The sequence below is a fragment of the Hyperoodon ampullatus genome (assembly GCF_949752795.1).
Source record: "Hyperoodon ampullatus genome assembly, chromosome: 18".
NCBI classification, from domain to species: domain Eukaryota; kingdom Metazoa; phylum Chordata; class Mammalia; order Artiodactyla; family Ziphiidae; genus Hyperoodon; species Hyperoodon ampullatus.
Genome location: NC_136931.1, coordinates 50,145,765 through 50,288,663, shown reverse-complemented (window position 1 = coordinate 50,288,663; position 142,899 = coordinate 50,145,765). Strand labels below are relative to the sequence as shown.

Below are 142,899 nucleotides of genomic sequence, written 5' to 3'. Positions count from 1 at the left end.
AGACACCCGGGCTGTGAGGGAAGGAAGGGGAAAGCAGCAGGGGCATGGGTCAGTCACACACACCGCTGAGCCAAGCACCAGTATCAGAATGACAACCGCGCCCACCGACAGGAGGCCCAACTTGGTTCTGGAAAGCGCGCGGGAGCGCGCGCGCACACGCACCACACACACACACACACACACACAGCCTGTTACATTAGTCACACAATCCCCCCTCTCTTCTCATTCCAATACAGGCCTGAGGCTGCGGGCACGATGCGCCCTGGGCTCCTCACTCTGGGCTACAGCTCCATCCCTTTCCCTACCCCAGACGAGTCCTGATCCGCCTCACCTAGCACCAACTTCTCCCCAGGTTTCGACTAACTCACCCGCGGTGGCTGAAACACCCAGTATGCACGGCTAGAGGCCCTCCGGGTGGAAGTTTACACCAACCCCTGGGGCTTCTGGGAAATGTAGTCCACAGCCGGAAGCCGGTGGGCTGGGCTCTGAGTGCGCAGGCGCAGGCACGCTTGGGACCGAGCGACTCTAGTCTCGGAGCCGGGGACCCGCGCCCTCGCGAGGTAAGCTGAGAGAACTCACAGCGGGGACCTGTCTAGGCAGTGCGAGGCTCGACGGACTTCTAGAGTCTTGACCGCCGAGTGCGTCCGTGGGTGCCGTCCTGAGGCCGAGCACGTGCGAGGCGAATTCTGTCAGATTCTTCCCTTGGGGTAGTCCCCTCTCGTGCTTCACAGGCGTGTGGCCCTTTGTACCCGGCCTCATGAGCGTGTGTCTGTGTGTGTGCACCTGTCTGCACGCGCGCGACGCCGTGAGGGTTGCGGGGCCGACCCCGCCTCTGGCTGAGGGTGAGTTGTGTTTCTGCGTGTGTGTAATTCTTTGGGTGGGAGACGGTGTGTGCCTGCAGCGGCACCTGACCGGAGGGAGGCCACAGAAAGTAGCCTGGAGTGTGATTCGTGACTGAGCAGTGAGGCGAGAGGCGCGGTGGGAGACTGGCTGTGCCGGACTGTGACTGGGGTGATGTGTGTGCGATGGGGTGGGTGTGCGGGTCGCTGTGTGACCGGGGCGGTTGGCGAGTGCAGCGAGGCTGTGTGAATCTGAGTATCTGCGTGTAGAACGTCATGGGTGCCAGTGGCCTCGCGACTGGGTGTGTGTGATCGTGTGCAGCCACAGGCCTATTATAAAAAGGATATGGTGCATCTTCTTGCTGCATCAGCTGTGTATTTCAAGATTTGGACCGAAGATTTGTAATTTATCTGTCAAACAATTTTGTATAGAATCAAATGAATTTTTTCCTAGAGAAAAATGTAAATCATAGTATTTTTTTTTTTTTTTTGCGGTACACGGGCCTCTCCTCTCACTGTTGTGGCCTCTCCCGTTGCGGAGCACAGGCTCTGGACGCGCAGGCTCAGCGGCCATGGCTCACGGGCCCAGCCGCTCCGCGGCATGTGGGATCTTCCCGGACCGGGGCACGAACCCGTGTCCCCTGCATCGGCAGGCGGACTCTCAACCACTGCGCCACCAGGGAAGCCCAGTAATTTTTTTTTTAATATGAAGGAATTCTTTTCACTCTTCTGTGCTATGAGGGGTCTCGTGGCAGATACGTTTGAGAATCTTGGGCTGAGGGGATAGCTTTATGCTTGAAAAGGCAGCGTGCCATAGTGTAGCGAGCCCACAATTAGTCAGACGCTAACACATTTTGCTCTTCCTCTTCCCTTCCCTTTCTGAGCAATTCAGTCCTAAAGCCATAAGATGGGCTCAGAGCAGGGTCTTTGAGCCTGAGCAGGATGAGGAGGGTGTTCATGCAGCTGGTGGCTTGGTGTAGGGTGACAGGGCTTACTAGGGAGCATTCCAAGTGGTGGAATGGCCCAGCATGGGAGTGTCAACCTGAGCAGGATAAGGAGGGCATCCACACGGGAGGAATGCCCTGTACGGGATTTCAGAGCCTGAACAGGGTGAAAAGGGCATGTGGGTATGGGTACTGCCCAGCATTGGGTGTTGGAGCCCAAATTGGGGTGTTGGAGACATTCATGTCGGTTGGATATAGGAGGTAGTGAGTCTCAGAACCCAAGTAGGGTGAGGAGAGCATCTGTATGGGGAAGGGCGCAACAGGGTGATAGGAGTTTGTTACATGCAGTGGCAGGCGGGGGTGGAGGTGGGGTTCTGATCAAGTAAGTAAATATATTATTGGGTTGGCCAAAAATTTCATTCGGGTTTCTCTGGAAGCTATTACGAACGAACTTTTTGGCCAACCCAATAAGTGCATTGGGAGCAGCCAAGCTTCTCCCTGTCAGCGGGGAACCTCAGATATGGAAAAGGAGAGAACTAGAATGAGCCTGTGATGGCAGGTTGAAACTAGATGCAATGGTATGAACTCACAATTATATATATGGATCGATATAAAAATAAAAATAAGCAGGTGCTGGGCCACTGGGGTCACCAGGCTCACTTTTGGGGAGAACCCTGCTTTCCCTTGCAGGACTCTGGGTTCAGCGTCTGCCTGGCCTGATGTGTCCCTGCTTTAGCAGGAGGAGTCACCATGCTGAGCGTTCCACTGGAGCCTCCTATCCTATGACATAAGACAGTAAATATACCTTAAGATCCTGAAGAAGAAGCAAAATGTCCAAGTAATATTTTGGGGTAGTTTGTGAGGACAAGTAAAAAAAAAAAATTATGCAGTCATTAGGACGTTGAGCCCTGTCTTCTTCTGGCTCCTTCTTCTTTTTTTAAAAAATTTTTATTTATTTATTTATTTTGCAGTACACGGGCCTCTCACTGTTGTGGCCTCTCCTGTTGTGGAGCACAGGCTCCGGATGCGCAGGCTCAGCGGCCATGGCTCACGGGCCCAGCCACTCCGCGGCACATGGGATGTTCCCAGACTGGGGCACGAACCCGTGTCCCCTGCATCGGCAGGCGGACTCTCAACCACTGCGCCACCAGGGAAGCCCCTGGCTCCTTCTTCTTATGCTCCCTCATCCTCCTCCTCTCCCTTTGAGACTGACATGGAAGACCACGTTTGAGTCATCTAGGTTGGCTTTGGTGTGACCTGTGCCATCATGACATGGCTTCTGGTCTGTGCAGACAGTGGTGACGTTTGTCACGTTGCTGCATTGGTACAGAGTCATTTTTGATCAACAGAGTCCTTTTTAACTACTTAGCAGTACATGCACTGTAGTCTCATCTGAGATATGCTTACTGATGCTGGTTGTACTCAAAGGAAATGTTACTAAAGAATACATGAAACCTGGGGAAATGATTGCTATTTGTCCAAACTGGCTGTATCAATCCAGGGTGCACTCTCCATTGCAGTAATTACAGATGTGTTCACAAAATGGATCATCACTGCCTATGGGCAGCTGTGTAGGAATTTCTTTTTCAGTGGAAACCTACAGCCTGGTCCTTGGATGATGTTTATGCAAGTGTTTTATTTATAATAAGTTGTTACATTATACATTTACATTTTGGGCTCCTTTATGTGTATTATTTTTACAGTTAAAACAATTAAAAACAAATAAACAAAAAGGTTTACATATATTTAAGGGTTTTTTTCCCTCTTGTCTTTGCAGAGAAGAACAGAGAAAAGTGATATGTGTTTCGCTTGGCAGGAAAACACTTGCTTTCAAGACTCCACTTCCAAAACGCACGAGTGTCTGGGCTATTCAGCAAGCTGGCGTTAGTTTTTCCCTCTTAACGCGGTAGCACGTAATTGAGAACAAAAAAAAGCAGCCCCTGACATCCAGGAACTGGCCTGACACTTCCAGGTAGGCCTCAGTGGTATTGAAAGCTGGCCTGGTGCTCACAGCTGGGCCTGTTATCCTGTTGCACATGAACAGTCTCACAGAACATCAATATCAAAGTCACTCTGAGACCATAATAATGGTAGGCCATTTCATAATTTTGCCTAAGCACAGACAACAAGATTGCTGGGCAACCCACAAAATATACCAAATATCCCTTCTCCCAGCTAATGTGAGTGGCTACCACCTCTTACCAGTTATAGCTTTAGCCTCACACTAGTCTGCTGTCATTTCTTAGGTACATGGCTTTGTTCTTTTCCCAATCTCTTTGCCCTTTATCACTGATGTTTAGGATGTGTTTTGTCACTTCAGGAATTTCCTTCCTTTACCGTCCCTCCAAGAGGACTTGTAAAATCCTTTTTTTCGCGTGGTGTTGTCACTGTCGTTTTTTAAGTACCTATTTTAAAAGGTTAAATATATATAAAGTATATTAGAAACAAAAAGCATTCCCATGTCACCCTCACCCTGTATTTCCCTGTCTACTTCCAAGAGGCAAGGACTTCCCATCCTCATTTGTTTCTTTTGAAATTTACTTCCATAAATCTGAGTTACATGCGTTTGTAAACTCATCAGTTTTAGATATTAGCTGCTGCTGAATGTGAATGGTGAGGACTTTAGGTGTCTTAACAACCCACTTTCCTGTTTCTCTCATGCTGCTTGGTTTCCTCAGAAGGAATCCTTCAATTGCCTGCCCAGGGATCTCACTTAATCTCAATCTCGTCTTCTGCACGGCCCCGCTCTCATCCTTGCTCCAGGCACACCAGCCCAGAGACTGCTGGTTCAGCCTTTCCAGAGTAAATCTGAGGTCTTCAGCCAGGCTGGGGAAGGGTCACAGGGCCTGGAGTAACAACAGCTCATTTGTTTCCTGCATAATCAGTGTATCAGTTCTGGTTTTTTTTTTTTTTTTTTTTTTGGGGGGGGTTTTTTTTTTTTTTTGCAGTATGCAGGCCTCTCACTGTTGTGGCCTCTCCCGTTGCGGAGCACAGGCTCCGGACGCACCGGCTCAGCGGCCATGGCTCACGGGCCCAGCCACTCCGCAGCATATGGGATCTTCCCGGACCAGGGCACAAACCTGTGTCCCCTGCATCGGCAGGCGGACTCTCAACCACTGCGCCACCAGGGAAGCCCTCTGGTTTTTATACAGTCTTTCAGGTAGTCCTCCTGTTTCCAGGCCTCACCTTCAGAACCTGGCTTCTGAAAGGGGAAAATGACTGTTTCTGGGCTTCCCTTGAGTTCAGGTTCAAGTTTCCTCAGGTCTGCTACATCAGTAAGCAGGTATCTGCCTCTTTCCAAAATTGTATTGCTGCCATCTCCTCTCTCTTCCTGTGTCCATGTGAATTTATACCTTCCTTTTGTTTTAGTGAGGTGCCAGGAGAGAGGAAGAATTAACTTCTCTGTTCAACATGCCATGCTTATCTAGCAGAATCACCCCCGTTTCTTCAAGGACCTGTGATTCCTCAATTATTTTTCCTTATATCTTCTTCCCATCTCACTCCCAAATATATAGTGACATTCATACTTTTGTTCAAGGAACATGAACTGAATGTCTACCATGTGTGGGTGCTGGGACTTGAATTGTGATCAAGCTACAATCCCTGACTACTCTACAAGAGGTTCCAGTCTGGAGGAGGCAAGCACTTGGAGATGTAAGGAGTGCAAAGCGCACAGCATGTGCACGACGCCAGGGCAGTGTAGGGGAAGGGTTACTTCCCTTCTTGGTGCATCGGAGAAGACTCCCCAGAGGGAGAGGTGTTTAAACAGATTTCAAGAGAAAGTGGGAATTGGTCCTACCAAACGAATCTGTGCCCCAACAAGATGGCATGAAGAGCCAGAGACATTCACAGAACCCAGGCATCCAACCCCACCCCCAGCCCCTCATCCCTGCTCTGGGGGACTCTAATGGGTGGTCTCTCTGTCCTTGATAACTCCCTCTGAGTGTGAAGAAGGCAGGAACTGCCCAAGACTCGAATGGTAAATGTGGGTGGGGAGATGGATAGAGACTTTATTTTCTGGTCAGGGGCTGCAGTCTGCTCCTTTTCCATCCTTTTCCCCAAATTTCTGGTCATTTAGTTTGAATTCTTTACTTCTCTCTCAAGCTGTAACCCAGACCATGTACCTCAACCGCTCATCTGTCAGGAGAGCAGGAGGAGCACAGAGGATCCTATTCAAGGCCCAGCTTCTCCAAAGGAGTTAAACTTGTAAGAAGAAATTAAACAGATTTGATCTTGTTAGTTTATTGAATGAATCAATCCTGGGTAAAGAAAAAACAGAACTAGCTTTGGGGACAGAGGCTGGGGAAGTGAGCGAACCCCCAGCCCCTGTGTGCGGGCAGAGGGGTCACTTGTAAAACTCATGCTCCTGTTCATCCTTCTTGATGACTGTCTTGTATGCTTTCTCGAAGTCCTTGGCCAGAACAATGTAGCGGTTCTCTCGGACAGCCAACATCCCGCTCTGTTGAGGGATGACAGTTAAAATCTACTCCCTGCACTCCCCGCCCCTAGTGATGGTGCAGGAAGAGAGAGACGCAGCCTAAGACCCAGGGAGGCAATGATGGACAGGACTGCAGCAGAGCGGAGGGTCTTCACACACCCCCTGCCCAATCTAGAGAGAAACCATCACTCACCTCCTGACAGATGGAGTTGATATCAGCTCCTGAAATCTTATCTGGTCGGGCCACATCTATAGCAGGTGAGTTAAGGAAACCACTCCATGCATGACTGGGTGAATGCCTGGAGCCAGAAGTCGTTCTTGGGCTGTCTTTGTCACCATCCCCCCCCCAGACCTTGGTCTCCCACCTGCACAGTCTGGGTGGTGGTGATGGCAGAGGTGGAGATCTAATCCCCATTCTCAACGGTGACCCTCTCCTCGCTTCTAGAGCAGGATACAATCTTCCAGGTCAACCTCCTCAGAGAGGTTCATCTTGCTGGTGATAGTGGAGAAAATCAATCTCTTCTGGCGGCGGTCAGGGAGTGGAAATTCAATTTTACGGTCAAGGCGTCCCGGCCGCAGCAGAGCAGGATCCAGGGTGTCTGCTCTGTTTGTGGCCATGATCACCTGGCATCAGCGACAGGCCAGCTCAGACCTCTGTCCCAACTATACTCCCCATCCTGTCGCAATACCTATCTCCTCACATGCCAGCCTCCATCTTTCCCTGATTCCCACACCACACCTCCCCTCGCCCATCCTGAACCCCAAACCTTGACGTTGACGTTCTGGTCGAATCCATCCATTTGATTCAGTAGCTCCAGCAGGATTCTCTGAACCTCCCTGTCAGCTGGATAGTACATAACACGGTCAGTCCAGGGCATCCCGCATGACAAGCCTGCCCAAGACCCCAGGCCCTGGGACTTCCCTGGTGGCACAGTGGTTAATAATCCACCTGCCAGTGCAGAGGACACGGGTTCAAGCCCCGGTCTGGGGAGATCTCACATGCCGTGGAGCAACTAAGCCCGTGCGCCACAACTGAGCCTGCGCTCTAGGGCCCGCAAGTCACAACTACTGAGCCCACACGCTGCAACTACTGAAGCCTGTGCACCTAGAACCAGTGCTCTGCAATGCAGCAAGAGAAGCCTCTGCAGTGAGAAGCCTGGGCACCGCAACGAAGAGTAGCCCCTGCTCGCTGCAGCTAGAGAAAGCCCACATGCAGCAACGAAGACCCAACGCAGCCAAAAAAATAAAGTCATTAAAAAAAAAAAGACCCCAGGCCCTGTTTGGGCATCACTCACCCCCTGTCTGGGCATCGAATCTCTTGGTTGCGATGGCATCAATCTCATCTATGAAGATGATGGCAGGTGCGTTCTCCTTGGCCAGGCGGAACACGTCCCGGACCATGCGAGGGCCCTCACCCAGGTACTTCTGTACAAACTCTGAGCCCACAACTCGGATGAATGCAGCTGATGGCAGAGTGACAGGGGTTAGACGAGAATGGGACACCTGTAGGGCCCCATAATACTTCAACTGAAACTGAGAATTCCTTGAGGACATCCTTTTCTTTGGATACCCACTCCAAGTAGCCAGGTCATTTTCTCATGACCTGGGCTGGGTTCCAGATCCAGTCAGGAGGACCAGCTTGTACCCCACAGAGACCCAGCAGCACAAATCATGAATCCTGCCTATGGATGTGTCATTTTTTGGCCCAACATTTAAAAATCAGGGTATTAAAAAAAATGTGTCTGTGCTTCAACATACCGACAAAGTAGAGCTAGAGACATTCATGGAATCCAACACACCAAAAAATGTGAATTTCCAGAGTGCTTGAAAAATCAGTAAGAAAATAGGTTTTCCATACACAGGCATCATGCTGCCTTACCAAGAGCTCAAAGGACCCACTTTTGAATATCATGCAAGAGTCAAGAACCAGGAACACATATTCTGACATAATCAACAAGTGGCAATGGGGTTAAAGACAGGTTTGTTCTGGGCTTGCCTCTCCTTTTCATCTTTTCTTAGAGTTTAACTTGTTTGTTAGTGACTGGATGTGGCTTTGTATTGCACGGAGCAACCTCCAGGACACTCCTTCCAGCCACGACAGAGAAAGGAGACACAAAGTCCATTATGTAGATCTGGTCATAAACTAGGAGTTGTGCAAGTTGCAGCCCTGTCCCTCTCTAATGTGGTGGCCACTGGCGGCAAGTGGCTACTGAGCAACCAAAATGTGGCTGGTCCAAAATGAGATGTGCTGTAAATGTGAAATACACACCAGACTTCAAAAGACAGTACAAAAAAAGTAAAATATCTCAATAAATGTCCATCAACAAATGAATAGATAAAGTGTGCTATATACATACAACAGAATATTATTTGGAATATTATTTGGCTTTCAAAAGGAAATAAATTCTGGCACATGTTTCAACATGGGTAAGCCCCAAAGACATTATGCTAAGGGAAATAAGCCAGTCACAAAAAGACAAATACTCCATGATTCATCCATGTATATGAGGTGCCCAGAATAGGCAAATTCATAGAGACTGAAAGTAGAATAGAGGTTATCAGGGGCTGCGGGGAGGGAGAAATAGGGAATGATTGTTTAATGGGTGTGGAGTTACAGTTTGGATGATGAACAAGTCCCAGAAGTGGATAATGGTGATGACTGTACAACACTGTGAATCCACTTGATGCCACTTATAAACTGTATATTTTTAAAGTGGTTAAAATGGTAAATTTTATGCTATATATATTTTACTACAATAAAAAATTATAGAAAAAACTCAAGTTTTGTATCTGCTGCATGTTAAAATAATAATATTTTTGAGTATACTGGTTAAATAAAAAAACATATTTTAGATGAAGTTCACCTAGTTCTTTTAACTTGTTTAAAAACTGAGTACTTAAAATTTTAAATTATATATGTAGCTTCATTATACAGTTGACCCTTGAACAACACAGGGTCTAGGGGTGCCGACCCTCTGTGCATAAAATCCGTGTATAACTTTATAGCTGGCCCTCCAGATCTGCAGTTCTGCCTCTGCAGATTCATCCAACCATGCATCATGTGAAAAAAATCTGGGTATAAGTGGACCCTCGAAGTTCAAGCCTCTGTTGTTCGAGGGGCAACTGTATTTCTATTGAACCCTGCCTGTCTAAAACCACCCTGATCTCAGGACAACAGTTGAAATCTCTTAGGTTAGCACTAAGACTATTTATATTCACGCCCATTCTGATCCCTGGACCTGCACAGCCCCTCCTTCAGCCAGCCATTCAACAGCTATTTTCTGGGCACCTACCACAATTCAGCTACTCGGCGGGCACTGGAAACACAAAAAAGGACAAATGCACAAGTTCCCTGCCCTCGTCGAGTTTAGTCACGGTCTACTCACCACTACTCACGACTCCCTAAATGGGTTCTTTCCCGCCTCCTGGCCTTTGCAAATGCTATTCCTTCTCCCAACTGTGTGCCTGACAGACTCCTCACACCTCTCTTCTGGGAACCCCTACCTAAGAGCCTACGCAGAATGGATTGACAACCCTCCTTTAGGGCTATCCCACTACCTTCCTTGCTTCTTTGGAGCATGTGCTACTCTGCAGACCGTTCCCACCCAAGCTCACTTCCAACCATAACCCCCTTGCTCACTCGGCGTCAACTACTGGGGCCTCCTCACTGTTCCTAGAACACTAAGCACACACCTGTCTCAAGGCCTTTGCACCCAAGTCCCTCAGCCTGACACACTCCCTCCCCCAGACGTCCACATGACTCACTCCCTCAAGGCTTCTTCTAGGTCTTTATGTAAATGTCACCTCAGAAAAGTCTTCCCTGACCACCTCCAGTCCCGGCACATAAAGCTGCAGTCCCTGTTATTCCCTATCCCCTGCCCCTTAGTTGTTTTCTTCAGGCATTAGTACCACATGACATATAATCTCTTCATTCATCTGTTAGTGCTTCCTCAACTAAGACATCACCTTTACGAGGAAGGGAGACTTTGTTCTGTTCACTGCCATGTCTTCCACACCTAGAACACAGCTTGGTACATATTAGGTGCTCAATAAATACTAACTGACTGAGTTCTAAGTGTTTATTTTCCTTTTTTTCAGCCACACTGGGAGATTCTCCAATGCAGGGGACAGGTCTGACTCATCCCTATATCCCAGCACCTGGGAGAGCAGAAGTTCAATGAATGATCATGACAATGGCTAACATTTACTGTCCACTTACTACGTGCCAGGTATGGTTTTAGAAGCTTTATATTGATTTCATCCTCTGAATAATCCAGAAAATTAAGAAATGGAGGCACAGAGAGGCTAACTTGCCAAGTAGTTACATAAACTAACTTACGTAAGTAGTACTAACTTATATAAGTATTTGTAGGGGGCCAGATTTCAAACACAGGCAGTCTGGCCCAGAAAACACACTACTTACCCACTGCCCACTACTGCTCCCTGGCTTAGACATATTAAGATTTTAAGATGAGCTGAGTCCTGTCCTTAGGCTTTACAAACAGTAATACAGTGACTTTCAGACATTTTTGTTTAGAACCTACAAGAAGAAATACATCTGTAAACAACCACAGCACACCTGTGTACAGTGTTTGTGTGTGTTCACAAACAATACGAGTTCTTACTATGTGGGGTGGACTCCAACATTTTCTGTTCTGTTTCATTTTTTAAAATGCTGGTTGCAACCCATGAATTTGAATTCATAATTACTAACGGGTCATTAGTAATGACCCATTAGTAGGAAAAACATGGCATTATTTCATTAATCCCCACAATCATGCTGTGAAATGAGTGTTCTATTAGATGGGGAAGTTGAGGCACGAGAGTAAAGTCACCTCCCCAGGACGGCACAGCCACTCAGTAAGACGCACACTGGGTCTTTGACCCTAGAGCCCATGTTCTGAATTGCTGTGCCACACTACTTCCTGGGGAGGATGAGAGAGCTGAGGGCAAGGTCGGAAGAGCCCAGAAGGTCAGAGCTCGGGGGAGGGGCCAAGCAGCTCACCTGTCGTGTGATGAGCCACAGCCTTTGCCAACATGGTCTTCCCGCAGCCGGGCGGGCCATACATGAGGACGCCTCGGGGAGGGTCGATGCCGATCTGAAGCACAGAGGTGGAGACGAGCACGAGCCGGGGAGTCCATCACCAACTGGAGACATGGTGGGGACGGCCTCTCCCTTCCCTGCCAGCTCCAGCTCCTCACCTGCTTGTAGAGCTCAAAGTGCGTAAGGGGGAGCTCCACGGCCTCCCGCACCTCCTGCTTCTGGATGTCCATGCCCCCGATGTCCGCGTACATCACATCTGGCTTCTGATCTGGTGGGAGAGCAGAGCTGGGGCTCCCAGCCTGGCCCGCAGGATCCCCTCAGGCCTCCCTGGCCCTGGGCTCCCCCTCACCTGAGGTGAGCATCATGATGCTGCTGTCGGCCTCAGGAGGCAGCACGTCCACCAGGGCGTTGCTGTGCTTGTGGAGGGCCACTGAGGCGTTGGGCTTGAGCAGCTCCCGGTCGATGGTGCTCAGGATGCGCACATAGTAGTTGGAGCCTTTGGGAACAGGACGAGAAGGGAGACGGGAAAATGAGAAGTGCCAGAACCTCAAAACTGCCAACCTCACAGCTGTACTTCCAGGCAGACAGTATCTCTCACTCAGACCCCAAATGGCCCTCCTGGCTTCTAGTCTTGCCTCCTCCAGTCCACCCCCCGCATCCACACTAACAACTTCCCTGTCTATCCCTGACTCTTGAGCTCCAGCCCCAGGTGACCAGCAGCCTCCTGGAATGCCTGCCCGTGGACATCCCCACGGCATGTCTCACTCACCATGTCTCAATGTGTTCTCAGTATCTTCCCCCCATTTATGCTGCTCCTCCTGGGTCTCTGTCTCAGGGAGGCCCACGGTGCCGAGTCACTAGCGAGAGCCCTAAGCCTCATTCTGGACTTTTCTCTGCTTCCCTCCACAGCCCGTCAGTCACCATGGCGGTCCACCAGCCTCCTAAAATGTCTCTCTGACTAATCCCTTCCCTCCTGCCCAGGGAACCTGCCCTGATTCAGCACCATCCTCTCCCATCTAGGTCTCTGCAGCAGAATCCTTCTTGCTTGCCCAGCCTCCAGTCTCACGTCCCCAGTCCACCTTCTACATTTATGGTAGTGACACACACATCTCTTTCTGGCCTCAGTCTCTCTCCTGACCTTCAGACCTGGCTGTCCAGTGACCTCCCAGACACTTCCCCATGATGTCCCAGACTGCCCTCACTGTCTCCCTGCAAACCTGCTTTTCTGCCCATGTCGCCATCTCAGAGATAGCCACTGTCCCCCTAAGTCCTAAAGATCAAAGACACAGGCCTCATTTTGGATATCTCCCTCCCTTCACTACCTCACTACCAGCCCATCCGTCCAATTCCAGGCCCAGTCACACACCTTTCCCCGCAAGCTTTATAAGAATATGGCTTGGTCCAGAGGAGCAGAGGCCAGAAGCACGAAAAGACAGATAAGATGCAGAGACAACACCCATCGTGAAGGCAGAGCCTAGACCCACGTTAATAACAGCAGCTCCCATATACTGGCTCCTTACCAGAGCCCAATCTCTTAACACTTCACCTGTGCTTTCAAATTGCGGGTCCCAACCCAGTAGGAGTTGTGAAATCATTTGAGAGTCATGACCAGAACGTTGTTTAAAACAAAACAGACTAGAACAAAATGGGAAACTAGTTAGAGTATGTCACACATAGTGTGGCTATCTATCGTTTGGTCAAACTTTTACTATATGAGTTATATACACACACATAGAGAAAGAAAGAGCGAGAGAACGTAAAATATATTTCCACTTTTGCATCAGACTCAAAATACTCTGAAAAACACCATTATACTGTCTTGCCTCATTTGCCGCTGTAAGTTCCTGGCACGTGGCAGGAAACAGTTGACAGCTGTTGAATGAACAGATGAGTAAACAACCCCCCACGCACCTGTGGTGGAGCCCACGATGGCTGTATTCTGATCCACAGCCTCCAGAAACTGCCCAATAACCAGTGGGATGCTCTGGATTCGCTTCACCTCCTCCTGGGCATGGAGGAATTCCTTCTTCAGGTTCTTTTGCTCATCCTTGATGTACTCCTCCTGCACCTCCAGGAACTCCAGCTCTTGCTGCAGCTTCTGTGAGCAGAGAGGGAAGAGGTAGGGGATGGCTCCAGGCCTTGCTGAGCCAAGGAGCAGTGGAAGGTGGGGGAAGTATGGGATGCTGGGCCCTGTGCAGGGTCCGGATTGGGTTTGAATGTACCTTGTAGCGGCTGTACAGGTCCTCCAGGTCCTCAGGCTCAGGCCCCAGGAAGGACAGGCCAGTCTGGGGCCGTGACACAGACAGGGCTGGGATCTCATCCTAGACCATGGAGGGAAACTCAGGTTGGAAAAAGAAGGTCCCCTTATGAAAGAATCTAGAGCCCCCCTCCCACTTCACCATGAAGTCACTTGGCCCCTAATAGGCTCCTGACATCATTCAGCTCCCTAAATAGATCCTGGAAACCTCTCAGTCCCCTAAACAGGTTCCTGAAGTCACCCAACTCCTCACAGGCCCCTCGGTCAAACAGCCTTCCAAACAGATCTTCTGGTATCATATGCCACTTGTCACATGTCTGCAATGTCACCCAACTCCCATCTAGGGCCTAAATGTCTTATCAGCTCCTTACCAGACCCCAATGCCCTCCAGCCCCCCTCAACAGGTTCCTAATATCATACGGCTCTCTCAATTGACTGGTAAAGTCAACACGCCTTCATACAGTCCGGGCGTTACTCAATTACCTCCCGAAGACGCCTCATGTCACAGAACTCCAACTCACACTAGGCCCTTATGTCATCCAGCTCCCAGGGAGTCCCCAAACATCACTCGGCCAGACCACATACATTACTCGGCCCTCCAACACCAGCTAAGCCCCGAATGTCAGTCAGCTCCCCAGCCCAGCCTCAGATATCATTCTGCCCCACGGCCGAATCCCATACATCACTCACTACCGACCCATCCCCAGTGCCGCCGGGTCACCGATGTCACAGCATTCCCAGCTAAACCTCGAAATCATTCAGTCCCAAAGAACCTCTAATGTCACTCGTTTCCCCAGCCCAGCTTTCCGAGCCCTACTGCCCTCCCAACATCACTCAGCCACAGCCCAGGCCTCGGGACGGCACGAAGCTCTCCACTGAGACCTCCGAAAACACTCAGACCCAGGCCTGGATCCCCGAAGTCGCTCAACATCCCATTCAGATCGGCTTCGCCCTCTCCCCGCGAGCCAGGCCCCACCGGACCTGAGCTTTCTCCACCAGGATGCCTATTTCCTCCATAGCGACCAAGCCGGCCTCTGTGCAGCCCGGCCTAAGCCAGTCACCGCTTCCGCTGATGCCACCGGAAAGCCAGGGCCTGGATGGATTCTGGGAAACGTAGTTTAAGACACCAAGGAGAGACGGCCGGATGGGCCGGATAGGCCAGATAGATGAAGGGCAGGGCGACCTCGTCCTGAGCTCCTCCCCCAAGATATGCTCAGGCGCACTCCTAACCGCGCGAGCGCGCGGGCGGGCCCGGGGTGGTGCGCGTGTGCAATAGCGCGCCTTGGCGCAGTCTCGCACGGCATTCTCGCGCGCGGGTGTTCTCGCCGGCAGGCGGCGCTGCCCTCGTTGCTCTTTGACCTGAGGAGTTTCCCAGAGATCTGTCAGAGTCTAATGGCAAAGTGCTCTTTTATCTTTAGTGGCGGGGCCGGAGCTGCCTTTGGCCGGGTTTCGCAGAGGGGCTCTTTTAGGGGGTTTCCAAGTAGGCTGCAGCCGAGGATTGCCCCCTGCGCGGGGGCGGGAAGACGGGGGCTGCCCCTGAGAATGACACTTTTTACCGGGCTCCATCCCGGGGGTGAGGAGCCCCAAGCCCGCCATTACCAGTTACTTCATTACTGTGAATCAAGTAGAACCCACGCATTAGGGCTGGAGAAGGTGAGGCAGCGGTGCCAGGAGTTGGATCACGCAGGAGAACTGCAGGCCTATATAGACCAGGCCCTGTGCTTATGTCTTACGTGCTCACTTCATCGAATCTTGACAGACATTATGTTCCCTCTTTTACAGGGAAAGAAACCAGAGCGCGGGGCCCCAGATCTGTCTGTCCTCAAAGCCTGTTCTCCTGGCCGCTGTTCATCACCCCAGCTACAGTTTTGTCAGGTAAACTTTTTACTCAAGTATAAGTACAGAGAAGTATACATGTCATTAGTGTGCAGTTCAACGAATTTACACAAAGTGAACACACCCATATAACCAATACTCAGATCAAGAAACCAAACAGAGAAGCCCCCAGAAGCTCCGCACATGCTCTTTCTGCCACCCTCATCCCCTCTGAAAGTTATCATTTACCTGATTTCTAACAGCATGGATTACTTTGTCTGTTTCAAACTCTCTAGGGACCCATACAGTGTGTACTGTGTTTTTACCTTCTTTTACTTAACATTATGTTTGTGAGAGTCATATTGTGTGTAGGGATAGTTCTTTCATTTTAATTTCTGTATGGTTTCCATTGTGTGAATATGCCTAAAACTGGATATTTTCCTGTTTGGGGCTATACTGATGCTATGAATATTCTAATACATTTCTTTGGTAAACATGGGAATATACCCCAGGGCAGGTATGTGTTTAGCTTTAGCAGACACTGTCAAACTATAGTACTAACTTACACTCCCACCGGTGGAGCATATATTTGATATAGTCTGTCATAAAAAAATTTTTTGTGCAACGTCACTAATTATTAGAGAAATGCAAATCAAAACTACAATGAGGTACCACCTCACACCGGTCAGAATGGCGATCATTAAAAAGTCTACAAATAACATATGCTGGAGAGGGTGTGGAGAAAAGGGAACCCTCCTGCACTGTTGGTGGGAATGTAAGTTGATGCACCCACTGTGGAAAACAGTATGGAGGTTCCTCAGAAAACTAAAAATAGAATTACCATATGATCCAGCGATCCCACTCCTGGGCATATAACCAGACAAAACTATAATTGTAAAAGATACATGCACCCCTATGTCCATAGCAGCACTATTCACAGTAGCCTAAACAACATAATGTCCATCGACAGATGAATGGATAAAGAAGGTGTGGTACATATATACAATGGAATACTACTCAGCCATAAAAAAGAACAAAATAATGCCATTTGCAGCAACATGGATACAACTAGAGATTATCATACTAAGTGAAGTCAGAAAGAGAAAGACAAATACCATATGATATCACTTATGAGTGGGATCTAAAATATGGCACAAATGAACCTATCTACGAAAGAGAAACAGACTCACAGACATAGAGAACAGACTTATAGTTGCCAAGGGGGATGGGAGAGGGAGAGGGATGGACTGGGAGTTTGGGGTTGGTAGATGCAAACTATTACATTTAGAATGGATAAACAACAAGGTCCTAATGTATAGCACAGGGAACTATATTCAGTATCCTGTGATAAACCATAATGGAAAAGAATATAAAAAAAGAATGTAAAAAAATTTTTTTCCCCATTCTCAGCGGTGTGTGATGGGTTGTCACACTAGACACCGTTTTGTGTGAGTACTTTTAGCCAGGCAATTTCCAAACCGTGATCTCTGAATCCTTACAACACTTTCAGGGGTAGGTTTCCTTTTCCTCATTTTACTGATGAGGAAATTGAGGCTCAGACAAGAGAAAGTCACTTCCACTAAGTCAAAGAAAGTCAGTGGTTCCTGCTCAGTGTCAGCCCTACACAGGGGGAACCCAGAGATTAATCAGATCTGGTCCCTGTCTTCCTAGTTTAAGGTCCCAGCGTTTTTATTTCCACAAAAAAGGGAAAATAATGGCAACAAATCCTTCCTTTTTTCTCTGCACTGACAACCCTCAGTTCCATCTTTCATATCTCTGTCTAACACCCAAAAGGCATCCCAGATTTTTACTTGAGTCTTAGAGTCTATAAGTTATTTCCCCAAGCCCAGTCAAATTGTCTCCAAGTTCTCTTTGCTACCTTTGGCAATGATAAATCAATGTATCCCTTTGGAATCTTTATGGAGAATAATCATAAGTAGCCGTTTCCTGAACACTGACCATGTACCTGGTTCTTTGCTAAGCATTTTACCTCATTATCTCATTTAATCTTCACAACAATCTTAGGGGGTAGTAAAAGCAACCACTTATACAGAGTCCTTACCTTGTGCCAGGGACTCTTACGTGTCTTATATATATCATAATTTAATCTCAGATTCAAGTGGGATTTGAAATGGGAACTGTTGTCTTCTTTCTTTTTCAGGTCCTACATGAGAAACCAGGCTCAGAGAGGTGCCCAAGATCTTGCCCAAGATCACACAGCAAGTAAATGGTAGACCTGGCATTCAAATCCAGAGCCTATCATTTGGATTTGCAGATGATCTTTGACAGGTAAGCCAGTTGTTTTCAAAAAGGAAGACATCAAATCATTTAGGGAGATTTTTCAAGCTAGACCCACCTTTCCTAGCACCCTATCATTATGACCCTCCCCTCCATCTCCCAGTTAAGAACCACACTTCTAGGTCATTTCACAGTGGACATATTAAAGCCAGGACCAGCCCAGCTGACTAAAATTTAACTCTCCTGGTTTAAGGCCAGGGCTTTCTTCCTCTTGACTACACTGCCTTCTAACAGAAGTCCTGAGCAGCTCTTGTGTTGAGTGAGGGTGTTCATGAATCTGTGTCTTTAGAGCCCTGGGTGAGGCTAAGTGCATACAGGAGCCAGCAGACAAGTCTGTAAAGATAGCTGGGCTGGCAGAGAACCTATTCCTCATCTACAGAGAGTGGTTGAAACTCAACTCCAGCTACAATAGCCATGCCAGAGTCTTGGCCCATTGTTGCCAGATCTGGTGTTTCAACTAGAGTTTCAAGTGAAGTCCTTTTTTTTTGGCCGCACTGTGCAGCATGTGGGATCTTAGTTCCCGGACCAGGGATTGAACCCGCACACCCTGCAGTGGAAGTGTGAAGTCTTAACCACTGGACCTCCAGGGAAGTCCCTGTCAAGTGAAGTCTTCTAATTTTTAAATGTTGACAATAGATTCAAACACAAACACACCATGCAGGCCAAATAAAACACATCTGGGGGCTTCATATAGTAGATAGATGACACCTGGTCTAGGTTTATCCTGTCCCCAGTATTACTACCAAAGGCCCAGGAAGGAAGAGCTTTACTTAGTCCCAGGGTAGAAGTGGAGGGAGGGGTCTGAACTATTCAGAAGGCAGCAAAAATATGGAGTAAATGTTAGGTAAGTATTAAACTCTGGGAAAGAGCAAATGTAAATGTCTAACAATAAATAACCTTTAAACCATCCATCCATTATAGGCTATCACAATTTTTAAAAGTGGTGTAGAATATTTAATGATATGCCGTATGTTCACAAAATATGTAATACCTAAAAAAAATAGACAACAAAGCAATACAGTATAAACCCTTCTCAAAAGTCTTTTTATTTTGAAATTTCAGTTACAGAAACTTCTAAGACTGGTAAATACTCTTTACCCAGATTCCCCAAATGTTAACATTTGAACACATTTGCTTTATCATTCTCTTTTTCTCTATATATTCATTCTTATATATGTGTGTATGTATACACATACATATTATACATATAGCTTATGTATATTATACATATATATATATAATTTGTTTTTTTTAACTGCTACTGGGATTTTTATTTGGATTGCACTAAATCTATAGATCAATTTGGAGAGAACTGGCACCTTAACAATATTGTCTTCCCATTCATAAAAGTGGTATGTCTCTCCATTTATTTAGTTCTTCTTTGATTTCCTTCTTTAGTGTTTGTCCCTTTCAGTATACAGACACTGCACATATTTTGCTAGACTTATACCTAATACAATTTTTCAAGCTATTTAAAATAGTGCTTTTAAAAAAACAGGTATAATTGATATACCATAAACTGCACATATTCAAAGTATACAATTTGATAAGTTTTGGCATACATGTACACAAAATACCATCACCAGAGTCAAGATAATGAACATATCTATTACCCTCAAAAGTTGCTTCACGTCCCTTTGTACTCTCTCCCTCCTGCCCTCTCCTTACCTCCACGTCCGAAAACTCTCATTCATTTGCACATTTTAGAATTTTATGTAAATGGAATCATGTGGTATGCACTCTTTCACTCAGCATTATTCTCACATTTATCCATGTTACTGTGTGTATCAACAGTTCATTCCCTTTTATTGCTGAGTATTCCATTGTATTGATTGACAGTCTTTGGCTATTACAAGTAAAGTTGTTATGAACATTTATGTACAAGTTGGACGTGTGCTTTTATTTCTCTTGGGTAAATACCTAGGGGTGGAATGGCTAGGTCATATGGTAGGTGTACGTTTAACTTTTTAAGAAGCTGCCAAACTGATTCCCAAAGTGGTTGTACCATTTTACATTCCCATTAGCAGTGTGAGAGTTCTCATTGCTCCACATCCTCACCAAATACTCCCTGACTTTTGAATCAGTCTTTTCAATTTTAGACATTCTAACGGGTATGGTTTACATCCGAATTTACCTAGCGACTAACAGTGTTGAGCCTTTTTTTTTTTTTTTTTTTACCATCCATCCATCTTCTTTGGTGGAGTGCTTCTTCAAATCATTTGCCGTTTTTTTTTTGTTTTTTTTTTTTTTCGGTACGCGGGCCTCTCACTGTTGTGGTCTCTCCCATTGCGGAGCACAGGCTCTGGACGCGCAGGCCCAGTGGCCATGGCTCATGGGCCCAGCCGTTCCGTGGCATGTGGGATCTTCCCAGACCGGGTCACAAACCCGTGTCCCCTGCCTCGACAGGCAGACTCAACCACTGCGCCACCAGGGAAGCCCGATGTTCTTGATTTTTAAATCCACTTTATCAAATTTTTAATGGGTCATGCTCTCAGTTTGCCTAAAAAATCTTTGCCTAATGGAAATTCACAAAGATTTTTCCTCTATGTTTTCTTCTAAAAGTTTTGTAGTTTCATATTTTACATTTAGATCTGTGATTCATTTTGAGTTGTTTTTTGTATATGGTGCAAAGTGTTGATCAAAGTTTACGTTTTTGCATATAGATACCCAGTTGTTCCAGCACCATTTGTTGAAAAAACTCTTCCCAGTGAATTACCTTGAAACTTTGTCAAAATTCAATTGACTGTGCATGTGTGGATCTCTCTGTGGACTGTTTTTTCTCCTGATCTATTTTTCTATCTTGACACCAATACCACATTGTCTTAAGCCTTATACTATAGCTTTATAAATCTTAAAGTTCAGTAGTGGAAGTCTTCCAACTTTATCCTTATTTTTCAAAGTTATTTTGTTTATTCTACATACATAGCATTTCTATAAGAATTTTGGAATCCGCTTTTCAATTTTTGTAAAAAATTCTTACAGGATTGGATTTGGGAACGTATTGGATCTATAGACTAATTTGGAGAAAACTGACCTCTTAGCATTATATTTTCCAACCTATGAGCTCAGTATATTTCTCCACTTATTAGGTATACCTTAATTTCTCCCAGCACTGTTTTTTAGTTTTTAGTGTACAGATCTTACACATGTTTGGTCAGAATTATCCCTATGTATTTCATATACTTAATGATCTTACAAATGGTATTTAAAATTTTTTTATTTTTAATTTTTGGTTCCTAGTATATGGAAATATGATTTACTTTTGCACATTATCCTGTGACCTTGTCAAAATCACTTACTAGTTTTAAGAGTATTTATGTAGATTCCTTGGGATCATCTACACATCATGCCATCAATGAATAGAGATTGTTTTCTTTCCTTTTTTTATAAATTTATTTTTATTTATTTTTGGCTGTGTTGGGTCTTCGTTGCTGTGCTCGGGCCTTCTCTAGTTGCAGTGAGTGGGGGGCTACTCTTCGTTGTGGTGCATGGCCTTCTCATTGCAGTGGCTTCTCTTGTGGAGCACAGGCTCTAGGTGTGCAGGCTTCAGTAGTTGTGGCTCACAGGCTCTAGAGCGCAGGCTCAGTAGTTGTGGGACATGGGCTTAGTCGCTCTGCGGTATGTGGGATCTTCCCGGACCAGGGCTGGAAACCGTGTCCCCTGCATTGGCAGGCGGATTCTTTTTTTTTTTAATCATTACAATCGCTTTATTTTTTATTATATTAAATACAACATTTGCAGTATTAAATGCATTTTTTCCTCCTCAGGCTTGCTTTTGGAAGATAACCCTTCAATTCGTGCCATCACTTTGGGACATGGACATATCCTGGTGGGAACGAAAAATGGAGAGATCCTGGAAATTGATAAGAATGGCCCAATGACACTGCTCATTCAGGTACTGTGTTTGCACACATCGTAAACCACAATTCACACCAGAGCTGGAACCAGGGTGAGGCAACAGGGGGCACTTAGGGCACAAAATTTAAGGAGACACTCACTATCAGGGTCAGGCAAATGCTGTATTAATCATCTATTGCTGTATAACAAATTGTCACAAACTCAGCAGCTTAAAACAAAAACATTCCTTATCTTATGGTTTCTGCAGGTCAGGAGCCTGAACACAGTTTAACTGGGTCCTATGTTTAAGGTTTTGTAAGGCTGCAATAAGGGCTAGGGCTGTGGTCTCATCTGAGGCTTAACTGTGGAAGGATCTGCTCCAAGGTCACTCGAGTTGTTGACAGAGTTCAGTTCATTGCGGATGCAGGACTGAGGGCTTCCGTTTCTTGCTGGCTATTGGCCAGAGGCCACCCTCAGCTCTCAGAGGCTGCCTATAGTTCCTTGTCACATGGGGTTCCCCAACATGGCTGCTTGCTTCCTCAAAGAGAGCAAGGGAAAGAGGAAAAACAGGTACTACTGTGCCTTTAAGTAACTTTAAATAACATAATCATATCATCACATATGTGTAATCATGAGCATCCATCCCCTTTGCCATATTTTATTGGTTGGTAACAAGCCACAGGCTATACCACACTCAAAGGGAGGTGGTTACACAAGAGTGTGAAAACCAGGAGCATCATGAGGGTCACCTGTCCAGCACAGTCTGCCCTCTGGCCACCATTTATCATGTCCCTACCACATGCAAAATACATCCCCCCTCCCAAGGTCCCCAAGAGCCTTATCCCATCATAGTATCTGTTCAAAGTCCATAATCTCATTGTCTAAATCAGGCCCAGGTGTGGGTGGGGCTTCTTGGGTGTATTTCCTCTTGATCTGTCAAAATCTGGCAGGCGGATTCTTAACTACTGCACCACCAGGGAAGTCCCGAAATTGTTTTATTTCTTCCTTTTCTTTTTTAAAATATATTTTTATTGTGGTAAAAGTCACATAATATAAAACACTATCTTAGCCATATTTAACTGTACAGTTCAGTGACACCGAGTACATTCACATTGTTGTGCAACTCTCATCATCATCCATCTCCCGAATTTTTCACCTTCCTAAACTGAAACTTTGTCCTCATTAAACACTAACTCCCCTGGACTTCCCTGGTGGCCCAGTGGTTAAGACTTCATCTTCCAATGCAGGGGGTGTGGGTTTGATCCCTGGTCAGGGAGCTAAGATCCCACATGCCTCAGGTCTAAAAAACCAGAACATAAAACAGAAGCAATATTGTAGCAAATTCAATAAAGACAAAAAAAATGGTCCACATCAGAAAAAAAAAAAAAAGATAGGAACACTAACTCCCCATTCCCCGTCCCCACCCCGAGGGGGGTCCCTGGCATCTACCAATGTACTTTCTGACTCTATGAATTTGACTATTCTAGGTACCTCGTATAAGTGGAATCAAACAGTATTTGTCTGCACCTACTGTATATTGGAATGCATTTTTAAGGTTAACTTAATATATGTCCTACAAACAGATTGTACCTTCTTTTTTTTCCCCTCTGCTATACAGTAGGTTCTCATTAGTTATCTATTTTATACATATTAGTGTATATATGTCAATTCCAGTCTCCCAATTTATCCCACCTCCCCTTTCCCCTCTTGGTGTCCATATGTTTTTTCTCTGTGTCTATGTCTCTATTTCTGCCTTGCAAATAGGTTCATCTGTACTATTTTTCTAGATTCCACATATATGCATTAATATATGATATTTGTTTTTCTTTTTCTGACTTACTTCACTCTGTATGACAGTCTCTAGGTCCATCCACATCTCAGCAAATGGCACAATTTCGTTCCTTTTAATGGCTGAGTAATATTATTTCTTCCTTTTCAATGTGTATATTTATTTATTTTTTCCTTCCTTCTTGCACCAGCCAGGACTCTCAATACAATATTGAATAAGATTGGTGAAAGCAAACATTCTTTTCTTGTTCCCAAAATTACATGGAAAGCATTCTGACTTTGTAACATTAAATATCTGTCTTGATGTCCTTTAGCAGGTTAAGGACGTTTCTATTCCTAGTTTGCTGAAGTTTTTTGTTTGTTTGTTTGTTTGTTTTTTATCATGAATGGATGTTCAATTTTGTCAAATGTTTTTTCTGTATCTATTGAGATGACCATGCAGTGTTTATTCTCTAGCCTGTTAATATGATGAATTTCACTGATTGCTTTTTGAATGTTGAACAATCTTTGTATTTCTAGAAAAAACCCTACTTGGCCTTTTTATATGATATCCTTTAAAATTGATTCTTTTTATATATATTGTTGGATTCGATTCACTAATATTTTGTTAGGGATTTTTGTGTCTAAGTTCATGGGGGATATTGATTTGTAATTTTCTTCCTTGTAATGTCTTTTTCCGGTTTCTGGTATCAAGGTAATGCTGGTCTCATAAAATGAATTGGAAAGTTTTTCTTCCTCTTCTATTTTCTGGAAGAGATTTTTTAGAATTCACGTTATTTCTTCTTTAAATATTTGATAGAATTCTCCAGTAAAACCATGGGCCTGGAGATTTATTTTTGAAAGATATTTAACTATAAATTCAATTTCTTTAATATTGATACTTATAGGAGCTCTCAGGTTATCATTTTCATCTTTGATGAGTTTTGGTAGTTAGCGTATTTCAAGGAATTGGTCCATTTCATGTAAGTTGTCAAATTTATGAACACTGAGTTTTTTGTAGTATTATCTAATTATCCTTTTAATGCCTATAGGTTCTGTACTAACATCTCCTCTTTCATTCTTTTTTTTTTAACTAGTTTTCATGTAATGGTGGCATACGTGTTATTTATTTATTTATTTTTGGCTGCACTGGGCCTTAGTTGTGGCATGTGGGATCTTCGTTGAGGCATGTGGGATCTTTCGTTGTGGCATGCGGGTTTTCTCTTCTCTAGTTGTGGCGTGCAGGCTCCAGAGTGCATGGGCTCTTTAGTCTGTGGCACATAGGCTCTAGTTGAGGCGCGCGAGCTCAGTAGTTGTGGCCCGCGGGCTTAGTTGCCCTGCGGCTTGTGGGATCTTAGTTCCCTGACCAGGGATTTACCTGCAATCCCCTGTGTTGTAAGGTGGATTCTTTACCACTGGACTACCAGGGAAGTCCCTCCTCTTTCATTTTTAATATAGGTAATTTTTGTCCTCTCTCTCTTTCTCTCTCTCTCTCTCTGGTCAGTTTAGGTAGAGGTTTATCAACTGTATTAACCTATCAAAGTGCCACTTTTTAGTTTTATTGATTTTTCTCTACTATTTTTCCCTCTTCAATTTCATTGATTTCTGCTCTATTATTTTTTCCTTCAGTGCTTTGGGTTTCATTTATTCTTATTTTTCCAGGATCTTAATGTAGAGAGTTCGATTTGAGAACTTCTTTTATAATATATGTGTTTACTGCTATAAATTTACCTCTTAAAACTTCTTTAATTGCACCCACAAATTTTTATATGTTTTCCTTTCCATTCAGTTAAAAATATTTTCTATTTCCTCTTAAGTCTTCCTCTTTGACTCAGGGATTGTTTAGAAGTGTGTGATTAATTTCTAAATATTTGAGAATATCCTAGATATCTTTCTAATATTGATTTCTGTTTCAGTTACACTGTGGTCAGAGGATATACTTTGATGTGTATATTTTGCATAATTTGAATTATTTTACATTTGTTAAGGTGTTTTTTTTAATGACCCAGGATATGGTCTATCTTGGTGTGAATATTCTTTTTTTTTTTTTTTTTTGTGGTATGTGGGCCTCTCACTGTTGTGGCCTCTCCCGTTGCAGAGCACAGGCTCCGGACGCGCAGGCTCAGCGGCCATGGCTCACGGGCCCAGCCGCTCTGCAGCATGTGGGGTCTTCCCGGACCGGGGCACGAACCCATGCCCCCTGCATCGGCAGGCGGACTCTCAACCACTGCGCCACCAGGGAAGCCCTTGGTGTGAATATTCTAAGTGCACTTGAAAAGAATGTGTTTTCTGCTATTCTTGGGTGTAATGTTTTGGAATATCAATTAGGTCAAGTTGCGTGACAGTATTGTTCAAATCCTCTCTATTCTTGCTTATCTCCTGTCTACTTGTACTATTGATTATTGAGACAAAGGTGTTGAAATTTCCAACTATAATTGTGGATTTGTCTAGTTCTTCTTTCAGTTCTATCAGTTTTTTGCTTGATGTTTTGAAGCTTGGTTGTTAGGTGCATGCACATTTAGGATTATTAAATCTTCTTGGTGAATTTATTTTTGTATCATTATATGATGTCCGTGGTAATTTTTCTTGTTCTGAAATCTACTTTGTCTGATATTAATAGGATGACTCTTGCTTTCTTTCTTTTTTTTTTTTTTTGCGGTACGCGGGCCTCTCACTGTTGTGGCCTCTCCCGTTATGGAGTACAGGCTCTGGACGCGCAGGCTCAGCAGCCATGGCTCACGGGCCTAGCTGCTCCGCGGCATGTGGGATCTTCCCGGACCGGGGCACGAACCTCTGTCCCCTGCATCGGCAGACAAACTCTCAACCACTGTGCCACCAGGGAAGCCCTCTTGCTTTCTTTTGATTAGAGTTAGAGTGGCATATCTTTTTCCATACTTTTACTTGTATACAGCTTATAGTTTTTTAATTTAAAAAATTGTTATATATTTTATTGGTTTATATCATAAGTTTCATGTATACAATATAATATTTCAACTCTTGTATACACTACAACATGTTCACCACCAAAAATTTAGTTTCCATCTGTCGCCATACAGTTGACTCCCTTTACCCATTTAGCCCTCCCACCACCCTCTTTCCCCTTGGGTAACCACTACTCTGTTCTCTGTATCAATGTGTTTCTTTTGTTTGATTTGGTTTGTTCATGTATTTTGTTTTTGTTTTTATATTCCACAAGTGAAATCACACAGTATTTGTCTTTCTCCATCTGACTTATTTCACTGAGCATAATAACATCAAGGTCCATCCATGTTCTCACAAATGGTAAGATTTCATTTTTTTATGGCTGAGTAGTATTCTATTGTATATATATATATATGTGTATAGACCATGTCTTCTTTATCCATTAATCCATCAATGTGCAGTTAGGTTTTTTATATATCTTGGCTACTGTAAATAATGCTTTGATGAACATGGGGTACATATATCTTTTTGAATTAGTGTTTTACTTTTCTTCAGATAAATACCCAGAAATGGAACAGCTGGATCATATGGTAGTTCTATTCTTAATCTCTTGAGGAATCTCCATGCTGTTTTCCATAGGGGCCACCCCGATTTACATTCCCACCAACAGTGTGTGAGGGTTCTCTTTTTTCTACATCCTCCCCAACACTTGTTATTTCTTGTCTTTTTGATAATAGCCAATCTAATGGGCATGAGATGATATCTCATTGTGGTTTTGACTTACATTTTCCTAGTAATTAGTGATGTTGAACATATTTTCATGTGCCTGCTGGCCATCTGTATGTCTTCTTTGGGAAAGTGTCTATTCAGCTTCTCTGTCCATTTCTTTTTTTTTAAATTTTATTTATTTTTTAAACAGCAGGTTCTTATTAGTTATCTATTTTATACATATTAGTGTATATATGTCAATCCCAATCTCCCAATTCATCCCCCCCACCCCCCCACCCCACTTTCCCCGCTTGGTTTCCATACGTTTGTTCTCTATATCTGTGTCTCTATTTTTGCCTTGAAAACCGGTTCACCTGTACCATTTTTCTAGATTCCACATATATGCATTAATATACGATATTTGTTTTTCTCTTTCTGACTTACTTCACTCTGTATGACAGTCTCTAGGTCCATCCACATCTCTACTAATTACCCAATTTCGTTCCTTTTTATGGCTGAGTAATATTCCATTGTATATATGTACCACATCTTCTTTATCCATTCGTCTGTTGAGGGGCATTTAGGTTGCTTCCACGACCTGGCTATTTTAAGTAGTGCTGCAATGAACATTGGGGTGCATGTGTCTTTTTGAATTATGGTTTTCTCAGGGTATATGCCCGGTAGTGGGATCACTGGGTCATATGGTAGTTCTATTTTTAGTTTTTTAAGGAACGTACATAGTGTTCTCCATAGTGGCTGTATCTATTTACATTCCCACCAACAGTGCAAGAGGGTTCCCTTTTCTCTACACCCTCTCCAGCATTTGTTGTTTGTAAATTTTCTGATGATGCCCATTATAACCAGTGTGAGGTGATAACTCATTGTAGTTTTGATTTGCATTTCCCTAATAATTAGTGATGTTGAGCAGCTTTTCATGTGCCTCTTGGCCATCTGTATGTCTTCTTTGGAGAAATGTCTATTTAGGTCTTCTGCCCATTTTTTGATTGGGTTGTTTGTTTCTTTAATATTGAGCTGCATGAACTGTTTATATATTTTGGAGATTAATCCTTTGTCCGTTGATTCGTTTGCAAATATTTTCTCCCATTCTGAGGGTTGTCTTTTCGTCTTGTTTATAGTTTCCTTTGCTGTGCAAAAGCTTTTAAGTTTCATTAGGTCCCATTTGTTTATTTTTGTTTTTATTTCCATTACTCTAGGAGGTGGGTCAAAAAAGATCTTGCTGTGATTTATGTCTAAGAGTGTTCTTCCTATATTTTCCTCTAAGAGTTTTATAGTGTCCTGTCTTATATGTAGGTCTTTAATCCATTTTGAGTTTATTTTTGTGTATGGTGTTAAGGAGTGTTCTAATTTCATTCTTTTACATGTAGCTGTCCAGTTTTCCCAGCACCACTTATTGAAGAGACTGTCTTTTCTCCATTGTATATCCTTGCCTCCCTTGTCATAGATTAGTTGACCATAGGTGCATGGGTTTATCTCTGGGCTTTCTATCCTGTTCCATTGATCTATATTTCTGTTTTTGTGCCAGTACCATATTGTCTTGATTCCTGTAGCTTGGTAGTATAGTCTGAAGTCAGGGAGTCTGATTCCTCCAGCTCTGTTTTCTTCCCTCAAGATTGCTTTGGCTATTCGGGGTCTTTTTGTCTCCATACAAATTTTAAGATTTTTTTGTTCTAGTTCTGTAAAAAATGCCATTGGTAATTTGATGGGGGTTGCACTGAATCTGTAGATTGCTTTGGGTAGTGTAGTCATTTTCACAATATTGATTCTTCCAGTCCAAGAACATGGTATATCTCTCCTTCTGTTTGTGTCATCTTTGATTTCTTTCATCAGTGTCTTATAGTGTTCTGAGTACAGGTTTTTACCTCCTTAGGTAGGTTTATTCCTGGGTATTTTATTCTTTTTGTTGCAGTGGTGAATGGGATTGTTTCCTTAATTTCTCTTTCTGATCTTTCGTTGTTTGTGTATAAGAATGCAATGTATTTCTGTGCGTTAATTTTGTATCCTGCAACTTTACCAGATTCATTGATTAGCTCTAGTAGTTTTCTGGTGGCATCTTTAGGATTCTCTATGTATAGTATCATGTCATCTGCAAACAGTGACAGTTTTACTTCTTATTTTCCAATGTGTATTCTTTTTATTTCTCTTTCTTTTTCTTCTCTGATTGCCATGGCTAGAACTTCCAAAACTAAGAGTGGACATCCTTGTCTTTTTCCTGATCTTAGAGGAAATGCTTTCAGTTATTCACCATTGAGAATGATGTTTGCTGTGGGTTTGTCATATATGGCCTTTATTATGTTGAGGTAGTTCCCTCTGTGCCCACTTTCTAGAGAGTTTTTATCATAAATTGGTGTTGAATTTTGTCAAAACTTTTTCTGCATCTATTGAGATGATCATATGGTTTTTATTCTTCAGTTTGTTAATATGGTGTCTCACATTGATTCATTTGCATGTATTGAAGAATCCTTGCACCCCTGGAATAAATCCCACTTGATCATGGTGTAAGAGCCTTTTAATGTGTTGTTGGATTCTGTTTGCTAGTATTTTATTGAGGATTTTTGAATCTATATTCATCAGTGATATTGGTCTGTAATTTTCTTTTTTTGTAGTATCTGTGTCTGGTTTTGGTATCAGGGTGATGGTGGCCTTGTACAATAAGATGGGGAGTGTTCCTTCCTATGCAATTTTCTGGAAGGGTTTAAGAAGGATGGGTGTTAACTCTTCTCTAAATGTTTGATAGAATTCACCTGTGAAGCCATCTGGTCCTGGATGTTTGTTTGTTGGAAGATTTTTAATCACAGTTTCAATTTCATTACTTGTGATTGGTCTGTTCATATTTTCTATTTCTTCTTGGCTCAGTCTTGGAAGTTGTACCTTTCTAAGAATTTGTCCATTTCTTCCAGATTGTCCATTTTATTGGCATAGAGTTGCTTGTAGTAGTCTCTTATGATGCTTTGTATTTCTGTCGTTGTAACTTCTTTTTCATTTCCAATTTTATTGATTTGAGTCCTCCCCCTCTTTTTCTTGATGAGTCTAGCTAAAGGTTTATCAATTTTGTTTATCTTCTCAAAGAACCAGCTTTTAGTTTTATTGATCTTTGCTATTGTTTTCTTTGTTTCTATTTCATTTATTTCTGCTCTGATCTTTATGATTTCTTTCCTTCTACTAACTTTGGGTTTTGTTTGTTCTTCTTTCTCTAGTTCCTTTAGGTGTAAGGTTAGTTGTTTAGTTGAGGTTTTTCTTGGTTCTTGAGGTAGTATTGTATTGCTATAAACTTCCCTCTTAGAACTGCTTTTGCTGCATCCCCTAGGTTTTGGATCATTGTATTTTTGTTGTCATTTGTCTCTAGGTATTTTTTGACTTCCTCTTTGATTTCTTCTTTCTTGGTTATTTAATAACATATTGTTTAGCCTCCATGTGTTTGTGTTTTTTACTTTTTTTTTGCCCTTGAATTTATTTCTAATCTCATAACGTTGTGGTCAGAAAAGATGCTTGTTATGATTTCAATTTTCTTAAATTTACTGAGGCTTTATTTGTGACCCAAGATGTGATCTATCCTGGAGAATATTCCATGTGCACTTAAGAAGAAAGTGTAATCTGCTGTTTTCAGATGGAATGTCCTATAAATATCAATTAAATCTATCTGGTCCGTTGTGTCATTTAAAGCTTGTGTTTCCTTGTTAATTTTCTGTCTGGATGATCTGTCCATTGGTGTAAGTGAGGTGTTAAAGTCCCCCACTATTATTATGTTACTCTCTATTTCCTCTTTTATAGCTGTTAGCATTTGCCTTATGTATTGAAGTGCTCCTAGGTTGGGTGCATATATATTTATAATTGTTATATCGTCTTCTTGGGTTGATCCCTTGATCATTATGTAGTGTCCTTCCTTGTCTCTTGTAACGTTCTTTATTTTAAAGTCTATTTTGTCTGATATGAGCATTGCTACTCCAGCTTTCTTTTGATTTCCATTTGCATGGAATATCTTTTTCCATCCCCTCACTTTCAGTCTGTATGTATTCCTAGGTCTGAAGTGGGTCTCTTGTAGACAGCATATAGATGGGTCTTGTTTTTGTATCCATTCAGCGAGCCTGTGTCTTTTGGTTGGAGCATTTAATCCATTCACATTTAAGCTAATTATCAACATGTATGTTCCTATTACCATTTTCTTAACTGTTCTGGGGTTTTTTTTGTAGCTCCTTTCCTTCTCTTGTGTTTCCCACTTAGAGAAGTTCCTTTAGCATTTGTTGTAGAGCTGGTTTGGTGGTGCTGAATTCTCTTAGCTTTTGCTTATCTGTAAAGCTTTTGATTTCTCCATGGAATCTGAATGAGATCCTTGCTGGGTAGAGTAATCTTGGTTGTAGGTTCTTCCCTTTCATCACTTTAAATATATAGTGCCACTCCCTTCTGGCTTGTAGAGTTTCTGCTGAGAAATCAGCTGTTAACCTTATGGGAGTTCCCTTGTATGTTATTTGTCTTTTTTTCCCCATTGTTGCTTTTAATAATCTTTCTTTGTCTTTAATTTTTGTCAGTTTGATTACTATGTGTCTTGGCGTGTTTCTCCTTGGGTTTATCCTGCCTGGGACTCTCTGCTCTTCCTGGACTTGGATGGCTATTTCCTTTCCCATGTTAGGGAAGTTTTCAACCATAATCTCTTCAAATATGTTCTCGGGTCCTTTCTCTCTTTCTTCTCCTTCTGGGACCCCTATAATGCAAATGTTGGTGCGTTTAATGTTGACCCAGAGGTCTCTTAGGCTGTCTTCATTTCTTTTCATTCTTTTTTCTTTATTCTGCTCCGCGTCAGTGAATTCCACCATTCTGTTTTCCAGGTCACTTATCCATTCTTCTGCATCAGTTATTCTGCTATTGACTCCTTCTAGTGTTTTTTTCATTTCAGTTATTGTATTGTTCATCTCTGTTTCTTTGCTCTTTAATTATTCTAGGTGTTTGTTCTTCTCAGTCTTTGTTAAACATTTCTTACATCTTCTCAGTCTTTGCCTCCATTCTTTTTCTGAGGTCCTGGATCATCTTCACTATCATTATTCTGAATTCTTTTTCTGGAAGGTTGCCTATCTCCACTTCATTTAATTGTTTTTGTGGGGTTTTATCTTGTTCTTTGATCTGGTATATAGTCCTCTGCCTTTTCATTTTGTCTTATCTTTCTGTGAATGTGGTTTTCATTCCACAGGCTGCAGGGTTGTAGTTCTTCTTGCTTCTGCTGTCTGCCCTCTGGTGGATGAGGCTATGTAAGAGGCTTGTGCAGGCTTCCTGATGGGAGGGACTGGTGGTGGGTAGAGCTGGGTGTTCCTCCGGTGGGAAGATCTCAGTAAAACTTTAATCCGCTTTTCTGCTGATGGGTGGGGCTGAGTTCCCTCCCTGTTGGTTGTTTGTCCTGAGATGACCCAGCACTGGAGGCTGCAGGCTCTTTGGTGAGGCTAATGGTGGACTCCAGGAGGGCTCATGCCAAGAAGTACTTCCCAGAACTTCTGCTGCCTGTGTCCTTGTCCCCACTCTGAGCCATTGCCTCTGCAGGAGACCCTCCAACACTAGCATGTATGTCTGGTTTGGTCTCTTGTGGGGTCACTGCACTTTCCCCTGGGTCCTGATGTGCACACTACTTTGTGTGTGCCCTCCAAGAGTGGAGTCTCTGGTTCACCCAGTCCTGTCGAAGTCCTGCAATCAAATCCTGCTAGCCTTCAAAGTCTGATTCTCTGGGAATTCCTCCTCCCAATGCCGGACCCCCAGGTTGGGAAGCCTGATGTGGGGCTCAGAACCTTCACTCCAGTGGGTGGACTTCTGTGGTATAATTGTTCTCCAGTTTGTGAGTCACCCACCCAGCAGTTATGGGATTTGATTTTATTGAGATTGCACCCCTCCTACCATCTCATTATGGCTTCTCCTTTGCCTTTGGATGTGGGGTATCTTTTTTGGTGAGTTCCATTGTCTTCCTGTTGATGATTGTTCAGCAGTTAGTTGTGATTCCAGTGCTCTCGCAAGAGGGAGTGAGCACACGTCCTTCTACTCCAGCATCTTGAACCAATCTGTGTCCATTTCTTAATTGATTGTTTTTTTGTTGTTTGAGTTGTATGAGTTCTTTATATATTTTAGATATTAACCCCTTATTGGATATATGATTTGCAAATATCTTCTCCCATTCAATAGGTTGTCTTTTTGTTTTGTTGATGGCTTCTATGGCTGCATAGAAGATTTTTAGTTTGATGTAGTCCCACTTGTTTATTTGTGCATTTGTTTCCCTTACCTGAGGAGACATAGGCAGAAAGATATTGCTAAAATGATGTCAGAGAGTGTACTGCCTTTGTTTTCTTCTAGGAGTTTTATGGTTTCAGGTCTTACATTCAAGTCTTTAACTCATTTTGAGTTGATTTTTGTGTATGGTGTGAGATAGTGGTCTAGTTTCATTCTTTTGCATGTGGATGTCCAGTTTTCCCAACAACACTTATTGAAGAGACTATCCTTTCTCCACTGTATGTTCTTTGCTCCTTTGTTATAAATTAATTGTCTGTATATGTGTGGGTTTACTTCTGGGCTCTCAATTCTATTCCATTGATGTGTCTGTTTTTCTGCCAATATCATGCTGGGTTTTTTTTTTAATATAAATTTATTTATTTATTTATTTATTTATTTATTTTTGGCTGTGTTGGGTCATCGTTTCTGTGCGAGGGCTTTCTCTAGTTGCGGCAAGCGGGGGCCACTCTTCATCACGGTGCACGGGCTGCTCACTATCATGGCCTCTCTTGTTGCAGAGCACAGGCTCCAGACGCGCAGGCTCAGTAGTTGTGGCTCATGGGCCCAGTTGCTCTGTGGCATGTGGAATCTTCCCAGACCAGGGCTTGAACCCATGTCCTCTGCATTAGCAGGCAGATTCTCAACCACTGCACCACCAGGGAAGCCCTACCATGCTGTTTTGATTACTGTAACTTTGTAATATAATTTGAAACCAGGGATTATGATATCTCCAGTTTTGTTCTTTTTTCCTCAGGATTGCTTTGGTTTTTCAGGGTCTTTTGTGGTTCCATATAAAACTTATGATTTTTTGTTTTATTTCTGTAAAAAATGTGCTGGGGATTTTGATAGGGATTGCATTGAATCTGTAGATTGCTTTAGGTAATATGGACAGTTTAACAATGTTCATCCCTCCAATCCATGAGCACAGAATATCTTTCCATTTATTTGTGTCTTCTTCAATTTCTTTCAACAATGTCTTCTAGTTTTCCGTGTACAGGTCTTTTATCTCCTTGGTTAAATTTATTCCTAGGTGTTTTATTCTTTTTATTGTGATTATAAATGGGACTGTTTTCTTAATTTCTCTGTCTGCTAGCTTATTGTTAATGTATAGAAATTAAACAGGTTTTTTTTTTTTTTTTTTTTTTTTTTTTGCGGTACGCGGGCCTCTCACTGTTGTGGCCTCTCCCATTGCGGAGCACAGGCTCCGGATGCGCAGGCTCAGCGGCCATGGCTCACGGGCCCAGCCGCTCCGCAGCATGTGGGATCCTCCTGGACTGGGGCATGAACCCGTGTCCCCTGCATCAGCAGGCGGACTCTCAACCACTGCACCACCAGGGAGGCCCTAAACAGGTTTTTTGTGTATCGATTTTGTACCCTGCAAGTTTACTATATTTGTTTATTATTTCTAATAGTTTTTTTGGGTGTATTTATGGTTTTCCATATATAAAATCATGTCTTCCGTGAATAGTGACAGTTCTACTTCTTTCTTACCAATTTGGGTGCCTTTTATTTCTTTTTCTTGCCTAGTTGCGTTGGTTAGACTTCCAGTACTATGTTGAATAAGAGTGATGAGAGTGGGCATCCTTGTCTTGCTCCTGATCTTAGGAGGCATAGTTTTCAGTTTTTCACCCTTGAGTATGATATTAGTTGTGGATTTGTCATATATGGCCTTTATTCTGTTGAGATACGCTTTCTCTATACCCATTTTATTGATAGTTTTTTATCATAAGTGGGTGAATTTTGTCAAATGCTTTTTCTGTATCTACTGAGATGATCATATGATATTTATCTTTCATTTTGTTAATATGGTATATCACATTGATTGATTTGCTGATGTTGAACCATCCTTGCCTCCCTAAAATAAATTTCACTTGATCATGTTGTACAATGTTGTATTCAGTTTGCTAATACTTTGTTGAGAAATTTTGCATCCATGTTAATCAGAGATATTGGCCTATGATTTTCTGTTTTTTGTATTGTCCTTGTCTGTATTTGGTATCAGGGTGATGTTGACCTCATAAAATGAATTAGGAGACATTCCCTTATCTTTAATTTTTTTGGAAGAGTTTGAGAAGGATAGGTGTTAAATCTTCTTTAAATATTTGGTTGAATTCACCAGTGAAACCGTCTGGTCCTGGACTTTTGTTTGGGGGAGGTTTTTGATTACTGTTTCATCTCCTTGCTAGTGATCGATCTATTCATGTTTTCTATTTCTTCATGATTCAGTCTTGGAAGGTTGTATGATTCTAAGAATTTATCCATTTCTTCTAAGTAGTCCAATCTGTTGGTGTATTGTTCATGATATTTTCTTATAATCCTTTGTATTTCTGTGGTATCCATTGTTATTTCTCCTTTTTGTTTCTGTTTTTATTTATCAGTCTTCTCTCTTTTTTTCTTAGTGAGTCTAACTAAAGGTTTGTCAATTTCTAACATCTTTTCAAAGAACCAACACTTAATTTCATTGATCTTTTCTATTGTCTTTTTGTCCTTATTTCATTTATTTTTGCTCTGATTTTTATTATTTCCTTCCTTGTACTGACTTTAGGCTTTGTTTCTTCTTCTTTTTCTAGTTCCTTTAGGTATAGAGTTAGATTGTTTATTTGAGATTTTTCTTATTTCTTGAGATGGGCCTGTATTGCTATAAACTTTTCTCTTAGTACTGCTTTGCTGCATCCCACAGATTTTGGTATCTCATATTTTCATTTTCATTTGTCTTCAGGTATTTCTCCATTTCTCCTTTGATATCTCCATTGACCCCTTGTTCAGTATCATGTTGTTTAGTCTCCACATATTTGTGATTTTTCCAGCTTTCTTCTTGTAGTTGACCTTCAGTTCCATACCATTGTGGTTGAGAAAGATGCTTGATATGATTTCAATCTTCTTAAATTTACTGAGGCTTGTTTTGTGTCCCAACATATGGTCTATCCTTAAGAGTGTTCCATGTGCATTTGAGAAAAATTAGTATCCTGCTGCATTTGGATGGAATGGTCTCTACAAATCTGTCAAATCCATCTGATCTAATGTTTCTTTTAAGGCCACTGTTTCCTTGTTGACTTTCTGTCTGAATGATCTATCCACTGATGTAAGTGGGCTGTTAAGTCCCCTACTATTATCACGTTGCTGTCAATTTCTCCCTTTAGATCTGTTAATAATTGCTTTATATATTTTGGTGCTCTTATGTTAGGTGCATATATATTAATAACTGTTAAGTCTTCTTGATGCTTTTTCCCCTTTATCAATATATAATATCCATCTTTTCTCTTGTTACCTCTTCTGGCTTGAAGTCTATTTTGTCTGATGAGTGTGGCTACATCTTTCTTTTGGCTTCCATTTACTTGGAACATCATTTTCCATCCCTTCACTTTGAGCCTGTTTGTCTTTAGAACTGATGTGGGTCTCCTGGAGGCAGCATATAGTTGAGTTTTAATTTTTAATCCACCCACCTATTCTATGTCTTTTGATTGGTGCATTAAATCCATTTACATTTAGGGTGATTATTGATAAATGAGGACCTAGTACTGCCATTTTATTTTTTGTTTTCTTTGAGCTTAAGAAATTCTTTACCTATGTCCCTCAGTTTGGCCCTTGACCTGAAGAAGATCACCTACAGCCTCAGGTGGTCCCATTTCTAAAGGTAACCTTTTTTTTTAGTAGTTTTTTAAAAATTGAAGTATAGTTGATTTACAGTATTGTGCCAATCTCTGCTGCACAGCAAAGTGACTCAGTTTTATCCACGTATGCATTCTTTTTTAAAATATTCTTTTCTATTATGGTTTATCCCAGGAGGTTGGATATAGTTCCCTGTGCTATACAGTAGGACCTTGTTGTTTATCCAGTCTAAATATAATCGTTTGCATCTACCAACCCCAAATTCCCAGTCCATCCCTCTCCCTCCCCCGCCCTTGGCAACCACAAATTAGAGTTAACCTTTTTAATAGTCTCTTCAATTCAGTCAGAGGGTTACTAGAATTAGTACTCAAATAAAGGAGGATAGAGGGAAGCTATGTCAGTCTTATAGTCCTTTGTTTTAGGTACTATTTATATTTTTAATCATTCATTAGCCTTCCACAGCAAATCCTTCCATCAAGCTATTTTGGAATTTTGAAGCCTTGGGGCTTCTGCACACCAATTAAAATAGGTACAATTGTTTAGGATAAGAACTCTCTAAAAATTTACCAATTTCGAAAATTTTCCAATTGAAGTGGCCATCATCTGGCCATTGACGAGTAGGATCTTAATAGTAACTCAAACCAATAAAACACAAGAGACAGCCCCACAAGAGAGGCAAAGGATGCAGCCCTCACAAGATCCAGAAAGTTCACTCCCCAAAATAGTCTAAGAACTCAATGGCCTTCGTTGTACAAGTGGAAACAACAAAGGTTGAGATGACAAAGGCCGTTTATGGACTGAGACCCTCATGACAAACTCCTCTGAGAGCTGACCCAGTTGAACAAAGAACACTCAGCTTGGAATCCCAGTCTATTCAACTGACTGCCAAATATGTGTTGGTACATGCACTTTCCAGATGGAGGAGATCAGAAAGAATATTCTCACTGGTCAGTGAGTGAGGTTCTCAGGACATATAACAAAAAGAAAGGAAAACCTAATCTGGCCAGTGGTTTTCCTCCTTATGACAGCGGACACAAAAGACAGACAAAGAAAAACAATGACCACCTTTGGGAGGAAAAGGATCCACAAACCAGGAGTATTCTACCAAACTTCAAACCAAGAGTCATGGAGTCCAAGGAGCTAGACCTACAAATATTTTCTCCTGTGAATCTAGTTTTTAAAAAAGAGGAAAATTCTCACGACTCTTGTTTTCTACAGATGCTGCAGGCAGAGATCTGGGAGACTGACTGACATGGTAAGAATTCTTACCTTTTGCCTGCTTTTGTCAGGTGTCCCAGGATCTCCTAACTGTAGTAGCCTTAGGGCGAGTAGTGTCCAGCCAGTAAAGTTTCATTCCATCCTTGTCATCAACTGCTGGGGAGGAATTAATGTCCCTCTATCCTTCTAGGTTCTTCTGGCTGGTCTAAGAATTAAATTGACATGGGATAGATTAACAGGAGAAAAATCAAGTTTTAATAACATGTATACATGGGAGAGACCCAGAAAAACTGAGTAATCCGTTAAATATCTTAATTATCTCTCCTCTTCTACCTGTATCATTTCTAGATTTCTATCTTCGAGCTCTCTTCCATGTGGTCTGCCCTATTTCCAATGCTTTCTAGAGGTTCTTCATCTCATTTATTGAGTTCTTCAGGTCTAGTCTGTTTGGTTATTTTTTTTAAGTTTCAATCTCTTTAGTAAAGTATTCCTTCTGTTCATTATTTTTATTCCTGAGTTCATTGAACTGCCTTTTTGAGTTTTCTTGCAGCTCATTGAGTTCCTTCATGACAGGTATTTTGAATTCTCTGTCAATTAGATTACAATATTCTGTGACTTTAAGTTTGGTTTCTGGAGAATTGCCATTGTCTTTTTGTGATACCGTGTTACCATGGTTGTTCAAGGTGCCTGATAAGTTGTTCCTTAGCTGGAGCATTTGGAGTAGTGAACAACTTTCTTCCTCAGGTAAAGCTTTTCTTTTTTTGCTTAAACTTGAGGCTAAGGATCCGTTAGCAATAGGAGGCCTTTCTTGTGTTTTCCAATAGGTGGCGCTATAGCACAAGCTTTTGGGTTCTCTTACCAGAGCTACCTCTGGTTATACATATTTGAGAAGGAGTACTTTCCACTCTCCACTGCCTCTGTCAGAGGTGTCCCTTGGTGCCCTCAGTGTAGCTACTTGGTGCCTTGCTGCCGCCAATGTGGCATCACCACCTGGGGCACTGGGATGGTGCACGCCTCCACCATGTCTGGGGTGTCCTGGTTCTGTCAAAGCGGGGAGCCAAGGGGGAGCCAGGGTGGCAGGCATCTCTGTCATGACCAGGCTTTCAGGTTGGTGGGCTTTGCTGCTGCAGACAGGGCAGGGCTGGAGTTGTGGGTCCCTTTGTAGCTGGACCCTGATGGACAGGGTCACAGGCCCTGCTGCTGCTGCTGTGTGGTTCCCTGTGGCCAGGAGCATTGCTGCAGCCGGGAGGCTGGTGTCATGTACACTGTCTCCCTGATGCTACTGGGTTCTCTGCAAGATCAGCCACCATGGCCAGGTTCCAGGGGTCAGGTCACAAACCACCTCTGCTGTTTCCCCTGTTCTCCCTCCTCTATGTGTTCCAATCCACCCACCTTTAGATGTACAGATGTGAGGAATTCTCTGGCATCCTGATGTGTTGGGATGAGGCACCTTTGTTGAGTTATGGATGTTTCACTGGTTGTAGATTGAAGGGGAGACACAAAGGAGTGTCACGCTGCCATGATGCTGAATTCACTTTAAAGTCAGACAGCATATAGTTTTTTTTTTAAGATTATTCTTTTTTTTAAAAAAAGAGGTGCATTTCTTTTTTAAAATAATCAATTAATTAATTAGGGCTGCATTGGGTCTTCATTGCTACGTGTGGGCTTTCTCTAGTTGTGGCAAGCGGGGGCTGCTCTTCATTGCGGTGCATGGGCTTCTCATTGTGGTGGCTTCTTTTGTTGTGGAGCACAGGCTCTAGGTGCACAGGCTTCAGTAGTTGCAGCACACGGGCTCAGTAGTTGCGACACGTGGGCCCTAGAGTGCACGGGCTTCAGTAGTTGCAGCGTGTGGGCTCAGTAGTTGTGGCTCACAGGCTCTAGAGCTCAGGCTCAGTAGTTGTGGCGCACGGGCTTAGTTGCTCTGCGGCATGTGGGATCTTCCCAGACCAGGGATAGAACCTGTGTCCCCTGCATTGGCAAGAGGCTTCTTAACCAATGTGACACCAGGGAAGTCCCAGCATGTAGTTTTAACCTAACCTGACAATCTCTGCCTTTAATTGGTATGCTTAGCTCATTTAAGTGTAATGTATTTATTGATAAATTGGACTTAGGTCGATCATTTTATTATTTGTTTTCTGTTTGTTCCCTCTGTGTTTTGTTCTTATCTTTCCCCCTTTTAGTCTTCTTCTCAGTTTGAATTTTTAAAATTTAATTTCTCTATTGGCTTCCCCAACATCTCCCTGCCCCCCACACATACACTTTCTGCTTATAGGTGATCCTTTCCTGTCCTCTGACTGAAAAGAGAGTTTCTTAAGATTTTTCTGCCTTCGTTTGCCTCCCAGATCTGGGATTTGGATCACCATCTGGTTAAAGTAGGGAGATACAGGAGGGGGAAAAAACCCACAGAAACTTTACCATATCAGTAAATTTGGAATTTTGTAAATTTGAAATTACCATATCAGTAATTTTTTGAATTTTGACTTCCCTCCCCAATATGCCTGCCCTCAAGTACTTTTTAGGGTCCTCAGGTAGTTGCGTTATGTATTCCGGCCAGAGCTTTTAGTTGTAATCAGTGAGAAATTATGTATAGTAGGCTTAATCAATCTTAATGAGAACCATAAGCAAACACACACAAGAGAATCTGTTGAGAAGACTGACATTGTTTTGAGTTTTTCAAATATCTTTAATGTCCCACTTAATAGAAAACAACTGGATTCTGATAACTGCTTCTGCATTCAATGTGTTGTGAAATGTTGTTTTGGTTGAAGTATATGAGGAAAGTCTGGAGAAGTTACAATATAGGGGTATATTTAATAGTCTGTCTAGATAAATGTGGATCTTCTTTATTTTTTTATTTTTTATAATATTTTCAGATAATCTTTTATTTTATTTTTTGGAAGATATTGGGGGTAGGAGTTAATTAATTAATTAATTAATTTTTCCTGTGTTGGGTCTTCGTTTCTGTGCGAGGGCTTTCTCTAGTTGTGGCAAGCGGGGGCCACTCTTCATCGCGGTGTGCGGGCCTCTCACTACCGCGGCCTCTCCCGTTGCGGAGCACAGGCTCCAGACGCGCAGGCTCAGTAGTTGTGGGTCACGGGCCTAGTTGCTCCGCGGCATGTGGGATCCTCCCAGACCAGGGCTCAAACCCGTGTCCCCTGCATTAGCAGGCAGATTCTCAACCACTGCGCCACCAGGGAAGCCCCGGATCTTCTTTATTTTTAACACTACAGCAAAACTTTACAAATGGTAGTTTCTTAAAGGTTAGTTGCAATGTGCAGTCTGAAACCATATCAACAAACTTTAAAAAATCTGTTGGTCTGTCTTGCATTTTGAATAGCTCTTTTACCTATCTTGAACAGATCTTTTACCTATTCATTTTTTTATAACATCACACATCACATATCTGGAAAATACTGGTTTACTGAGTTATTCAGATTTCCAAAAATGTTGAAACATTTCCATTATATAATATCAAAAATCATAGTCATAAGTATCCACAATGATCTCATCAGAAAATCTATAAATATTTAGAAAATTGTTAAGCACATGGTGGCAGATATGTTTTTCCCCTTTAAGGTTCAGATTTTATCATTTGTCACAAATTCTGTCAGTTATTCTCCTTAAAGGGAAAGCTCACTTTGTTCTTGTGAGAAAATATCTGCCAGATACTTAAGTCTATAGTTTTTAAATTGTTCTTTCAATGTAAAAAAAAAATTACACTATGACAAAAGCTGCTAGTACAGTTCATAACTCAAATAAACAAAAGCTTTTCCTTGAGACAGTCATCATATATCATTATGCAGCTTTATACATACCTTGCATTTTGTCACATAGGATATTAAAGTGTACAAGGGTAGATATTTAGTGGAATTAATAATTTTTACTGCTTCATGAAGGATTTTAAGTGAAACTGGTTTTTGTTGTTTGTTTTTTGCTATGAGTGGTTGTATAGAATACAACAACTTCTAGGATGTTCGGTGTCACTGCCTTGATTCGGGACAAGGGCCGGGAGTTTTACCCACCATTGTTTTTGCACCATCAGTGCAAATTTCAACATAATAAAAAATCTGAATAGCATCTTACTTTTATTATGAAAATAATTTTGACCTCAGGGACCCTCTGAAAGGGTTGGGGAGATGCAGGGGTCTGCAGATCCACTTTGAAAATCACTCTACTAAGAGAAAAGATAAGGGAAGCATTGGGGTTCTCCTACAGGAATAAAAGTAGATGGCACTTAACCCAGGCAGGAGGCTATAGCCAAACAGACATGAAGAATAAGTAGGATTTAGATCAGTGAGGGAGAAGGGCATTCCAGACTAAAAGAAGAAACAGCGCAAGTGAGCGTCTGTGTAGGAGACATGGGGGGACCAGGAGTGATGAGCTGAGATAGGAAAGGAGAGCTGGAGGCATAATTTGAAGAGTCTTGAATGTCATCCAAGGAGTTTAAAATCTCTCCTAAGTGTAAGGGACAACCACTGAAGGGTTTTAAGCTGGGGGATGACTTGACAAGATTTTGTTTGTTTAGGACAATCATTCTTACTACAGTGTAGATATGGATGCAAAGGGAATAAGACTTTGAGCAAAAAAACAAAACAAACAAACAAAAAAACCCAGAAAGCTATTGCAATAATCCAGGTGAGAGATGGCTACCTGAATCCCTTGGTAAAATGGCAGTTGACTTGGAAATAAATAAATGAATTTGAGAGATGTAAAGGAAGTATAAGTAATAAGACTAAGTGACTCATTAGAAGTGGGGATGAAAGGAAGGGAGAATAACCAAGGTTGGGCTACTGGATGAGGGCATATTGTTCACTGAGAAGATACAGGGGGAGAAGCAGATTTGGAAGGAGGGTTATGATGTTGGGTTAAGGTACCCATGAAACATTTATGTGGGAATGTCCCAGAGTCAAATGGATATATGGGACTGGAAGTTACTTAATGTCTCATTCCATTTATAAGACATTCTTGAAAAAGAACTGTAGGAACAGAGAACATATTCAGTGGTTGCCAAGGGTTATGGGGAGAGCCCGGGTGGAACTACAAAAGGACAGCATGGGGCTTCCCTGGTGGCGCAGTGGTTAAGAAGCCACCTGCCAATGCAGGGGACACGGGTTCAAGCCCTGGTCGGGGAAGATCCCACATACCGCGGAGCAACTAAGCCCGTGCGCCACAACTACCGAACCTGTGCTCTAGAGCCCGCGAGCCACAACTACTGAAACCCGCGCGCCTAGAGCCCGTGCCCTACAACAAGAGAAGCCACCTCAGTGAGAAGCCTGTGCACCGCAACGCAGAGTAGCCCCCAATCGCTGCAACTAGAGAAAGCCCACATGCACGCAGCAAGGAAGACCCAATGCAGCCAAAAATAAATAAATAAAAAAATTTAAAAAAAAGGACAGCATGAGGGAGGTTTGGGGAATGGTGAAACTGTTCTGTATCCTGATTGTGGTAGTGGTAACAGACATCCATATATGTCAATTCTACTGTATATTAATTTAAAAAATTAAACAAGAAAATTACTCTTGGGTTTCTGGCTTGGAGAACTGGTGCCAGTGGTGGCACCATTCACTGAGATTCAGAATAAGAAAAGGACCTGGGTAGGTGGAGGGAGACAATGAGGTTTGGGATATACTAAGTTTGAGGTGCCTTTGAGACATCCAACAGGTATCAACTAGACAATTAGACACAGCATCTGGAACTCAAAGGAGAACTGTTCTTAAAATTTTCAAAATCCTCACTTGGTGTAGAATCATGGATTTTTCTCCTGAACTTGTACCCATGTTATCAAGAACTACTGTGCCATGTTTCTTATCACTGTACTTCTGTTGGCCTAGCACCATCAACTTAGTTTTTACATCTCAGCCATTATATGGTGGTAAATAATGAATACTGAAAACTTCTGTGTGGGATCTTATTTACAATAAGAAATATAACAAAAGCAGAAGGCCATTAAAACCATTATAGGGTATGAGTCACCTTATGGTGGTATCTGAAGCCAGGAAAGGAGAGAAGGTTCCTCGAGATGGCTTAGGAAGAGTATGGAATGTAAGAAGAAGCAGCAATGACAGAGGCTCGAAGATGAGAAATGACAGAGGATTAGGAGCTTGGAAGTTCCAGCCTGAGCGGTTAGATGCAAACCAGGTGTGTGTGTGTGTGTGTGTGTGTGTGTGTACATAAGTATGTGCTGTCAGAGAAGCCAACAGAAGGAGAAAATTCATAAAAGAGGTGCTTGTGAGAGATCACACCAGAGCAGGAGAATGTTCTCTGGATATAATTACAATGATTATTGGTAACCTAAGCTGGCATAAACTCAGTGCAGTGGTAGGGGTGGAAACTAGACTGTAGGGGCTGAAGAATGTAGAAAGAATGAATGTAGAAAGTGGAAGAATATAGAAAGTTGAGCCAGAGAGTATACATAGCTCTTTGAAGAAACTTGACTCTGATGGAAAGGGGAGTAAGAGGGCTGTAGTTAGGGCAGAACGAGTTGTTAGAAAGGTGTGTGTGTGTGTGTGTGTGCATGTGCATATGTATTTTAAAGAAGTTTGATCATGCTTATAAGATGATGTGCAGAAGCAGAGATTTAGAGAATGGGGTTAATTGATAGAGCCAGTCTCCTGTCACAGAGGGAGGGAGATAGTATTCTGATTAGGGTGCACTCTATCTTCAGTCCCTTTAACTTTATGCTGGAGCCATTGGGCAACACTAATTAGAGGCGTAAGAACTGGAAACTATCTCTATTTGATGATTATATGGTTATAAAAGAATCAGCAAAGAGCAACCACAAATAGGAGAATTTAGTTAAGTAACATGACATACAATTAATGTACAGAAATCAACGGCCTTCAGCAGTATCCAGTTAGAAGAGGTAATAGAAGAGCACACCCTATTCACAGGAGCAAATAGTAATGATAATAAAATACCCAGGCAGAAACTTAAGAAATGTGTAAAACTTATATGCGGAAAACTATAAATACTCATGAAGGACACAAAAGTAAACATGAACAAATGGAAGAGCAGTGTGTTTCGATAGAAGTCTCACATAATAAATATAGTAATTCCTTTTTTTAAATTTTATTTATTTATTTTTGGCTGCATTGGGTCTTAGTTGCTGCGCGCGGGCTTTCTCTAGTTGCAGCGAGCAGGGGCTACTCTTTGTTGTGGTGCATGGGCTTCTCATTGTGGTGGCTTCTCTTGTTGCACGGGCTCTAGGTGCACGGGCTTCAGTAGTTGCAGCACGGGGGCTCAGTAGTTGTGGTGTATGGGCTTGGCTGCTCTGCAGCATGTGGGATCTTCCGGGACCAGGGATTGAATCCGTGTCACCTGCATTGGCAGGCGGATTCTTAACCACTGTGCCACCAGCGAAATCCCAAAGATAGTAATTCTTTCAAAGTTAATTTATAAATATAATGCAGCTCCCTCAAACATACCATCAGGTTTTAATCTAGAATTAGAAAAGTTGACTATAAAAACTTATTTGAAAGAATAAATAAGAACAGCTAGGAAAACTCTGAGAAAGAGGACCATGATAGGGAGGCACTACCAGAGAGTTATACATACTATAAAACTTCTGTAATTGCAACAATGAGGTATTAGCATATGAATGGATATACCAAAGGAACAGCATAGAAAATTCAGAAATGGACCCACGTGCATATAGAAATTTAGTATATGATAAAGGTTGCATCTCAAACCATTTGGAGGGAAGAAGGACTTTTAAAATAAGTGATACTGAGGTAAGTGGATAATCATATGGAAAAAGATCAAATTAAATCTGCTCCTCACACCATACACCGGATAAATTTTTAAAGGGTTAGAGGTCAAAAAAAAAAAAAAAAAGGGTCAGAGATCTGTATTTTAAAAGACGAAACTATAAAAATACTAAAAGAAAACATAATGGATTCCTTTATAATCTTGAAGTGGACAAAATTTTGCTAACCATGATTCAGAATGTAGAAGCAGTAAAAGAAAAGATTGATACATTTGACTACATAATAATAAATTTTTGCATGGCAAAAAACACAATGAGAAAAGTAAAAAGACAGAAGAACAGAATTCACAGAAAACACAAGTCCTTAAACAAATGAGCAGGTGGTTGACCTCATTTATAATACTTGAAATGCAAACTAAAACTACATTGAGATATAATTTCTCACCTATCGGATTGACATCATACTCTGTTGTCATGTTGTGGGGAAACTGGTATTGCTGGTAGGAATGAAAAATAGTACAAGCCACATGAAGGAGGATCTGGCAATTTCCAGCAGAGTCACATACATGTGACTTTTTACCTATCAATCTCACTTCTAACAAAATTATATATTCCCTTTGATCCAGAAGTTCTCATTGTAATATCATTTCTAGGGTTCTATGACAAAGATACAGTGGCAAAAATACAAAATAGTGAATGCACAAAGTTATTTGTGATATCAGTTTTTGTAACAGAAAAATACTTGAAACCAAAGTATCCATCAGTAGCGAACTGATTGAATAAGCCTAAGGTATATTTATACAGTAGAATACTATGCAACTCTAAAAAAGAATGGAGATGATCTTTACATGTTGTTATGGTGTGATCTCCATGATAAAGTATTACGCAAAAAGGTAAAGTGAAGGATGGTGTATATGACATGCTACCTTTTGTGTAAGAAAGAAGGGAAATGAAAATACACACATATATATTTTCAAAAAGAAACAATGGAAAGATGAATAAAAATGGTTTCATATAGGGCAAAAGAGGAAATATGGTAGAGGGCACAGAGATGGCAATGAGACCTCTGTGAAGATACCTCATTATAAAGTTTTGGCTTTGGAATCATGCAAATGTTCTACAAAATTTTTAAAAATTTAAACAAAAAGACAGTTCCCCTGCTAGTGCCCAGATTATGGTCTCTAAATACAACTTGGTAAATTCCTGATAGGAATCAAAGCTCTCTGAGAAATGGCTGATTCCGGATTTGGTCAAGAAATGTACAAAGATGAGCCTGGAACATCTTGCCATACCGTAAATTAAGGAGGCTTCTACTGGTCTAGGGTGGAAATTGAAAGAGCAAATATGTTCAAAACCTATATATTCGTAATAATATTAAACACAAACACACACACACACAATGTTTGTTTACCTTCAGAGAGAACTGTCTAAATCTGAAAATTGAAGCATTTAAGTTGTTTTTTTCTGTATTCACTGCAACTCAGGATAACCAAAGAATTAGTAAGAGATGTTTCTCTGTATAGTAGTATATGTATATATTAGTATACAGATGTTTCTCTTTTAGTAGCTAATAGATGAAGAAAGAATGATAAATTAGAAATCCCCATTTTGTAAACCCCTAAAGAAATAATGAATCTAAGTAGGTTGCCAGATTTAGCATACAAATTTCATGGGACATACTTACAAAGTTATACTAGCATTATATGGAAAATGTTTATACTGAAAATTAATTTTGTTTATCTGAATTTCAAATTTAACTGAATGTCCTGTGTTTGACCTGGCAACCCTAGAACTAGGTAATACTCAACAATGGATGTTAACATTACTGAGATAGATGCAGAAGAATCATTTAATACAACTAAACATTCATTTATGATTTTAAAACTAAAAATAGAAGGAACTTTTTAAATATAATGACGTGTACCCACAAAAATACTATGCAAGCATTATACTCAGTAGCAAAATGTTGAAAGTTTTTGCTTTCTGTTCAGGAGCAAGACTAGGATGCCCCCAATCTGCCCTCTTTTCTACTGTGTAATAGAGAGCCTAAAGAAAAGATATAGAGATGAGAAAGAAAGTAATTAAACTCATTATTCATAAACAATATGATAGTGTACATAGCAAATCCAAAAAAACCCCTACAAATAAATTATTAGAATAATAAGTGGAGACCTCTGGTTCCAGACAAGATGGCAGAGGCTCATTTCTCCCTACCCCTTCCTGATAAGTGCAATGAAAAACTCTGGAAATAATACAGCAGACATTCATAAGAGGTCTTTGAAAGGTAGAAAGTAGAAGGCTAGCTGGCTGGGGACCTTAGGACTTGAGGAACAACACAGTGATCCAGCATTTCTCAACTTCTAACCCAGTGACAGGAGGTGGCCCAGGCTCAGTGGCTCTCTAGCCTCCATCCAGCAACAGAAGGCACCCAAGTAGGTGCTTTTCTCTCCCATGGGCAATATCAGTAGTGATGAAGCAGGAGCCCCACTGGCACTGGGCAGTACAGGAAAGCGCTCTCCACCCCTTTATGCTAGTGTCTCCTACTCCTAATCTAGCAGCACCATGTGGACGCTAGGAAATGCTTTCAGTTTCCATTGGTGGTAACAACATGAATTGGGTGCAAGTGCAACCAGAACTGGGAAAATGAAAAAGAACAGAATAACACTACAAGTCCTCTGAAAATTAAAGTGTCATTGGAACCACAGCACACAAAACTAGGCCAGGACCAACCTGCTAAACCTAAACATGGCAACTGCCTGCTAAAATGGAAGAGTTAAATAAGATCCAGAGTTTTCCATCATAATATTTAAAATGTTCAAGACATAATAAATAATCACATATCATAACAAAAACCAGGGAAATCACAACTTGAATGAGAAAAGACAATCAACAGATGCCAACACTGAGATGAATTAGATGTTGGAATTATCTGACAAAGATCTAAACTAGCCATCATAAAAATGCTTCATCAAGCAATTACAAATACTCTTGAGACAAATGAAAACAATAGAAAATTTCACCAAAGATATTGAAAATGTAAAAGAGAATTAAATGGAAGTGATAAAACTGAAAACTGCCATAACTGATATTAAAGACTCACTGGAAAGACTCAAGAGCAGGACGAATATGACAGAGGAGAGCATAAGTGATTCTGAAGATAGAACAATAGAAATTACCCAATCAAGAAAAAAATCAGACAGAAAATTGACAGTAAAAAAAAAAAAAAAAAACCTACCAAATCCTTAGATAACCTGCAGGACAATTACAAAAAATCTAACATTTGTATCACAGAGTATCAGAAGGAGAGAAGAAAGAGCAGGGCCAAAAAAGTATTTGAAGAAATAATGTCTAAACCTTACCAAATTTGGCAAAAGACATAAACCTACAGATTCAAGAAGCTAAACAGAATAAATCCAAAGAAATACACACCAAGACAGAGCATAATTACCTTATGAAAACCAAGGCAAGAAGAATATTGAAAGCACTAGAGAGAAATGATACATTATCTACAGGGAAACGCTGATCAAATTACAATGGATTTCTCATCTAAAACCATTGAGAAGAAAGCATGGCATAATATGTTTCAAGTGCCAGTAGAAAAGAACTGTCAACTGTGGATCCTATGTCCAGCAAAACTACCCTTCAGGGGTTAAGGGGAAGTAATGTTTTCATTTATATATTTATTTATGTATATTTATTATTTTTGTTTTTAATTTTTTTTGGCTGTGTTGGGTCTTCGTTGCTGCTCACGGGCTTTTGCTTGTTGCGGTGAGCAGGGGCTACTCTTTGTTGTGGTGCACGGCCTTCTCATTGCAGTGGCTTCTCTTGTTGCAGAGCACAGGCTGTAGGCACGCAGGCTTCAGTAGTTGCAGCATGCGGGCCCTAGAGCACATGGGCTTCAGTAGTTGTGGCTCACGGGCTCAGTAGCTGTGGCTTGCAGGCTCTAGAGTGCAGGCTCAGTAGTTGTGGCACACGGGCTTAGGTGCTCCATGGCATGTGGGATCTTCCCAGGCCAGGGATCGAACCTGTGTCCCCTGCATTGGCAGGTGGATTCTTAACCACTGTGCCACCAGGGAAGTCCATCTAAGTTTGTAGATGAAGAAAAACTAAAGGCTTTGTCATCAGAAGAACCACCCTTAAAGGAAGTCCTTCAAACTCCAAATGATAAGAGAAGTCTCAGAACTTCAGAAAGGAAGGAAGAATAGCAGAATGGGTAAAAACAGGGGTAAATATAATAGGCTACCTTTCTCATGAGTTTAAAAAATCATATATATAATTTAAAATCAATTATAACATTGTTTGATGTGGTGCTTACTGTAGATGGAGGAAATACTTGAAACAATTATATTTTTTAAAGTGAGGAAGGTAAAAGAACCTACATGGAAGTAAAGTTTCAGCACTTCAATCAGAGTGGTAAAATATTGATGTTAGACTTAAGTGATAAGTTACATATTAATTTGTAATACCTAAAGCAAGTGGTAAGAAATTTATCCAAAATAATGTATTCAAAAAGAATATAAATCAAAATGGAATTCTAAAACATGCTCAGATAACCCACAGGAATATTAGAAAAATGAGAAACAGAGGGGACAAATGGAAAATGAATAATAAAATGGCAATCTTAAGCCCAAACACATCAATAATTACTTTAGATGTAAATTTCTATCTAAATACACAAAATAAAAGAGTGAATTTAAAAAACATGATTCAACTATAAAGCTGTCTCCAGAAAAACTCACTTCAAATATAACAACATACGTAGGTTAAAAATAAAAGGATGGGAAGAAATATGCCATGCAAATATTCACTTTAAAAAGCCACAAATTATTATATTAATATCAAATAAAGTAGACTTCAGAGCAAAGAAAATTGCTAAGAATAAAGGGGGACATTACATAATGACAAAAAATCATTCCACCAAGAAGACATTGCAATTCTAAATGTATACTTACAATAGAGATTCAAACTACATGAAACAAAAACCAGTAGAGCTGAAAGATGAAATAGACAAATCCACAATTATAGTTAGGGAATTCAAAACCTCACTCTCACCATTTATAGAACATAGAGAGGAAATAAGCAAAGATATAGAAGAACCGAATAACACCACTGATCAACAGGATCTAATTGACATTCATAGAATACTCTATCCAACGACACCAGTATGCACATTATATATATTTATATACATCAAAATATGTGGATGTGCTACAGCAGTGCTGGAAGGGAAATTTATAGCACTAAATGCTTACATTAGAAAAAAGGAAAGTCTCAGGCTTCCCTGGTGGCGCAGTGGTTGAGGGTCCGCCTGCTGATGCAGGGGACACGGGTTTGTGCCCCGGTCCGGGAAGCTCCCACATGCCGCGGAGCGGCTGGGCCCGTGAGCCATGGCCGCTGAGCCTGCGCATCCGGAGCCTGTGCTCCGCAGCGGGAGAGGCCACAGCAGTGAGAGGCCCGCGTACTGCAAAAAAAAAAAAAAAAAAGGAAAGTCTCAAACCAATAATCTAAGCTCCTACCCAAGAAACTAGTAAAAGAAGACCAAAATAAACACAAAGCAATCAGAAGGAAGGAAAAAATAAACAGCAAAAATTAATAAGATTCAATAGAGGAACATAATAGAGAAAATCAATGTAACAAAAAGCTGGTTCTTTGAAAAGATCAATAAAATTAATTAACATAGAGCAGAACTGACAAGGGTAAAAAGAGAGAAAACCCAAATTACCGATATCAAGAATAAAAGATGATATATCACTACAGACCCTGCAGCCATTACAATGGTAATAAGGGGATACTACGAACAACTCTACACTCACAAATTTTACAGCTTAGATGAAATAGATCAATTCTTCAAAAATCATAAACTATAAAAACTCAACCAATATAAAATAGTTAACCTGAATAGGCATTAAAGAAATTGAACTTGTAATTAAAAGGCTCTAGAGAAAAAATATCCAGGTCCAGATGGTTCCACTAGAGAATTCTATCAAACATTTGAAGAAGAATTAGCATCACTTTTATGCAATGTCTCCCAGAAAATAGAAGAGAGAACACTCTCCAACTCATTCAATGAGGCCAGAACTACCTTGACACCAAAACTAGGCAAAGACATTACAAAAAGAAGAAAGAGGAAGAGGAAGAGAGAGAAAGAAAATTAGTATCTCTCGTGAACTTAGATTCAAAAACCCTTAAAAATATTAGCAAATCAAAGCCTGCAAAGTGTAAAAAGAATTCTATACCATAACCAAGTGGGATTTATTCCAGGTATGCAAGGCTGCTTCAATATTAAAAAATAAATCAATGTAATCCACCATGTCAACAAGGTAAAGAAGAAAAATTATATGATCATATCAATTGACATGGGAAAATAATTTGGCAATAACCAACGCCATTTATGATAAAAACCCAACAAACTAGGAATAAAGGGGAACTTCTTCAACATGATAAAACAGCATTTACCAAAAAACTACAACTAACAGGGACTTCCCGGGTGGTCCAGTGATTAAGACTCTGTGCTTCCACTGCGGGGGGAGTGGGTTTGATCCCTGGTTGGGGAGCTAAGATCTGCGTGGCACGGCCACAAAAAAAAAAAAAAGAAAAAAGAAAAAAAACACCTACAGCTAATATATTTAATGCTGAAAGAATGAACGTTTTTCCCCTTATTAGGAACAAAGTAAGGATGTTCACCTCTTATTTGACATAGTACTAGAAGTTCTAGCCAGCTAAACAAAGCAAAACAAAGATTAAAAAAATACTGATTGGAAAGGAATAAAATTGTCCTTATTTTCAGATGACATGATTACATAGAAAATCCCAAGGATTCTAAAAAAAAAACAACTAATAAACACACAAAAATCAGATGCATTTCTATACACTAACAATGAAAATGTAGAATCCAAAATTTAAAACACAATGCTATTTACAATAGATCCAAAGAAAAATAAAGTATTTAAGTATAAATCTAACAAAACACGTTCAGGATCTGTGTGTTGAGAAAACACACTTTTTGGACTTAGAATAGAAATGCATTGTAGAATAGAAATGCATTGTCTCACAGTTCTAGAGGCCAGAAAGTCAAGACCAAGATGTCAGAAGGGTTTGGAGAAAGGTTAGTTCCTTTGTGAGGAAGAATATGTTCCATGCCTTTCTACCAGCTTCTTATGGTTTTACTGGTAATTTTTAGCATTTCTTGGCTTGTAGATGATGCATCACCTCAATCTCTCCCTTCATCTTCACGTGGTGTTTTCCCTGTGTGCATGTTTAACTCTGTGTCCAAATTGCCTCTTTTTATCAGGACACCAGTCATATCAGATTAGGGGCCCAACCCTACTCCAGTATGAGCTCATCTTAACTAATTATATCTGCAGCAAGCTTATTTCCAAATAAGCTCACATTCTGTGGTATTGGGGATTAGGGGCTCAACATATGAATTTTGCAGGGACACAATTGAACCTATAACTGATCTCATTTTTCCTTATTAGAAGAGCTATGTATGTGTACATATGCATATGTGTATATAAGTATATATGAATATATAAAGGACTGAATGGTATACATCAAACTGCTAACTGGAGTTATCCTCTGGGAAATGATGGGGAATGAGGAAGGCAGGTGGGCAATACTTATACTTTTTATCTCCACACTTTGAATAGGTTGAAAAATGTTCAACAAGTATGTATAGCTATTTCAAATTTAAGCAAACAACTTAAGAGCCTTTAAGGCACCTTATAGACGTCCTTCAAGGTAGATACTGGGCTTCCTTGGAGAGAAGTGGGAATTACAACAATTAAGTGATCCAGAATTGTTCAACTACTTTTCCATGTGCAAAACAGTAATATTTTATATGTCCCCACCAAAAGGACTTGTGAGTCAGTGGCAGAGTGGAAATAGCACTGCACCTGGAGCCCAGAGAGCCAGATGGAATTCCATTTCTGGCACTAGCCGGCCAAGTGACTTTAGGTTCTTAACCACCAGGGCATTTGCACTTTTCTCTTTAAATATTTCTGTAAATTTCAGATATGTAGTCCCATGGTCTATATTTATTCAGATCTGGCTAATACATATATGTTGTGTGTCACAGCAATATTTGACTAAGCTTAAAAATAGCCAACATCACTTTTCCTAGAAAAAGATCTGAACACAGAGACCATTGATCTGAGCTGTGTACTTGAAGTACAGAGTATCCATGTTATATAACCAGGCAGCCTGATTCTCCCACTCTGCCTCTGCAAAGTGTCTATACCACCCCCCATTATCGCTATGGGAAGGACAACTTCCACCGAAGGGCCATACGACAAACAGAGCTGAACCCCACAAACCTGTGTCACCCCTCCAGAGCTTCTCTTCATTTCTCCATTCAATCAGGAAATAATTATTATCTACCCACTATGAGCCCGGACTATACCAGGCCCTGGGGATCCACTGATCAGCAAAATAAACACATCCTTATTCAGATTAAGGAAGTCAAGAAAACAATTACAAGACAATGTGAAATGTGTTTTGGTAAAGGAATTACAGGGTGCCGGGGGTGGAGAACCCAGCTCTCTGTGTTAGGGTCCCCTAACTCAGTCTTAAAGGTTTTCCAAAAGCTTCTCTTCATAGAATTGCATCAACTCAGCTCTGAAATCTTGAGTTAGATAATTTTGCCCACTGCTTTTCCTTTTTCCTTTCAGTTCCATCTGTGGTTGCTGGAGAAGGGCATGGCTCAGGCAGGAAGCTGTTAAACCCCTGTAGTTCACCTATTCAAAGAAGAGAAAAATGGCATGTCTGACTGGGAGGCATTCTTTCAACTTCCTGGAGGGTGTCATGTTTTCACTCTAGGTAGGAGGATCCACTCTTAAGAGTCCAGTTGTAAAAGGGTTTGGTCACAAGTCCTGAGAATGTTGAGAAATACCTATTCATTCCTCATCAGAGTCAATATCTACCAGAGCCCAATCACTCTCACTAACCATTACATCAAGCACAAAGTGTCCCTTTGAAAGTCTTCAGAGTGCATGTTTATTAGTTTCTTCAGACACAGCACATGCCAAGGTGACAGGGCTCACATCACTTTTCTATTTTCTCTAAGTCCCCTCAGAATTCTTACTTCCTGTCCCCATAATATTTCTGAAAAAAATTTAAATACTGGTGAAATAAATCCAAGAAAATCTACATAAATGGGAAAAAAATAGAATGTTTCTGGATTAGAAGAATTCAACACAGAAAAAAAAAGGCCAGCCATGAAATGTTACAGATTGATTAAATGAACTACATTAAAATTAAGAATTTTTTCATCATTAAAAAAGTGAAAAGGGGGACTTCCCTCGTGGTCCAGGGGGCTGGGGTTCAATCCCTGGTCAGGGAACTAAGAGCCCGCATGCTGCAACTAAAGATCCCACACACAACAACAAAGATCCCACATGCTGCAACTAATACCTGGTGCAGCCAGATCAGTCGATCAATCAATATATTTTTAAGTGAAAAAAGGGAATTTTCTGATGGTCCAGTGGTTAGGACTTGGTGTACTTTCATTGCTGTGGGCCCAGGTTTGATCCCTAGTTAGGGAACTAAAATCCCACAAGCTATACAATGTGGGCCAAAAAAAAAAGTGAAAAGATAAGTCACATAGTGGGAGAAAAAAAGCAAAACATTTAACAAAAAATGACTTGTATCCAGAATATATAAAGAATTTGTACAGATCAATAAGAAAAAAAAACAGACAACCCAGTTTAAAAAATGGGCAAGAGACTTGAACAAATAGATTACTAAAATGAACAAGTACATTCTTGATTTTTACACTAAAAAATCAAGGAAATGCACATGAAAACCACAACCCAATACCACTACACCTCTAGAATGGCTAAAATTACAAAGTCTAACAAGGCCAAATATTGGTGAGGCCGTGGAGCAACCAGATTGGTCATACACTGATCGTGGGAGTTGAAATTGAAACATGTTTGGTAGCATCTACTAAAGCTGAGCCAAATGACCCAGCAATGACCATTAGGAACTCCACAGCACATCCCAACAGAAACTGTGCACATGTGCATCAGAAGATAGTATTCATTAGCCCAAAGTGGAAACAGTAGAATGGGTAAATATGTAGTGATTTTTTTTTGGCCGTGGCATGAGGGATCTTAGTTCCCTGACCAGGGATCAAACCCGTGACCCCTGCAGCGGAAGTATGGAGTCTTAACCACTGGACCACCAGGGAAGTCCCTGTAGTGATTTTTAAACAAGCAAGTACCATATGGCAACGAAAATGAACTATAGTTATTTACACAGGATAACACTGAGTGAAAGAAGCCAGTCACAAAACAACCTAGACCTATGATTCCATTTGTGTACAGTTCAAAAACAAGCTAAATAATCTGTGGTGTTAGAAGCCAAAATAGTGGCTCCTTATGGGAGGTAGGGAGTGGATAGTGATTAAGAAGGAGAATGAAGAGGGCTGCTGGAATGCTGGAAACATCCTCTTTCTTGACCTGGGTGTAGGTTATAAGGATGTATTCATTTTGAGATCATTCAATGAGCTATATACATTTATGATTTGTGCACTTACTAACATGTGTATTTTATTTCAAGAAGACATTAAAAATATTCTCATGAATCACATTAGAATGGTTGCCTACAAGGGGGCCAGGAATGTAAAAATGGGTATAAAAGAGAATAAATAGGTTGGTAGGTGGGTGACAGACATATAAGCAGCTGACTAGGTAGATGAAATGGAGCCTGGGCTAGCAACAATTCTAGAGTTTTGTCTTGTCTAATATGGATACAAGTTACAGGTGGTCACTTTAATTTTAAATGGGTTAGTGAAATTAAATAAAAAATTCAGTTCCTCCATTACATTAGTCACATTTCAAGAGCTCAGTAGACACATGGAGCCATTGCTTTCCACAATGGACAGCACAAAACACAGAAAATTTTCATCATCACAGAAAGTTCTATTAGACAGCATAAATGGACATGGATAAGATCTCCTGGAGAAAAGAGGTAGTTAGAGAAAGAAGCAGAGAAAGAGAATCTGAGGACCACCAGTTTTTTTATATTGAAGTATAGTTGATTTACAATGTTAGGCCAATCTCTGCTGTACAGCAAAGTGACTCAGTTATACATATATATACATTCTTTTTTTATATTCTTTTCCATTATGGTTTATCACAGGATATTGAGTATAGTTCCCTGTGTTATACAGTAGGACCTTGTTGTTTATCCATTCTAAATGTAATAGTTTGCATCTACCAACCCCAAACTCCCAGTGCACCACTCTCCCTCCCCCCCACCTCCTAGCAACCACAAGTCTATCCTCTATGTCTATGAGTCTGTTCTGTTTTGTAAATAAGTTCATTTGTGCCATATTTTAGATTCCACATATAAGTGATATCATATGATATTTGTCTTTCTCTTTCTGACTTACATCACTTGGTATGATAATCTCTAGTTGTATCCATGTTGCTGCAAATGGCATTATTTCTGAGGGCCACCAATGTTAAAGGGGTTATTATAGGAAACAGACCAAAGTAACACAAGATCCACAAGAAAGTGATATCATGGAAACCAAGACATTAAAAATTTTTGAGGAGGAAGCATTCATGTCAAATGTTAAAGAGGAGCTAGAATCAAGTGGCAAGTAAGAGGAGACTGGAGGATTTGGCAGGACAGTTTCAATGCACATGGAAGTCAGCTTGTGGTGGGTCAAAGAGTGATGGGTGGGGAGGTGAAGAACAGGAACATAGCTGTAACAGGTCTGAAGTTTCAAGAAGGTAAAACAAATAAAGGGAATTTCCATAAAGCAAGGGAGCAGATGGCCAGTGCCGTATAGGAGGAATAAAAGAGATTAGCCTCAGCTCGGGTTTTCAGGAAATGACACATGCAGAAAATGACGTCTTGATTCCAGGCATGGAGTTAGCAGGTAGAATATGAAGAAGAGTGTTCCAAGTGGAAGGAACTGCACAGGCAATGGCAAGGTGGAGGGTGCAGGAAATGGAGCATTAGGGCTTGAGATAGTCCTGCCAAGAGTGTGGACTTGCATTCACAGGGACAGGGAAGCATGGACTTTCCTTGAGCAGGGGAGGAACAAGATCAAGTTTGAACCTCAGGGAGGTTAGTGGCAACTTGTGCAAGATGAAGGAGTTCCCCAAGGGGGTACAGAGACCCTTGTGGGATCCAGAGCATGAAAGAATGAAGTTGAAAATTGCCAGAAAATCTGAATTGAGCTGCAGAGTAAATTGTCTCCACCTGTACCCTGGATCTCTAAAACCCAGACAAGCCAGAGGGTCCCCAGGGGTCTCAAGTCATATGACCAGTACAGATCTGTCCCCTACAGATCTTATCAGCAGGGAGAGGATAAAGGGCTTGGACACACAAACACCCCTTGTTTGGGCTCAGAGCAGGGCTGCCAGTGGCAGGATGGATGTAATTTCGCTGACCACAAGGAAGTGTCCTCACAGATTATCTCAGGGGGTTCCCAGTGGGGTTTCTGAGAATCGATATGATATGGAGTAGGGTACAGGGTGCATCGTACCATACCCACCCACCACTCTCACACCCCTTGGGCTCTGAAAGGAGGGAGAAGGTCCCAGGGGTGTCAAATATTAAACTGTGAGATTTCCCACCACCGCCGCCCCACTTCTGGGGACTGGCCACAGAATGAAACAATGGGTTTTGAGGAGGGGGAAGGCATCTCTCTGGGGTCAACCAGGGGAGACCTCAAGGCTTAGAGATTGGGGGACAGAATCACCTCTGAGTCTTACTCTAATTTTCTGCTCCCTCACCCCTTATTTCTCTGAGTGTCTCAGGCTAAACGAGGTGTATCCGACAGAAGATTTTGACATCTTGGTTTGCAATAGCTGTTTCCTCCTTAGGAATCCCAGCAGCCCCTCCTCCCGGTCCTTTTCCTCAGGGCCTCAGGCACTACTCCCCACAAAGCTCTCACTCCCCGTTGGTCCCCTCACCCCTGCCTGTTTCTTAATATGTCTGGCTCTTATCCAGTCTCTTGTTTACTCACCTCATTTTCCTGGTTGACCTTGGGGCCCAGTCAGCTCTGAGCCTTTCTCTCTCCCTCTGGGAACCTGCCCTGGGTGGGGCTCTAACAGCCCCCATCCACCCTGACCACACAGAGGCCCAAGCCTTGTGATAAGAGAGGAGAAATCCTGGGGGCAGCAGCTGCTGGGGTGTTGTCCAAGAGGACACACAGGCTTTGCAGCTGCTATTTCCAGGGGAGACTCCCCAGGCAATGAGTCCTGGGGCTGGGCGGAGGAGAGCAGGGCATGGGTCAGGCCAGCCCCTCAGGAGGAACGGACTCCACCCCAGAATGCCCACACCACCTCTCAGCTGTCTCTGCTTCTGCTCCCCGTGTGTGACCTACACCCCCAACTCCCATCCCAGGCAGATTTTTGGGTGATGGGAGCACAGAATCACCCAAAACTTGTTCAGCGAGTCCTGTCTCAGGAAACAAAAACACCTCCCAGAAAACAAATTCTCCAGAAAGTGGAGCCCAGTGTCTGCGTGGAACCAGGAAACAGGGGTCTGCATCATTCTTTACACACAGCTCCAGCCCCCAGGTGCCACCTGCTCCCCACCTGGGACCACACCAGAAGAGCCTGCCTCCCACCTGTACTCCTTGAGAGTTTACAGAGTGCCCTCTGGGAGACAAGTAAGCCTAGTGAAGCTAGTTCTGATGTTCCTATTTTGCACATTAGGTACCCAGGAAGCCCTGTTGGTCTGGGGGTGGAGGTATTGTGTCCCACAACAAAGTCCTGAGTCAGGTGCTCAGGTTCCTGCACATCTCAGACACCTGCCCCCCACCCTGAGTGGTTGGAAAGAGGATATGTGTGGCTGGGGACCAGGGAACAGCTGGTGGGGGGTGGGGACCCGGATGTGGGTCCTTCACTGTTATTCCTGGCAGGAGCCAAAGGAAAAAGATTTAGCCATTGAACCAGCAAACAAGACCAATTGCCAACTTCGACTCCTGCTCCCCACCCCCTGGGGACCCAGCTCCAGGCCTTCAGCACCCTGCTCCCCAGCTGTTTCTCTCAGGGACACCACCCTTCCAGGACTGAAGTTTCTAGCAGGCTCCCCAGGCACAGCCACCAGCTGTTCTCACATCCCTCTCAGGACCCAGGCATTCAGACTTGCCCTCCACCCTTCTCAGGCCTTCAGGGGCCCCATTCCAGCTGGCCCTGAGATCAGCAGCCTCCTCCAAGAAGTTGGCATCATCTGCCTGGCAGGTGGCCCAGGGCGTAGCCTGAGGAGTCCAGAAACTCCACTATATAGCCCAGCCCAGGGAACCTGGGACTAGCCCTGCAGCTCCGGGAACCTGCAGGTGAGAGAGGCTGCATCCCCTTTGGAAGTGGGACATCAGGTCCCCTACCCTTGCCCCTGGCTCTAGGCCTCCCCATCCCACTCCCCCCAGATCCACTGGACATCCAACTCCCTATCCTACCTCTGTCCTGCCCTCCCTGCCCAACCCCCAGGCCCACCAGATGTCCAATTCTCCTTACACACACACCGGCCCTTGGATTCAGCCCACCTCAGCCTTCCTGGTGCCCAGGCAGCCCTTGTCCTGAGACTGGGCCCTTTTGTCCTCTGGCAGGAGGGGCAGACCAGCCTCCTATGACCCCCTCTCTTTCTCCACTGCAGACATGGGTTCTCTGCGGAGCTGGTGGATGCTCTGGGCCGGAGCAACCCTCCTGTGGGGTAAGTCAGACGAAAATCCCATCTATGTCCTGGTTCCAGCCTGAAGAACTCTACCTGCCTGGGTCAGCACCCTCCATTTGAGCCCCCTCCACAAACACATCTCCCAGTGTCACCCCAGGCTAGCTGAGATGGGAGAGAGACCCTTTAAGTCCTGCAGAGAAATGTGGTGGAATTCGCCCATTCTCTCTCTGTTCCAGAGGGAAACAGGTAAAAACTTTAGTCCCCAAATTCAAGTAGGTAAGAACTACTACTTTCTTGATTTTCTGCAACTCAACTAAAGTTTTGACTTAGAGCCTCATTCTGCTGAGGTGATGGAAAATTTCACTAAAGTCTTTCTTGGCAGGGGGCAGGGGGGACTTGGTGCCCAATTATCTAGGGCTATGTCCAGAACTAGAGTCTTAGGTAAAGCCAAAGTTGGGGGGAGGGATGGGACATCCCGGCCCTCTTTACCAGTCAACATCTATTTAGGTTACTTTAGAAACATTCATTGTCCCTGATCCCCTGGCCCCATGGGACCCTGGGATGTCCTTCAAGGCTCCCCTTATTCGGCAGACAGTCCTTCTATAACCACCACAACTCTCTCCAAGATCCTGTAAAGTGATCTCTCTCCCTCCCCCTCTCTCTTCTCAGCCCTGGAGAATCTTCTCCTAGATTGAGGTGTTGAAAAGTCCCCACTCCTCTCTATTTCTAGGAGACATTTTGTCCATACTCCCATAATCCCCTTTTCCCCTTCACATACACCCCTAATCCTATGAAGACAGAAATCACAAACTGGCACCTGAATCCAGCCAGTTAGGGCCCCATAGTGCTTACTTAAAACAGTTTTGGATAGGAGATTTCACATGGAAATTCAGATATCCAATTTCTCTTGAAAAAATGGTAAGATGTGACATTTTTAAGAAAGAGCCCATAAGCCATCATCATAACAACAGATTAAAGCTAATAGCAACACCCCACTTTCCATGGCATGTGAATGCTCTAGCTGCACAGTCTGCCCATTCTGTTTCACACATTTACATCACTTGCCTGGCCCCGTCAGTGTTTGAGTTTGAGATCCCTGTCTGAAGTGTTCAGGCTTTTGGAAGGCAAAAGCCAGAAAGGCTGGTAGGTGAACACTGCATGAATAAGGGGAAAGGAGTGAGAAGAGAGAAAATAGAAACCCACGTTAGTATTTCAACATGCGACCCAGGCACGGGGTATGAGGTTACTTCTCTGATGGGGAGGGTTGGATAAAGCAGACCCACAGCTGCATTTTCTCACCCCAGGGTTGACCCAGGAGGCCTCAGTGGACCCCAAGGACAGCGGGGGAGAGGAATTCCTCACGGCCTTCCTGCAGAACTATAATCTCGGGTACAGCAAAGCCTACCTCTACCTCCTCCTCTCCAGTCTGTCGGACAGCCTCACTTCAGTCTCCATCCTCAGCCGGGTAGACGGCACCTCACAGGATGTCACTGTGAGGCCCGGGCAGTCAGTCGTGGTCAACATCACTGCCAAGGCTGAGATGGCCGGCAGCAATACCTTCCAGCGTGCGGTGGTGGTCCACTCTGACCGCAACATCTCTGTGCAGGCAATAAACGCTAAGCCCAACACAGCAGATGTGACACAGCTGTGGCCTGTCCGCGCCCTAGGCACTGAGTACTTTGTGCTCACACCCGCCAGCGTTTCGTCCCAGAATCTCAAGGAGTTTGCTGTGGTGGCAGGTGCAGCCGGTGCCTCTGTCAGTATACAGCTGAAGGGGTCAGTGACATTCCAGGGCAAGTACTACTCAGCGGGCAATGTCCTGAGTGTGACTCTGGACCCCTACCAGGTGGCCCAGGTGCAGAGCACAGCTGACCTCTCAGGGTCAAAGGTCACCGCCAGTAGCCCCGTGGCTGTCCTCTCTGGCCACAGCTGTGCCCAGAAAAACACAAACTGCAACCATGTGGTGGAGCAGCTGCTACCCACATCTGCCTGGGGCACCCGCTATGTGGTGCCCCCTCTGTCCTTCCAGACCCGCTACGACCTGGTCTATGTCGTGGCCAGCCAGGCCACGAAGCTGACCTACAACCTCGGGGGCACCACTGGCTCCCGTGGGCTCCAGGCAGGTAACGTAGCAGAGTTTGAGATCCAGCAGTCCCGGCCACTCTACCTGTCTGCAGATGTGGGCATCCAAGTCCTGCTGTTTGGCACGGGTACCACCAAAGATGGAGTGACCTATGACCCCCTCCTGGTCCTGATCCCAGATGTGGCAGCCTACTGCCCTGCCTATGTGGTGAAGAGCGTGCCAAAATCTAAGTGCGTGGCCCTGGTAGTGGCACCAACAAAGGCTGCTGGTGAGCTGACCATAGATGGGCAGAGGCTGGGGGCCAACCTCACCTGGGCCGCTGTGCCAGGCAGTGAGTTCTCATATGCTGAAGTGGACCTCGGCTCTACGGACAGTATCCATGTGGCTGAGGCTGCTGCCAACTTTGGGCTGCTCACCTTTGGGCTGGACCAGGACGTGAGCTTTGGGACAGCAGCTGCCTGCGGCCGGAGTAAGTGATCAGAAATGACCTCTGGCCCTGTCCACCTGGGGACCCCTTTGCCAGCTCACTTGCCTTTTCCCCCTTCCCACCCTCTCTGTGCTCATCTGTGGCTTCCTGGCTCAGCTGGGCTGTCTCCCACTCACCTGCATCCTCCCTGCCATCCTTCTTTTCCTTAAGGCTTCCCAAGCCCTCCCTGTCCCCCAACCCCCTGCAGGAACAATACTCTAAGTGTTTAGCAACTGGTATGATCCAGGGTCCCAACCAGTCTGAAGAGATGCCAGTCAGAGCACTGCAGCAGGGTCCTAGAAGCCCCCAGGGTGTCTGGCATCAGCCCTTTGTCTGTTGCTTTTGTGGGGGGTGGCATTGGGGAAAGGTTCCTGGGGAGAGCCAAGGTGCCAAGAGGGAGGGATCTTCGTGGGGGGTCGGGTCAGGTCAGCAGCTTCTCACCAACCAGCCTGGGAATATTTTGTTATTTTAGCTACTGACACACAACCATACCAGTTGCTAACTGCCACTCCCCCAACACCTCATATAGGAATGCCAAATTCAGGAGGTCTAAAAGTATAATAATGATGGCTACCATGTGGGGGGAGTATTTCTCAACATACCAGGGTCCACTCTAGGTGCCTTGTATGTGTTAACATAGTTAATTTCTAGGACCTGGCCCTGTGTGTACTTTTGGGCCCAGCCTGTTGAGGAGTTGCCTCCAAGAGGTGCAGCGTTTGAGGGCACAGATGCTAAAGCCAGACTTCCCAGGTTCAAATCCCACCTTTGCTTGTGTGACCTTGGGCATATGACTTCACCTCTGTGGACCTATTTCCACATCTGTAAAATGGGGATATAACTGCACCCCTCACAGGGTTGTTAAGTGACAGTGCAATGAGTTAACATTTGTAGCTCATTTAGAGGGTATCAGGCAAGTGAGTAGGGCTACATAAGGGTGAGCTATTATTATGAGCAGACAGAAGGCAAGAGCTTCTGGAGACTAGGAGGCAGGGGAGGAAGAGCTGTTTCTCCCTATGTGGATCCCCTTCCCGAAGCAAGGATCCTAGACAGTAGAGTTCCCGGCACTGGCAAAAATGCCCCTCCCATCCATCCTCCAGGGCATGGAAGCTACCCAACTTCAAAGGGCCACTTCAGGCTTGAATAGTAATGTGGAAGAGGTGGGTGATTGATTATAATAGGTAATAATTAACCTAATTAACACCTGGGATCAGTTCCAAACCCTGCTTATATTTTAGCTTATTTAAGCCAGGCCACTCCCCCCTTCCCCAACTATCCCTGTGAAGAAGGTATTATTATCACCCCCATGTCACAAGTGAGGAAACTGAGACATACAGAATTATAAATTACTTTCCAGTGAGTGTCACACAGCTAACTGACTGTGCCAGGATTCTAACCTAGGCAGCCTGATGCCACCGTTTCCATTCTACTGAACAGTCTCTGTCTTCCATTTTCTATCTTTAAAAAAGATCCCTTGGGGAATTCCCTGGCTGTCCAGTGGTTAGGACTCTGTGCTTCCACTGCAGGGGGCATGGGTTCCATCCCTGGTCAGGGAACTAAGATGCTGCATGCTGTGTGGTGCAACCAAAAATTTTAAATAAATAGAAAATAAAAACGATCCCTTAGCCTTTTAGCCTGATTGGGAAGGTAGGGGCAAGGGGGAAACAGGGAGAGAAAAGCCACACATTAACCTTTCCATGGCTCTTCCTGCCTGGTGGTTCTTCACCACCTTCCAGATCTTCTAGGCTGAGCTGTGTTTTCTGGGGAACCAGAAAACCTAAGAGAAGTCAGGCCTGAGCAGCTCCCTCCCTCTGAGATTCCAGACCTCAGTCCCCCCACTTCTAGAATGGGTAGTTGTGAGCTAACTGCCCAAACTCCCCAGGGTGGGAGAGCTCCAGGATTCCTGGTGGGGTGGACACTCCTGACTCTTTCTTTGTGGCCACCCCCCTTCCCTCCCCAGCCCTGCAGACCCAGGAGAAGGCCTCCTGCAAAGGCAAGCAGTGCGGTCCCAAGCAGCTCTGCAAGGTGCTGGATGGGCAGGCCAGGTGCTTGGCGGACTCCGCGGCCACCTGCCGCGCCCAGGGTGACCCCCATTACACCACCTTCGATGGCCGCCGCTATGACATGATGGGCACGTGCTTGTACTCGATGGCGGAGCTGTGCAGCGACGACCAGACCCTGCCTGCCTTCAGCGTGGAGACCAAGAACGAGCACCGGGGCAGCCGCAGAGTCTCTTACGTGGGCTTGGTTACCGTGCGCGCCTACAGCCACGCGGTGTCGCTGGCCCGCGGGGAAGTTGGCTTCGCTCGGGTAAGGACCCAGAGGAGGGTTCCCGGTTAAAAAGAAACCCATGAGCCACCCAACAAGCAGAAGGAGGAGGCAGTGTCAGGCCCCAGACCCGAGCCCTTTGCCAAGGGGTGGAGGGTGCAGAGAAGTGGGCCGAGGGCGTGGGGGCTCGGGAGGGGGGATTTGAAAATCAGTGGCAGAACCTTAAACCCCTTTTGTCCAGCAATTCAATTTCTAAAAATTTTTAGAATGCTCAGAGATATGGTTAGGGGAAAAAAAGTTTATGCCGATGTGTTTATAATAGCAAGAAGAGGGGGCGGGCAGAGAGAGAAAGAAGACAAAGTGTCCAACGGTGGGTAATTTCTTAAGTGACCAAACACTAAAAATGTAGTGAGCACCTCCTATGTGCCGGGTTTGTCTCTTAGCACTTTCCATGTGTTAACGCATTTAATGCTCACAGCAATCTATGGGGGTAGGGGTTATTATTATTAACACTTTTGATGAGGAAACTGAGGTCCAGAGGAATGAATGACTTCCCAAGGGCTTAGGGCTAGTAAGAGATGGAGCTGGGAACGCCCCCAGTCTGGCTCCTGAGTCTCTATCTTAACCTCTAGGCTATTCTGCCTCTGGTAAATGGATTACTACTCAGCCAATATAAATTACAGAAATATAATAACAGCAAAATAAATAGAAACAACAATTTCCCTTTTTCCTACCGTATTATTATGAACATGTTCAAACACCCAGAAAAGTTGAGATCATTGTATGGTGAACACTCATTTGCCAATCACCTAGATTCTAAATATTTCACTCTGCTTAGTTCATCACACATCTATCATCTGTCCATCCCTCTGGCCACTCAACAATCCCTCTTACTTTTTTTTTTTTTTTTTTTTGCGGTACACGGGCCTCTCACCGTCTTGGCCTCTCCCGTTGCGGAGCACAGCTCCGGACGCGCAGGCTCAGTGGCCATGGCTCACGGGCCCAGCCGCTCTGCGGCATGGGGGATCCTCCCGGACCGGGGCACGAACCCGCGTCCCCTGCATCGGCAGGCGGACTCCCAACCACTGCACCACCAGGGAAGCCCACCCTCTTACTTTTTATGCACTTTAAAATAAGTCCTAGACATCAATACACTTCACCCCTAAAGATTTTAGCAAGCATACTGTTAACTAGAATACAATATTTTCACACTTCTTTTTGATTACTTTTGAAACAAAATTTAAACATAATAAAATCCACAAATCATAAATAAATCCACAAATCAAAATTTAAACATAATAAAATCCACAAATCACTGTTCACTGAGTTTTGACAAATGTGCAAACCAAAACTCTGTTAAGATATAGAAGGTTTTCATCCCTCTAGAAAATTCCCTCGTGCCCGTTCCCAAACAATGGCCCACACACCCCTAGAGGCAATCACAGTTCTGATTTTTTTCCACCATAGATTAGTTTTGCTGGTTCAAGAACTTCATAGTTTGGAATCATCCAGTGCAAGAAGCCTTTTGTGTAAGGCTTCTTTTGCTCAGCATGATACTTTCGAGTTTCTTCCATGTTGCTGCGATTAATTTTTTTAAATAGGAAAAGAATTTACAGCTCAAAACAAAAAGACATGTTGTGAAAGATCCTGCTTTTACGCCTATCTTTACCTGCTTTCCCTGCTCGCCACAGGTAATGACTTTTACTAGTTTCCTGAGTATTCATCTAGGGTTTCTTTATGCCAACACAAAGAATACATTCTTACATCTCCCCTTTCTTAGCAAACAGTACTGTACTTGTGCTCCGTTCTGAACTTGACTTTTTGCACTGAACAGTGCATTCTGAAGCTGTCTCCTTGTCAGTAGGAAGGGGGCCTCCTCTTTCCTTTCTACAGCTGCACAGTTTGTCATCGGCTGGATGCATCATAGTTCATTTAGCTCAGGCCCCTGTGGTTGGACGCTTTGTTCATGCTGGCAAGCAGTACTGCCATGAATATTCTTGTATCTCCCTCGTTTTGTGAGTGTGCAGGTGGATCTGTGAGATTAATAACTAAGTGGATTAAAGTAGTATTCTTGAGGGCTAGAGAGATTGAACACAAGCTCAGGGGGACCTCAAATCCCTTGACCTTATGTGCAGAATCTTGCATATGCTGGGTAGTTTTTCAGGGAGAGGGTCCATTACTTTGTCAGATCCTTACAGAGGTCAGTGACCTGACAAAGGTTTAGAGTTCCTGGTAGGATCATGGTAGGATGTCCACAAGAGCTTGTTAGGAGAAAAGAGGAGTTCATGAAATAGTGACTTCAGCATGGTCTCATTATTTTTTTTTTGAGTATAAATGTATTTAAAGGTAGAAAAAAACCTGGCATGATTCATAAATGTGAGTATTTTTTTAACATCTTTATTGGAGCATAATTGCTTTACAATGTTGTGCTAGTTTCTGCTGCACAACAAAGTGAATCAGCTATACGTATACATATATCCCCATATCCCCTCCCTCTTGCATCTCCCTCCCACCCTCCCTATCGCACCCCTCTAAGTGGTCACAAAGCACCGAGCTGACCTCCCTGGGCTATGCGGCTGCTTCCCACTAGCTATCTATTTTACATTTGGTAGGGTATATATGTCCATACCACTCTCTCACTTCGTCCCAGCTTACCCTTCCCCCTCCCCGTGTGTATGTGTACAGCAGTATGGGTGATTTTCTCTTTTCTCATTTTTGCTCGTGCATATTTTGTAAGTTTTCTGTACTGAACAGGCACTACTTGTGTCATTTAAAAATGAAGATCACTGGGCTTCCCTGGTGGCGCAGTGGTTGGGAGTCCGCCTGCCGATGCAGGGGACACGGGTTCGTGCCCCAGTCCGGGAGGATCCCACATGCCGCGGAGCGGCTGGGCCCGTGAGCCATGGCCACTGAGCCTGCGCGTCCGGAGCCTGTGCTCCGCAACGGGAGAGGCCACAGCAGTGAGAGGCCCACGTACAGCAAAAAAAAAAAAAAAAAAAAAAAAATGAAGATCACTGGTCTTAGGGGAAAGACAGATGTGAACAGTGGTCCCTGGACTGAGAGCCTGTGAATGTGGGCTGTCTCGGTCACTGCCTGGCATAGACTTGGACACACAGGAAGGCTCATGGAGGCGTTGCTGACTGAATGAACGATCTATCTTACCTTTGACCTTGCTCATGCTGTCCCCTCTGCCTGTTACTCCTTTTTTCATACCCCATCCTCTTGGCTAAGACAAGACTTTGTGAAGAAAGGATAAGAAAGACATGCTTAGGAAGAGGAGAATGGGTCCAGGGGACAGAGAGAACACACTCCTTATCTCCTAGCTGGACTCTCTCTCCACTCAGGACATTTGCAAAGGAACACCACTCCCCCTCCTGGTTTTCGTGGCTATCTCTCACTGGTCCTTTATGGCTCAGCTCAGCTGTCTCTTCTTCCAGGAAGCCTTCCCTGACCTGAAAGTTTGGGTCTGGCTCTTTTTCTAGGCTCCTGCAGCCTCCTGTGCCTCCACTATCCCAGCCCTGATCACTCTGATCTGTCATTGTCTAGTGACAGGTCTGTCTCCCCTGTTGGACTGGAAGCCCCATGGCAGTAGGGTCTGGGGTTGTCTTTGTCATCAGTGTATCTCCAGGATCTCCCAGGCCAGGGCCAGGCACAGGGTCAGTGCCCAGTGAATGTTTATTTAATACAGCAGGGGCTTCATTCACTTACTGAGCACCTGCTATTCTACCAGGTACAGTTCTAGGCACTGGAGATGAAGCATCTGCCCTGTCTTCGTGGAGCTGACAGCGTAGTCAAGTTAGAGAGATGATAAACATCAGATATTTGCAGATGACATTTTAGAAGGTTAGACACTATAGGGAAAAAAATAGAGCAGGGAAGGGGAATAGGGAGTAGGGAGGAGTTGCCATATAAAATAGGGTGGTCTGGGATGGCCTCCCTGAGACGGTGACATTTGAGCAAAGTTTTTGTAAGAGGTGAGGGAGTGAGCCAAGTGTATATCTAGGGAAAGAACATCTCAGGTCACGGGGAAGGCAGGAGCAAAGCTCCTGAGGCTTGGTCGGTGGCACCGACGGGAGGAAGGAATCCTCACGCAGCTAGAGCAGGGGAAGCAAGTGGGAGGAGATGAGGGGCTGAAGGCCAGACCACACGGGGGTCTGACCCTCCTCTCCTGACTCCCTCTGCAGATCGACAGCCAGCGCTCACGCCTGCCTGCCTCCCTGGCTGAGGGCCGCCTGCGCGTGTACCAGAGTGGGACACGGGCCATGGTAGAACTGGACTTCGGGCTGGTACTCACCTATGACTGGGATGCCCAGCTGGCACTGAGCCTGCCCGTGCACTTCCAAGGCCAGGTGTGCGGTCTGTGTGGCAACTATAACGGTGACCCCACTGATGACTTCCTTACACCTGACTGGGAGCAGGCTCCTGATGCCGTGGAGTTTGCCAATAGCTGGAAGCTGGACGACGAGGACTACCTATGTGAGGACGGCTGCCAGAACAACTGCCCCTCCTGCACCACAGACCAGGCCCAGCACTATGAGGGCAGCCATCTCTGCGGCATGCTGACCCAGCTCAATGGCCCCTTTGCTGTCTGCCATGATGCCCTGGACCCCCAGCCCTTCCTGAAGGAATGTGTATATGACCTGTGTGTGGCCAATGGGGACCGGGCCAGCCTGTGCCGTGCCCTTAGCGCCTACGCCCAGGCCTGTCTGGAGTTTGGCATCTCTGTTGGGAACTGGAGGTTGCCAGCCAGCTGCCGTGAGTGATACCCTGGTGGGGGCTGGGAGCACATGGTGGGAGGCAGGGGACCCCTTGCATCTGCTCAATATCTGAGCATTTACTGTGGTCCAGCCTGGAGCTGCACCATGCCAGGGACGGAGCAATGGCCACGATGGCCAGGCTGTGCCCACAGTGAGCCTAAGGTTGGGGCAGACGTATCACACTAGACAGTGACAGTCCAGAGTGGTCAGGGCTGGGATGGGGGAAGTTCAGAGGGGCTATGGGAGACCAGAGAAGCTTCCTGACTCAGTCTGGGGAATCAAGTAGGATCTCCTAGAGAAAGGGATGCCCAATCTGAAGCCTGTAGGAGGGATTGGAGCTAGATAGAAAAAAAGGGGGGGGCAGGAAGTGGGTTCCAAACTGAGAGGAGGGCACGTGCAAAGACTTGGCATGAGATGTCCCAAAGCAGACACGCGAACATCTCTTCATTTATAGCTCTTCCACGATTCCCCGATGTCTTCTGGATAAAGTCCCAGCTCCATAGCCAGGTATCCATCCACTGAATCATTCATTCACTCATGTATTCATTCATTCAACATGCATTCCCTGAGTCCCTATCTGGCCCCACCCCTGTGCTGACAATGGGCACAGTGGAGACCAAAACACCTGTCTCTGCCCTTGTGAGGCTCCCAGAGAAATGTTCAGGAGGCAGAAAGGCTAGCACAGGAAGAAGGAGGAGGCTTCCAGGCCCAGGCCCATGGCTTGGGACAGGGACTCCAGAGAGAGGTAAGTCTAGGGGAGACACTGAGGCCATTTGGGGTTTGTCTTGGTCACTGCTGTGTCCTCACTGCCCAGTAAACACCACTCCCCACCACCACCAAGTTCCCCAATGCCTGGTGCAAAAGAAGAACCAGTGCATTCACTTATCTACCCATTCATTTTCAAAGTATTTACTGGGCATCTCTTGTGGGCCGGGCCCCGTCCTTGGTGCTGGAGATTCAGCCATGTCTGAGACAGATCAGGTTCCCACTCTCACAGAATTTATAATCCTAGCAGGGGAAACAGAGAGTAAGCAGTAAACTGTGGAATAGCTTCAGAGAGCAAAAGAAACAGAGTTCATGGGATAAGAGCAAATGGCAGGCTCATGAAGAGAGTGCTCAGGGAAGGCCCTTGGGAGAAGCTGCCATTGGAACTTCCTGTGATATTGGGACTATTATTATCCCATTCTACTGATGGGGAAACTGAGGCACAGAGAAATTGGAGTTGTTTGCTCACAATCACACAGCTAAGAAGGGGAGAGCTGGGATTTGAACCCAGGCCATCTACATTCCAGTAACCGTCTCTTAACCACATGCCATGTGAGGAAAGGCTAATACAGGCACAGGGAAAAGCCAGTGCAAAGGCCCAGAGGCGGGAGTGTGAGGACTAGAGAGGATGCCACTGTGGCTGGGGCGGAGTGAGCCAGAGGGAAAGTGAGAGGAGATGAGGACAGGGAGGTGATGGGGGCAGATCGTGGATTATGGGCAGCCTCATGGACCAATAGGAGGACTCTGGCTTTTACCCTGAGCAAGACAGAGCCACAAGAGGCCTCTGAGCAGGAGACGGATGTCATCTAACTCAAGTGTTCACAGGATCCCTCTGGCTGCATGTGAGGAATAGAATGGGATGCAGGACAGGAGTAGAGGGGAGACCAGGCAGGAGGCTGCTGGGGTGAACAGGACAAGGGTGGGGACTGTGGTGAAAGGAAAAAGGGGCAGATTCTGGATAGATCTTGAATATGGAGCTCACAGGACTTACCGACATGTTGGTTGTCCAGTGAATAAAGGGGAAGGAGTCAACTATATCTCTGAGGTTTGGGGCCTGCGCACCCAGAAGGGTGGAAGTGTCATTAACTGAGATGGGCATCTCTGAGGAAGGAGCTGGGTTGGGGAGGAAAGTCCTGGCACTTTCTGTGCTGGCCTGACCCCCCCTTCCCGTGTCCCCGCAGCCCTGTCCTGCCCCACCAACAGCCGCTACGAGCTCTGCGGCCCCGCCTGCCCGGCCTCCTGCAACCCCTCCGCGGTGCCGTCCAACTGCTCCGCGCGCCCGTGCGTCGAGGGCTGCGTGTGCCTCCCCGGCTTCGTGGCCAGCGGCGGCGCCTGCGTGGCCGCCTCGTCCTGCGGCTGCAACTTCGAGGGCCGCCCGCTCGCGCCCGGCCAGGAGGTGTGGGCCGATGAGTATTGCCGGCGGCGCTGCACCTGTGACGCCGCCACCCAGCAGGTGCGCTGCAGCGACACGCAGGGCTGCCCAGCGGGCGAGCGCTGCCGCGTCCAGAACGGTCTCCTGGGTTGTTACCCCGACCGCTTTGGGAGCTGCCAGGCGTCTGGGGACCCGCACTACGTGAGCTTCGACGGCCGGCGATTCGACTTCATGGGCACCTGCACGTACCTGCTGGCCGGCTCGTGCGGCCAGGCCGCGGGGCTGCCTGCCTTCCGGGTGCTGGTGGAAAACGAGCATCGGGGCAGCCAGACAGTGAGCTACACGCGCGCCGTGCGCGTGGAGGCTCGTGGCGTGAAGGTGGCCGTGCGCCGGGAGTACCCTGGGCAAGTGCTGGTGAGTGATGGGCGCCCAAGGCCAGGTGGAGGGGCAGGGAATCCCCCTTAAAGAGTAGGGATCTGGCCACTGGGAGAGGGTGGGGGCCTGCTAGAAGACCTTGTGGCCATTGATTAGGCTTGGGGCCCCCCAGCCAGGCGGCGCTGCCTCTCCCTGGCTGTGTGACTTTGACTCTCAGTGCCTCAGTTTTGTCCTCTGACAAATGGGATAATAAGATGGTGCCTCGCCAATGCGAGCCGCTTCACAAGGTGGTTGTGGAGGTTTGACGAGTTACTATTTGTAGGATGTTTAAACTGTTTTATTTATTTATTTATTTATTTATTTATTTTTGGCTGTGTCGGGTCTCTGTTTCTGTGCTAGGGCTTTCTCTAGTTGTGGCAAACGGGGGCCACTCTTCATCGCGGTGCGCGGGCCTCTCACTACCGCGGCCTCTCTTGTTGCGGAGCACAGGCTCTAGACGCGCAGGCTCAGTAGTTGTGGTTCACGGGCCTAGTTGCTCTGTGGCATGTGGGATCTTCCCAGACCAGGGCTCGAACCCGTGTCCCCTGCATTAGCAGGCAGATTCTCAACCACTGAGCCACCAGGGAAGCCCTGTAGGATGTTTAAAAGAGACATTGGTGCCCAACAAGTGTTCAGTAAATGTTGACTCAATGTTTTATTGTTATGAACCCTCCAAAGGTAAAGATTGGTGCATTTTCTGGAGGAAATTTGATATTCAGAGAGTAAGGTGACATGTGAAAAGTCAGGAACAAAAGGTGTTGGGCGGGGTGTTACAGGGGTGTGGGGGTACTTACAGATGGACCCACAGGGTTCTGGACAGAGGGTTCTTACAGGGTCCACCACCCAGTAAATTATATATATATAATTTACTTCTATGTGTTAAATGCTTGACATACAGTAACTCATATGTTAATCTCTGTAACAACCCTGTGAAATAGGTAATCTTGTTAGAGGAGAAAACTGGGCACAGAGAAGTTAAGTCAACTATTGAAGGTCACACAGCTAACGAGTGGCAGAGCCAAGATCTGAAGCCAAGCTGTCTGGTTCCAGAGTCCATACTCTTAACCTCTGCATTCTATTGCCTTTCCTGAAGAAAGAGATGGAACAGGCAGGGATGGAAGTGGATGGAAGACTGTTCCAGGCAGAAGGAACAGCAACTGAAAGGCTCTGAGGCAGGAACAAACATGAGGGGTAGAGGAACGGCATGGAGACCAGTGGGCCTGGAATGGAGAGAGGGAAGGGAGAGCGAGGTAGGAGATGATGTAGGGGATGGCTATGTTAGAGGTTTCTGATTTAATCTGAAACCTGAAGGATGAGGAAGAGACCACCACGTGAAGAGTAGTGGTTGCTAGGCAGAGGGAACAACAGGTGCAAAGGCTGAGGCTGGACTGAGCTTGAAGAGTGCAGGAGAGCAGGATGGGGCCAAGGAGGCTGCACCTGAGAGAGTGAGCCTGGGAGATGGGATAGAGAGGTTGGTAGGGGATGAAGTCAGAAAAGAGGGGACAAGCAGGGCCTAGTGGGTAGAGGATTTGATTTTAAGCTGAGATGTGAAGGGTGATGGGGAGGCAGCCAGACAAAGAATAAAGATGTGGAAGAGGGTAGGTATGTTGCAAGCATAGGGTACATAGGGTATAGCAAGTGCAAAGGCCCTGAGGCTGGGCTGAGCTTGGTGAGTTCAGGAGACTATCAAAATGCCTGCATGGCTGGAGTTCCAAGGGTGGGAAATGAGGCAGTCCTGAAGAATTAAATTGGAGAGCAGTGAGGCTCGGATCATGTATGGTCTTTTAGGCCATTGTAAAGGGCTTGGATCAAAGCTGATCCCTAGAATATGAAGTAGAGGTGGCCAACTAAAGAGTGATGAGAGGTATCCCAGGAAGAGGTCACAACAAGTGCAAAGGCCCAGAGGTGGGAGTGCACTTAATATGTTCTGGGAGACAGCAAGGAGACAGCAGGGAGCCTGAGTGAGTGATGTGGGAGGTGGTGCAGACACAAAGGTGGACAAGAGCCAAGGTTAAGCAGGATGTTCTAGGGAAAGGGGCTTAGATTTAAGCCAAGTCCTAAAGAATGAAGGGGAAGCAGCCAGGCGAAAAGTGGTAGGCGGTGTTCTTGGCAAGGTGAAAAGGCCAAGGCCCTAAAGTTAGATTAAACTGGGAGAGTTGGGGGAATCTCAAGAAAACCAGGGTGGCTACAGCAGAATGAGTGAGGGGGAGAGTGGGAGGAGGTTAGGTCAGGGAGGTAATAGGGAGACAGATCCTGTAGGCTTTGAAGGCCGCGGGTTAGGGATTTGGATTTAAGCAAATACTTGAAGGATGAAGAGAGGTGGATGATTTGCCAAGCAGTGGGAACAGCAAGTGCAAAGGCCCTGAGGTGGATCAAGCATAATGTGCTCAAGAGGGTAGCAAGGAGCCCAGAGGAGCCAGAACTGAGTGAGTGAAGGGTGAGCCACAGAGCCTTGAATACCCTGACCTCTTGGTCCTCCTGCATCTCTACCCAGGTGGACGGCGTCCTTCAGTACTTGCCCTTCCAGGCGGCAGATGGGCAGGTGCAGGTGTTCCGCCAGGGCCAAGACGCTGTCGTGCACACAGACTTTGGCCTGACTGTCACCTATAACTGGGATGCCCATGTGACTGCCAAGGTGCCCAGCAGCTATGCGGGGGCCCTGTGCGGGCTCTGTGGGAACTTCAATGGGGACCCAGCTGACGACCTGGCTCTGAGGGGTGGAGGCCAAGCTGCCAACGCACTGGCCTTCGGGAAGAGCTGGCAGGAGGAAACAAGGCCAGGCTGTGGAGCAGCTGAGCCAGGCGACTGTCCCAAGCTGGACACCCTGGTGGCCCAGCAGCTGCAGAGCAAGAAGGAGTGTGGGATCCTTGCCGACCCCAGTGGGCCCTTCCGGGAGTGCCACCACACACTGGACCCACAGGGTGCTGTGCGAGACTGCGTCTACGACCGCTGCCTGCTGCCAGGCCAGTCTGGACCACTGTGTGACGCATTGGCCTCCTATGCTGCTGCATGCCAGGCCGCCGGGGCCACTGTGCACCCCTGGAGGAGTGAGGAACTCTGCCGTGAGTACCGAGAGTGACGACTGGGGGACTCAGCCTTATATATATTCATTAATGTATAAATATCACTAAGTCATTGAATTCTTATAACAGCCCCATGAGGTAGGGACTGTGGTTATACCCACTTAACAGATGAGGAAACAGAGGCTCAGAAAGTTTGTTACATGCCGGGGATCACGACAGCTAGGAAGTCACAGATGTAGTAAATATTTGTAAGATGGCTGAATACATCTGGTGGCCCCAGGTCTGATTCCCATTTGGCAGCTGTCATTCAGAGATGAGCTCCTAAGGATCCCTGCCTGCACATCTGGCAGTTGTCAGGCTGGTTGGTTTGGAGGATCTCAGTCAGGACTGCTTGTCTCTGCTCTGCTTGGTCTCATCTTCCAGCTGGCTAGCACAGGCTTCTTCACACAGTGGTCTCAAGGTTCCAAAGAGCAGCAAGGGTGGACAGCCCCCAGTGGGCAAGCACACTCCAGGCCTCTGCCTGACGTCACATTTGCTAATGTCCCACTGGCCAAAGTCAGTACCATGGCCGAACCCAGAGTAAGGGGTGGCCAGCGTCAGTCTGTCACAATCCCCATCATACATCTCTGCCACAAACATATGCACGAGTGGGCAACATTTAATAAGTTTTAGAAATGCCTGAGACCATAGACTCTAAGTGTTAAAAAAAAAAAGGATAGAGTGAGTTATCATTGCAAGTCTCGTTAGTACACAACTGATAAAAAATATTAAACACGGGGCTTCCCTGGTGGCGCAGTGGTTGAGAGTCCTCCTGCCGATGCAGGGCACACGGTTTCGTGCTCCGGTCCGGGAAGATCCCACATGTCGCGGAGCGGCTGGGCCCGTGAGCCATGGCCGCTGGGCCTGCGCGTCCAGAGCCTGTGCTCCACCACAGGAGAGGCCACAACAGTGAGAGGCCCGCGTATCTCAAAAAAAAAAAAAAAAAATTAAACACGTATTGGAAAGACATCTCTTAATGAGATGGATGGGGGTTTTCCCCCAGTAGTTCATGTCTGTTGTTGGAAGGAGACAGGGTGTAGCATCAATTCTATTTTTCATTTTGTAGATATGATATTACTAAGTGGGTGGAAGTGGCAGGAGTTCTGCTAGAGAAACATCACTCCGTTCTTTGAACCCCTTTTGAGTTGCAGGGAAGTTAGTCACACTGAGAGATGCCATAAAACTTACTTTTTATGACTTCTGAGCGGCTGATTCTATGAGGCCCTCCTTCTGTTTTGTCGGGAGCAGAACTGGAACTGATCTGATACCAGTAATGATTTGTCATCCATTGTCTCCATGCTTATGGTAATATCTGAAATTGTCCTTTCGTGTCCCTGGAAGTTTTCACATCCCCACGGCAGCACACTGTGTTAACATTTGGGACTGTTCTCTTCTGTAAAGTGGGAGAAGCACACTTGCAAAAGGGACGGTGGGAAAGCAGATGCAACTCCATCAGAGGCGCATTCTCAGGCTGATCGTTTTTAGGAAGGACTCGCATAATTAGAGCCAGGACTTGTGTGGCACACTTCCCTTTGGGCAGGTTCTGTTCTAAGGGCTTAACAGCTCTCATTTCATCCTCACCACCACCCTGTGAGGTGGGATCATCAAGGAAATGGAACCGCAGAGATATTAAGTAACTTGCCTAGGGTCACAGAGCAGGGCAGCATGATTTGACCCCAGGCCGGTTGGCTCCTGAATTTGTACAGTTAATTGTTGCATTCTATGGCCTCTGTAGTAATTGAGAATCTCTTATTTCCTTAAAACTACTCTTGCCCTTGGACCCCTTGGAAGTTCTAGAAGACTGGGTTGTGAGGACTCAGACACCAGGCAGAGGGAGGCCTGGGTGGTGCCTGAACCCATGTGTCCAGCACCAGCTTCAGCTCTTGTGGATATTTTGCTATTCTCGTTCCTCTATGTTCTCCACCACCGCCCCTTTCTTTTTTTATTTTGTGGAAATATTTTAAAGCAAATTCTAGACATGAATTTTGCCACAAATACTTCAGTAAACATCTCCAGCAGATAGGACTTTTAAGCAACATGACCACAGTGCTGTTATTACCAACAACAAAAATAACACTAATTCTTTAACATCCTCTAAAACCCAACCTGGGTTCGAATTTCCCCAATTGTCTAAAAAATGTGTTTTTTTCACTTTAATTGAATGAGGATCCAGACCAAATCCACACTGCACTGGGTTGATTTTTCTGTATTCATTTTTATCCTGTAATAGCCCCCTCCTTTTTTTCCCCATCATATTATGAAAATTTTCATATATACAAAAACGTTGAAAGAATTTTACAGTGAACACACATATACTTACCATCGAGATCCTACAATCTGTGTTTTACTATACTTGCTTTATCACATGTCTATCCCTCTATCCACCCCTTCCTTTGTTCATGGGAAAAACAGGTCATTTATTCTACAGAATTTCCTACTTTCTGGATTTGGCTAGTTGCTTCTTCACAGTGTATTTAATTTGTCCCTCTGTCCCCTGAATCTCTTGTAAACTGGATATTAGATCTCTAATGGTGTTGTCCAATAGAACTTTGGTGATGGTGGAAATGTTCTATACCTAAAAGCTGTCCCATCTGGTCACCACTAGTCACGTGTGGCTATTGGGCACTTGAAATCGAGCTAGTGTGACCAAGGAACTAAATCTTCAATTTTACTTAATTTTAATTAACATACATTTAAATGGCCACGTGTGGCTATCATATTGGATGGTGCAGATAGAGGCTTGATTGGGTTCAGTTTTAGGTGTTTTTTTTTGTTCTTTTTTTGTGAGGAAACCACCTGTTTTATAATCTGGCATGACTGGAGTTTGGAGAGAGAAACAGGGATTCTTTTTTATTTTTTTCTTTACCACCCTGGCCAAATATTTTAATTTACTATAGAATTACTACTACTACTACTACTACTACTACTACTACTACTACTACTACTACTACTACTACTACAACATTACTGCTATAGAGTGAAGAAGCTAAAAATACTGCATTCACAAATACAGTGCATAGATTACACACACACACACACACGCATTTGCGTGGTTAAAATATGTACCACAGATCCACAACTTGTTACCAACTTGAATAAGGTCATTAAAGACATTACAGATAAACCCAGACCACTGTTAAATTGGAATAGTATCTTAATTATCAGGAGTAGATTAACTGTGATATGTTTGCCAGGCCCCACTGAACAGAGGGTCTCCTTGCCATTGTACCGCTTATACGTGTGAGTGTGTGTGAGCATGTGTGTGTGCATGCGTGTGTGTGTGGGGGAGGTCCACGGTGTCCCCAGGGAGCAGGGATTCTTGATCCTGATGGCCGCTCTCCCTGCAGCCCTGAGATGCCCGCCCCACAGTCACTACGAGGCGTGTTCCTATGGCTGCCCGCTGTCCTGCGGAGACCTCCCGGTGCCTGGGGGCTGTGGCTTCGACTGCAAAGAGGGCTGCGTGTGTGATGAGGGCTTCGTGCTCAACGGTGAGTCCTGCGTGCCGCTGCCCTCCTGTGGCTGCGTGTACCAGGGCACCTACCACCCACCCGGCCAGACCTTCTACCCGGGGTCGGGGTGCAATTCCTTGTGCCACTGTGAGGAGGGTGGCCTGGTGTCCTGTGAGCCCTCCAGCTGTGGCCCACACGAGGCCTGCCAGCCGTCCGGTGGCGTCCTGGGCTGTGTGGCTGTGGGTTCTGCCACCTGCCAGGCATCGGGAGACCCCCATTACACCACCTTCGACGGCCGCCGCTTCGACTTCATGGGCACCTGTGTGTACACGCTGGCTCAGACCTGCGGGACCCAGCCTGGCCTGGCCCAGTTTGCCATCCTGCAGGAGAACATGGCCTGGGGCAATGGGAAAGTCAGTGTGACCAGGGTGATCACTGTCCAGGTGGCCAACTTCACCCTGCGGCTGGAGCAGCAGCAGTGGAAGGTCACGGTGAGAGCACGGGTGGAACATGAAGGGAAGGGGTCTGGGGTAGAGGGTGATCTGTGGGTGGAGCATGTGAAGCACTCAGGCCAGGGGCAGGGGGCACAGAGCTCCAAGTAGATGTGGGAGGCATGGGGTCCGCAAAGAGAGGAGGTGCCAGTCAGAGCCTACAGTGGGGAACCAAGGAGGGAGGAGGCCTTGGGGACCAAGACCTTCTCCCATGTGGCTCAGTCTCCACCTCCCTCCCCTTGATTATCCCCTCTGGACATCTCTCCTACCCCTTCCACTCCATCTTCCCCTCCCTCCTGGTCCCTGCTTTCATAAGGGTGTTATTACATTGAGACTTGTATTCGTTTCCTGAGGCTGCTGTAACAAGTTACCACCAACTTGGTGGCTCAGAACAACAGAAATTTATTTTCTCACAGTTGTGGAGGCCAGAAGTCCGAAATCAAAGTGTTGGCAAGAGATGCACTGCCTCCAAAGGCTCTGGGGGAGAATCCTCCCTTTCCTCTTGCAGCTTCTGGTGGTTCCAGGTGTTCTTGGCTTGTGGCCACATCACTCCAGTCCCTGTCTTCATTTTCACATGGCCTTTTCCCCTGTGTGTCCCTGTATCTTCTCTTCTGGCTCTTTTAAGGACACTTGTCATTAGATATAGGGCCCACCCTAATCCAGGACGATCCCATCTCAAGATCTTTACCCTAATTACATCTGCAAAGACCCTTATTCCAAATTAGGTCATATTCTGAAGTTCTAGATGGACATATCTTTGGGGAACCACCATTCAGCCCACTACAAGACCCTATTATTAGGCCCATTTTACAAATATGGAAACTAAGACCCAGAGAGGTGAGGTCACACAGATCTTCAGTGTCGGACAGGGGCTTGATCTAGGGTCTGACCTCTCGAAGTGTACCCTCTGAAGCACAGCATCTCCCACCTCCCAGGTGAATGGTGTGGACAAGAGGCTGCCCATGGTGCTGGCCGAGGGCCGGGTCCGCGCCTCCCAGCATGGCTCAGACGTTGTGATCGAGACTGACTTTGGCCTGCGCGTGGCCTACGACCTCGTGTACAATGTGCGGGTCACCATCCCAGGCAACTACTACCAGCAGCTGTGTGGCCTGTGTGGGAACTACAATGGCGACCCCAAGGACGACTTCCAGAAGCCCGACGGCTCACAGGCAGGCAGCTCCAATGAGTTCGGCAGCTCCTGGGAGGAGGCAGTGCCAGGCTCTCCCTGCCTGCCCATCTGCAAGCCCGGCGGAAGCTGTGACACAGAGCCGGAGTGTAAACCTGAGCTGCAGGAGAAATACGAGCAGCAACAGTTCTGTGGGCTCCTCACCAGCCCCACGGGGCCGCTGGCTGCCTGCCACAAGCTGGTGGACCCCCAGGGTCCCTTGAAAGATTGTGTCTTTGATCTCTGTGTGGGTGGCGGGAACGAGAGCATTCTCTGCAGCAACATTCATGCCTATGTGAGTGCTTGCCAGGCAGCTGGAGGCCACGTCGAACCCTGGAGGACCGAATCTTTCTGTCGTGAGTGAGGGGCGGAGAGAGGGGGAGGTAGAGGTACAGAAGGGGCCCACCCTGGGCCCTGCAGCCTCTCACTCCCAGGGGCTCTGACCCACACCCCCTCTTTGCAGCGATGCCGTGCCCCCCTAACAGCCACTACGAGCTCTGTGCAGACACCTGCTCCCTGGGCTGCTGGGCACTCAGTGCCCCCCCGCAGTGCCCGGATAGCTGTGCCGAGGGCTGCCAGTGTGACTCCGGCTTCCTCAACAATGGCCAAGCCTGCGTGCCCATCCAGGAATGCGGCTGCTACCACAACGGTGTCTACTACGAGGTAGGGACCTGGTCATCCTGGGCAGAGCTGGGGACTGCAAGCTGGACCCCCTCCCACTGCCCATTAGCCCCACGGCCTGTCTGCTTGGCCTCCTGAACGTCTCTCCCACCCACTCCTCTTCCCTTCGCCATGGCCCCACCGTGGTCCAAATTTGTCCTCTCCCAGCCCTCACTTTTGCTCCCTCTCGTCTACCATCCCCAAGGTAGCAGGTAAGACCCTTCCAAATATGACCATAGGTCCTGCAACTTGAAACCATCCCCTGGCTCCCCAGGTCAAGTTTCGGCTTTGTATCCAGGTCTAGATTTCGTCTCTGTGATACCAGAGGCTAACTCCCTCTGCTTCCCTCTCCCACTCTCTGAGAGTTACTCCTTTTCCTTTGATTTGAGTGTGTGTTTATCTAAAGTTTGTCTCCCTCAAAGGTCTGAAAGCTCTGTGAGGGCAGGAACCCTCTCTGTTTACCTCCTCATATGAATAATAATAGTGCTACAGCAAACAGGTGTATGGTGCTTACTATGTGATGGTTACTGCTTTAAGCACTGTATGTACAATATATATGAATTTATTTATTCATATATAATATATATACTTTTGATATAATGTTACATATAAACTTTTTATTATAAAAATTTTCACACAGGCAGAAGTCAAGAGAACAGTATAATAAATCTCCATGTACCCATCACTCAGCCTCAAAAATAATCAACATTTTCCCAATCTTATTTCATCGCTACCCCCGTTTCCTCTCCATTCTGGATATTTAAAGGAAATCGTTTTTCATTTCATCTGTACTTTACAAGTATTATTAACTCAGTTATACTTTCATAAGTTGGTGCCATTATTACCTGAAACTTACAGATGAGGAAACTGAGACATAACGAGGCTAAGTAATTTGAGCAGAGTGGTGTAACCTGGAAATGGCAGAAACAGGCTTCAGACCCAGGCAATCTGCTCCAGAGCCTTTGCCCTTAATTCCTATGTTTCTCCCATACAGCAGACATTTAGTAGCTATTTTGGAATAAACAAATGAGTGAGTAAATGAATGAAACTGAATGAATGAATAAATTGGGCCCCAAGGCCATGCTGTGCCTTAGACAAGGGGCCACCCTGCTGGAAGATGTCCCTTAACTCCAGACCCCTTTATGCCCGGAACACCAAAGTTGCCAGAGTCAGCTCCCACCCTGATAGCTGCGTCCTCTGTCCCCACAGCTGGGGCAGACTGTACTCATTGACAACTGCCAGCAGCAGTGCGTGTGCCACGCCGGAAAAGGCCTGCTGTGCCAGGACCACAGCTGCAGTCCAGGGCAGGTGTGCCAGCCCTCGGGAGGCGTCCTGAGCTGCAACAAAGGTGCTGGGTTGGGGCCAGGGCCGGTGTGGCTGGGGTAACAGAGGACAGGGACTCTGGAGCTGAGGGTGATGTGACCCGGCTCTTCACGGTGGGAGGCACAGAGGACTAAGGATTGAGGTCTCAGACCTGGGGACCCCTAGGCTGGGATTCCCAGGGCCAGGGGCAGTAGCCCTTCAGACTGGAAGGCAGGGACTCTTATGGTGGAAACCAGGCTGTGGGAACCCTCAGGGATAGGTTTCGCAGGGCAGATGGCAGAGACCCTCAGTGTAAGGCAGGGACCGGCAAACTTTTTCTCTAATGGGCCAGATGGTAAATATTTAAACTTGCAGGCCATATGGTCTTGGTCACAACTACTCTACTCTGCCTTTGCAGCATGAAGTCAGCTGTGGACTTTATAAGTGAATGGGGTGTGGCTCCAATGAAATTTTATTTACAGAAACCGGCAGTTTTATTTACAGAAACTGGAAGTGTATAGTTTGCTGGCCACTGGTATGCGGGTTTAGGCTTAGGGTTTCAGACACCATCCCCAAGGGTTAGAGGAGACTGGGACTCACAGGGACAGAAAGCAGAGTCCTGAGGTCTAAGGCAGAGACCCCACCAAAGCCAGGGTCTTGAATACAGGACCCACCTCAAGTGAAAAATCAGGATTTATAGGAATACACTCTCAGAGAGGGGACACCTCTCAGGATTAAGTCTAAGCCACAAAGCCACCCCACATGACTGACTTCTCGGGGTGGAGGGCAGAGAATAATTCCCTTATTCCTGAGGATAAAGGGATATACCTCCAGAACTGACTGAGATCTCAGGGCTGATGGGCAGGATATCAGGGACTCCCAGGGACCGGAGTATTTTGGTCAGAGTCCAACAGGAGACAAAAGCCACACAGTAGCTTAAATAGGGAAAGTTTAATAGAATTCTTTGCTTGTAATAGGGATTGACTACTAAGGGATAAAAAGAACGCCAATGAACACAGGAAGAGCAGATATAGGGAGCAGCCCCTGCCCCCAAAGGTTACAGCAGAGCACCTAAGGAAGGGAGGAATTGGGAAGACGGCCCCCACTCCAAGGCTGAGAGGCAGGTCTCATTGGAGGGTAGCAGAGAGATTGTGCAGGCTGAGCTGGAAGGTGGGAAAGCCCCCACTGGGGTGCTGGCAAAACTCACTGGGAGGCCACCTGCCGGGGTGCCTGAGTGACTCGCTGGGAAACCAGCTGGGGCCAGTGAACCTCACCGAGTGGGTGTCCCCCAGGCTGCTGGCCCTGCTTGCCACCAGGAGCCTGGAGAGCAAAGCCCACTGGAAGCAGAGGAGCCCCTTCCTCCTGCCGTGACCCTCCAGCACCTTCTGCTGACAAAGCCTAACTTTATTGGTGGATTTGGAGCTAAGGGGCAGTCAACTGAAAACTGGCACAGGGGGAGAGAGAAGGAAGTTTTAAGGCTGGGGTCTTGGGCACAGGGGTTCCAAAAGCTGGGTTCACAGATTCAGTGGCCCTAGGAACAGTCTTGGACAAAGAGACCCTCGGAGGTAGGGCCTGAGAAATGAGATCCCCCAAGGCCAGGGTCTTAGGCACAGCAACCCCAGGGAGCTAGAATCTTGCACAGAGGGATTGCCAGGCTATGAGACTCAGATACAGGGACCCCGGGGTCAGGGTCTCAAATGGTGGGACCTCTGGGGTTAGTTTCTCATCAGGAAGTTCCTGCAGTACCTTGGTCTTGGGCACAGAGACCTCCAGGACCTGGGTCTCAGGTGTGGTGGCCCCCAGGAGGCTGGGATCTCAGGTGTGGGGGAACCCGGGCCCGAGGTCTTGGACACAGAGAACCCTGGGCTGTGGATGTCCTCATGGATGCCCACAGGGCTGACATCACAGACACAGGGACTCCTGTGTCTCTGGTCTCAGACCTCGGTCCTCTGGGGCTGAGATCTCAAGCAAGGGGACCCCAGAGCCTGGGTGTCAGATGTAGGGACCCTAGGACCTGAGTCCTGGCTGCAAGGACCTTGGGGCCTGGGTCTCAGACAACAAACAGCAGGGCCTGGGTCTCAGATGTGGGGACCTTTGACAGGGTCTTGGACACAGAGTTTCAGACGTGGAGGGGTGCCCAGGGCCAGAAATGGCAGACTGTAGGGCCTGCATCTCAGATGGGAGGAACCTGGAATCTGGTCTCACCCCCAGGTGCCCTTAGAGCCAGTATCCCTCGCACAGACTGGGGCAGATGCTGGGAAGTAGCTGGCCGTATGCTTGGCAGCCCCTCAAGGCCCTCTCTCCTCTGCCCCCAGACCCGTGCCATGGTGTGACGTGTCAGCCACAGGAGACATGCCAGGAGAAGAATGGCCAGGGTGTGTGCATGCCCAACTACGAGGCCACGTGTTGGCTGTGGGGTGACCCACACTACCAGTCTTTCGATGGCTGGAACTTTGACTTCCAGGGTACTTGTAACTATGTGCTGGCATCAACCAGCTGCCCAGGGAGCAGTGCCCAGGGCCTGACATCCTTCACTGTCACCACCAAGAATGAGAACCGGGGCAACCCCTCTGTGTCCTTCGTGAGGCTGGTCACCGTGACCACCCTCAACACCAACATCTCCATCCACAAAGGCGAGATTGGCAAAGTCCGGGTAAGGATGGCCCCTGAGCCCCCAGGTAGGGTGGGAAGGGTCCTGCCAGCCACAGGAGCTCAGTGCTCTCTCTCTTCACTTAGGCCTGAAACAAAATGGCAGCAAGAGCAATAATTACAACAAAAACATCACCCCTCTATTGGGAATTAAATGAGCCTAGCCCTTTGTTAAGGGCTTTAATGTAGGACTTAAATTTTGCCTTTTTAGAATTTGCCTTTTTAGAGATCCGGGTTTGAATCCAGGCTCTCCTTATGAGCTGTGTGATGTTGGGCAAATGACTTGACTTGGTGGGCCTCAGTTTCCTCATCTATGAAATGGGGATCATAGCAGGCCCTGCCCCACAGTGAGGTGATGCATGTAAAGTGCTCAGCTGAGGGTCTGACCCAGGTAAGCACCCTTGATTGTTTGTGAGGGAACAAATGAGAGGCCCAGAGCCTCCGACATGAAGAGAAATTGAGAGAGATGGAGAGAGAGAGAGATGGACTGCCCAGAATAATGGAGATGCAGATTAATGGCAGCTCACAGGGAGAGAATGAGGTATGGAACAGAGCAGGCCCTCAATAAACGATGGTGAGTGGAAGAAATGCCCAGACACACAGAGATGCACAGGAGATGATGAGAGAGGGAGGGACTAGGTGAATGAGACCCAGAGAAAGACCCAGAGAGATGGACCCAGAGAGAGAATGTCACACACACACACAGATGCAGAGAGAGATAGTGCACAAGTGAGAGAGACACAGAGAAGGGAGGGGGCCCAGAGAGAGAGACAAAGTGAGAGAAACTCATAGAGAATCCAGAGAGAGAGAGAGAGGTCTAGATGTAGAAAGAGGGAGAGAAATAGAGAGAGAGAGATGAGGGAGGGAGACAAAGATCAAAAGAGAAACCCAGAAAAAGCAGCAGAGTGGGCTTTCATTCTCCAGGGCCTGGACTAGAGCAGATGTCCATAATGTTTGTCAAATGACTATATGACCAGCAGTCACGGGGAAGGCCTTGGCAGCTCCCAGCCACGGCAGGACGAGCGAGGGAGGCAGGGGGCCAGAGCTGGGCCTCGGCATCTCCAGTGACCTGTGTTTGCCTCCCTTTCCCCTCTTCCCCCAGGTGAACGGTGTGCTGACGGCATTGCCTGTCTCTGTGGCCGGTGGGCGGCTTTCAGTCACCCAGGGCGCATCGAGAGCGGTGCTGGCCACCGACTTCGGGCTGCGGGTCAGCTATGACTGGGATTGGCGAGTGGAGGTGACGCTGCCCAGTAGCTATCATGGTGCGGTGTGTGGGCTCTGTGGGAACATGGACTCTAACCCCAGCAACGACCAAGCCTTCCCTAACAGCACGCTGGCTCCCTCCATACCCGTCTGGGGCGGCAGCTGGCGGGCTCCAGGCTGGGACCCACTGTGCTGGGATGAATGTCAGGGGTCCTGCCCAACATGCGCCGAGGACCAACTAGAGGAGTACAGGGGACCCGGCTTCTGTGGACCCCTGGCCCCTGGCTCCGGAGGCCCCTTTGCTGCCTGCCATGCCCACGTGGCCCCTGATAGCTTCTTCAAGGGCTGCGTTCTGGATGTCTGCCTGGGCGGTGGGACCCAGGACATACTTTGCCAGGCTCTGGCTGCCTATGCCGCTGCCTGCCAGGCTGCTGGGATTGTCATTAAGGACTGGAGGACGCAGGCCGGCTGCGGTGAGTGTTGGGGGACAGAGCAGAAGCTGGGGGCAGGGGTCCTGTCTCTTTGGGGCTGGTTTGGTTTCACTCCAGTCCTTCTGGGTCTGTTTGTTTGGTTTTTTCTCTCTGTCTCTCTGTTTTTGTTTTTGTCTCTCAGTCTCTTGGCGCTTGTCCGTGTCTCCCTTTGATTGTCTCTCATCCTCTCTCTCCCTGTTTCTGGGTTTTTCGTTGTCTCCTGCTCTGTCTCTCGTGGTCTCTGTCTGTCTCCTCCTACCCTATCCTCAGACCCCACCTCCTGACACCATTCTCTCCCTTTCTTTCCCTCCCACTCCTTCATCCACCCACAGAGCTCCCCTGCCCAGAAAACAGCCACTACGAGCTCTGTGGCCCACCTTGCCCAGCCAGCTGCCCGTCTCCTGCACCCCCCACCGCCCTTGCCCCATGTGAGGGCCCCTGCACCGAGGGCTGCCAGTGTGACTCAGGCTTCGTGTTGAGCGCCGACCGCTGCGTTCCCCTGGATGGTGGCTGCGGCTGCTGGGCCAACGGCACCTACCACGAGGCAGGCAGCGAGTTTTGGGCTGATACCACCTGCTCCCAGCGATGCCACTGCGGGCCTGGCGGTGGCTCACTGGTCTGCAAGCCTGCCAGCTGTGGGCTAGGTGAAGAGTGTGCCCTACTGCCCTCAGGCCAGCATGGCTGCCATCCTATCAGCACAGCTGAGTGTCAGGCCTGGGGTGACCCCCATTACATTACCCTGGATGGGCACCGATTCGAATTCCAAGGCACCTGCGAGTACCTGCTGAGTATGCCCTGCCACAGACCACCCCCGGGGGTAGAGAACTTCACGGTCACTGTAGCCAATGAGCACCGGGGCAGCCAGGCCGTCAGTTACACCCGCACTGTCACCCTGCACATCTACGGCCACAGCTTCACCCTCAGTGCCCGCAGGCCCCGACAGCTGCAGGTGAGGGGTCAGTGGGCCAGGCAAGAGCATGTGCCAGCCCTGAAGTTGCCTGGGACAGTTAGGGGTCTGCCACTACTCTGATTGCCTTTCACAGGTTAACAGGGCAGATGGAGGGATCGAGAGAGAGCATAGGCCTTGGAGCTGGATGGCTTGGAGTAGTGGCTTCCCCATCTCTGAGCCTTAGTTTATTCCTCTGTAAAATGGGTCTAAGAACTACCTGCTTCGGAGGGCAGTGTGAGGAGCCAGTGACATCGTGCCTATAGTTGTTCATTATTAGTACTATTATTATAATTACAAGGGGGGAGGTCACGTGCACAAGGACCCTACCCGCCACTAGATAGTGGAGTCAGGATTCGAACCTGTCTCTGCGACGTTCACCACCCCCACTCCCACCCCGACCCTGTAGGTGGACGGCAGGCTGGTGGCACTGCCCTTCCAGCTGGACTCGCGCCTGCGCGCATACCTGAGCGGCGCCGACGTGGTGGTGACCACGGCCACGGTGATCTCGCTGGCTTTCGACGGAGACAACAACCTGCGCCTGCGCGTGCCGGCGGCGTACGCGGGCGCCCTTTGTGGCCTGTGCGGGAACTACAACCAGAACCCCAACGACGATCTGAATGCGGTGGGCGGGAACCCGGACGGCTGGCAAGTGGGCGGCGCCGAGGGCTGCGGGGAGTGCGTGCCCGGGCCGTGCCCGCAGCCCTGCAAGCAGGAGCAGCAGGAGGCCTTCGGCGGCCCGGACGCCTGCGGCGTGATCTCTGCCCCCGACGGCCCGCTGGCTCCTTGCCACAGCCGCGTGCCGCCCACGCAGTACTTCCAGGGCTGCTTGCTGGACGCCTGCCAGGCTCAGGGCCATCCGGGAGGCCTCTGCCCTGCCGTGGCCGCCTATGTTGCAGCCTGCCAGGCCGTTGGGGCCCAGCTCGGCGAGTGGAGGCGGCCGGACTTCTGTCGTGAGTACTGATCCATGCATGGGCCTCATAGCAGCGGTCTCCCCTCCTCCCCCGTTCCCAGGGCTCTAAGACAAGAGCCTTCTCCTCGGTGGGGCTTAGGCACCACCCTGCCTCCCCTGAGCCCAGGTATCTCCTGTGAAAGAAACACCTTGGCGTTCACACACTGAAATATACCAGGTCACATACTACCACATACTGCAGTGGTAGAGACTCAGATACACGTGGTTGATACACGTCCTGAGTACCCTCTCAGGATTCATGGGCTCAGATAGACTGGGTGGCTGACCCTGTCCAAGCTACACAGCTAGATAACACCTGGTCAGGTAGATTCTCAGCTACCCCTGGTCAGAGAGACCTAGAGAGTTACACCTGGTCAGATGCCCCTAGACGGTTTTAAACAAGGAAATACACAGGGTTGGATAGAACTGGTCCCATAACCTCAGACAGAGACTCCTCTGGTTAGAGACACTAGATCACATTTACACTGAGACACACTTAGGCGGATATACCCACGTAGAATCAGGACCCTGACATAGCCCCAGGCAGATACATACAGATTCATGGTCAGATAGTCCTGGGCAGTTCCCCTCAGACAGATCTCCTGGTCAGATTTATCCTGTCAGCTTCACCCAGTCCACATACACGTGGTCAGAGTCACACACTGACAGACCCTGTCATCGAGACCGTGAGAGGCTCCAGGTCAGATGTTGACAGTCAGGCATACTCGTGTGGGTTCATACCCCAGGGTACATCTGGGCCCACACCCCGGCCAGATTCACACCCTGAGACACAGTTGGTTCCTGCATATCTTGGTCAGATACATGGGGTTGGATTCACCCAGTCAGATCGACTCGATCTTTAGAAACACTTGATCCGGTTGACACACTACCTGGGCAGAGAGACCCCAGATCCCCACACTGAAGCCCCCTGTTAGATGTAGTGGATCAGACACCCTGCTCAGATCCCCGGACAGATTCACTCACGAAATGTGCTCAGGCAGAACATACAGATCCACCTGGGCAGGTTCTCCCGCCCTGTGCCTCCCCTGTGGCCCTCCCTCGTGCCTGCCTGGCTCATTCCCCTCTTGTCCCCACAGCCCTCCAGTGCCCGATCCACAGTCACTACAAGCTCTGTGGTGACTCCTGCCCTGTGAGCTGCCCGAGCCTCTCAGCACCCGAGGGCTGCGAATCCACCTGCCGGGAGGGCTGTGTCTGCGACGCTGGCTTTGTGCTTAGTGGAGACACCTGCGTGCCTGTGGGCGAGTGCGGCTGCCTCCATGAGGGCCGCTACTACCCGCTGGGCAAGGACTTCTACCCGGGTCCTGAGTGTGAGCGGCGCTGCGAGTGTGGGCCGGGTGGCCAGGTCAGCTGCCAGGAGGGCGCGGCCTGCGGGCCCTATGAGGAGTGCCGGTTACAGGACGGCGTCCAGGCCTGTCGCCCTACAGGCTGTGGCCGCTGCCTGGCCAACGGGGGCATCCACTACATTACCCTCGATGGCCGTGCCTATGACCTGCATGGCTCCTGCTCCTATATCTTGGCCCAGGTCTGCCACCCACAGCCTGGGGACGAGGACTTTACCATTGTGCTTGAGAAGGATGCGGCTGGAGATCCCCAGCGTCTGGTGGTTACTGTGGCTGGCCAGGTTGTGGGCCTGGCTCGAGGGCTACAGGTAAGTGGACGTGGCCTTGCCCTGGGGGTCTGAGGGCAACCTGGCCCCACCTTGGGGGCTCTGAGGGGGACAGGGCCCACCCTGGGGGTTTTGAGCGAGATACGACCCCTCCCCACGGGGGACTGAACGAGACACAGCCCTGCCCTGGGGTCTCTGAGGGGGACACGACCCTGCCCTGGGAAGTCTCGGGGGGACATGGCCCCACCCCAGTGTGACTGAGAGAGAGACAACTGCATCCTGGGAGTCTGAGGGAACTGCCTTACCTGCCTTACCTGTGCTTCTATGAGTCCCTGACGCATCTGACCCTCCATCCAGGTCACTGTGGACGGCGAGGCCGTAGCCCTGCCTGTGGCTGTGGGCCACGTGCGGGTGACTGCCGAGGGCCGGAACATGATTCTGCAGACCACCAAGGAGCTGCGTCTTCTCTTTGACGGCGATGCCCACGTCCTCATATCCATCCCTAGCCCCTTCCGTGACCGGCTTTGTGGCCTCTGTGGGAACTTCAACGGCAACTGGAGTGATGACTTTGTCCTGCCCAGTGGCGCCATGGCCCCCAGCGTGGATGCCTTTGGAGCCGCATGGCGGGCGCCCAGCTCCTCCCAGGGCTGTGGCGAGGGCTGCGGGCCCCAGGGCTGCCCCCTGTGCTCAGCAGAGGAGACGGCGCCGCATGAGAGCCTTGAGGCCTGCGGGCGGCTCCGGGATGCCAAGGGCCCCTTCTCGGCCTGCCATGCGGCTCTGAGCCCCTCTGAGTACTTCCGCCAGTGCGTGTATGACCTCTGTGCCCAGAAGGGCAACAGTGCCGCGCTCTGCAGCAGCCTGTCAGCCTACACAGCGGCCTGCCAGGCAGCTGGCGTGGCCGTGAAGCCCTGGAGAACAGACAGCTTCTGCCGTGAGTGTCCATGGGCCCCTGGGAGGACTTCAGCCCAGGCTCGGGGGGCACCCTCTGGCCTGCTCCCTGTCCTGTCTGCATCTCAGGAGCAGTCCCCAGCTCCTCCCACAGCGCACCCTGCTGGCTTCCCTCCTGCCTGGCTGACTGGCCCTTCTCATACTCCTTTCAGGGCCCCGCTCTCCTGAGACCTCAGATACATTTCTTCTCAAGGCCCATCCTGAACCTTTTTTGTGGTGACCTTGGAGGGTGGGTCGGGCAGGTCAGAAGCTCACACAATAAAGCCTGAGTCTGTGGCTCACCCAGTTCCTCCAGGATGGGACCACAGCCCCTCAGATCCTTTAAGACAAGGCTGCATCTCCCTCAGACGCCCAGCCCAAGACTGTACCTCTTAGATACCCCCAGTTAGGGCTTATCTGTTTCCTTCAAACCCCCAGGACAGGGCCATGTCTCCTTGGACTCTCCTGGACAAGGCAGTGGCCACTCATACCCCCAGGGCAGGGCTGTGTCTCCTTCATTCTCCTCAGCGTAGGACCTACATCCAGGCCCATACCTACCCTTATAGCCTTAGATTTGTCCTCGGTGCTGTCAGTAGACACTGTCTGTCTCCATGTCTCACCTCTCTCCTGACTGCCAGCCTCATGGGTCCAGTGACCTCCTGGACACTTTCCACTTGATGTCCTCAGGGTCCCTCACACACCTCCTGTGTTCTATATGACATCAGCATTTCACCCCAAACCTGATCCTCCTATTCCTTGATCCTGGTCCTCATCATGGGGCAGCCACACCATCCACCAATTGCTTAGCCAGAGCCCAGACCCTCACTCTGGTTACTTCCCCTGGATCCTCACAGCTCCCATCCTGGCCCTGACCCCTCTGCCTGTGCTTCCCGCATCCTGGCCTGACCTTCTGTCTGTATTTCCCCAATGCAGCCCTGATCACACTGGGCCATCACTATCTGTCCCACTGACATGAGCTCCATAGGGCAGGGCCTGGAGCTGTCTTCATTGCTGTATCCCCAGCACCGGCAGCCCAGGGCTGGGTGTGCAGTAGGCCCCATTCATTATTCAGTGGCTGTGTGTAGGCGTGACCCCACCCTGCCTTCTCTCTCCGCAGCGCTCCAGTGCCCTGCCCACAGCCACTACTCCATCTGCACACGCTCCTGCCAGGGCTCCTGTGCCGCTCTCTCTGGCCTCACGGGCTGCACCACCCGCTGCTTTGAGGGCTGTGAGTGTGACGACCGCTTCCTGCTGTCCCAAGGTGTCTGCATCCCTGTCCAAGACTGTGGCTGCACCCATGACGGCCGATACTTGCCAGTAAGCAGGAGCTTGAGATGAGCAGGGAGGGTGGAGGAGCTTGAGGGGGACTCAGAGTTTCTGTGCTGACCCCCTCGAGCATGGGGACAGAGAGGCTGCCACCACTTCCCTGCTGTGTGATTCAATGTTAGTAACGTCCCTGTATTAGTTTCCTGTGGCTGCTGTGACGAATGACCACAACTCGGTGCCTTAAAACAAGAGAAATTTATTCTCTCACAGTTCTGGAGACCAGAAGACAGAAATCAGGATAACTGGGGCAAGATGTCAGCAGGGCGGCACTCCCTCCAGAGGCTCTAGGGGAAAACCTGTTCCTTGCCTCTCCCATCGTTTGGTGGCTGCAGGCATTCCTTGGCTTATGGCCACGTCACTCCAATTTCTGCTTCCATGTCGCATTTCCCCTCCTCTTCTATACGTGTCATAAAATTTCGCTCTGGCTCCTTCTTATAAGGATACACTTGATTGTATTTAAGGCCCACCCAGGATAATTTCAACATCTCAAGATTCTTAATCACAACTGCAAACACCCTTTTTCCATATAAGGTAACATTTACTGGGTCTAGGACCTGATGTCTTTGGGGTAGCCATTATCAGGCCTACTACAGTCTCCTTCCTGAGCCTCATTTTCTCCATCTGTAAAATGAGGTTAATCATCATCCTTGCACCATAGGTGTCTGAGGAAGCGGGGGTGATTGTGCTTGAAAGGCACCCACGGAGCACTGGGCCTCACCCTCCATGTTCATCACACTCAGTAAAAATAATAGTAATTTATAGCAGCACAGCTACAGTCATTTAATAATGGGAATCGAAAGTTAATAGTTGATTTACTTTTGTGATTGATATTTTTTGAGTTCTTACTATGCACCAAGTTTGTTACAGACGTCATTTGATAGTCACAGCAATTCTACGAGACACGTACTATTGTTATTTTCCCCATTTTATGGATGACAGAGAGAAGTCAGCCCAAGGCTACCCATTAGCAAGTGGGGAGTCTGAGATGCACACCCCAGCAGCCTGGGCTCACCTTCTGAACTACTAGGCTGTCCTGCTTCTTCAAAAGCATATTTATCAAATAAAGGACAGATGGATTACCACATCCCTTCCCCGTTCCTCCCAGTTTTATTAACGGCAGAAAGGTAGGCTAGAGTGTCTAGAAGTGCAGGACTTCTACGGAAGAAGATGCCAAACTACTCCTACTCCTTCCTTCAGGCCTCACTGCTTACAGGAAGCCCTCTCTGATCCCCTAGGCTGGGTTAGGCTCCTCCTCTGGACTCCCACAGACCCCTGTGCTTCCCCATGCCAGCCTTGACCACTCTGCCTGTGCTAGAAGTTTTCTTGGATTTGTGGGTCTGATATTCAGGGGAGAGGTCTGGTCTGGAGACACAAATGTGGGAGAGGCATCAGTATAGAGATGGTAATTTTTTAAAATCAAATGTATTCATTTTGTTTAAAGTTCTCAAACTTTTATTTATTTATTTATTTATTTATTTATTTATTTATTTATTTTGCGGTACGCGGGTCTCTCACTGCTGTGGCCTCTCCCGCTGCGGAGCACAGGCTCCGGACGCGCAGGCTCAGCGGCCATGGCTCACGGGCCTAGCCGCTCTGCGGCATGTGAGATCTTCCCGGACCGGGGCACGAACCCGTGTCTCCTGCATCGGCAGGCGGACTCTCAACCACTGCGCCACCAGGGAAGCCCTCAAACTTTTATTTTTAAATAATTCGAATTTAAGAAAAATTGCAAGAATAGTACAAAGAACTCCTGCCTACCCTTTACTCAAGTACTTCGAATGTTGACCATTTTTGCCACTTTATCATCCTCTCTCTCTCTCTCTCTCTCTCTCTCTCTCTCTATATATATATATATATATATATATTTGTATGCATACACACATACTGCTTTTTCTGCACCATGTGAGAGTATGATGCATAGTACCCCTTTACCCCTAAATACTTTTGCAAGGATTTCTTAAGAATAAAAAACTCATTTGATCTGACCACAATACAATTCAAAGTCAGAAAATTAATACTGACTTGATGCTGTTATCTAACATAAAGGTTTTATTTGAATTTCACCTGTTGGCCCAATAATGGTCTCTATAACAATTACCCCCACCTGACCCACACCCTGGGCCAGGGTACAGCTGAGGATCAGACACTGCTTTTAGTCTTCATGAGATTTGGTGAGATCACCAGGTAGTAAATGGTAGGTAGAGAAAGAATAGGTCTGAGGACTAAGCCCTGGGCAGGATAGTGTTCAGGATTTGGGAGGTGAGGAGGAACTTGAAAATGCAGTGAAGAAAGAACAGCCAGTCAGACAGGAGAAAACCAGGAGAAAGTCCATTTCCTGGAATTGGGTTTCCAGAGCCCTCTGTTCTAGGCTGGGGGTGCCAGGACTCTGGAATATCTCCAGTGCCCACTCCTACCTGTATCAGTTAGCTTTTGCTGGGTTGCAAACCACCCCCAAAACATAGTGGCTTAAAACAATGGTTTGTTTAGTTCACAATTCTGCAGCTCTGCAGTTTGGGCTGGGATCAGCAGGGCAGTTCTTCTGCCATCCCCTGGGCTCACTCATACATCTGTGGTCCCCCAGTGGGTCAGCTGAGGGCTGGCTGTCTCTCTTCCACGGGGTCTCTCATACTCAGGCAGGCTAGCCTGTGGTGTCTGGGAAGGGTTCCGAGAAAGAGAGGAAACCTGTAAGGTCTCTTGAGGTCCAGGCTTGAACCTGGCACAGCGTTGCTTCTGCTGCATTGTAATAACCAAGGCATAGTCTTAAGGCCAGCCCAGATTTGTGAGGAAGGGGAAATAAACTCCATTTCTTAATGGGAGCTACTGCAAAGTCACTCTGCATGGATCCAGAGGGTGGAAGGGTTGTGTCTGTTTTTGCAGTCCACCACACCACTATAACCTGGCCCCTCTCTGTGCACAGGTGAACTCCTCCCTGCTGACCTCAGACTGCAGCGAGCGCTGTTCCTGCTCCTCAAGCACCGGCCTGACGTGCCAGGCGGCCAGCTGTCCGCCAGGCCACGTATGCGAGGTCCAGGCTGGGGTCCGGGACTGCTGGGTCTCCCGTGGCCACTGTTCCCTCTCTGTGGATGCCAACCTCACCACCTTCGATGGGGCCCGCAGTGCCGTCAGCTCCCCCGGCATCTACGAGCTCTCTTTCCGCTGCCCAGGACTACAGGAGACCGTCCCGTGGTACCGTGTGGTCGCTGATGTCTGGCCCTGCAATGGCAAAGCTGAAGTTCTGGGCCCGGTTCACATCTTCTTCCAGGATGGACTGGTGACTGTGACCCGAAACAAGGGCGTGTGGGTAAGCCTGGACACAGGGGGCATGTCTACCCCAGGCTTTGTTCTTCCTGTTGCAGTGTCCCTACATTCCTGGCAGCCCATCTGTCTTGCTGTCTGTTTTCTTTACAGATCTCTGCAGTTTGTTTCTCTGGATTTCTGTTTGTGTCAGTACTTCAGACTTAGTCCCTCTATTCTGGCTGAGCTCTTGAAGAGCAAAAACACATTCAAGTAACTCACTAGTTTTGATTTTAGTGTTAATCCAGACTCTGTTGTTTGCAAGTGACAGAAAACCAAATTCAGAGTGCCTTGAGTAAAAATGAATGGATTGGCCCACATAACTAGAAAATCCAGGGACAGAGCCTCAGGAGTGGCTGGATCCAGGTGCCGGGCAGTGTCATCGGGACTTGTACCTCTGTGTTTTAGACTTGCTGTCCACCAAATCAGCTTCATTCTCTGTGACTCCCCACAACATACTCATGAGACAGGGACTATTATTATCCCCATTTTACACAGAGGGGAAACTAGGGCCCCAAAAGGTGACATCATTTACCCAAGTCACTCAGAGCGTACCCGGGAGATCCAGGCTTTGAACCCACCGGCACCCAGGCTCTGAACCACTTTGATGGGAATGGAGTGTGGTGGTGACTGTGTGGATATAAGGGACCAAGATGGACTCCAGGTGCAGTGCTCAGTGGGAACATCCTTTGGACTCTATCAATTCCAGGCCACTCGACCCTTCCCTCAGCCGTCTTTCAGCTTGCTCTTAGGGCCCCCTCAGGCCTGTCATTGTTTGCCTCATGAGTCCATTCCAGCCCCAGTGGGTTCTCCCTTCTGCCCCTTGACTTCTGTTGACTTACCACTGCCCTGCATTTGCCAAACCCCACAGTTCTCGCCACCCCAATTCCAAATTTCTAGAGAGAGAATCTGGCCGAACTGAGGGCTGATGCTGACTCGGAGTCTAATCAGCCGTGGCCCAAGTAATAGAGCCTAAGACCCAAACACAGATGTCAGGCTGCCCTAAAGTTCCCATGTCTCTGTTTCCATGACCTGTTCATTGATTGCAGAGACATCCACTGGTGTCTTCTGGGTCTAGTGGGGCGATAAAGCCAATGCTCCACACACTCCTCCCCCAATGAATGGTCTGTCTACATCCCTCCACCAAGGCATCGAGATGGTCCAAGACTCAGCCCTGCTGAAAGCAGGGAAGCTTGAGTTCTCTTGTCAGTGTAATCTGGACCAGTCACTCTTTTTCTCTGGCCCTCTGCTTGATCCATAATTCAGGTGAACAGACCCCTACTCTTGACCTTCCCTTGCTCCTTTATCAAGAAGCGATTCTCTACACAGCAGATGTTCTAAAAATGTGAATCAGATCAGGGCATTCTGCTGCTTAAAACTCTACAGTGACTTCCCAGAACAACATTCCAAACTCAAGCCACCTCCCTTCCATGGCCTTGTGTGATCGGACTGCTGCCAGCCTCACCAACCTCATTTCCTACAACTCCTTCCCTCATTGGCTGTGCTGATAATAGGCCAAGCTGGCCTTTATTCTATTCATACAGTAGAGCAAGCTTGTTCCCACCTCGGGACCTTTGCATTCGCTGTTCCCACTGCTGCAATGCAAATTTTCTAAGAGTTGGCTCCTTCTCATCCTTCGGACCTCAGTTCTGGCATTGCTTCTACCGAGAGGCCTTTCCCAACTACCTATGGAAGCTCTCACTCCATCCCAGTCTCAGTGCTGTTACTCTGTTTTATTTCCTTCAAGTGCTTATCACTACCTGAGGTTATCCATTATTTCTTTGTGTTTGTTGCCTCTCTACATTACTAGAATATAATCCTCAGATGGGCAGGGATCCTGTTCATCTTGATCATCACTTTGTCACCAGTACCCAGATCAGGGCCTGGCACCAAGAGGGTACCCAGGAAAAGTTTGGTTTTGTGAATACATTCATCCCTGTTTCCTCCGCACCAGGCCACGTGCTGGGTAACACAGATAACTCAGACCCAGTTCTTATATCGTCGAAGCTTGCAGCCAGGTGAAATTTTCCATCCGTCTCTCCAACTATCCTTCACTGCATCCATCCCTCCGTCTTCTCTCCTCCTTCCACCTCTCTTTCCTTTTTCCCTCTCTTCCTCCCCCCGCCCCTCCCTCCATTCCTTCCTTCCACCCATCCATTTATTCACCCACCCATCCATCCATCTTTTCAGACCTATCTCCCTATCTTTCCAGTCTATCTACCCAGCTCTCCAATTATCTGGCAGAGGAAGAGTCACATTAAAAAGCATTTAGAAAAAAAGAACTTTTCTTTGAAACAAGGCTTGCTAGGGAATCTAACTTTAGAAGGGTTAACTCATCGAAGAAAACAGACAACGGGACTTCCCTGGTGGCACAGTGGTTGAGAATCCGCCTGCCGATACAGGGGACACAGGTTCAAGCCCTGGTCCGGAAAGATCCCACAGGCCGCAGAGCAACTAAGCCCGTATGCCACAACTACTGACCCTGCGCTCTAGAGCCCGCAAGCCACAACTACTGAGCTCGCGCTCCACAACTACTGAAGCCCATGCACCTAGAGCCTGTGCTCCGCAACAAGAGAAGCCACCGCGATGAGAAGCCCACGCACCACAACGAAGAGTAGCCCACACTCGCCACAACTAGAGAAAGCCCGCGCGCAGCAGTGAAGACCCAACGCAGCCATAAGTAAATAAATAGATAGATAGATAAATTTATTTTTTTAAAAAAACCAACAGACACAGTTATTTAAAGGGAAAAATTCACAAGGTTACCAAGGTTACTGAGTCCACAGCCAGTGATGGAGAAATAGTCATTTTCTCACATGATTATTATACTTGCTAGGTCATTACTTGTCTTCAGACATCAGCATTGAAAAAATAAGGGATGAAGTTGCCTTGTTACAGAATCAGTAACTTACAGGACATGCTCAAGTGTTCCTTTCTTTAGAAAACTAGAATCAGACAGGATGATGCTGGGGTTTGACTGATTGTTTGTTTATCTATCTGATACAAGTGCTTCCCCCCAACCCCGGCCGCCCTTGGAATGTTGTGTGCACGCCTGCTTATGCATTGATCCATCTGTTCATCCATCCACTCTCTGTCCTTCTATCCATCCATCCACATCTCCAGCTACCTTAGGTTTCCATCTCTCCATGTGGTCCATTCATCCAGGTCTTCATCTCTTTCAGAATCTGCCTCTCTGCTTTCACTCCTTGAACTTCTTGTCTTCCTTGGGCTTTCCATCCTAATAACACCCCAGCTCTCCTGTGGTTCCAGCCTCACCTCTGTGTTTCACCCACCCTCCCCCGACCACCAGGTGAATGGTCGCCAAGTAGATCTCCCAGCTGAGGTGTTAACATCTGTGTCCGTGAGTCGGAATCCTGATGGCTCTGTGCTAGTCCAGCAGAAGGCAGGGGTTCGGGTGCAGCTTGGCACTGACGGGCAGCTGGCTGTGGTGGTCAGCGATGACCATGCTGGGATGCTGTGTGGGGCCTGCGGAAACTTTGATGTAGACCAGACCAACGATGGGCATGACTCCCAGGAGACAACGTTGGAGAACTGGAGAGCACAGGACTTCTCCCCATGGTGAGGAATGTAGCTTGGAAGCCAGGCTTGGAGCAGGGGCACCTGGGTCCTCATGGGAAAGGGGCAGTCGGGGTGGGTGCTCAGTCTACAAAAAGTGCTAAGTGTCTGTCTCTTGCAGTCAGGACCAATCAGTCATCCACCGGGAATGAGGACTTCAGGACCCGAACCCCCTGGAGGTTGCAATAACTGAAGGATGCACTCTGTCACTGTATGTCCCTCATCCACTCTACCCCTTTGCTGAGCCACTGAGGCCAACAGTGAAAGCGTTGAATAAATATCTTAAGCTAAGCTGCATACCAATGTGCCTGTCTTATGTCTTCTCATCCCTGACTTTCCTTCCTGCACAGCAGGTGTCAGATGCCTGGGGAATCTGGCACATGATGAATATTTTCTGGCAGGTGAGGGGATGGATGGATGGAGATAGATGGGTAGATTGGGAATAAGATGGGTGGGGAAATGGGAAAATGGAGAAATGGAGGATTAGAAAAATGGATGGATGAGAAGATGAATAATTGGAGGGAAGAAGTAGAAAATGAAAAGAAAGATCAATAGATTCTGACTTTATCATTTATAACCCTGGCACGTTAATGTCTCTGTCATTCGGTTTCCTCATATGTTTTAGTCCACTCAGGTTGCTGTAACAAAATACCATAAAATGGGTGGCTTATAAACAACAGAAGTTCTGGAGGCTGGGAAGTCCGATATCAAGGCACCAGCAGATTCGGTGTCTGGTAAGAGCCTGCTTTCTGGCTCATAGGTGGCTATCTCATGCGCCCTTGGTGGAAGGACAAGGGTATTCTCTGGGCCTCTTTAATAAAGGCACTAATCTCATTCATGAAGGCTCCACCCTTACGACCTATCACTTCCCAAAGTCCCCACCTCCAAATATTATCACATTGGAGATAGGTTCCGACGCATGAATTTTGAGGGGACACAAACATTCAGCCAAAGGCATCATATTTAAAGTAGAGCTAAAGGGCTTCCCTGGTGGCGCAGTGGTTGAGAGTCCGCCTGCCGATGCAGGGGATATGGGTTCTTGCCCCGGTCCGGGAAGATCCCACATGCCGCGGAGCGGCTAGGCCCGTGAGCCATGGTCGCTGAGCCTGCGTGTCCGAAGCCTGTGCTCTGCAATGGGAGAGGCCACAACAGTGAGAGCCCCGCGTACCGCAAAAAATATATATATATATAAAGTAGAACTAAGGATGGGACTTCCCCTGCTGGTCCAGTGGTTAAGACTCTGCACTCCCAAAGCAGTGGGCCCGAGTTCGATCCCTGGCCGGGGAACTAGATCCCACATGCCACAACTAAGAGCCTGCATGCTGCAATTAAAGATTCTGCATGCTGCAACTAAAGATCCTGCATGCCACAACTAAGACCCAGTGCAGCCAAATAAATAAATATTTTTTAAAAATAATAAAGTAGAGCTAAGGACAGTACCTACCTCTCAGAGTTGGAGCAAGGATTTAATGTGTTCATCCAAACTACAAGTCAAAAATTGAAGTCTCTCTTCCCTTTGAAACCTGTCTCGTGCCCTGCCTGTAGTGGTCTTCCCCACCTCAGTGAATAGCACCACCAATTCTCAGTCTAGCAACCAGAAAATGGGGAATTGTTCTTGCTTCTTCCCTCCCCTTTGCCATCTATTCAGTTCATCAACAAATCTTTCTGGATGGTATCAAAACGCACCTGAAATCTGTCTTTCTTGTTGTGCCCGCTGTCACCACCATCCTCACGCCTGTCAACAGTAGCCTACCATCTGCTCTTCCCTGCCTGTAATTCATCCTCACAGCCACTAGATGACTCTTCTTGACATATAAATAGGACCACTGGCTATAAATTTATCTTGTCATAAAATCAAATTCCTTCACCTTGTCCTACAAGGCCCCTGTTAACCTCTTCTGACTCATCTATCACTGTCCTTCCTGCTAACTACGATTTGGGAACCTGATCTTTCAGGGTATTGAAACTGCCAAAATTTTTCGCTTCATTCCTTTGCGAAAAGCTGTCATCACATGACTAGATGCTTCTCATCCTTCAAATGTCCACTTACATGTTGCTACCTTAGAGAGGGCTTCCACAACCACCTCACTTAAAGTGATTTCCTCTGTTCCTTTCCGTCCTTAACCTGTGGGGTCTGATGCGACTCTGGGTAGTTAGTGTCCGAACTGAATTAAATTATAGGTCAGCAGGTGGAGTCTGCAGAACACTGGAGAATTGCTTGGTGTGGAGATACATTGGGTGTCAGAAGTGAAGTGTATGAGCACAAAAACAGTTTTCTTTTATGGCATAGGAGGTAACAGGTGCCGTTGCCTGGTAGATACGGGGATAGGAGGATACTGCAGTTCTCTTATGATTGCTTGTATGTTCTCATTCAAGTGGGAAGCAAGGTCATCAGCTAAGAGTAAGTCTTGAGGTCTGATGAGAAGAGAGAGCGTAAGATAATCCTTCAAGAAAATGAGTCCAACTGCTTTGGGAAACAGTGTGTCAGTTTCTTAAAAAGGTAAACATACTCTGATCTCCTGACTGAGCCATTTGACTCCTGGGACTCTTCTCAAGAAAAATGAAAGCATTTGTCCACACCAGTACTTGTAAGTGAATGGTTATAGCAGCATTAATAACCTTCACACTGGAAACATCTCGAATGCTCGACAGGTGAACAGACAAACAAAATGTGGTATAGCCATACGATGAATCCTCAGCAATGAAAAGGAACCAACTACTGATACATGCAACCATTTGGGACATGATGCTAAGTGACAAAAGCCAGACGCAGAAGGCTACATATTGTATGGTTTTATTTGTGTGAAATGGAATGATGGATCTGTTCTGAAACTGGATTGCGGTGATGGGCGCACAACTGTATACATTTACTAAAATGTGTGGACCTATATACACTTAAAATAGGTGGATTTTATGGTATGTAAATTATGCCTTAATCAGGCATTTTAAAATGAGCACATTTCCCATACTATTAAGGAAAAAAAGGAAACGAGAGAATGAATTAATTAGGGACATGTGATAGGATGGCTGGGCCGCATTAGGGCCCACTTGGGTTTGTGGTCGTGAATCCGAAGTGAGACCAGCCAGAGTGGGTGTGGGTTTTTCTCCATCCATATTCAGCTTCCAGTGAGCAGGTGCGGAGGAGGTGGAGAGTGGACTCAATTGGGTGCAAAAGATAAAGTTAGAAGTTTGAGGGTGTGAGCAAAGGAGAGAACACTGGATGAGGAATCGGGCTGGGTGGTGAGTACTGTGGTCCCAAGGGGCTGAGGGGCGGGGAAAAGGAGGTCAGCTTGCGGGGGTGAAGGATCCTCGGAGCAATAGGTTTAGAGGGAGTGAGCTGGAAAGACAGGAGGTGATGGGCAGACAGTGAGATGCATGGAACTGAGACTCTGCAGGGGCTGTGGTTTGGGGGTTGCCACTGTATGGGGGTGGGCCTTTCTCCCCCACTGGCCTGGGATCTCGGGGCTGCCACAGTCACCATTGTGTCCCCAGCACAAAGTCTAAGGGTGGAGGACGAGATCGCTAGAGAAGAGGAAGTCAAGGCATCGAGAGGCCAGAAGGGTCAAAGGTTCATCTACCTGAATTTGGAAATCACCAAGAATTATGAGAGGAGCAGCTTGTGTGGCAGTGAGCCTGGAGCTAAAAAGATGCAATGAGGTGCAGTGACTTGGGAGTTGATAAAGCTGGTTACAAGAATGGGAGCAGGTGCTGTGTATAAACTTCAGTTAGGGGCTTAGAGAAGAGGCAGAGAATGGTTTAGAAGCAGCACGGAGGAGCTTATGCTATCCACAGGCCCAGGGGGCATGAAGGCTGAGGAAGAGAAAACAGCCTCTGCTTAGAAGGGCTGCGTGGAAAGGCATGTCTTCATGGGAGAACTAGGTTGTGGTCAGAGCAGCAAGGTAAAAGGAAGGTTCAGAGGACATGGGGGACATCCGATAAAGCCCTCAGTGCTTCCTCCATCCCAGCCCTGACCATTCTGCCTGTACTTCCCCCATTCTGGCCCTGACCCCTCTGGGCTGCCACTGTCTGAGGACCAGGGGACTGGAAGCTCCAGGAAGCCTGGACTCTTTCAGTCACCATTGTGCCCCCAGCACAAAACCAGAAGGCACCCCCTAATTACTCACTGGTAGTGGCCATTTCATATTGCAAGTTGGCAGGTGAAATACCTCAGACCCAGGAGATGGTGCCAGGATTCTAGAATACAGTCTGCACTGTACGCTGAGGATTTTCATCCTTTAGAAAAAAAGACATTTTTAATTGGAAGGCGAACAGTAAAATCCATCAGTAGTAGAAAACATCACCCTGAATTGGAGCCATTTGAATTATTACATAGCTCCTGGAAATCCAGCATAGGCTCAGCAGATTTTCCATCTTAATATGTAAACAAATTTTCAGGAATGTTTCTGAGACCCTTCACAGAGAACTCAAGATAGCATAGGTTCATTCGTTCCTTCAACAAACATTTACTGAGCACCCACTCTGTGTCAGGCCCTGTTCTGGGTACAAAGTGATACAACAATGAACAGACCAGACCAGTGGATTCTCCTGGAGGTTGTTAGTAACTTCTCTTAGTAGCACGTGTTTTGCTTTGTGGAATGAATATGAGGATGAATATTCAAATTATAAAATTACCAAAAAATTCTCAATATTTACACAGAATCTTCTCCCTCCTCCCTCCTTCCTCTGCCTGCATCCTGATCTGGTCCATCCTGTCTCCTACCTGATCCACTGCAGCAGGCCCCTCCTTGGTCTTCTTGCTCCCACCCCGCTCCCTCACTCTGTTTCCCATATGCAGCCAGAGTGACCCAAGTCAGATCATATCCCTTCTCTGTTCAGGACCCTCCATCTCATTCAGAGTAAAAGCCAAAGTTCTCACCCCAAGGCCCCACATAATTTGCCTTGTTAACCTCCCTGCCCTCATCTCTTCCCACTCTCCCCTCCTCACTCTGTCTCGACCACATTCCTCAGTGTTTCTGCAACCCTCCTTACTTTTCCTGCCTCAGGGCCTTTGCACCTAAAATCCTAGCTGCCTAGAACTTTCTTCCTCCAGATAGGAGCATGCCTCACTCCTTACCAGATGGGGCTTCCCTGGTGGCACAGTGGTTGAGAATCCACCTGCCAATGCAGGGGACACGGGTTCGAGCCCTGGTCCGGGAAGATCCCACATGCCGCAGAGCAACTAAGCCCGTGTGCCACAACTACTGAGCCCATGAGCCACAACTACTGAGCCCACGTGCCACAACTCCTGAAGCCCGCGTGCCTAGAGCCCGTGCTTCGCAGCAAGAGAGGCCACCGCAACGAGTAGCCCCCGCTCACTGCAACTAGAGAAAGCCTGCGCACAGGAACCAAGACCCAATGCAGCCAAAAATTAATTAATTAATTTTTAAGAAATTCACTGGATGCGTTCCTTGACCACCTCGTAAGCAGTTTCACACACATACACACCCCACACCCCCCATCCCAGTACCAGTCCCTATCCCCCTTCCCTGCTTGTTATTTTCTCCAAAGCACTTATCGCCGTCTATCATTCAGCGTGCTTTTAATAACTTGTCTGGTGTCTGTTTCCCCCACTGGAAGATGAGCTCCAGGATTTGTGTGTCTTGTTCCCTACTGTATTCCCAGGGCCTAGAACAGTGTCTGGTACATTCAGGCGCACAACAAATGCTTTTCCAATGCATGAATGGGAGTCCAGAGTCGGCCCTTGTTCTTGGGGATGGAAATGGATCAGGGAAGGCTTTTGAGTGTAGAGGGAATCTTAGGCAGCTAACTAGGAATAGAGAAGAGAAGCAGAGGGCATAGCCCGTGCGAAAGTTTGGGGATAAGCCCTGATTACTGGGGTGATCGCACCAGTAAAAGGGAAGTGGGGAGCGTATTTAGGACAGCGAACGGTGCACAGGTCAAGGCAGCATCAAGGAAGGTCGAGGGGGCGGTGCCCTGAGAGGCTCAGAAATCTCCGCCCACAGCGCGCACACCAGGCTCCGGGCGGGGCTGAGGCTCCGAGGGGCGGGGCTGCGTGGTTGCATCACGCAGTGTACGTCGCCGCGCGCGTGCGCTCCTTTCCACGTGCGGAAGCCTCAGACGCGTGGATCCGGGGAAGCAGCAGATTACTGAGCCGTGCAGCTCCACGCTCGCTATGAAGCCAGGTGGAGGCCGGGGTTGGGGTCGGAGCTCAGGACTGGGATCCGACGGGGATCGGGGTGCCAGGCCGGAACGGAGGGGCGGGGTCCTGGCCGGGGGGCAAGGATTCTGAGCCCCGGATCCGGTCTCTTGTGAGGAAGGGGTCTTGTTCCGGTCTCTTGCGGGGATGGGAGGGCTTAGTTCCGCCCTGTGATCGAACCTGAGCCTGGGGTTCGGGTTCCTGGTGTAGAGGTTTGTGATTGACTTCTCAGAGGTCACGGTCGTTAGTAGAGAGTCTTGGGCGTAGAATTGGGGGTGTCCTGAACTGGGATTCGTTTCATTGAGGCAGTCATTAGGGGTCTTGGATATTGGGCCGCGGGCGGCAGTCGAGGGTACTGAACCAGAATCTAGATCCAGGCATCTGGGGTCTTGGATCTCTGGGCGTGGGATTTGGGAATTTGTCCTGATTGGGAGGCGGAGAGCCCCCGGTCTTGGGTGCGGGGGCTGGGTCTTCTAGGACCCCATATGCTCCCCAGTCGCTGCCGCAACAACAGTACCCTTGGCTCCAAACCTAGCTTCTCAGAGAGGGCCGGCATAGATGAGTATTCCCGGCTTGCCCTCCCTGGCCCACTTTCCCGCTCTCTACTCTCCGGAGGGGGGCGGGTCCCTGAGAATGGAGTGGAGCTCCTGGGCCTAGTGATTCTCAACTCGCGGTGAGAGGTGAGGTGAAACTTCACACGCCCAGTGTAGGATTATCGTGGGGTGGGCAAGGGAGGTAATCACAGGGCGTGAGTGGTTTTATTCATTCCGATTTTACTCGAGATTTTGATGAACCCTCCAAACCTCCCTCCTAGTGGAATGATGAGGGTCCTGGCTTTGACAGCAGAAGGGCCTCAGTTCAAAGTTTCAGTCCTAACTATGCTTAACTTACTGTGTGACCTTGGGCAAGTGGCTTTACCTCTCTGAGCCTCAGTTATCTCATCAATAAAATGGCACCCAGTTCTAATTTAGTGAGAGCATGTTAAAAAATAGCACATGGTGGTAATCATTTTGCAATATATGTGTATCAGATCAACATGTTGTGCCCTTTAAACTTACACAATGTTACAGTTTGCAGTTATGTCTCATATAGCACGGTGCTTGACATATAATAGTATTTTCTCTAATTGTTAGCTTTATCTTTCTTCTCAAGGGGAGCAAAATTAGGGTCCTTCTCCCTGGTGTCTCAGCTCTTCCTGAATCAGGCCGAGCCCCTCTCCCCTCCCCACAACTTGCTCCCCTGGAATTGGGGAAATCTTCTGCCATGACTGAAAGGGTCTGTTTCCTAGTACAGGTTTTCTTTTTTCCTTCCTTCCCCCCCACCTTCAGCCTGTGGAGAGATGGGGTCATCTGGGGGCGGGCAGAATTGTGGGTCCATGCACCCTCCCAAGTTTCCTTTCTCTTCAGTGTTTACGGATCTACTGGTGGAATAGGAAGTGCCAGGCAGTGTGCCTCCCACTGAGACCCTGGCAAGCCTGCAGGCATCCTGTGCTCTGATTGTCCCAGGAATGGAGGATACGCCTTCCCAACCCTTCCCTCACTGTGTTAGGATAAGAAGCTGTAGAAGTTGTCCGGAGTCAGCTCTTTAGCGAGGATTTTAGTCTGGTTGAGAGAGGAAGCCTTTGGGAGATTTTGAGCGGGGACCTGATGTCAGTCAGACTTGACTGAGACCTTTAAAAGGATCCTTCTTGCTTCTGTGTGCAAAAGACTTTAGGGGAACAAGAGTGAAAGTAGACACATCAGTGGGAAGTTTGTTGCTGTCATCTACTAGGAGATGATGTGGCTTGGACCAGGGTGGTAGCAATGGACCTGGCTGACAAATTGTCGGGGAATATATTTTGAAGATAGAGCCAACGGCTTGTATGTGGGTGTGAGAGAGAGGGGTCAAGGACAATGAAGGGTTTTGACGTGTGTAACTGGAGGGGTAGAGTTTCCGGTTTTGAGATGGGGGAGGCTGTGGCAGGAGAGCAGTTTTACACTGGGGTGGGGGAGGGGGTCTGTGGACCCTCCAGCCAAAACTTATAGAAAAAGGTATGTGAATGTGCGTTTTTCTGAGGAGTGGGTACTTTCAGTACATTTTTCTAAGAACCCCAGGACCTGAAATGGATTGAGATATGTTTTGAGTATCATGCCCACTGTGCCCCATGCCGTGCCCACACTTTCTGGGTCTCTGTTCTATCAGGCCTGTGTTGAGGGTCTCTTAGGCCTAGTGGTTTCTCCCCTAAGTAGGAAGGAGGAGGGATTCATTCTCCTGAGTTTGAATAATATATTCAAACTGTGTGCGAGGTAGCATACTAAGTGCTCTGGGTGTATTGTCATTTAATCTTTACAACTCTGCGAGGTGGACACTGTGTTATTTCCGTATCTGCTTCTTACAGGTGAACTTCTCAGGATACCCACAGGCCTTCCCTACTCTCTAGGGTCGTGAATGACATGGCCGTCTCCCTGTAGTCAATACATGAGCTGCCTGAGGGAGGGACCGGAGCTCTGGTCACCATCTGATCACCTGCTTCCTGAATGAACAGAGAGGGTGTTTTCTTCCTGAGACAGAACCCAGGGGTTTAAGAGTTATCAGCCCATTTACTATCTGTTGAGCCCATACTTGTGCCAGGTGTTATGCAGGATGCAGTGATGTCCAAAACAAACATCTCTGTCCATTTGGAGCTTGATTCTAGTGGGAGAGGCAGGCAGTAATAATCTTTAAGATGCCATGTATGATAACTGATAGGAAGAAAAAGCAAGCAGAGTAAAGATCAGGTAGCCAGAGAAGGCCCTTCTGAGGAAGGAATATTCGGTCAGAGACCTGAGTGCAGTGGGGTGGGTGGGTCAAGCAATGTCCTCTGGACCCAGGCAGTGGGAACAGGAGATGCTCAAGGTTTAGAAGCTGGAAAGCGAAGTTTGTTCTTGGGGAGGAAGAGCACGGGACCCAACATAGAGAGAATAAGGTCAGAAAAGTGGGCAAAAGCCAAGCCCAATGGTGGTGATTCTGTTTGGGCTGCACATTAGAGTCACCTGGGGAACTTTAAAAACGCCCCATGGGGCTTCCCTGGTGGCGCAGTGGTTGAGAGTCCGCCTGCCGATGCAGGGGACACGGGTTCGGACCCTGGTCCGGGAGGATCCCACATGCCGCGGAGCGGCTGGGCCCGTGAGCCATGGCCGCTGAGCCTGAGCGTCCGGAGCCTGTGCTCCGCAACGGGAGAGGCCACAACATGAGAATCTAAGCAACAGCACTGGGCAAGGATGAGACCCACCGATTTCTAGCTTTGGAAGGCAGAGAAAGGAATTTTGATTTCATTTAGAATGTGATGGAAAACCTTTGAAGGGATTTGGGCAGGGGAATGATGAGAGCTGATTTGCTGTTTTGCAAAGGTCAGTCACCAGCTGCTGTGTGGGCAGTAGACTGCAGAGGGAGCGGGAGACCAGAGGTCAACAACTCTTGGTGTAGGAGTTTGAAAACCGTTCTTTTTTTTTTTTTTGCCGTACGCGGGCCTCTCACTATTGTGGCCTGGTGTTTCTGTTTCCACCACAGGTTTCAGCCCCCGTGGGGGCGGCTTCAGTGGCCGAGGTGGCTTTGGTGACCGTGGCGGTCGCGGCGGAGGCCGTGGAGGCTTTGGCGGAGGCCGTGGAGGCTTTGGCGGGGGCCGAGGTCGAGGCGGAGGCTTTAGGGGCCGTGGGCGAGGAGGAGGAGGAGGAGGAGGAGGAGGAAGAGGTGATGGAGGGGGCTTTCCCTGGGCTTGGGGAGCGGGGAGGGAAGCATCGTGGGGTCTCGCTCTCACTGCATCTCTGCCTTGTAGGTGGCGGGTTCCAGTCTGGTGGCAGCCGGGGTCGTGGTCGGGGAGGGAAAAAAGGAAACCAGTCGGGGAAGAATGTGATGGTCGAGCCTCATCGGCATGAGGGTGAGTGAGGAAGGCAGGGAGCCCCCTGGGGTTAGGGGTGGGGTGTGGCCCGCCAGGTGTTCACCCCTGCTCTGATCCTCTCACCCAGGTGTCTTCATTTGTCGAGGAAAGGAAGATGCACTGGTCACCAAGAATCTGGTCCCTGGAGAATCGGTTTATGGAGAGAAGAGAGTCTCGATTTCGGTGAGACCTGGGCGCCTGGCTAAGCCACCAGAGCCCCAAGCTGACGGTGTAACCGGCTGCCTGGTCTCCCTGTTCCCACCGTCCGTCCTCCACGTGACAGCCAGGGGATCATCTTAATCCATAAGTCAGATCATGCACCCCCCTCCTCAGATACTTTCCGTGATGTCCCGCTGCCTTCAGGTTAAAGTCCCGAGTCCTCGGTGTGGCCTGGAAGGCCCTGCACATTCTAGCGCCCCCCTCCCCACTGTCTCCTCCCACTGTCCCCCTAACCTGGTGTCTTCCAGCCACAATGACAACCTTGCTGTTCCCTCTGCCTGGAACACTGTCCTCCCAGCTGTGCATGGCTGGTTCCTTTTCATCACCAGCAGCTCTGGGCAGGTGTCACCTTGTCTCTCTCACAAGGCCCCCTTGCACCACCCTGTCTATCAAAAGCTGCCCTCACCGCCTTTCTGCTGGCTTTCCTGCTGCCTGGAATGCACTTCCCCAGATAATTTGAGTGGCCCCTCAGCTTCAGGTCTGCGTCACATGTCTCCTCCTTGGCTCTTCCCTGGCCACCCTTTCTCACTTTCACCTGCCCTCGCACTGCTCCCCATACTTCAGATCTTCCTTCCTGGCTTGATCTTTTCTCCTTAGCCCCGTCACTAGCTATTATGCCATGTGTGTTAGTCAGTTCAGCGTATCCTCACTCCTTGAGGGCGAGGCCTTTGTCCCCTTCACTGTGTTTCCCCAGTTCCTAAGCACAGGGGCACGGTCAGTGTTTATAGAATGAACGCATAGGTCTTGCCTTGCTGTTACCCGGGATGATCTTGTTTGTTTATTGTCCCTGTCGCTGCCCCTGAGTCAGGAACCTCCACGAGAGGGCAGGCCCTGCCTCTGCCGTGGCCACAGATGTGTACCCACGTTCGTTTCTTGTACGATGATTGGGCGCCCAGTCCCTTTTGAGGGCCCAGGAGTTAAGAGCGGTGCGGTCTTGCAGAAGAGCCTGGCACTGACTTCTGTCCCCATCTCTCCCGGCCCAGGAGGGAGATGACAAAATTGAGTACCGCGCCTGGAACCCCTTCCGTTCCAAGCTGGCGGCAGCAATCCTGGGCGGCGTGGACCAGATCCACATCAAGCCAGGGGCCAAGGTGCTGTACCTTGGGGCTGCCTCGGGCACCACCGTCTCTCACGTCTCTGATATCGTAGGCCCGGTGAGTAGACAGATGGGGGCAGGAAGGGGTGGGAGGGAGGGAAAGGCCACCTCCTCTGCCAGCCTGGAAGTCAGAGGCCCTGGCCTCTGCACCGTGTGGCTTGGAGCCAGGCCCTTCCTGGTCACGGTGCCTGTGAGTGAAAGGAGCGGCTTGAACCACATCGTCTCCAAAGCCTCATTCAGCCTCACTCCTGAGTTCTCGGCCTGGAGGGAAGGGGCGTGGGTATCGGGGTGACCAGTGATAGAGGGGCCCAGAGCTGAGAGTACGTTTGATTTGGTTGCCCTCTTTAAAAATGGATACCCCCCAAATCTGGTCTTCTGGTTTCTCTTGAAAGAACAGAAGATGTCAGTTTCTGGGCCTGTGTTTCTGTGTGGCTGGACAGGCTCCCCGTTGAGAGGGCACCCGTGCATCTCACTTCATGACCCCTCACTCAGCTACAAGGCTGTAGGCTGTGTAACTTAGTGGTTAAAAACCCCAGGCTCTGGCACTTCACTTAACAGTGAAGTGGCTTTTAGCAAGTTACTGTCCCTCTCTGAGCCTCAGTTTACCCGTCTGGAAAATAGGGTCATTGTGAAGATAAATGAGTTAAATCCTGTAGAGTGCCAAGAGCAGTGCCTGGCCCATTACAAATATTCTTAGCTGTTACGATGTCATCTCTGTGCCCTAGCTTCCTCATTTTAAGCCTGAATTGGGGGCCTGGGCTCTCAGATCAGGCAAAGCAGGATTGAATAACCCTTGGACCTCAGTTTATTCATCTAAAATGATAACAAGTCATTAAATGGTAGGGTTTTGATTTGGGGATTTGAAGAGATGCATGCAGTATATGGGCCAAAATAGGCACTCGGTACATGAGAACTAGAATCGTTGTTTTTGTTTGATTTTGATTTATTTTAGGACGGTCTGGTCTATGCAGTTGAGTTCTCCCACCGTTCTGGCCGTGACCTCATTAACTTGGCCAAGAAGAGGACCAACATTATTCCTGTCATTGAAGATGCTCGGCACCCGCACAAATACCGCATGCTCATCGGTGAGGGATCTGGGGTTGGCTCGGGTGGGGTAGGACAGGCCACTCCAGGTTTCCTGGAAGAGGCCTCCAGAGCCCTGATTTGGATGGAATTGGAGTGGATGAACAGGCCTCTTGAGTCTGCAGAAATGAAAAGGGTCGGGGGAGCCAGGTGAGGCTGTGGAGGTGGCAGTCCTGCTTCAGGGTCTGGGATGTCTGGAGGGCCAACCTCCTTTCCTCCAATCTCCTGCCCCTCCCCCTAATCTCCCCCACCCCAGTACTTCCTGCCTCCCTGCAAAACGTGGTACCTTTTGGGCTTCCCTGGTGGCGCAGTGGTTGAGAGTCCGCCTGCCGATGCAGGGGACATGGGTTCGTGCCCCGGGCCGGGAGGCTCCCACATGCCGCAGAGCGGCTGGGCCCGTGAGCCATGGTCGCTGAGCCTGCGCGTCCAGAGCCTGTGCTCCGCAACGGGAGAGGCCACAACAGTGAGAGGCCCGTGTACCGCAAAACAAAACAAAACAAAAACAAAAACGTGGTACCTTTTACACTACCCCTGACTTATGCATAAAAGCCTGCTTCGACAGTCCTCATCAGCACCGTCTGGGGAGATCATAACCCAGAAAGCACAAACGGAGTACGGCCTGGCCCAGAGGGGCCCATTGTGAATGTAAATAACTTTGTTTTAAAAACAAATTCAGAAGCATAGTGTAAAAATGGAGCGCATTATAAACCACCCCCAGAGGTAACCAATATGAACAATTTGATGTCTGCTTTTCCTGATTTTAAAAAAGTCAGTTTTCATTACACCATCTTTTCATTTTTTAAAGTTTTTTATTTTATTTATTTTTTTAATCACTCTGCCTTAAAAATACTACTTTGCATTCCCCCTGGTTTTTCTTTCCGTGAGTTTTTTCCCCTGTGCATTCATACCTTACCCTTTGTCCTGCAACTTGTTTTCATTTGACAATCCTGCAGACGCTCTTGCCTGTAAGTGCTCACCTTTACTTGTCTTTTTGATGACGTGTCTGTCTCCCCCCCAGACCCGGGAGCGTCTCGAGGGCAGGGTCCGGGTCTGACTCATCTCTCTGTCCCCCACGCCCGGCCCAGGGCTGGCCACAGAGTAGGTGGCAACACAGTTTACAAGAGGAATGAATGAATGGTGTGACTGTGGGTTTTGGACCCATCTTGGGGGCACTGTGGAGGGAGGGGGATCAACGGGGGGAAGTGAGACTGGAGACAGGGAAGACTCTGCCAGGAACCTGCTGGTGTTGGGGCGCAGGCCCCATGGGAGGAGCTGGGAAGATCTGGGGGATCCAGCTTTTATTTATTTATTTTTTTTATTAGTTTCTGCTTTATAACAAAGTGAATCAGTCATACATACACATCTGTTCCCACATCCCTTCCCTATTGCGTCTCCCTCCCTCCCACCCTCCCCATCCCACCCCTCCAGGTGGTCACAAAGCACCGAGCTGAGGGGATCCAGCTTTTAACCGCTACTTGTTTCTCCCTAGCAATGGTGGATGTGATCTTTGCTGACGTGGCCCAGCCAGACCAGACGCGGATTGTAGCCCTGAATGCCCACACCTTCCTGCGTAATGGAGGACACTTTGTGATTTCCATTAAGGTGAGGGGCTTAGAGGAGTCCTAAGATGGGGTGGCAGTATCTTCTTTATCTGTAACTGCCAAGCAGCCAGTCAAAACAAGGGGGCCTCCATCCCCCAATCCAGTCAGTGTATTCCCAGCTCCCTGTAAGCCACCCAATCAAATAGCACATAATGAAAAATGTCTGCAAGAGTAAAACGCTTAGAATTTAAAGAGGCCATAGACTGTAGCGATTAAGTGCATGATCGCTGAGTCTGAGTATCTTGAGTTTGAATTGCATCTTGCTGTGTGTCTTTGATCAAGTTACCTAACCTATATGCCTGTTTCTTCACTTGCAAAATAGCAATGTGAGTCCTATCTCTTTTAGTGTTGATGTAAGGACTAAATGTCTCAATATGTATGGAGTGTTGAGAACAGAACCTGGTGTAAAATAAATACCAGATAAGTGCTAGGTGCGTTTTAAAACATGTTTCATTTTGAAGTTCAGAGGCCTCTCCATTGTCTTCATCCAGATTCACCATTGTTCTTTGCAGCCTTTGCTGCATTTGTTTTAGTATTCTCAGCTGCATTATTGCTATTGTTAAAGAAGAGGAAGTAGAAAAAAGAAAAACAAACCCGGAGTGTAAGATTTAAACACTGGCTTTTAGATAAATAGGGCTCTGTTGAAGGCTTCCTGTTCCAATCCAAACCAAATTGAAAATTTATCTAACGAAGTCTTTCCCTACATTCCCAAAGCCTAGTCTCCAATGAAAACAAATTCTACTGGTTTAAAGAAGCACAAAAAAGGGAAAACAGCCCAAAGCCTTGCTGTGGACTTCAAATCCTCTCTCTTCTGCAGGCCAACTGCATTGACTCCACAGCCTCTGCAGAGGCCGTGTTTGCCTCTGAAGTGAAAAAGATGCAGCAGGAGAACATGAAGCCCCAGGAGCAGTTGACGCTAGAGCCATACGAAAGAGACCACGCTGTGGTCGTGGGTGTGTACAGGTGAGCAGGGGGTCCAGTCAGTACTTGTTAGGAGTCCCCCACAGTGGTGATGAGCTCTGAGTCCCCTCATCTCTTTCCTCTCACAGGCCACCCCCCAAGGTGAAGAACTGAAGCCCAGCGCCATCAGGATCGCGAGACAGACTGTGTTGCTACTGTTACACGTGTGTTTTTCTATTAAAAGACTCATCTCCCTTTGCCCCTGATTGCTTGGCGACCTCTATCAACAGGGCGCATGCGCCCTCGGTCAACTTGCGTGGTGGTGGGGGCGGGCGTTCTCATCCGGTCATACAGCGCATGCTCCTACCGTAGCTGCCTCCTGCGCAGCCGTAACGTGTATTTCGGGGCTTGGGCGGGGTTGGTTGCTCCCTGCGTGTAGATCCCTGTAAGCTCTTCTGAGCGCAGGCGCGGAGTGTTTCCCTGGGTCACGTGAGGGGGAAACAGATTGGGGGGGCAGGAGGCGGAGTCCGGGGCGGGGGGGGCCGGTTTGTTGTGGTCGCCATTTTGCTGGTTGCATTACTGGGTAATCGGGGCCCTGGCTCGCCGCGTCTGCCGGATATCTTCAGCCAGTGGGCAGGACTGAGCTCGGGCTTCCCGGGCAGTTTGAGTTCCCTTGCCCGCGCCCTCAGGTAACGACGCGGCTACGGGCGGGGCAGCACGCGCTCTCGGGAGGGGGGTAGTACGGGACCCGCCCTGCCCGCGTCGCCGCGAGATTTAGCATGAGGCCGAGGGAGAAGAGGAGGGGGGCGGTGGGCAGGTGCAGGCCTTGCCTGGCTATTCTTAGTCGGATTCCTGGAAGGGGCCGAGCCCCGAGGTAGCAGTCTTGGGAGGGAGACTGGGAGGGGGTAGCCGGGCCTCGCTCCCGCTCTTTGTTTGGGCTCGGCTCCGCCGGCCGCATCCTCGTCGCCTAGCAACAGCTGTCCTGGACTGTAATTGGTTGAGCTCTTGGCAGCAGCGGCCAATGGCAAGGTTGTTGCCATCGTAGGTGTGGACTGCCAAGCTCTGTCCGGCCCCGCCCGCCGGGGCTCCGCTGGCCCCGGCGGGCCTCCAGGGTGGGGGGCGGGACGCTGGGGTCCCCTGGGGCGGGTGGCTGCGCGGGGCGGTGCTGGCGGGGCGAGGGTTAACCCGCCCCTCCCCCGTCCACCTGCTTTCCCCTTTCCCCGCGTGCCCCGGGCTGACCCTCGTCCCCTCCTCTCCCCGCCCTTGGCGGGGCGGCGGCTGCTGTTGTCACCCACCGAGCCGCCTGTCCCGCTTGTCCTCCCCGCCGCGGGGCTTGCCGGGCCGGCCGGGCCGGGACAGGCGGCCGTCTTCTCACCACAGACACCGCCGCCATGCTGGCCGCTCGCCCACCCCACTGGGGGCCCCACCGCGCCCCAGCCCCCCGTGGGCGCGCCAACCCCGACCTGGGTAGGGGGTGGGGGCTGGGAGAGAGGGTCCTGGTGTGGGAGGGCCCCGAGGAAGAGATTGTTTTGTGGGGGAGCTCCAAGAGAGAGGAGGGGTCGTGGAGTGGCAAGGCTTGGCATAGGGGAAGAGGATTGACATGGGAGAAGGTCCGTGGGGAGAGGATTTGGGTATGATAGATGCTCTGGAAGGGGAGAACTCTGTGATATTTGGGGAATTTACCTATGGGGGCCTTCTAGGAATGGGCACAGTTGTGGATTGACGCTGGTGTAGAGGAGTGACTGGAGAAAGGGCCCTGACAAGAAAAACGATTAGGGAGGGTGGGGGTAGGAGCCAGGGTAGGGGAGACAAGGACCATCCACTCTAAACCGTGGGAAGGAACGCCTCCCCCTTGCTTCCATCAGAAAGAGTGGGCCTTGATTGGGGGTGGATGGGGGCTTGGAGTAATGTGGGGAAGGGCCCTGATGTGGCATGGGGGAACTGGAATCTCGTTTGGGAAATTACGGAGGGGTGGTCCTCAGTGGGAGGAAATGATAGGGAAGAGGTCTTAACACCATATGGGGAGGGTCCCCTGGGAAGGGTGTACCCTGGTGGGTGAGAATGCCATAAGGTTAGGACCCTGTTATGAAGGGATCCTCAGAAAACCTTGGTGTGATCAGGAGATCCCTGAGGACCCTTCTGTGGTTTGGAGGGGGCCCAGAAGACTCTCATGTGGTTTGGGGGGATCTTAGAGTTCTCTGGACTAGGGGACCAACTGGGAAGGGTAGATCTTGAAGTGGAGGGACCTTGCTGTGGTACGATGAGGTCATGACGTTCAGGGAAGACTACAGGACGGTGGGGTCTCGTGTGAGGGGCCCTGGGGAGGGCCGTGAGGAGAGATGGGGAGAGAAGAGTGAACCCTACTCCCTATACTGTCTGTGGTTTCTCTCTTCTTCTCTTCCTCCCCCGCAATTATTCGTGTCTTTCTGTCCTTTCCTGTCATGGCCCACATCCCTGCCTGGCTCCCCAATCATTCCCTTTTCCATGTTCCTGTCTTTGTGCTGCCTACTTCATTTATTTGGTAATCATTTGTTGGGGACTCCGCTGTGCCCCGCCTCTACCACTTCTCTCTGTGCCCTCTCTTCATTGCCACCTGCTGCTGTGTTGTACCCTTTTCTTCCTCACTCTGTGCCCTGCCTTCTCTGTGTTGTCCGCCTCTTTCCCGCTTGGTACTGCCCAACACATCCCCTTGTTCCATGTTGTTCCCCCGCCTCCTGCCCGCTCTCAGGTCTCAGCGGCGGTGGCAGCCGAGGTGCAGGATGCGAGAAGGCGCCCCCCGGCCGGGCTCCCGCTCCAGGCCTCACTCCCCTGCGGCCCTCTGAGCCCACCATGGCCGTCCCACCGGGCCATGGTCCCTTCTCTGGCTTCCCGGGGCCCCAGGAGCACACGCAGGTACGCGTTCAGCTGGATCCTCACCTGCCTGGGGGTCGGGGGAGGCTGGGATAGAAGGATCTTGGGGCCGAAAAGATGGTGTGGTTGCCCAAGACAGTCTTCCAGGAGCATGAAGGGTGCCATGGGAGTGGAAGGTATAGAGGGGTTGCTGGTGGAGGCAGGGTTTGGAGAGCCTGGGTGCAAATCCTGGCACCACGGTTATATTACTTAGGTTCTCCATGTTTCAGTTTCCTGTTCTGTCAAATGGGCCTATAATGATACCTACCTCACAGGGTTGTTGTGAGGATTAAACAAGTTAATGAAATGCAATTGGAAATGCTGAGAACAGTGTCTGGCACATAGTAAGCACTCAATAAATGTTCATTAAGGGGAAAAAAAAAAAAAAGTCCAGAGTGAAAGATCTGGAGGGGTTGAAAGGGAAGAAGGTTGAGCTGCAGGGTCTTGGAGCCAGCAGGGCCTGGGGGCGCAGGGTAAAGACCTTCAAGGGTAGACTGTTAAGGCTCTAAACGGTAGAGCTGGAAGCAGGATGGAGCAGGAGGTCTAGGGTGCTGGACCCAGATCCTTAGGATGAGAAAACTGGTCAGAGATGCACAGAGTGGGGGGTGAGGGTTAGGAAGGCCCCAAGGGATGAGGATAAAGCAAGACAGGGAGCTCCTCAACATGGGATACCCAAAATGGATGGTCTCAGGTGAAGGATTGGGAGGGTCAGAGCCCAGGTTTTCTATCCGATCTCTCCCACTGAGGTTTAGAAAAGAGTAAAGGTATGTGATGAAAGATCAGGGGTAAATAGTTCACTTCATTCACGCAGCAAATTTCTCATGAACACCCACTATGTGCCAGGCCCTGCTCCAGGCACGGGAGATAAAGCAAGAGCAAGATAAAGTTTCTGCTCTTGGGGAGTTTCTATTCCAGTGGGGTTGTCAGACAGTGACCAACTAAATAATGTGTGTGGAAATGATGAGCCAGCTGCCCGTGCAGTTCTCCCCCTTGAGGTCAGAGGTGAAGGCCTGTCCTCAGTGCTCACCCGTCACCCCGCCTCCCCCAGGTATTGCCTGATGGGCGGCTACTGCCGCGGAGGCTGCCCCTGGCCTTCCGAGACGCGACCTCGGCCCCGCTGCGCAAGCTCTCTGTGGACCTCATCAAGACCTACAAGCACATCAATGAGGTGGGCAGGGGGTGGGGGACACCGGCTGGGTGCCGAGGGGTCCTGGCGTCGGTCACTCACCAGTCCTCATCTCCCGGCCGGCCGGGCAGGTATACTATGCGAAGAAGAAGCGGCGGGCCCAGCAGGTGCCACCTCAGGACTCGAGCACCAAGAAGGAGAAAAAGGTCCTGAACCACGGTTATGACGATGACAACCATGACTACATCGTGCGCAGTGGCGAGCGCTGGCTGGAGCGCTATGAGATTGACTCGCTCATTGGCAAAGGCTCCTTCGGCCAGGTGCGGGATGCCCCCCACCCGGCCCTGATCCAGGGGTTAGGAGGTACGGGCACCCACTGATACTGACCCACACAGCCAGTGGTTCAGTGGCTTCAAGTTCCATGCTGGGCCACTCACTCCAGTGCAATCACTTGGTTACCTGTGCTTCCGTTTCCTTTTCTGTAAAACAGTGCAAGTAACAGGACTCTCCACATAAGAAGGTTGTGTTATCTCATGTCCAGTGTTTACACTTGTGTCTGACTGTTGGTGAGCACTCAAACTGAGTTATTAGTGTTACTGATGGTGACGTTGGTGGGTCTCCTTACTGGAGGGAGAAGAGTGGTGGTACCTCGCTCTGTCCTCCACGCCCCCATTCCCTCACTTTGTGACATGCCTGTGGTCACAGGTGGTGAAAGCCTATGATCATCAGACCCAGGAGCTGGTGGCCATCAAGATCATCAAGAACAAAAAGGCCTTCCTGAACCAGGCCCAGATTGAGCTGCGGCTGCTGGAGCTGATGAACCAGCATGACACAGAGATGAAGTACTATATAGGTGAGGCCCGGGGCAGAGCTGCCTGGGGATGGGTCACCCTCGGTACAGGAAGGGGCTGGTGTCTTCAGGGCAGGGTTTGGTCTGTAATTCCCTGACATCAGTGATTTCTCCTGTCGCTTTCAGGATGTCTACCCTATTCACATGAGAATGCCGGTCAGAGTTTATCCGGTGCTCACTAAGGGTCAGGCTCTGTTGTGAGGACTTTACATAAATTCACTTGTTTAACCCGCACCGAAGCCCCATTATCATTGCCCACAGCTTGGAGATGGAAAAACAGAGGCACTTAGGTGCTGTCACTTGCAGAAGGTCACAGTGTTTGTACTCAGTAGAGCTATAATTTGACCAGGCAGTGGACTCCAGAGCCTTTACTCTTAACATCTATGCCAGTCTTTTTCCTCTTTCCTGTACTGATTCCTCTTAGAAAAAGCAAGTGGATTTAAGGAGTGCGTTTCTTTTCAAAGGAAAATATACAACCTTACAGTAAATGGAAAGCAAGCATCCCTTGTCAAAAAATAAACAGAACTGAGACTAAAACAAGATTATAAAATTAAATGAGGAAGTGTAGGATGCTGTTAAAAACCCATCAGCACCAAATGGAAACTTTCTCTTTGGTTTAATCAGGAAGTTTGACAGAGACTTGAAAAGAAGATTAACTTCCTGTGTGAATCAAGTTATAGACATATAAAAACATCCTGATTAGCAGCTGGTACCTGTGGGCACACCACAGTTTGGCCTGTGCTCCAGAAGCAGAGACAGAAGCAGAGATCTGGTTCCAGCCTCTCTCCTTATGAGCGTGGGCCCCAGGCCGCCGCTGGCCTTCTCTGAGCCTGTTTCTTCTCCCTCGGCCCATTTCCGTCCTCTTCCCGGCAGTGCACCTGAAGCGGCACTTCATGTTCCGGAACCACCTGTGCCTGGTGTTCGAGCTGCTTTCCTACAACCTATACGACCTCCTGCGCAACACGCACTTCCGTGGCGTCTCGCTGAACCTGACGCGGAAGCTAGCGCAGCAGCTCTGCACGGCGCTGCTCTTCCTGGCCACGCCCGAGCTCAGCATCATTCACTGCGACCTCAAGCCCGAGAACATCCTGCTCTGCAACCCCAAGCGCAGCGCCATCAAAATCGTGGACTTCGGCAGCTCCTGCCAGCTTGGCCAGCGGGTGCGGCCCCGGGGCGGGGCCAGTGGTGTGGGTGTGGCCAGACTGTGGGCGGGGCCAACTGGTGGCCTGGGGCCAAGGGGCGAGGCTAGGAGGGGATTGGATTGTAATGTGCTGCTTCAAGTGGCTGATGCCTGAGGGATAGTGCTTGGGATGGGGGTGTCTGCGGGTACAGAGGGTGGGGCCAGGGGGTGAAGGAGAGGGCCACACAGTATACTGCGGGAAGGAAAGAGGAGTGGAGCCTGGGAGAACAAGCCAGTTTTGAGGCTGCCAGATTGTAGGGGGGCGGGGGGAGTTGAGTGGCTTTGAGCCTGGCGTGGCAGTTCGCAAAGTTTTGTTTACCCTGTGCTCTTAAAGCTGGGGATGGAAGGGGGCGGGGCTCCAGCTTTGCAGCTTCCTGTGAGCTGGCATTTAAGATGATGCTGGTAGTGGTTTGAAGTGTCCATTTGGGAGGGTGGGAAGGGCCTAGGTTTACAGACTCCTAGCCTCTGGTGACCAAGAGAGGCTCAGGATCAGGCCAGCAGAAATGGAGATCAGGATCAGATTAGGCCAGCAGAGTGACTCCTGGAAAGCTGGTGTTGATAACATCAGGGTTGGAGACCCCCGTCCCCAGTTTTGGGGGCAGGAGACCTGTCCTTAGTCAGTCCTCCTAGCTGCGGGGGTGTCACTGGTGCAAGTCGGGGAGGCGGGACCTCTGACTATTGCCCTCTCTCCTCCCCCAGATCTACCAGTACATCCAGAGCCGTTTCTACCGTTCGCCCGAGGTGCTCCTGGGCACACCCTACGACTTGGCCATCGACATGTGGTCCCTGGGCTGCATCCTGGTGGAGATGCACACTGGAGAGCCCCTCTTCAGTGGCTCCAACGAGGTGTGCTCCTGAGGAGGGGGTGTGCTGGAGGGGGCGGAGGGCTGGCCGGCCTGATGATCCTGACCGCCTGCCTGCTCTCAGGTGGACCAGATGAACCGGATTGTGGAGGTGCTGGGCATCCCACCAGCCCCCATGCTGGACCAGGCACCCAAGGCTCGAAAGTACTTTGAGCGGCTGCCTGGGGGTGGCTGGACCCTGCGAAGGACAAAGGAACTCAGGAAGGTGCGGCCCCTGCCCCACGCCGCTCCTCCTCCCCCGGTGGCCCCTCACTCTCACACTTGGGGCTCCCTCCTCCCTCTCTCCCTGCTTCCCCTCCCTTGTGTCTTTCCCTTCCTTCCTCTTCCCTCCATCCCGTCTGTCCTTTCCTTCCTCCCCCACCCACCCCATCTCTCCTACTACCTACCCCACAACTCTTCGCAGCTCCTCTCTTTCCACTTTCTCTCCTGTGCCTCTGTTTCCCCGTGTGTGTCTCCCTGCCCCTCCTGCCCACTGACGGCCACTCTCTTGCCCCCCCTCCCACCTCCCCCTGCCAGGATTACCAGGGCCCCGGGACACGGCGGCTGCAGGAGGTGCTGGGCGTGCAGACGGGCGGGCCCGGGGGCCGGCGGGCGGGGGAGCCGGGCCACAGCCCCGCCGACTACCTCCGCTTCCAGGACCTGGTGCTGCGCATGCTGGAGTATGAGCCCGCCGCCCGCATCAGCCCACTGGGGGCTCTGCAGCATGGCTTCTTCCGCCGCACGGCTGATGAGGCCACCAACACGGGCCCGGCAGGCAGCAGTGCCTCCACCTCGCCCGCGCCCCTCGATACCTGCCCCTCTTCCAGCACCGCCAGCTCCATCTCCAGCTCTGGTGGGTGCTCAGTGCCAGATGGGGTAGAACAGGGGTCGGGGCAGCTCTGGTTTGGCCTGATCTGGCGGGGGCCTTGTCACTGGGCCTTCACCTAGAGCTGTGAAGCCGCATGATCCTCAGCTCCAGAGTTGGGGGGGTAGGCGAGCTCAGACTGGCCCTGATTTGGTCTCTGAAACTGAGCTTGGGTTCCGATGTCTAAAACTGGTTATGACTCTTTGACACCCCAAACTGAACTCCGACCCCTGATCCCAAAATTGGGTCTGATCCTTCGACTGGGTGCTGGCCTCAAAGCCCAGACCTGGGCCTGGACCATGAACCAGACTCAGCCACCTGAAAACTCAGGCCTACCTTTCCTCACTTAAGGCCTCTCCTCTCTTCCCCTGGCACTTCCAGGAGGCTCCAGTGGCTCCTCCAGTGACAACCGGACCTACCGCTATAGCAACCGATATTGTGGGGGCCCTGGGCCCCCCATCACTGACTGTGAGATGAACAGCCCCCAGGTAATGGGACCTTGGGGACTTTGGAAGTGGGTGGTGGAGTGTCTGGGGCTTCAGGACCTAGGTCTCCATCACCAACTGTTCCTTTGCTCCTTTAGGTCCCGCCCTCCCAGCCACTGCGCCCCTGGGCAGGGGGTGATGTGCCGCACAAGACACATCAGGCCCCTGCCTCTGCCTCATCACTGCCAGGGGCCGGGGCCCAGTTACCCCCTCAACCCCGATGCCTTGGCCGTCCCCCGTCACCAACCTCACCACCACCCCCGGAGCTGATGGACGTGAGCCTGGTGGGCGGCCCTCCGGACTGCTCCCAGCCTCACCCAGCGCCTGCCCCCCAGCACCCGGCTGCCTCAGCCCTCCGGACTCGGATGACAGGAGGTCGTCCACCCCTCCCGCCCCCTGATGACCCTGCCACTCTGGGGCCGCACTTGGGCCTCTGTGGTATACCCCAGAGCACGGCAGCCAGCTCATGACCCTGCCCCCTCCCTGGGGCCCCTCCTGAAGCCATACCCCCCCCCCACCCAATCTGGGGGCCCTGGGCTCCCATCCTCATCTCTCCCCTTGACTGGAATTGCTGCTACCCAGCCGGGGTGGGTGAGGCCTGCACTGATTGGGGCCTGGGGCAGGGGTTCAAGGAGAGGGGTTTAGGCTCACCTCCCCACTAAGGACTGGACCCTTGGTCCCTTCTCTCCCCTTGTTTTCTATTTATTGTACCAAAGACAGTGGTGGTCCAGTGCGGGGAGGGGGAGATTCCCTCTCACCCCAGGGCCCAAGGAGGGGGTGGGGGCAGGTAGGGGGAGATGGCCTTGCTCCTCCTTGCTGTACCCCCCAGTAAAGAGCTTTCTCACATTCCCGCCTGAGCGTTTGCAGGCCCTCAGAGGCGTGGTGGGGAACGGTGTTTGGGGAAGGGGTGCTGGAAGAGCTTTGTCGTGTGGAATGAGTCCCTGGTCCCTGGGGAGGTTATGGCTGTTGGTGCAGGCATGGGACTGCAGGAGGTCTGGGGCTGTGGAAATCCAGACAGAAATCCTGGATAGGATGCTAGCCCACACTTGCTTTTTCTAGGGTAAACTGAGACTTTGAAAGGTAAAGGCCCAGCTCTGGCCTGTCTCTGGGAAACATCAGGTTCTGCCCTAATAAGCCAGGGCTTCCACAGAGTCTGCACAGGCATGGCTCATTTTGCCAGGCATCCGGTAGGTGCTGAGTGCATGTAGCAGGCCTTATTGGTGCCACCTGGGGAATGGCAGGCAGGCAGTGGGTACAGAATTTACCCCCCACACGTCTTGTCTCACTCTTCGGAACCATTGTGGAGCAAAGCATTTTAAGATTCTCAGGCAAAAAGAAATTCCCGGGGTTCCAGGTAAGTGGGCCTGTTTCCATAGTAATTTGGAAACTTCTGTCTCTAACCGGCCAATCAAGAGCCGCCAGGTTCAAAGGGTATCGTCCCCCGAGGATTCCTGGGAAATGGAGTTCTATTTGGCAATTTCTTCTCCCCCGTTTTCGTTGCTGAACTACAAAGACCAGAATTCTTTTCGCTCACGTGTTTAGGGGCGGGTTCTCAGGTAGCCAATGGGCAGTCAGAAGCAGCCGGGGCCCGGATGCTTAAGGCGGGCTGTAGAAGAGGAGAAGGCCGTGATTGGGTGACTTTGGCCAGACTCTGAGGGAGTATTCAGTTCTCTAAGTCTTGCGGAAGGTGGGTGACTGCGCTGTGCCGGGAGAGCGTGCAGGTTAGGCGTTCATAGTTACCGAGCAGGAGGTAAGCGCGGAGTCCCGAAGCGGCCCCACCACGTGAGGCGTCACTAGCCTCTGGGCCCGGCTCGCGGGAAGCCCCGGTCAATAGGAGAGACGGGCAAAGGCCCCGTTACGGGCCTGCATGTGTTCGCTAACGGAGGCAGCGTGAAACGCGGAGAACCCAGGCCTGGCACCGGTAGGGAAACGTTACCGGGGGAGAAGGTGCTGTCTGAGCTGAGACCTGAAGACGGAGGGACGTTTGGGGGTGGCGGTGGTGCGGTGGAATGGCTTGCGCAAAGGCAACGATGAGAAATAGCCTGGTGTGTGAATGAGCTGCAGGTGATTGGTGTTGGTGGAAATCTTACTGAAAGTGCTTTGTGAATTAGATCGTGGAAGATTTTGTTGGCTCTTTAAGGAGTTTGGACTTTGTCCTGAGGGCAGTGAGGAGCCACGGAGGGATTTCCAGAAGGGAAGGGGCCCAATTTGCTGCCAGCTGGGAATAGATAGACGGGAAAAAGACTAGGGTCTGGGAGCCCAGGATGGCAGCTGTGGTATCCTAGGCAGGAGATGTCGGGGATGGAGAAGGGCAGGGGCCTTGGATGGGAGGGGAGAATGAGTGTCGGTGGGGGAGACTTCCAGAAGGCTGAGTTGACAGGCTGTGTGGGAGAGGGAGGCGAAGACGGGCGCGAAAGTGATCTCTTCAGCACTGTGGGACAGTGCCTGACATAGCAAAAATGATTATAAAACTTTTTTTTGAATGAACGGTCATAGGAAGCAGGTACTACTATGATCTCCCTTTTGCAAATAAGATTACTAATGGTAGAGAAAATTAAGTAACTTGCCCAGGATCACATGGCTAGGAAGTGGAGGGCTCAGGATTTGTGTGTGAACTATTGACTTAGCACGGTGCAGGATGAACCTCAAGACATCAGCAGGAGTCAAATCATGTGGGTCCTGTGAGGAATTTGTGATGAGCATGGAAATATATATTCCCAATTTCTATTTCTAGCCCAGAACCCCTCTCCTGGCCTGTTGACTGACTGCCAACATGATAATCTCCTCCTGGATATCTAGAGATATTGAGAGTAATCTTTGCGAAACTGAACTCCTGGTTTTTTCCCCAAAACGTGTACCTCCCACATTCTCACTAAATGCCACCTCCATTCTTGTAGTCCTTCAGGCCAAAAGCTTGGGAGCTGTCCTTGGTTCCCCTCTTTGTCTTTTATCCATGTCTGGTCCATCAGCAAATACCTTCAAAGTATATTCAGAATCGGACCATTTCTTCCCACCTCCACTCCTGTCACCCTAGCCCTGTCCACCCTTATCTCCTGCCTAGACCTCAGTGGTCGATTTGCTCCCCACTTTCTGTTTCTCACATGCAGCCAAAGGGACACTGTGAACACCTGGGTCTGGTCACATCCCTCCCCTGCTCGGCACCCTGTGGCTCCATCTCACAGAAAGTAAATGCCACGTTCCTCTCCATGGCCCGCAAGGCCCTGCATTATCTGTCCTTGTTGCCTGTCTGACATTGTCTACTCCCTTCTCCTTGTTCCCTCTGTTCCAGCCACACTGGCCTCAGGGCCTCTGCACTTGCTGTTCTCTTTATGTTGAACACTCTTCTCCCAAATAGGGCTCACCACCATCTCCTTTAGGTCTTTACTCAGATGTTACTTTCTCCTTGAGATCTTTCCTGACCACCCTTCTAGAATGGTGCCACAAATATTTGTATCTGGGCTTCCCTGGTGGCGCAGTGGTTAAGAATCCACCTGCCAATGCAGGGGACACGGGTTCGAGCCCTGGTCCGCGAAGATCCCACATGCCGCGGAGCAGCTAAGCCCGTGCACCACAACTACTGAGGCCCGCGCGCCTAGAGCCTGTGCCCTGAAACAAGAGAAGCCAATGCAGTGAGAAGCCCGCGCACCACAACAAAGAGCAGCCCCCGCTCTCTGCAACTAGAGAAAGCCTGCACACAGCAACAAAGATCCAATGCAGCCAAAAATAAATAAATTTATTTTAAAAAATTCATATCTGTCTTCCCTTTAACTTTTTCCTTAGCATTAATCATATTACTGCTTAACACGTTGCATAATTTATTTATCTTGTTTATTGTCTGTCTCCCCCCGTAGTAGATCATGAGCTTCATGAGGGCAGGAGCTTTTGTCTACTCCATGCTTTATGTCTAACACCTAGAAGAGCTCTTGACATGTAGTACAGGCTCAATAACTATTTACTGAATGAATGGATGGATGATTTCAGTAGTACAATTCCTGATCCTAGCATTCTAGGGACTCTGTTGATCCCCTGTGCACAGAACCTTAAGGGGCTGCCTTAAAGTTTTCTGAGGTCTCAGACATTCAACAAACATTTCATCTTGCCTCTGCTTTGTGCTCAGGATTGAGAATACAGCAGAGAACAAAACAGTTTCCCTGTCCCCAGAGAGCTCACAGTCTCCGGGGTGGAGGTTCAGATTGTCAACTTATCACGCAAATATGAAATTACAAAGAAAGTTAGAGTGTCATAAGAGCACTTGACAGGAAGTCTAATCTGGACCCTAGGAAGTGCGGTTTGAGGTGATGGGGTAGGCATTAACTCTGTTAAGAGGTAAGTGTGTGTGTGGTGCTGGGAACCTAGAGGCTGAGGGGGAGCAAGAGGCCAGACCATGTGGATCCTGTAAGGAGGTTGTGTTCTTACCCCCCACGTGCAGTGGGAAGTTGTAGGTTTTTTTTTTTTTTTTTTTTTTTTTGGCCTCTCCACGCAGCTTCCCAGAATTCCCAGGGAAGTTGTAGAAGAATTTTAAACAGTGGAAGCAGGCATGGTCAGTTACGTGTGTTAAAAACTCCCTCAGGCTGTTGTGTGGGGAATTGGCTATTGTGTGGGGATTGAGGATGGAAGTAGACAGAGCAGTGAGGAGGCTGTTACCCTGAGATTAAAATGGCTGCTACTAAAGAAGGCCACGTGTTCTTCCCTGTTTCTCCCATGAAGAGGTGGAGTCTCCTCCTCCCTTTTAATCTGGGCTGGTCTGTGAGTTGTTTTGACCCACAGAATGCAGTAGAAGTGATGCTCTGCTGGTTGGGAGGCCTGGGCCTTAAGAGGCCTGGCAGCTGTGCGTTTTTACTCTCTTGGAGCCCTGGGCTACCGTAGAAAGAAGTCCAGCTCCCCCACTGGAGAGAGATGTGGAAAGAGAGGGGCCCAGTCATCCCCCAGCTCTTCCACTGTTTTAGCCGATGTGCTAAATCACACATGAGTGATGCCATCTTAGTCTAGCCCAGCTCCCAGCTGACACCATGCGGCGTTGAGACGAGCCATCCTGAGTCAGAGCTTTGTCCAAACTACAGAATCGGAAGCAAATAAATGGTTGCTATTTTAAGCCACTGTTTTGAGGATGACTTGTTACCCAGCAATAGCTAACTGAAACGAATGTTTTTTGAGATCTTACCATTTTGTGTATTAGCTCATTTAATCCTCATAGTCATTCTATGTGGTAATATTATTATTGCTTTTATATGTATGAGGGAACCAGGGCACAGAGAAGTTAGTGGAGTACTAGCAAGATACCTGACACATGGTAAGTGCTGAGCATGTGATAGCTATTATCAGCAGCATGTTCATCAGCATTAAAATTTCCATAGTTGTTAAAGAAGTGATAGTAAAAGGAATTAGAGTGTTACTAACCTAGTTACTAGTGGTATGATTTTAAATAAGTGACTTCACCTTTCTGAGGTTCAATTTCTTCACTGTAAAATGGAAATTTTAATACTTCTCATCTCAGGATTATTGTGAGGAGCACAGGGTCTGACGGGGGCAAACATCTAATATACAGCAGGGGTGATAATTACTACAAAGCATGCATCCAGGTGTGTTGTGGCCACAAGGATGAAGCTATTTGCTTGGGAGGCCTAGTGGAGAGACAGAAAGGCATCAGGTCCTTGGTGATGTTGTCAAGTGCTGGATCAGGCTTCACCTGAAATAAGTTACTTCAGGACCTTCTTATTAGGGAATCCAATAAATCTTTTTTTTTTTAAATCATTTTAAGCCCAGTTGAATTGGGCTTTCTGTTACTTGGAACCAACATCCTGATTCCTGGGTTCTGTTATTTGTTGATCCATCAGATATGGATACTGTTTAAAGCACTGTTTTAGGTGCTGGTATTATAATGGTGAACAAGACCCTCAAAAGCCCTGTCCTCGTGGAACTTACGTTCTAGTGGGGAAGGTAGATGAGTTTTTTTAAATAAATTTATTTATTTTTGTATGCGTTGGGTCTTCGTTGCTGTGCGCGGGCTTTCTCTAGTTGCGGCGAGCGGGGTCTACTCTTCATTGCAGTGCGCAGGCTTCTCATTGCAGTGGCTTCTCTTGTTGTGGAGCACAGGCTCTAGGTGCTCAGGCTTCAGTAGTTGTGGCTCGCGGGCTCAGTAGTTGTGGCTCACAGGCTTTAGAGCGCAGGCTCAGTAGTTGTGGCGCACGGGCTTAGTTGCTCCGCGGCATGTGGGATCTTCCTGGACCAGGTCTCGAACCCGTGTCCCCTGCATTGGCAGGCAGATTCTCAACCACTGCGCCACCAGGGAAGCCCCGAAGGTAGATGATTTTTAAAGATTAACATTAGTGATATGAGCTATGAAGGCTGAGGGTAGGGATAGAGAGTGACAAGAGCTGCTGTTTTAGGTGGAGGGGTTCAGTGAGATATCCTTGAGGAAATGTTATTGGAGGAGGGACCTGACAAAAAAGGAGGAAGCCAGCTGTGCGCCTGTTTTGGGAAGAAGGACATTTCAAGGGGAAAAAACAGCAAGTTCAAAGGCCCTCAGGTGTGCTCGGTGTGTGGGAGGAGCAGAAAGGAGTGAACTGGACCAGACTGAGCCCGTTGAGCAGGAAGGAGATGAGGGCAAGGGGTTATGCAGGGCTGGATGGGCCTTGGGAAGGGCTTGAATTTGACGGGCAGTGAGATGGGAAGCAGTTGGAGCATCCTGAGCTGAAGTGATGTGATCTCACGTCCTAATGGGACTCCTCTGGCTGCCATGTGGGCACCAAGGTGGACGCAGGGCTCCAGCGAGGAGGCTGCTGCACTAGTGCAGCTGAGAGACGATGGTGGCTTGGCCGGCGTGGTGGCAGTGGAAGTGGGCAGATGTGGCTGGTTTGGGGGTGTAATTTGAAGGAAGGAGTGGGCAGGATTTAGGTGTGGGGGGAGAAAGGGGAGTCAACGACTGTAAGATTTTTAGCCTGAGCTGTGGGGCGGGGGCTGAGTGAGCCTGTGGACATGGTAAGCATCCCAGCGGGATGAGCATCAGCACGATACAGGAGTCTGGCATCCAGGGCCGAGTTCTGGGCTGGAGATATAAACTTGGGAGCTATTGGCATTTTCATGGTAGTGAGGCCCAGGATGAGATCACTAAGGAAGGGAGTGTGGATGGAACTGCGGTCTGGGGGTGGGAACGGCGAGCTCTGTGAGGTTGTTACTGCGGTCGTCTAGGCGAGAGATGACGGTGGCCCGGACCAGGGCATAGGCAGGCGTGAGCGGTCGTCTGGATGCATTTTGAAGGCAGAACCCACAATGGATTGGTTGCGGGTGATGACAAAGAAATGGACCAGGGCCTCCTGAGAACAGAATAGAGTCAGAACGTGGGGCAGTGACTCTGCTTCCCTCCTTCCCCAAGCCCTGTGGTCTCTGCTGCTTCCTCTGTCTGCAGGCAGCTGGGCCGGCCCGGGGTGGGCTCTTGCCCTGACTCTAGGCGACCTTCCCGTGCAGTGCCCCACAGCCCTTCTGTCCCCATTCCAAATTCCCCCAGACAGAACTCGGGTTGCTGGGGTCCAGCATCCAAGCTTGCTCAACCCGCTGTAGCTGGAGGATTCCTACAGTGATGTCTGTCTGCTGGGAAGGGCTGTGGACTACCGTCACCTCAGATATTCACACAGTGTCCCTGATAGTTGGTGTATTATGGGCAGGCGTTGGGCGTGATTTGACCCTGTTTTGGTAGGTGGGTGGGACAGACCATTTACGTAGCCTTAGACTCGTCCTGGGTTGGGTGATGGGGCGGGGGAAACCAGGAAGGTGGGGCCCGGCAGGCTCTGGCTCAGAAGGGTTAGGGTCGGGTTGGGAAGGTGGTGGGGATCCAGCCCAGCTTCTGCCACCTGTGGGTGCTCCCACAGTAAGGGACACACAGCGATGACCTGAGACAGCCTCCATGCTGCCCTCACAGAGCACACATGGTGGGGGGACAACCCCTTACCAGATGGGGTCAGGGCGGGAAGGGGGAGCCCAGAGGAAGCACCTGACCTAGTTGAAGGTATCAGGGAGGACTTCCTGGAGTAGAGACCCCACGAGATGAGACCTGAAGAGTCAGATGAAGGGAGTTAGGGACTCTGCCGATGACTGCTTGTAGCCCAGTTAGTAGATATTTTAAAAAAATTTTTTAATAACTTTAGATTTACAGAAAAGTTGCAACGATAGTACAGAGACTTCCCATATACCTTACACTCAGCGTCCCCTAATGTGAGCATCTTACTTAATTGCAGTACATTTGTCAAAACTAAGAAATGAACATTGATTAGTATTCTACTACTGAAACTCCCGACTTTGTTCATATTCCGCCCGTTTTTCCACTAATGTTCTTTTTCTGTTCCAGGATGCAATCCAGGGTACCCTGTTGCGTTTATTCATCCTGTCTCCTTGGTCTCCTCCAATCTGTGACAGCTTCTCAGTCTTTGTTTTCCATGACCTTGACAGTTTTGAGGAGTACCGGTCAGGTATTTTGTAGAATGTCCCTCAGTCTGGGATTGTCTAATGTTTTTCTCATGGTTAGACTGGGATTGTACGTTTGGGGAAGAACATCACTCAGGTGATGGTAACCCGGATCACTTCGTTACAGCCATGTCCGCCAGGTTTCTCAACTGTAATCTGACAGGTTTTCCCTTCCCTTACGCTGTTTAGAAGCAGGTCACAAAATCCAGCCCGTAAGCTCCGGTTCCTGGAGGGAAAATATCAAAGAATTTGTGTTCATATTGTCAAAACCACTACAGTAACTGATAAACATGGGAAGATCCTTTGAGGCCGTGCAAATGTCCTATTTCTCCTCAAAGTTCCACCCACTAATTTTGGCATCTGTGGACCTTGCCTGCAGAAATCATTACTGTGGTGTTCTAATGATACTCTTCTATTTTCCTCATTTCTCCTACATTAATTACTGGGAATTCTTCTGTAGGAAGGCTTGTCCCTTCTACCCCATTTATTTTATTTGTACAATCATTACCTCATATCAGTGTGGACTCATGGGCATTTATTTTCTTCTTTGGGTATAACCCAATACCATCATAATTAACTTTTTCACTCAAATTGTTCCAGTTTTGGCCCTAGGGGCTCTTTCAGGTTGGCTCTGTATTCTTTATTCTTTTTCTTTTTCTTGAGCACTTCCTTACTTTTTGGCACCGTGAGATGCTCCAGGCTTACATTGCATTTTCCTTGCCCCAGCCCTAGAATCAGCCCCTTTCCAGGGAGCACTGGTTCCTTTGATAGAGAATGGTATTAGAAACCAAGGTCTGGACACTGAGTGTGGTCATTGCTGCTGAGGTGTCCTATTTCTAGTCCCTCTCAGCTGACAGAGCTGGGGAAAATGTATGTGTACAAACCCATGTATACATACACGTCTATATTTGTGTGTGTGTGTATATATAGATATAGCTATCTGTGTATAAAAATATACCTCAGTCCATACTGCTATCTCTGACTAATCCATCTCCAGAGGGTTCGGGTTCGTTCTCAGGTGAGAACGTCCCTCGTTTTCTTTGTAACTTCTTTCTCTGGCAATGAGAAACCTGGCTCAGTGGGCACTTTTTGGTGTTCATCTTATGGGCCATCTTGGCAAGAACTGGCAGTGTTGGCCATTCCCACCTTCTGTAAGGATACTCTCTCCTGGGTTTCTGTGACAATCCTGTCCCCTGGTTTTTCTCCTGTGTCTTGCTTCTTTGCAAGAAGTTCCTGTTTTCGCCGACCTCTTAAATCTGGCGGGCTCTTCTCTCCTTCCCCCCCGGGCCATCTTACCCTCTTCTGTGGTGTTTCCTATCTCTGTGCTGATGATGTCCACTCTCTGCCCTTAGCCCCACCTCCTCCCTGGGCCCCAGACCTCAGGGTCCTGAGGCCTCAAGAAGCCCTCTCCCCATCCTGCCCTCAGGCCCGGGTGACCCCTGAGCCCCTAATACTCACCGTGTCCCACGTTGCAAACCTGCTCCTCCTCTTGGTCCCTATCTTGGGGGTGGTTCCTCCACACCCCAGGCTCCCAGAGAGAGCCCGGGGCTTCACCCTTGATGCCTCCCTCCCCATCCCCACCCTGCGGCCCAACCCGTCATCCTCCAGAGCTTGACCACGAGGACTCCTGGACATTTCTCCCACCTGCCCCTTCTCGCCTTTCATGGCCCTGCCTTGGTCTAACCCTGTCCTCTCCCACCTTGTCTCTGCCTGGCCTCCCATCTCACTGTTTAACCCCCCTCCCACTTGACAGCTGAGGGATTTTTGTGAAACAGAACTGATCATGCCCTCCTGCTTGAAGCCTTTCCATGTTTCTCCAGAGTCCTTAGGACCAAGTCCTAACTCCTTAGACTAATGCTGAAGACTTGGTGTGATCTGGTCCCTGACTGTCGCTCAGCCTGTCTCCCTGACCACCTGAGCTGCAGACACACTGAACTTCCTCTCTTCCCTTGAGCATGGCCAGCGTTCTCACCTGGGCCTTGGCATGGACCCTCTCTTGGCCCCAGCAACCTCCAGGCCAGCCAGCACTGCCCAATCCACACACCTCCCACTTTCTTCCCACTCATATTACTTTGAAACACTCCCAGACATCATCCGGAAAGATGATGAACAAGATGTAACCAGTGGTCATTTCTGAGTGTTGGAAGTTGCAAAATTTTTTGCAACAAACAAACACGTTTTCACTGACTACTAACATAACACACCAAGAGCTGCTGTGGGAGAGAGTTACCTAAACAAGAAGAAAGTCACCTGCTGTTTGAGTCTAAGAGGAAGAGACCTCTCAAGAATCATTTGTATTACCTATAAAATCCTGCCAGGCAGGAAGAGAACAGAGGTGTGTTTCTCAGCACACTGTAACAGTCACCCCAGACTGGACTTCGGAGGAGTGCTTGTAAGATTCCTTTCGAAATCACATCAACTTAGGGAACTTTCTACCGTTAATTTCCACAGTTATCATTATAGACAGGACTTACGTAATTTAGACGGTGTTTGACAAGCATTTGGAACAACTGACTTGTAGAAGAGGATTTTGTACGTCTAAAGGAAGGTTACTAAAGTACATTGGTGTTGGGAGAATTCTTGTCTTATCCTCTGATATCAGTGAATTCTGTGTAAAGGAACTATGGATGCATCTGCTCTGAGACCTTTTGCGGCTTTACATCTGGCTGGCACGTGCTTTAATAATCACTGCCCACGTTTACATGGCGCTGCTTCATGCCAGGCACCAGTGTACACCCTTTGCATGTATGAATTCAGGAATAACCTCACATGGCCCTTAGGAGGCAGCTGCTGTCATTATCCCAGTGTTTCAGTGAGGCATTTAGAGTTTAACTCAGTTGCTTCAGGTTCCAGAGCTAGTAAGTGGCAGCACTGGGATTTGAACCCAGGAACCGTTGGTTCTGTTGTCTGTGCCTTCAACCCCCTTCCTCCTGGACCTGGACTCCATTCTTAAAGGAGAAGCTCATGTTCTTTTTTTTTTTTTTTTTTGGCCTCGCGGAACGGCTAACAAGATCTTAGTTCCCTGATCAGGGATTGAACCCCGAGCCCTCCACAGTGAAAGCCCTCAGTCCTAACCACTAGACCTCCAGGGAGGTCCCTGAGATGTTCACAGTTCTGAATACTGCAATTTCTTCTTTTCAGAAGAGGTTAAATGACTTTCTTTTCTAGTTGCCAAAAATCTGTTTTCAACATCCCCAATTACTTGCAAAGAGAAACACTTAACTTTTTTTTTTTAAGGGAAAATTTCAAACATGCACAAAAGCAGAGAGAAAAGTCTAATGAACACCCATCACCCAGCTTCAGCAGTTAACCAGCATGCGGCCATTCTTGTTCCATCCATATTCTGCACCTTTTCCTCCCCTGCTCAGTGAATTTTAAAGCAAATCCAGATATGTTTTATTAAAAGACATTGCCTTGGGCTTCCCTGGTGGCGCAGTGGTTGAGAGTCCGCCTGCCGATGCAGGGGACACGGGTTCGTGCCCCGGTCCGGGAAGATCCCACATGCCGCGGAGCGGCTGGGCCCATGAGCCATGGTCACTGAGCCTGCGCGTCCGGAGCCTGTGCTCCGCAACGGGAGAGGCCACAACAGTGAGAAGCCCGTGTACCGCAAAAAAAATATTAAAAATAAAAAAAATAAAAGACATTGCCTTTAAAGGAAAGGGGACCCACAGTTCCCTGCCCCAAGTCCACCCCCTTCCGGCAAACTGAACACCTTCCTGATTCTCTCTTCCCTCTCCTCCTCTCATTTTCCAAATGCAGACACACCTGTGCAGGATGTGATACTATCACTGGCTCCGTCCCTGGCTCTCCCATTTCCTGAAACCCTACCCCCGCCGGGCATTTTTCCACGTTGCCCTGAAGCCTGAAAATGGCCCTCCTAGTGACCGTGGATGGCTGGTGCTGCCTGGCAGGCCCATCCCCTGCAGAGGGACATTTAATCTACGTGTGGCTTTCTGCCATGGTAGTGGCCTCTTCCTTATTTGGGTTATTTTCTTGATACCCCCTCCACTCAAGCCAGGTCAGGCCTCCTGTAACACCCCTTGCACTCTGTAACTTCAAGCACAGTATGTTTAACATAGTCGAAATGAAACAGGGATTTGGGTACTTATCCATTAATTGCCTGGGAGCTCCATGACTCAGGTCTGTCTTTATCCCTGCTGTGTCCCCAGCATCACCCAGCACAGGGCCTGGCACACAGTAGGCGCTCAGTAACAGGAATGAATGAATGATTGCCAAGGTCAATATCTGGGCGTTTATCATGAGGGCAATATGAAGCCACAGAAGTGTTTTAGGCAGAACTGGACCCATTTTTCTCAAACTAACGTGCATATAAATCCCGTGAGATCTTGTTAAAATGCAGATTCTGAGTCAGTGGGTCTGGGGAGGGGCCTGAGGTTCTGCATTCCTAACAAGCTCCCAAATGATGCCAATGCTTTGAGTCACAAGGCTCTTGCTGTGCTGTTCAGTAAGGCAGCCACCAGCCACATGTGGCTGTTGAGGATTTGAATTGTGGCTGGTGTGACCTGGTATGTGTTCTAAGTGTAAAATACCAGCCAGATTTCAAAGACTTAGCACAAAAAAGAGAATGTAAAATATCTCATTCATAGTTTTTATATTGATCACGTTAACATGGTAATGTTTTGGATATATCAGGTTAAATAAAATGTTATTAAAATTCATTTTACCTGTTTTTGGTTTTTAATGTGGCTACTAGAAAATTTTAAATTATGTTTCTCTTGGATCGTGCTGGTCTAGAACACGCCAGACTCTTTCTCACCTCTAAGTACATGCTTTTCCCTCTTTTTGAAGCACCCCCCCCGCTTCTCCCTACCTCCTCTTCACAACTAATCACACACATCTTTCAGGTCTCAAGATGTCTCCTCCTCCAGGAAGCCCCCTTGATCCCCCAGGGTGGGTCAGGTATCTGTTTTGGGCTTCTGCTCTCTCGGTTTCCCCCATCCCAGCCCTGACCATCTGTGATGTCAGCGTCTAAACGTCTGTCTCCCGGAGACTGGAGACAGGATGACGGAGCAGAAGGACTTGAGCTCACCTCCTCTCACGAAAACATCAAAATCACAACTAACTGCTGAACAACCATCAACAAAAAAAGACTGGAACCTACCAGGAAAGATATTCTACATCCAAAGACAAAGAAGAAGCCACAAAGAGACAGTAGGAGGGACACTTTCACGATATAAATGTCTGTCTCCCTCTTTAGAAAGACAAATCCATAAGGATGGGGACAAAGTCTGTTCTGGTCACCACTTTTATCTCCAGAACCGGGCACAGAGTCAGTAATATCTGTTAACTGAATTAAGAAATGACAAGTAAGATGTGGGTCATGTGCACTTGTAACTCTTGAACTGGACCATAAAGCCAGCTTTCGAAGTCTTGTTTTGATGTGCCCTGACATCAGCGCAGCATTTTGAACTGCTTTAACTTTTATTGGGTGTACAGAAGACATGTTGTGAATCTCATCAGCACATGCATCAGGTGAGATGTCCAAGAAAGTATGTAATAGCACTGACAGCAAAAAATCAGAAACAAACCTGATGTCCACTAAAAGGAGAATGGATAAGTTGTATCTTCACACGTGGAACATTATGCAGCAATGAAAAGGAAGGAACTGCAGGTGCACAAGCAAAATAATGTGTGAAAGGAGCAAAATTCAGAAGATTTCATATACTATTTTATAAAGCTCAAAACCAAGCACACAGAAACATTGTTTAGGCATTTGAAAATATGTGATAAAACTGTATCTTAAAATAGCAAGGGGGAGAGGGAATCTTTTGGGATTGGTTGCACTGTGCAGTTAAAATGGGTATATTTTATTGTGCATAAATTATACCTCAGTAAAGCTGAATTAAAGAGAGTGGGCAGAACAGACTACCTGTTGTGCCTCTGGATATACTGTGTAAGGAGGTGATGCTGGGGGCAAATGCCACCATATGGTGACTCACCTGTCATGCTGAGGAGGTCAGGCAGAAGAAAGGACCTGAGCCACTTAATCACTGAGCCAGGTAAGGGACTTTGCTTTCTGTGCTATGTCTCCAGTTCCAGTTCCATGCCTGGTGATTATTTGGAGCTCAATAAATATAGGTACTTTTAAGTAAAATTCTTTTGGAAGTAAAATATAATTTTCTTAACTGTTTGAATTTAACAACCCCCAAACATCCTGCCTCTGGAGTGCTTGCTGTGTGAAGTAACACATTTCCTTCTAATTCAGGCCCTTTTGACTTGGATCCTCTTATCTGTAGCCAAACACATCTTAACTGGTGACCGCGTGGTGAGTGAGTTAACTGCTAACATTTTAGGGGTGTTAAAAGACAAAATTTATGGGGGGTGGGGTGGAAGGGAGGCTCAAGAGGGAGGGCATGTATGTATACATATAGCTGATTCACTTTGTTCTACAGCAGAAACCGACCCAACATTGTAAAGCAATTATGCTCCAATTTAAAAAAAATAAAGACTTAAAAGAAAAAAGTTTCCCTGGGTAAACTGAGATCTAATTGGCACTATTTAAAAATTCATGAATTGGGCAGCATTCTATACGGCAGACAGATATTCCTGGAAGTTACACAACATGGAAGGCTTTTATAGTAAGGAGGATGGGACAAGGAAACGAAGTTATCAGCAAGGAAAAAATGAAAGTTCATTGGTGGAAAACAAAAGTTAGGTGACACTGGCTTCTCACTGGCTGAGCTGTGGTGTTTTCCATTGGCTGGGCTTGTTGCAAGACAAGAAGGAAGTCTTCCGTCCCCCTGCTAGGGTAGTAAAGTAGTTGTGCTTCCTGTTTGGGAGTGCAAGGTACCTCTCTTCCTGCTGGGGTCAGTAACTGGCATCTTCCTGTCTGGGTAATTGATACTCCTGTTTGAGGTAACTGACTAGGAGTGGTAGGGCATGAGACCTCCCTCTACAGGCCTCTCGGACTCCAATTTTAGTTGGTTTCCTTTTATTAATTTTCACAGGGGACACCTACTGCGTGTCAGGCCGTATGTGAGGCCCTTACCTGCATGATTTCTTTGAATCTTCACAACACCCCTGTGAGGTGTTGTGGGCCCTCAAAGAGACTACGGATTGTCAAGCTTGCTCTTGCCTCCCACTGGATGCCTCCTGGGTCTAGACACACTGCTGTGTCCGCCCATCTCCTTCAAGGAATTCCAACATTGCAATCACATATTCAAGAGCTCAGCCAACTTCCGGAAACATGAGTGCTAATAGTAATCAGTCACCACTATTTTATGTCACTAAGTTTAGGGAGGTTTGTTAAGCAGCAGTAGGTAGCTGATACACGCCCCTCTCCCCAAGGATAACCACTGTGCTGACTTCTAATGCCGTAGATTATTTTTTTCCCCCAATTCTTTACTTTGTATAAATGAAATAAAGTGTATCAACCTCCGGGTTTCCTCTTTTATCATGATCTCTGTGCCTGGACCCATCTTAGGAGAGTTTAAGGAGTGGGCACACACTTTGGCTTCCTGGTGCTCCTTCCTTTGAAGGTGGTGTAGTGGACATTGGTTATATTGGCCTGTCTAACATCCATTCATATTTCTGGTTGCAGCACCCCAAATTATCCCTCACTCTTCATCTGTGTGTTTGGGGGGCAGCAAAGTCCACCTGCTGGTTCTCTGGGGATGAGCCCATAACCTAGACCTGGCTAATGAGACTCTTCCATCTCCCTGACCACAATGACTGTTCAGAAATGGGCCTGTGATCTGAACCTGGCCAATGAGAGCCAGGGTGGGCTTCTGCTGAACTAGTAGGGAAGGGGAGCTCCTTTTATCATACGGTTTCCCAGCTGGTAGAACCTAAGGCCAGAGCTGCTAGGGGCCCATTGTGAAAGGAGAGCGTGCCTGGGAATGAAGACAACACGAGAGGAAGGCAGAGCTGGGAGACGGAAAGAGAATCCTAGCTACCTCCTTGGCCCTGGGTCCGCCTGTACCTGAAGGCAAACTTAACCTGTTTCAATTAGATCAGTCTATAAATATTTTTTCTGCTTAAGCCAGTTTGAATTTGGGTTTTCTGTTATTTGTAGCCCAGAGAGTCCCTGCAGGGGGTTATGCACATGGAGTTGTTTAAAAAGACCCAGTGCTTGTGTGGAAAAGGCAGTGTAACAGCACAGAAGTTCTCACACTGTGGAATCTGGACCAGGCCCACCAGCATCACCTGGGACCTTATGAGAAATGCAAATTCTTGGGTTCAACTTTAGCGAATCACAAACTTGGAATGGGTTCCGCCAAGAGGGTTTTGAGAAGCCCGCCAGGGGCTGTGTGCTAGTCAGAGCATCACCACAGGTGAGCATGGTGGGAGAGGAACAGCACAGGCTTGAGGTCCAAGTTGTGTCTTTGCCTCTCTCTGTCTGGCCCTCTGATTTCAGGTGAGTTACATAAATCACCCTGCTTCACATTTCCTATCTGGAAAATGGTGCACTTCTATCTGATAGTACTGTTATGTAGGCCAATGAGTTAATAGAGGTAAATCGCTCAGAATAGTGCCTGGCACATAGTCCACGCTCATTAAAGTTAGATCAGACTTGGTTGGACATTAGAATCACCTTGGAGGGCTTGTTAAAACATTGATGACTCAGCCCTCCCCTCCCCTCAGAATTTCTGATTCTCACTAAGGGAAGCCTGGAAATTTGCATTTTTAACTAGTTCCCAGGTCACGTTGATGCTGCTGGTGCAGGGGACCCTGCTTTGAAAACCACTGAGTTAGATGTTATTGCTAGTGGTCTCCAACTCCCTTTCTGGTGGTTCGGCAGTCACCTCAGGTGCTCTGGAATCGCTCTTTTCCACTGACTCAGGCTTCTTTCTCCTCCTCTCCCTCCCCTCTGGCATCAGTTTTGATAGCTGGGTTCTCTGTGCTGGTAACTGGAGCTCTGAGCCCTGCTTTCCGCTGGGAGTAGCCCCAGCCTCCACCTGTTCAGGGAACCTGATTGATGGTTCCTTCAACCACAACTGCTCCTTTTTCGTCTGCCTTCAGAACTGTCTCCAGCTTGCTTATGTAAGCAGACCCCTTTCCTCCTAACCTCTAGTGGGCTGCATTTGCCACATCATTCCTGACACTGGCTGTCCAACCCCCATCACAGGCATTTCTTTGCTAATACAAATGGCTTTAAATGCAGAGCCAATTAAGCTCCCCTCCAACAAGCTCCTCTATAACTTGACCTGTTAGCTAGAGCAAGAAGGTCAGTGTGGCTGGAGCTGAGAGTGAGGGAGAAGGATGGCAGGAGGTCAGGTCAGACATACAGGCAGAATGTAGGTTGTGCAAAGGCTTTACATGTCATGAGAAGAACTTGGGCTCTAACCTAATAGTGGTAAAAATTTTAAATCATTTAAAAACTTGTGACATATAGTATATCTATGTGTATATACACACACATTTATACACGTGTATACAGTTGAAAAAAATTATACACTGAACACACGTGTAGCCACCACATAGGTAAGAAATGGGACATTGCCAGTCAAAACCTCCCCTAACATTTGTGGATCCTGGACCAACAGTGCAAATGGAGGCTCCCTGCCTACAGTTCTCACCCTCTCTTCCCATTCCTGTCTACATCCTGAACCCTTGTGGGGTCATCTATGCATGTGTGAGGGCACCCTAATCTGCATGGTGGAGCTTGGTCCATCTCAAATCACCTCTTGCCCACCCCTTGGATCTAGAGGTGTGCACACCAGCATGACCTGCCCTGGGTTGGGGGGCGAGATGGACTATGACAAGGTCCACCCAGGTGCTGGAAGCAGGTTCAGGAACACCTGGGTAGAGGATTCTAGAGAACTGGGTCCTCTGTGCATGGCCTGGAACTGCATTATCCAAGAAGGTAGCCGCTAGTCACATATGGCTATTTAAATTAATAAAATGAAATAAAATTTAAAATTGAGTTCCTCAGTTATGCTAGCCACACTTTAAGTGCTCATTAGCCACAGCTGGCTAGTGTCTGTTGCACTGGACAGTGCAGATATAGAATGTCTATAATTGCAGAATGTTCTATTGGACAAGTGCTGGTTGAGAAGGAGGAGTGGTTTGGGTTCCATAAGACAGGACAGTATGACTCCCCCACCACCACCACCCGCAACTGGTAAAAAGGGCAGGCAGGAGAAACTGCCTGTGAGAGTAACCAGATGGTGGATTTAACAGACAAAGCCTTCAAAGTAGCCATTATACAAATATGTCCCAATAACTAAAGGGAATCATGACTTAAAAAGTAAAAGTAACGTATGATGATAATGACTTACCAAATTTAAAATATCAATAAAGAATTAGATATTACAAAATAGAACCAAATGGAAGTTTGGAGCTGAGAAGTGCAATAACTGAAATGAAAAAATCACTAGAGGGGCTCAATAGTAGATCTGAGCTGACAGGAGTAATAATTAACAAACTTGAAGAGAGATATTATGTATTCTAAAGAACAAAGAGAAAAAAAGAATGAAGAAACAAAATAAACAGAACCCAGAGAAAAGTGGGACACCATTTAGCAGAACAGTATACACTTAATGGAGTGCCAAAAGGAGAGGAGAGAGAGCAGAAGAAAAATTATTCTAAGAAATAATGGTGTATACACACACACAACACATGCATACATACATACATGTACATATAGTATTGTTGAGCCTATAACATATAGAATGGTAATATAACTGCCAACAACAGCACAAAGGAAGTACATTAAAGCAAAGTTGTATTGGGCTAAGGAGAGGACTCCAGATGGTAATTTGAAATGAACAAGAACAAATGAAGACAACAAGAAATGGTAAGTAAGAAGGTTAATATAACAAAAGCTATAAATATATGCTTGCTCTCCTCTCTTCTCTCATCCTCTTTGAAAGACATAACACTATATAAAGTAATAATTAAAACAACGCATTCTTGGTAACATTTATAGATGTAAAATGTATACCAATAATACAATACAAAGGGGGGAAAGGTAATAGAACTCTACAGGAGGGACTTCCCTGGTGGTGCAGTGGTTAAGAATCCACCTGCCAATGCAGGGGACGTGGGTTCAAGCCCTGGTCCAGGAAGATCCCACATCCTGCGGAGCGACTAAGCCCGTGCCCCACAACTGCTGAGCCTGCTCTCTAGAGCCTGCGCGCCGCAACTACTGAAGCCCGCACACTCTAGGGCCCATGTGCTGCAACTACTGAAGCCCGAGTGCCTAGAGCCCATGCTCCACAACAAGAGAAGCCACTGCAATGAGAAGCCTGTGCACCACAACAAAGAGTAGCCCCCACTCGTCACAACTAGAGAAAGCCTGTGTGCAGCAATGAAGACCCAACGCAGCCAAAAAAAAAAAAACCTATATAGGAGCAATGTTGCTATAGCTCACTGGAATTAAGTTAGTATAAATCTGAAGCTCATTCTGATTAGTTAAGATGTATATGGTAAGCCCTAAGCAACCACTAAGGAAATTACTCCAAAAAATTAATGAGAAGGGGCTTCCCTGGTGGCGCAGTGGTTGATAGTCCGCCTGCCGATGCAGGGGACACGGGTTCGTGCCCTGGTCCGGGAAGATCCCACATGCCGCGGAGTGGCTGGGCCCGTGAGCCATGGCCGCTGAGCCTGTGCATCCACAGCCTCTGCTTCACAGCGAGAGAGACCACAACGGTGAGAGGCCCGCGTACCACAAAAAAAAAAAAAAATTAATGAAAAGAAATTAGTAAAGAAATTTAAATGCTACATTAGAAAAGATTCACTTAATGTAAAAGAAACAGTAAAGGAAGAATAAAGG

At 47.7% G+C, this 142,899-nt stretch overlaps 4 protein-coding genes across 6 annotated transcripts; 3 read left to right on the top strand and 1 right to left on the bottom strand.

Annotated features, from left to right (window-relative positions):
* Window positions 1–6,009: 6,009 nt before the first annotated feature.
* On the bottom strand, window positions 6,010–14,551 carry PSMC4 (proteasome 26S subunit, ATPase 4). Its single transcript, XM_079724312.1, has 11 exons — window positions 14,504–14,551; window positions 13,488–13,586; window positions 13,177–13,363; window positions 11,615–11,761; window positions 11,424–11,533; window positions 11,227–11,320; window positions 7,517–7,684; window positions 6,989–7,065; window positions 6,677–6,845; window positions 6,415–6,470; window positions 6,010–6,242 (listed from the first exon to the last, which is right to left on the bottom strand). The coding sequence occupies exons 1-11, from the start codon at window positions 14,537–14,539 to the stop codon at window positions 6,129–6,131; spliced, it is 1,257 nt and encodes a 418-aa protein (XP_079580438.1). The 5' UTR covers window positions 14,540–14,551; the 3' UTR covers window positions 6,010–6,128.
* A 45,729-nt stretch (window positions 14,552–60,280) lies between these two features.
* Window positions 60,281–99,797, top strand: FCGBP (Fc gamma binding protein; the record flags this gene model as incomplete). Its single annotated transcript, XM_079723440.1, has 20 exons — window positions 60,281–60,335; window positions 61,601–62,848; window positions 64,803–65,152; window positions 69,295–69,865; window positions 71,814–72,418; window positions 74,913–75,480; window positions 78,828–79,420; window positions 80,356–80,941; window positions 81,049–81,248; window positions 82,455–82,593; window positions 84,863–85,200; window positions 86,299–86,872; window positions 87,202–87,818; window positions 88,225–88,768; window positions 89,865–90,436; window positions 90,752–91,325; window positions 92,439–92,638; window positions 95,565–95,948; window positions 99,252–99,520; window positions 99,639–99,797. The coding sequence occupies 20 exons, from the start codon at window positions 60,281–60,283 to the stop codon at window positions 99,667–99,669; spliced, it is 9,018 nt and encodes a 3,005-aa protein (XP_079579566.1). The 3' UTR covers window positions 99,670–99,797.
* Window positions 99,798–105,635: 5,838 nt separating this feature from the next.
* FBL (fibrillarin) lies at window positions 105,636–114,726 on the top strand. The gene is given in 9 exon segments (XM_079723364.1): window positions 105,636–105,660; window positions 109,203–109,440; window positions 109,442–109,569; window positions 109,658–109,752; window positions 110,772–110,942; window positions 111,837–111,969; window positions 113,457–113,569; window positions 114,386–114,531; window positions 114,618–114,726. Coding segments are annotated over 9 exon segments (1,059 nt in total). The 5' UTR covers window positions 105,636–105,650; the 3' UTR covers window positions 114,643–114,726.
* A 1,133-nt stretch (window positions 114,727–115,859) lies between these two features.
* On the top strand, window positions 115,860–123,423 carry DYRK1B (dual specificity tyrosine phosphorylation regulated kinase 1B; the record flags this gene model as incomplete). 3 transcript variants are annotated; one of them, XM_079722998.1, is made up of 11 exons in its annotated part: window positions 115,860–115,935; window positions 117,197–117,360; window positions 118,406–118,525; window positions 118,615–118,803; window positions 119,189–119,336; window positions 120,207–120,493; window positions 121,213–121,359; window positions 121,441–121,581; window positions 121,893–122,208; window positions 122,602–122,708; window positions 122,804–123,423. In XM_079722998.1, 11 exons carry the CDS (start codon window positions 115,860–115,862, stop codon window positions 123,173–123,175), a joined length of 2,067 nt encoding a protein of 688 aa, XP_079579124.1. In that variant the 3' UTR covers window positions 123,176–123,423. The 3 variants fall into 3 exon arrangements, with proteins under 3 accessions (XP_079579124.1, XP_079579123.1, XP_079579125.1); XM_079722997.1 differs by lacking the exon at window positions 115,860–115,935 and having other exon boundaries at window positions 117,283–117,360; window positions 121,893–121,928; window positions 122,013–122,208; XM_079722999.1 differs by lacking the exon at window positions 115,860–115,935 and having other exon boundaries at window positions 117,298–117,360; window positions 122,013–122,208.
* Between the last annotated feature and the right edge of the window lie 19,476 nt (window positions 123,424–142,899).

Coding starts and splice junctions, on each gene's coding strand:
- PSMC4 (XM_079724312.1), bottom strand. CDS start 14,539: ATGGAGGAAATAGGCATCCTGGTGGAGAAAGCTCAG. Junction 11,762..13,176: donor CATCGTGGGCTCCACCACAG/GTGCGTGGGGGG, acceptor CTGTTCCCAAAG/GCTCCAACTACTATGTGCGC. Junction 7,685..11,226: donor TGTGGCTCATCACACGACAG/GTGAGCTGCTTG, acceptor CTCTGCCATCAG/CTGCATTCATCCGAGTTGTG.